Raw genomic sequence first — 123474 nt, forward strand, 5'->3', positions numbered from 1 at the left:
CTGCTATACAGTCTTATAGAAGTGGGAAATATGTGCTTGAGAAGTAAGGTAACATGGCTTCTTGGGGTGGCCCTACCAAGAAATGGGAGAAGAGACTGAATCCTAAGTCTTTTTCTCCTCAACCTTAAAACACCTGTGGGTCCTACTCCTATTCACTAATAGAGTCCCTGCCATTTTGTGGCCTTTTCTTAGCTCTTTTTCATTAACTTTTCTGGAATTATTTATTCATGCCATCTTGGGTGTTTTTATTCTCCTTTTCAGACCAAAGTTTCCCATTTAGTATCCTGTGCAGAGTTAGCAGGAACTGGGAGGCAGGAACATGTGCAGAGGCCATGGAGGAGTGCTACTTACTTACTGGCTTGCTCCCGTGGCTTACTCAGCCTGTTAGCACCCAGGGCCACCAGTCCAAGTGTGACATTGCTCACAGTGGCCTGGACCTTGCCACTTGAAACATCAATCAAGAAAAGGTACCACAGGGTTTGCCTATAGATCAGTCTAGTGGAGGCATTTTCTCAGTTGAGATTCCATCTTTCATAATGACTCTAGCTTGTGTCAAGTTGACATTAAAACTAGCCAGCACATCTGGGAACAGGGTATCTGAAATGACCCCAGCTCAGCTAGGGCTAGGTGCAGTGTCTAAGTAGAAGAGCCAGCCTTTTGTAGAGAATGAAGACTCGTGCTGCAGATCCTAGGGAGTTTTAAAGTTGGTCCCTGGGTGGCAGGGGCTAAAGTTTTAGTGAGAGTGGGCAGCGTTGCCTGGAGTAGTAGGACTCGTGATCATTAGGTAGGAAGGAAGAGTCAAGGCAGGGTGTTGGACCCTACTTAGAGGAGAAGCACATGACACATAATACTCCCTCTGGAGGTGGAGTCATGGTGGGAGGTGGAGTCATGGTGGGAGGTGGAGCCATGATGGGAGGTGGGGTCATGGTAGGAGGTGGGGTCATGGTAGGAGGTGGAGTCATGATGGGAGGTGGAGTCATGATGGGAGGTGGAGTCATGATGGGAGGTGGAGCCATGATGGGAGGTGGAGCCATGATGGGAGGTGGAGCCATGGTGGGAGGTGGAGTCATTGTGGGAGGTAGAGTGATGGTGGGAGGTGGAGTCATGGTGGGAGGTGGAACCATGGTGGGAGGTGGGGTCATGGTGGGAGGTGGGGTCATGGTGGGAGGTGGGGTCATGATGGGAGGTGGGGTCATGGTGGGAGGTGGAGCCATGGTGGGAGGTGGAGTCATTGTGGTAGGTGGGGTCATGGTAGGAGGTGGAGTCACGGTGGGAGGTGGGGTCATGGTGGGAGGTGGGGTCATGGTGGGAGGTGGAGCCATGATGGGAGGTGGGGTCATGGTGGGAGGTGGAGTCATGGTGGGAGGTGGGGTAATGGTAGGAGGTGGGGTCATGGTGGGAGGTGGAGTCTTGATGGGAGGTGGGGTCATGGTAGGAAGTGGGGTCATGGTAGGAGGTGGAGTCATGGTGGGAGGTGGGGTCATGGTGGGAGGTGGAGTCATGGTGGGAGGTGGGGTCATGGTAGGAGGTGGAGTCATGGTGGGAGGTGGAGTCATGGTGGGAGGTGGGGTCATGGTAGGAGGTGGGGTCATGGTAGGAGGTGGGGTCATGGTGGGAGGTGGAGCCATGATGGGAGGTGGGGTCATGGTAGGAGGTGGGGTCATGGTGGGAGGTGGGGTCATGGTGGGAGGTGGGGTCATGGTAGGAGGTGGGGTCATGGTGGGAGGTGGGGTCATGGTGGGAGGTGGGGTCATGATGGGAGGTGGAGTCATGGTGGGAGGTGGAGTCATGGTGGGAGGTGGATCATGATGGAAGGTGGGGTCATGGTAGGAAGTGGGGTCATGGTAGGAGGTGGAGTCATGGTGGGAGGTGGGGTCATGGTGGGAGGTGGAGCCATGGTGGGAGGTGGAGCCATGGTAGGAGGTGGGGTTATGGTGGGAGGTGGGGTCATGGTAGGAGGTGGAGTCATGGTGGGAGGTGGAGCCATGATGGGAGGTGGGGTCATGGTGGGAGGTGGGGTCATGGTGGGAGGTGGGGTCATGGTGGGAGGTGGGGTCATGGTGGGAGGTGGAGCCATGATGGGAGGTGAAATCCTCTCTTGGGGGCTCAGGCAGCAGGGGGAAGGGTAGCCACCGGGGAGGATGCTTAGATGGTATGACGTTTAAGTGATGGGGTGGGGTCATAGTGGAGTGGGGATTGTTACCTCCAGATCTGAATTTTTAATATAATACACAAGAGGTGTCTATATACATAGTTATTATTTTTAGTGAAATTCTCAAACTAGTTTGTCCCGTGACTCAAATTTTACCAAAGAAGTTCTGCTTGGCCTCATGTTCTCAAAGCTAATTTCTGGGTAGTTAATAAGTCACATTGTTCTAAAATCACTGTAATTGCTGAAAGGATAAACTGAGAAGTGTCTCTTTTCCTCCAGCTTCCTGTTTTGGTAGCAGCGGGGGTGGCTGTATAGTAAATTGGCTCAGTTGTTGTCTTAGTTAGGGTTTCTATTGCTGTTATAAAACACCATGCCCAAAAGCACCTTAGGGAGGAAAGAGTTTATTTCAACTTACAACTTGTAGTCCATTATCCAGGGAAGTCAGGGCAGGAACTCAAGGCAGGAACCCGGAGGCGGGAACTGATGCAGAGGCCATGGAAGAGCATTGCTTACTGGCTTACTCTTCCTGGCTTGCTCAGGCTGATTTCTTATAGCACTCTGGACCACAAGCCCAGCGCGTGGCTCTGCCCACAATCAGCTGAGCTGAGCCCTCCCACAGTAATTCTCAGCTAAGAAAATGCAGTACGGGATTGCCCCCAAACCAGTCTGGTGTGGGCATTTTCTCAATTTACAGTCCCTCTTCCAAAGAGACCCAGGTTGTGTCAATTTAATATCAAACTAGCCACTATAGCTGGTGAAATACAATTGTTTAGAACACACAGGATAACTAGAGTTCCGCCCTCATCATCCACATAAAATGTTAGGTTCCGTGGCTTGTGCCTGTATTTGTATCCCAAGCGTAGGGGACAGGCAGGAAGAACGCCAGGCCTAGGTGGTCAGCCAGACTAGCTAAACAGGTGAGCTTCAGGTTTAATGAGTGTCTCTGTCTTAAAATAATAAAATAAAACAAAATAAAAGCTGGAGGGCCAGTGTGATGGTACAGCTGGTATTTCTGCCACCAAGCTTTGAAGACCTGACTTTGGTCTTGGTTTGGTTTGGTTTATTTGAGACAGGGTCTCACTGTGTAATCCTGGCTGGCCTGGAATGCAATATGCAGACCAGGATAGACTCAAACTCAAAGAGATATACCTGCCTCTGCCTCCCACATCTTGAGATTGATCTTAGGGGAGCGTGATGGAATGAGAGGCCTGACTCCTCCAAGGTTTCTTCTGACCTCCACACTTGCTCCATAACATACACACCCACACACCTGAACTCATACCCAGAGACATATGCATATGATAAAGAAATATAATTTTACAATTAAATAAATAAGTTGGAGAGTAATTGAAAAAGAGTTGCTGATACTGACCTCTGGCTTCCACACACATGCATACATAGTCATGTGTTTACTGGCACACACATGTGCACACACATGATTATAGCCCTACTTTCTGCAATCAGGGAGCCACTTTGGAGTAATTAGAATGTTAGATCTTTGTTGAAGACTACTGTTACTTCTCAAACAGTCATGTGTTTTGAGGAGAGGTAAAGAGTCTGACCAGAAGGGTCATTTACCGTAACTAAATGCAACGTGTGGCAGAGCAAGGACAGTGCAGAAGACAAGATAGCTAGAGGAAGCTTGGGAAGAATGGCCTCCCAGGAGCCCCTGAAAGGTCATAGGCTCATCATCCTCTGCAGATGCATTTTAAGGGTGGGCATGTGGGGTTTTTTCATTGCTGTGACCAAAATGCCTGTCAGGAACAACTTTGTGTGTGCATCTCTCTCTCTCTCTCTCTCTCTCTCTCTCTCTCTCTCTCTCTCTCTCTCTCTCTCTCTCTCTCTCTCTGTGTGTGTGTGTGTGTGTGTGTGTGTTGGGGGAATTGATTTTGAGTTAGTTTCAGTCTGTCACTAGGTAAGGGAACAGATTGTAAGCAGCCTACCACAAGTGGCAAGAGTATGTCGTGAAGGATGTTCACATCGAAGCAGACAAGGACACAGAATATGTGGTAGAAACCAAGGGTCTGCCCTTAGTGTCAACCTAGTGGCTAGTTTCCACTTCCCACAGGTTCCATGGCCTCCAGAGATAGTACCAGCAGCCATGGCATACAGAAGCTGGACTATTGTTCCTACCCATAGATGAGTGCTTCTCTCAGCCTTGGTCAGAGAACCTTATTTATTTATTATTTGCTTGTTTATTTATCTGCAATCAATTCAGAGACTCGTTATTGATTGAATTGCTGAGAATATGCGACTGCTGAGTGTTCCCCTCCAAACTGGACATCTATGCCAAGCCCCTAGGACTCAGGAAAGTCTCAGAAGAAAAAGGAGGAAAAAAGTAAGAACTGGAGTGTGGGGAGGGTTATAAAATGCTGTCTTCTGGATATGACATGGATGTTTCTTTCACAAATTCATAGTATCTATGGTTACCTGCACAAGAGCTTCACATGATCAAGCCAGTCAAAATTTCAGCAAGGACAGTGGAGTGGAAGTTTTTCTTAGGGAGACACTGGTAGGTTGCTCATGCTCCCATGGATAATTCCACATTGTGTGCACAAGGGAATGCTGGACTCAGTGGGTTATAAAGAAGAATAAGAGGTCATAAAGCAGGGAGGAGATGTGTTGCGGAGACCTGAGAGATGAGATTTCTATCGGGTATGATCAAGATACAGTGTATACATGAATGAAGTTGTCAAAGAATAAATAAATGATTTTATTTAAAACTAGCTACCACAATGAAAAAAATCAGGAGGTCAGGTAAGACATTTAAAGTTTGATTTATAACAAGGAAATTGTAAAAGTCCAGTTCTGAAAGAGCTACTACCTAATAATCACTAAGAAAGGGCCAGCCATGCTTAGCAAAAGAAGAACCTCACAGTAAGGAAAAGAGATTCATTGTGGTGTCTTAGTTACATTTCTGTTGCCATCAAAACACACCATGACCAAGGCAATTTATAGAAGAAAGTATTTAACGGGGACTTACAGTCTCAAAAGATGAGCCCATGACCACCATGGCAGGGAACAAGGCAGCAGGCAAGCAGGGCACAGGTGCACTAGCCGCGTGCTTATATGTGATCCACAAGCACAAGGCACAGGTAGGTAACTGGGAATGCTGCAGGCTTTTGAAACCTCAAAGCCCACCTGCAGCGACACACCTCCTCCAATGAGGCCATACCTCCTACTCCTTCCCAAACTGTTCCACCAATTGGGAACCAAGCATTCAAATATGTGAGCCTATGGCCATTTATTCATTCCCATGCAAACCATCACACTGGTGGAGGTTCTGAATACTGCCTATTTTTGTTGCCAGGACAATTCTCTGCCAGCTGTAGGGAAAACCTAATTATGACCTGCCCCGCACATTCACAAAACCAGATATGGGTGAGTGTGTCCTTCTCTGCAACTGATCATATGTCTGCAGAAGCTGGTGTTCTCAAGGAAATGATAGAAAGGAGCTGCCATGACCCAGTATCCACCTTCCCCAGAAAAGCTCTGCTTTGAGCCAGCATCATGCTTGTTCACTATAGTATGCTCCATGCCTAAAGCTCTGCTTGACACCCAGTGACCAGCCACAGACACTGTTGCATCAATAAATCAGTGGATGAATGACTGGACTGGTGTCTGAGGAGATGCTCTTCTGTCCCTACTTGTACATTTCCAAAGAGAGTGTTTTCACGATGTCTTTAAGAGCAAATTCTCCTTGTCCTATGGTAAAATACTTTTTCTTGTAATTCTGCTCTGTGATTTTGTTAGTGACTAGCAAGACACGAAAATAAGATGTCCCCTTTTCTCTATGACAAATCCTCACATCCTGGAAATTGTGATTTCTCGTTGATCTTTCTGTATAGCTGACTCCAACTGGCTTTTTAAATCATTCCTCTGAAGAATATTGGGGCTCCCAGATCCTTGTCTCCTTGTCTCCTTCTTTCTCTATGTAACAGTTCTGAATGTCCTAGAGCTCTCTCTGTAGACCAGGCTGACCTCGAACTCACAGAGATCTACCAGCCCCTGCCTCCTGAGTGCTGGGATTAAAGGTGTGTGCCACCATTGCCTGGCTCTCTACTTCTTTATTAGTAATTCTCTGCTGGTGATATTATAAAGACTAGTGGCTATGGGGTTGGTGTAGTTGAGTGTATTGGTATCTGCCTGAATCCAATTAGTGGGTCTATTAAAAACACTTTCTACTTTGATAGTGCTTGAAGTGGTTTCACAGATGCTATCTCATTTTGTTCTCAAGGTACACTGGGCATTTGATATCCTGGTCTGGAATTAGAAGAGGTAGCTGGACATAATACTTGTCCATTTCCCATGTCCAGTGCTTGGTCTCCACTCTAGCCCTCGGTACCTTTGTACAACATCAAATATTGAGTAGAAGGACAAGAAGAAACCGTGCCATCCAGCTCCAGCCAGCCTGGGGAGTGTGGGAAGCAGTGCCCAGTGGCTGGCTTACTTACATGTGAACTTGGACGTGTCTTCACTTATCTTCTTCCCCATCCTCTGCATTCCAGCTGGGCACTAGATATTTTGTCCTGCTGTGGGAGACAGCACAAAAGGTCCAGGAAGGGAAGCAGAGGACTGCTACAAATTCCTCAGGTCTGACTTAGTCCTTTCTCTAAATGCTTCTTTGCCCCCAGTTCCCCTCTGCCAACAGCCATTCTGTGTCACCCCCTAGGTCTCCACCAGAAAAATTCGTTAAACACACTTTGATTCACTGAAAGACACCACTGGAGAGCGTTGCAAAGCTTATGGTTTCCTGAACATTCCAGAAATTAAGCACTAATGGAAGGCCAAAGCCCATGGAACCTCCTGGGCTGGCCCAGCTACCTGCAGGAGGGACAGTCAGCCCACGGTGGGCCTGGATGTTTAGAAACACAATGTTCCCATCTGAAGGGGATTTCAAAGCCTCCCTTTCCTGGGTGGGGGCCAGGGGCCTAAGTAGAGCCCTTGGAAAAAGCCCACGGAGTTTATGAGCCTGGAGATATTGGTGCACTTGCTTGTATAGCAAGAGGAAGACAGAATGTTCTGTAACCACATCAGGTTCTTGTGTACAAGGCAGTCGGGAAATTGTTTCTCAGCTCCAGAATTGAAGGCAGATGGAAGCGAGTTGCTTCGCCTCACTCACACTCTCTTCTCCCGTTTAGTACAGTTCCCATCCAATGAACCAGGGAGTGAGAAGAAAAAAGAACATATAATCAATAGACCCCACCCTAGACCCAGCCTTGGAGAGCCTGAGCCGATGGTTCCTCCTCCTTGCCAGGCTGCTACCTAACATCCTAAATGCCCCCATCCATCAGAGACAATCAACAAGTACATATTGGGAATTGCCTAAAGGGTGGCTGTGGCACTGGTAAGAGAGGTTAAAAATGTCCAGTGGAAGCTCTTCCATGGAGATGCTCATTATGGGCATCAGCAGACATTCAGCAGTGTTGGGGAAGATGGCAGCTGGCTTGTCAGAAGCCGAGTATGGTGCCCTGGCCCTAGTGCCTGCATATGTACTCCAGAACAGAGAACTGACTGCTTTTGCCTGGCAGAGCGCAAGGGTGGGCAGGAGTTGCAGGAGAGTTGAACTGCACTGGAAACTTGCGTACACGGAACTATGGAGGGGTTAGTGAGAGTAGTCAGAATAAATACAGCTTAGGCCAGGAACTAGCATTCTAAAGGGCTGAGGACACCAAAGGGTGAGCTAAAGGTGTCTGCGTCCAATATTGATTTAAAACAAAGGAACAGTGAAGATGAGTGTTACTGCTTCTTCTCAGGAGTCCAGTAGAATGTTGGCAGGCAAGGCTTCACCACGAACTAGATTATGGTAATACAATCCATGTTTTGACTTCCTAGGGACTTAACAAGGGTACTATGGGGTCTGTAAAAGCCCAGAGAATAAATCTTTGAGGCTTTTCAGGCTGTCTGATTTCCCTTAGAATTATTCAACTTTGTGGTATCCCAAATATAGCCCCAGATGACACGCAAATGAATGAGTGGGATGTGTTCAAATGCATTTTTACTGATAGACGCTCAATTTGAGTTTCATATGACATTCGCATGACAGGAAATGTTCTTGCTGTGATTTCTCTACCAACCATTTGAGAAATGAAATGGGGATGGCCACACAAACGTAAAAAGCAGACACAATTTGCCTCATGAGCCATAGTTAATGGACCCTGATCTAGGAAAGTAGAGTTGTACTTGTGAAGAAAGAAGGAACAAGACGGTCATAATCGGAATCTGAAACTCAAGCTGTAGGTGTGTGCTGTGAGCAGGTGTTCTTCTACCTTGTGCGTTAGGAGGCGGGGCCTGCCTGGTGGAAATGAGGCATGAGAGCGGGGCTCTGAAGGCCTGTGGCCCATCCCCTGGATTGAGCTGCTGATTGCTCCCTGGTTTCCTTTGAAGGGAGGTGCCCCCTCCTCCAGGAGCTCTGCCACTTCTTCTCACACCTCGATGGGTTGACACCCCCAGAACCGTGAGCTAGAAGAAATCCTTCCTCCCCTCAGATGTTCCGGTCGGTGTGTTTATCAACAAGACACAAGAGTAACCAACATCTCAGGGAGAAAAACAGCTCACCTTAGTACTTCTCAGCTCATGCTCATCTGTCCTTTGCTTCACACGTGTTATTCTAAAAAGTAACTTCCCTTAAACATAAAAGAAGGAGGTCAACTTTTAATGTTATGCCTCGCTGTGGGTCTTTTACAGTCCTTCTGTTTTGCGGATTTTTAAAAATATCACCCGTGTTACCCATCATTGCATACATTTTCCTTGAGGAACAGCACTGGCTCTATGCACAGCCTCACAAAGCCATGGTTTTTGAGCAGGCCTATAGGAATGTACTGCTGCCTTGAATTAACATATGTGAAACAGTGTATGGGAAAACACCCTATTTTCTAAGTAGGAAAGGTAACCCATAGTCCAGCTATAAGACTTGGCTTGCCGGGCAGTGGTGGCACACGCCTTTAATCCCAGCAGCCAGGAGGCAGAGGCAGGCTGATCTTTGCGAGTTTGAGGCCAGCCTGGTCTACAGAGTGAGATCTAGGAAAGGAGCAAAACTACACAGAGAAACCCTGTCTCGAAAAACAAACAAACAAACAAAAATGCTAGTAATTTTGTTCCCATTTTTTTCTTTAACATGATCATTCCCTCCTATTTTTTATCATCTATTCCCCATTGATATTCTGTGATACTTTGCCCCATCAACCAGTCTGATTGCCTCTCTATACCATAATTATCCCACGTGCATAATAATTATAATGTACTCACTTATGTCATTTTTCCTTTCATTTATGACATCTGCCGGGGGATAGTGCTTCTTGGCAAAGGTTTTCAAATTTGATGAGACAGAAGACTCAAAAGTAAATTTACTTACAGGTAGGCAGCAAGAACAAACAGAAGCCTAGAATCCTGGGTAAGCCAGTTTTTCAAAGTTTGGGAGAACTTCCCACAGGAGACTGTGTCTTATCTACATGGGCCGTACACTGTACCTCAGCCAAGAGACCCTGCCAGCTCTCTGTCCTGGAGGTTCACTGTGCACATGGCTTGGATTACTGGTCCTGAGTGCTTCATAATATCCCACTCTAAGAAGGGCTTAGGACACAGCTTGGGTGGGTTTGGATGCTTCATCCATTTCTTAGGATGTGGTATTCTCAGTCTCTTCTACAACCATTCTGAGAACTGAGGGCAGCATGAGAGAGGGTTAGGTCAGCTAAGTCCACCTGAAGATGTCTTCCTGTTTCCTGAGCAATCTATGCTGAGATACATTCTTTTCGTCTCTTTAAACAATGCAAACACTAGTGGCCTGGCCCAACCTTCATTCACTTTTGTGTGTCATATTACAGGTTAAAGTTGGAAACAACCTTGGCTTGTGAGCAGGGATGGGTTATAGGCTCCATAAAATTCATATGCCATGTATCACAAAATCTTGAGACTATTGCTGTGGAATGTCATTCTGTATGCTGTGAATGTGTGTTGCTCTGATTGGTTGATAAATAAAATGCTGATTGGCCAGTAGCCAGGCAAGAAGTATAGGAGGGATAAGCAGACAAGGAGAATTCTAGGAAGAGGAAGGCTGAGTCAGAAGTCGCCAGATGGGCACAGAGGAAGCAAGACAAGGCAGAACTGAGAAAAGGTACCAATCTACGTGGCTAAACATAGATAAGAATTATGGGTTAAATTAAGCATAAGAGTTAGTCAGTAATAAGCCTGAGCTAATGGCCAAGCAGTTATAATTAATATAAGCCTCTGTGTGCTTATTTGCGGGACATGAGTAGGAGAGATTTGTCCAGACTGCTGGACAGCTGGAACACAGGAAAACTTCTGACTACAGAATATTATCTATAGTTAAATTCAGTGTCACTTAAATGGTATTAAGGATAATAGAGAGAGAGTGGAAGAAAATATCAAATAGAGCTGGGCAAGGAAACAGGCAGGCAGTCTCAGCAAAATTTTTGACATTACAGAGGGATAGTAGAAGATGGCATGTCCTAAACTTTGAAAAGCCATCCTTATTCTTAAATGTTTCTAAAAGTTAAGAACTAATTTAAAAAATTACAGTGAAGATAAACTTCTAAATCTTATAACAGCTGTTAAAAGAAAAGGAAAAAAGAAAGAATTGTAAAAAATAAACATATAAAACAAACCAGGCCTGTGAGATTGTGCACACTCACACAATACACATAAATAAACAAAAAAGCAAATAATGTAAAAAGTTTAAATAGTACCCCAAATTCTAACTTATTACTTCAAAATGAATCAAGATATTAAGACAATACTAAAAATGTGAGATAATAATACAAATTGGAAGCAGTGAAACAGGTGAACTGAAATAACTCAGAAAAATTAAAAATGAATAAAAATCCTGTGTCAAAAAAGAAGATGAAACCAAAGGAAAGTTATGAATGGCAGCAGCAAATGCCTGTAATTCCAGACCCCGGAAGCCTGACAAAGAGGGACTGTCAGTTCAGCATCAACGCCAGACAACACAGTGAATTTAAGACCAAGCTGGGCCATGGAGCAGGACTGTGTCTCAAAACAATAAATAAATAAGAAAGGAAGGAAGGAAAGAAGGGAGGAAGGAAGGCAGGAAGGAAGGAAGAAAGGAAGGAAGGAAGAATGGAATGAAGGAAGAGAGAGAGAAAGAAAGAAGAAGGCAGGAAGAAAGAAGAAAGGAGGGCTGGAGGAAGGAAAGGAAGGAAGGAAGGAAGGAAGGAAGGAAGGAAGGAAGGAAGGAAGGAAGGAAGGAAGGAAGGAAGGAAGAGGGGAGGGAGGGAGGGAGGGAGGGAGGGAGGGAGGGAGGGAGAAGAGAGAAAGAACAGAAACAATACTATCCAAACAAATCAATCAAACACTATTAATAACAGAGAATATAAGAATGAACAAACACAATTAAATAGCTAAAGGAAACAGAGTAAAGGGGTGGCAGCTTGTTCTATAATTTAAAAGAAATGAAATGATAAAGACAACTCCCAAATGTGTAACTGAAATTGAGGCTGTAAGAGGAAGTTCTCTGAAGATGGTAGGATTTCTCAAAAAAGAAAATCAATGAAAGAAAACAGGAAAAAAGAGTAAAAATATTTGATAGGGGGAAAATGTTTCTTTAAAATTATTTAAGTTACACATTAAGGAAAACATTTAACAAACTAAATACATGCTAATAAAAGTAATATATTTTAAGAGAGAAAGAAAAAAATATCTGTGTATCTAAAAAAGAAAATGACACAAGCAAAAGAAAATTAAATTATAATTAAATTTTCTAAAACATATTTCCTGCCAGATGAGAACGGAGGAACTGTCTTAAAATATTCAGGGAACGCACTTGTGAGCCAAGGACTTCATATGCATCCAGTGACTTCAAGTATGATGGGTGCAAACTCCCATTAACATGAAGGAACTGGAGAAGCTTTATTGCCATGAGTCCTTTCTTAGGACATCTAGTTGGACAAGATACAGAAAGAGGAGACGAGCACTAGCTAGCCTGTTACTTTCACACTGGATGTTATATGTGTGTTAAAGGGAACAAGTTCATATGTGCTCCATGTCCCCAAGTGAAAGTACAGAGTAGTTATAAACACGGAAGTAGGAAGACTACAAATGCTGTGTTTTCAATAATCATGTTTATACTGTTCTATTTATATCACTGAGCTCTTGTGTGCTAGCCAGGGTTCTCTAACAGAACAGAACTGATGGGAAGAATATATAGAAAGAGAATTTATTAGACTGGCTTACAGGATATGTTTTGGTAGTTCAACTATGGCTGTCATGGTTTGAAGCCTGAGAATTCAGTAGTTGTCCAGTCCACAAGGCTTAATGTCTCTGAGGTCTCAGCCTGGTGCCAGGGTTCTGTAGGATTCCTGGAGAGCTGCTGATTTTCAGTCCACATTGGAATCCTGAAGAAACTGGACTTAATACCAGTACAGGAACAGGATAGACAAATTTGCCATTGAGAATAAGGGCAAGCTGGCAAAAAGCTAAGTTTCCTTTTTTTCCAGTTCCTTTTATGAGGGCTGCCTTCAGAAGGTGTGGCCCAGATTTAGGGCAGATCTTCCTTCTTCAAATAATCAGATTAAGAAAAATCCCTCACAGCAATACCCAGCAACATGTGTTTCAGTTGATTCCAGATGCAGTCAAGTTGCCAACCAAGATTTGTCATCACAATTCTACCCCTTGTCAACTTGACACACAATCATACCTCCTTGTGTCATGCATAATTTCCAAATGAAAGCAATAACCAAGTCATAATTCGGCCTAAGGAGATATAACTACGCCACCTAGAACCTCAAATGTGTTATATGTTTTAGAATCTGTGACTAAGCCCCTAAGCATTGAGGAATGCTTCATCTTTTAAATATGGTAAAAAAAGATTTACAACACTTAACTACCAGTGTTATTTCAACCGATGTTACATCATAAAAATAGAGGAAAGAAAATGCAAATATCAGCTCAATATATATAATGTACATGTTCTTAACGAAATAGGACAGAGACACTAACCTCACTTGCAATTCTTATTTCTGCAGCTGATCACATGGCCTTAGCTGGTAAATATAATTAACTGCCTTCCTCTACTACTCATCACGTATCTTCTCCACCCTTTTCAAGTACCTCAGCAAGTCTTGGTTCTTTTCCTGGAGGAGTGACCCATGCCTTCATCATGGAAGGGTCTGGGCTCTTTGCTGCCCTGCCTGGACGTGGTTGTTGTGGTTTCCCATTTACTTTAATCACAGGACATGGTAATGCCAAGAGACTCCCTAAAGGATCTCCTGCACTCCTGACATAATATTCTCTATCTTCATGGTGGGGAAGCAATCCATTTTCCCTCTGGTAGTCTGGATTTATCACCCTTTCTTATACTGTTTGTTATTACTTCTTAGTCTGTTGGCTTAAGTACATCAAAAAACTCAAAATGGCCAAGGGGTTGGTCTAAAGTAGACTTTCCACAGAATGGATCTTCCTATCCACTGGTTGTGTTGGGTTACATTTAACACCTATAGACTGATGTTAAAAGGGCCAGTGTCATGTGTTTTTATGCTCCAAATGTAGAAATACAGAATAGTTATAAGCCTGACAGAAGGAAGAAAGAAAATACCATTTTCAATGACTATGTTGATACGATTCTGTTTGTATCTGTGAACTCTTATGTATATAATTTGGGGTAGAAAAACCGGAAAGATAATTGAATTTCTCTGAAAATTCTTTAGGAGATAGAAATGCAGCTTTTACAAATTTCCAACTAAAATTAAGGAATAGGAACAATTTTGAATTAGTATTATCAATATGAAAACATATTCATATATAAAACATATTGATATTTGCTTAAAAATTTATTTCAAAGTATATGTATATGTATCTATGACTATTCTATCTATCTATCATCTATCTATCTAATCTATCTGTCTAATCTATCTGTTTAGTTGCTTTCTGTTGTAATAAACACCATGACCAACCAAACACAATTGGTTGAAGAAGAGGCTTATTTGGCTTAGATGTTCACATTATAGCCTGTCATTGATAAATTACTAATTAATTAATTAATTAATTAATAATTCATAACAATTAGGGCAGGAACAATATACATAGCATTAATATTCTATTGGAACCATGTCAAGAGTAAGGTTGAGTAATGTTGAGTATATGAGGCCATGAAGGAATGCTGCTTGCTGGCTCACTTCCAGGGACATGATCAGCTGACTTTCTTATACAGCCCAGTCCCAGGCACTGCTACATCAATTAGAAATTAAGAAAAATGCCTCACAATTACCCACAAGCCCATCTGATATAGACAGTTCTTCAATTGAGCTTCCCTTTTCCAGGCAACTCTTGGTTTTATCAAGGTGGCAATAACTGGTACACGGTCTATCACCTGTCTACCTGTTGTAGTCTGAATAGACTAAGACTAGTTATCTATCAGAATGACTAAAAGGAAAAGTGGTGATAATAACAAATAGTGGTGAGGGTTCAGAAAGACTGGCACACTCATACATTGGTGGTGGGAACGTAAAATGGTTTGACTGCACTGGGAAACAGTTTGATAACTCCCCTCAAAACTTAAAATAATTTATAACCCACCAGTAACAGTTTGGGGCAATTTTCTCAGAAATGAAAAAATTTATTTTGACACCAAAACATGTATATAACTGTTTATAGAAACTTTGTAATAGCTTAAAACTGGACAGTACCCACATTTTCTTCATTGGAGAGGGATTGATCAAATCCTGGCATATCCATGTAAGGATACTACTCAGCAATAGATCAAAGATGAAAGAAAAACATTTAATAGGCAAAAACTGTGTGGCTCTACTGTATTAAATGCTTGGAGTGGTCAAACTCACAGAGACAGAAAGTGTAATTATGGTTGCTAGGTTCCTAAGGGATGGCTTAGTTTTGCAAAATGAAAAAGGGGGGATTTGTTGCACAACACTGTGAGTATCTACAACACTACTGCACACCACTCTTGAAATGGTTCAGACAGAACATGAATGCTGTCTGTATTTTGCTATATAGTGGCTGTCTTCTGGGGGCTTGGCCTTTGTCCCCTGCTTGTTGTTAAGGACTCTTGTATGGAATAGGTCAGCTGAGACCCATTAGTTAAAATTTGTTAAATGGCATTATTAGAAAAAACAGAGAAATTCATTCTGAAGTTACAAGAATAGTATTATGCTAAAAGTTACTTTCTTAGTGTGTTATGGTTATGTACAATTTTAACAGTACAGGAAGCTGGGGGAAGATGTTACATAAAAATCTGTACTGGTTTTGTAATTTTTTTTGTAAGTATGAAATGATTTCAAAATCAAATGAGTCAAAATAGAAAAAATCTCTTATGCATATGAATTCCAAATAATTTATGTAGATACTTGAAGAGGTGGAGCATAATTTCACACTTCTTAAATGTGGGCTCTGAGTACAGACTTCCTTGCAAAGAGCACACTATGGGAAAAAGAGAAACAAAGAAGAAATTTATTGTTGAGAAACTAGACATATGCTAACTTAGGAAGGCAAGCAAGGTCAGGGTCATGAGGCATCATGCTGACAGTACACATCTTCATAGGACCAACCCTCATCACTTGACCTCTACTGTTTTCCTCTCTAAAACTTAGGGTCTATCTACTTGTAGGAACAAGAAAACAAAATAATAACAACACCAAAACGGACACATCTCAGATAAGGGCTGTTCTATAAAATATCTGGCTAGGTCTCTTCAAAACTATGAAGGATACCAAGAAGAAGCCAAGTGTGAAAAACTGTCACAGCCCAGAGAAGCTAGAGAATGTGAACATTAACTCTACTACCCCATCTTGAGCAGGCCCCTGGAAAAGAAAAGGGAGATTAGCTAAAAACTAAGGATATCAAAATGAAGCATGGACCTTAATGAAAATGTAATGATATCGTTTTATTAATTATAAGAAAGGTAACAATTAACTTCTACATATTGTGTTGTACCTCTGTGTTCTCACACTATTGTAAGATGCTAATAGTAAAGGAAACTGGGGGCAGTATTCTTAGAAACGCGACAATTTTCATAGCTTTTTGTAAATCTAAAGTGGTTCTAAAAATAGACTTTTAAAATAAAGGAGTATGTATTACATGATTCCATTTGTGTAGTGTTCCTGAAGTAGCAAAATTTTGGAGATGGAGCATACCTAAATGGTTGCTAGGGGTGTGGACAGTGGGGAGAGGTGGGTGGTTAGCAGAGTGACATATTTGTGGGGATGTTACAACTGAATATGTTGACTGTGGCAGTAGTTACATAAAGCCAAACACAGGACAGAATCCCACAATTCTTTATATAAAACCACTCACTCGCTCACACACACACACACACACACACACAACATACATATGTCAGTCACACTCACAAATAGAGGGTCTTGTGTCTAAGCTCTGTGGATTTTAGCCTGTCAGGTTTCTGCTTTAGATATTGTGCTGTGATTATGTGGGAAATTGACCCATGGGAGAGGAGACTTGAGACAGGCCTGTATAGAAGAAGATCCTTGAATATTCCTTTGTAACCTCCTGGGACTCTATAATTATTTCATAACAAAAGTTCCAAACTCTTTGGAAATCCGAAGATCTTCTGAGACATCACATTTCAAATAGATGAGTGAATTTTATTAACAGGGATATGCTACAGCACCTCACCATTGTCTGCTCTGGTTCTACTTTTTTATGTCCATCTTTCCTGGCAAAGTGCTATATCAGTTGTTTAATTTGAGAATAGATTCAAGGGTGTTCTAGAATTCAGAGTATTGCTGAGTAAAGTGTGTGTGTGTGTGTGTGTGTGTGTGTGTGTGTGTGTGTGTGTGTGTGTGTGTTGGTGGATTCAAACTGGCCTTTGCAGGAGCAGACAGCCTGCCAGGTCTGAGAGGACAGAGGAGGTAGAAGAACTTGGTCTAGAAGTTGACTGACCACAGTTCTCAAGGACCTACATTAGATCTGTCTCTTTGCTATGTCATTTCATATCTCTGTCTCTCTCCCCCTCTTCCTCCTCCTCCTCTTCTTCCTTTCTCTCTTTTTTGTTTCTGTTACTGAAGTGAGAATGACAAAAGAGATGTCCATTTGAAGCAGATATCTCAGTAAGGCATACAGCTTGGTGAGGGGAATCCAGGCTGGGTTTTATCTCTATTTTCTTTTCAGCCAGGTTCTCTTGTATCGGGAGCAGCCTATAACTTTACATGGCAGCCACCGAGTGATAATTATACACCATTGTATAGGGAATTAATGAGGCCAGTTAGTGAGTGAGCGGTACAGGAAGAGATGATTGTGGGTTGTGGGCAAAAGACTTCTGAGAGGAGCTGAAGTTTGAATAAAGCCATAAAGATAATTAGAATTTGGAGAGGAAGATAATGGAGTGAGAGTAATCATTATCTAGGTAGGGTATCTTGAATAGATTTCAGTGATCCAGGTGTGGTGGCATTTACCTGTAATCTTAACACTATGGAGGCTGAGACAGGGGGATTTCAACCAAATCAAAATCAAAACAAGAAGCCTAAATGAGGCTGTTATTCTTATTCATCCTTATGGATTTAGTACCTGGTAATGTGTTATCAAGGGAAGAAAGGGAGACAGGGGAAGAGGGAGGGAGTGTGGGCTTGAACATATGACTTGATCATACTTTCCCATAACATCTTCCTATCTATCAGCTGTATTGGAACAGGATATGTTGCTGAGGTAACAACTCAGAATGTCACAGGCTTCGTGAAATATTGAGCATGGATTTGGGAATTAAAGGTAGGGCCTGTTGAGAAGGTACAAAGACAACAAGACACTCAGACTTAAGGATGTTCTAGTTCTCATATTATAAAGCAGGTGGGTGATAGCTTTGGTCCATTTTACTTCCTGGGACAGAATTCTTTAGTGACCAGGCAAGATTATATTCCATGTCCCAGAACTCGTACTCTCATGCAATGTCTACTGAAAAGAAGCTAATTACATTTTAAAATATCAAGCTTAATAAGAGAATGTGTGTGGTTTCTGTTTGAAGATTTTAACATTTCTCATTTGGTGGATCCCAGCTTTACCATATGTGAATGTGAATAACACTTTGGAACTAGTTTTTTCTCTAATTTCATCTTAGAAATTAAAAGCTTTCATGACAAGAAAGTATATTGCCACAGTTTTATACGGACTAAAAATCTGACAAAAAAGAACTAAAAATCTGGATATTGACATTTCCCACAAAAATCAATGTTGGCACTAACGATAAAGATGCACAGTACTGTGTGGGATCCCTTCAGTTCCGAACCCATCCCATCCGCTGACTATATCATCTGAACTAAAAAGAAGCCTGCTGGGTCAGGGGCCATCCTTCAACCCTGCAAATCATACTGTCCCACTCTCTGTCTCATGCTAGGTAGGTTTTTAACGTGGTAACTGATTCCTACAGCTCTGTCTCTTAGCACCCTAATCTGGGCAGATAGGGTGGCTCATACTCATCCTCTCAGGGTATGTATCTGACTTCAAGGGCAGAGGAGAAAAAAAATAAAAACTATGTTCCTCATTTGGATGTGATGGCACCCACTTGTAATCCCAGCACTTCCATGGCTGAGGCAGGAGGGCTGCTGAGAGTTGAAAGCCAGCTCAGGCTGCACAATGAGACTCAGCCTCAAAACAGACAAACAAACACACAAACAAACAAAAAATCAGAAACATTACTACCAACAAACCCCCCAAAAGTATTCTCTTTCTGGCCTTTCAGTTAAAAATGCCCAGAGATCAGGGAAATAGAGGAGGGAGGCCTTCAAGGAACCCAGCTTCTCCTCCTTCGCTTTGGAACTCAGATTCTGCTTGGTGGGTGGAATAGGGTGGTGATATACTTAAAAAAATTTTTAAAATCTATGACTTACAGACAAGTTGTAAATGTGTATTGATTCCACTTATCTATCTGTAGACTGAGATTTACACCAACCACAGGTACAGACAGGCACCACTCTCCTGAGAACCACTGTGAGCACATTTCGGCCTGAACGATAACCCTGTAGTTGAGGCAAAGGGGACCTTTACTCCTGTTTGAGGAGCTGTTAAGAAGGCATGAGGGAGACTCTCAGACATCATTACTGATTTTGGAAATATCAACCCATGAGCTGGAATTAGAAATGTTATAGTTCTAATATTTCTTGGTTTAATACAAGTCAGTCTGCAGAGAAGAGGAAGTGCAAACTGGTGGGAGTCTTCCCAGTCCTCGGTCCTCCAGGTTAAGTGCTCCGTCACTCTGAGGGCCAGCTTCTGGGCATTTCCACTCATCCCACTGGACCACTAAGACTTCTGTGGGTGCTCTAATACCACATGCCTTGATCAAGGTCATAGTGAGTGACACAGACTGGGAGGGTATGGGGACCTGCTCGTAGCCTTTCTTGTCTGTCTTGTTGGCTTTGGGACATGCAGTCTTAGAAGATGAGAGAAAGATGGCAAAGAGAACCCCATTATGCCTGTATGTTTATAAACCACACAATTTACAGCCTGCAATCTAAAACAGGTTTCCAAATACAAAATAAAAATTGGGAACAGGAAAGGTGGGAAGAGAAAACATCTGTGTTTGCATCTTTTGTTTGAGACTTTATCATCTCTATACCCTTTGTCATATTGCTTAGGAGTGCTAGTTTATTGGTCAAATGTAAGCCATGTGCATTCTTTCAGCACAAAGGCACTCAACATAGACAGCAGTAGGTGACCAGTACCTGACATTTATTACAAAGCCCTTCTTTCCTATCATTGCAGAACTCGTGGAAGTCCTTCTTTCCTCAGGAATATGAAATCATGGAAAATTTGGGGTGAGAGCTTCATTCTCACCCATATGTTCTTCTAAGTCTTCAGGCTACACTAGGTCTCCAACATACTGAGACTGGCTGTAACAAGAAATTTATAGTGATATGAATGGACCTGTGCAGGATAGCCAGGTAGGAAAGTATTTTCTGAACACAAGCCCTGCAAATCAGACTCAAATACTGTCTACAGTATATTTCCCAGAGACAGAAGTTGGGTTAAAATTTTGTCAATGATTGTGTATCCACTTGGTGTGAGAAGAGACCCTCAAATGCTATTAAACTGCTTATTGATGTGAACCAGATGGAAAATAAGACAAAAGAATTCACAACTCATGTTAGACAGAATTGAATGTCTTTAATTTCACACAATGAATAACATATGAATAGGACCAACTTTTTTTTTAATAGTTAAGTGCTCTGTACTGTGCTAACCTGATCTGGTAGCGAAGACACCGAGCGAGCTTTCTTTTAGAAAAAAAATGTTTAAAACCCAACATCTAAGACCATGGTAGAGCATGCCAGTAAAGCATGCCAGATGTCGCTACGCCTCAAATGACAGCAAGTCCATGTTCATTGAAATGTACAAAAATGCTTTATGAATAAAAACTGTTACAAAAAGAACATTTCAAACAATGTACAATTTCTCTTGCCTCTATATTCAATAAAATACAAATACATTTTTTTGTTCTAAAATATGTTTACATACAATCAAAGTAGGACATGCAAATTACACTTTAAAAAAGGCTTTTAAAAACCACTTATGAATACAAACTAAAAATTAGCCAGAAGGACTTGTAAGACAATCTTGTGCCCATTTTTTTGAAATATATATGTACATATTTAACACATCATGTGCATTTATTATTATTTAAGAAATAGATTTTTTTTTAAAAAAAAAAAAAGGAAGAAAAAAGAAAGATACCAATCCAGGGCAGAACTACCCTTCCAAGTTGACCAGTTGGCAGCTCTCCGATTTCTCCCTCTTTAGTGTTTATTCTACCTGGGCAAGTGGGAGACAGATATCCAGGAAGTCTCTTCCTTGGTTGATATGTGCTTCTGTGACTGTTCCCCAAGTGACTGAGTCCAACAGGGAAGACAGGCTCCTCAGTGGGGTGAACTCTCTTAGAAACACGAGGCAGAGGGAGCCTTGCTGTGTGGAAAGAAACGTGAAGAAACACCAAGAAGATGCTACGGTATGTTACAGTTTGAGTTTCTAGGCACTGTGATGACATTATCTGTAAGCGCTGGCATTTGGACCATTGTGATACGATAGGGTAGTGTTGAGAAAAATATCTATATTTATGTACTTTTACATAATGAGTAGGACTGAAAACCCTGCGACATAACACTTAAATGGCTTTTGAGGCATTTTGGCTCCTGTCACTCCCTCACTATGCTACAGTTGGCATTTAAAGGCTTTGGAAATATCCGTGTAGACTTTAGACAGTTCCCAGGTCAACCTTCCTAGCGATAGGGAAAAATACACTCCACAAGCTTATTATCTGATTATTGTTGAGTAACAAGCCAGGAGTAAGATTTTCTGCTTAAGTCCTAATACCAAATCCTTTATGATCTGCTTATAATATATCACCTTATACTATATTTCTGTCACCACTTGCTTATCATATTTATAGATACAGCAATGTGCAGAACACAAATTCTGACTGCCATTGAACATGGCCCCCCGCTGCAGACAGCAGTCACGTTAAAACACTAATCTACTGTCAGCCCTTAGTCCCCTTCACTAGGCTGCCAGTGACTGCTGAGTCCTGGTCCTGCCGAGTCACAGAGGGACCCTCCATGCTTTCCCTTTGCTGACCTGTCTTCCTTGGCTGGTAGCCACAGCTGGGCTATTGGAGAGAGTTAAGCTTCTGTTCCTCTCATTTGAGACGAGGGGTCGAAAAGCAAATGGCTTTCTAGTCCCTTGGAAAGGTGGACTAAAGACCGACCAGCGCCCCCAAGGAGCTTTTGCATCTAGGTTTCACCTTCTCATCTCTAATTGGTCTCCTTAGAGTGTAAGTGGTTTCCTACCTACTTGCTGAAGGAGCATTCTAAAAAGAAAAGAAGAAGAAAGAGAGAAATTAGAAGCAAGGGATCATTACAAGATATTTTATGGATCTGTAAATGGTGTCTTGAGGATCCCAAATGACACCTCTCAAGGTAGAAATGCATCCCCAGAAGGCAGTGCTGTGTAGTTAAGAACCTCCATACTTTAAATCAAGAGCTGGGTTCTCTGCTTGGTTTTAAAACCAACTAGATGTGGAAATTCAATTGGCTTCATGGAGGGGCCTGGGCAGCAAAGGAGAGGGAAACGGGGAGTTAGGGAATACACAAATAGTCGTAGCAAGAAGATGAGTTAGCGTTCATGAAAAACGAGAGAAAAAAGTATGTGACAATGAGGGAGACACCTGGTATGGGGAGCCGTGTAGATGAATGGGATCACTGCCACCCTCCAGCTGCTGTTTACCATGGCTTTCTTTGGTCCTCTAGTTTTCCAAACAGTTTTCAGAGTGTGCAAGCAGGGATTTACATTTCACTCACATTTAACTCCAGGATCAATTCATGTGTTAAGTTGCAGGTCCACTGAATATCTCCTGGAATCTTTTTATTGGTTTGTAATTTCTAACCCAAACTTCTTTTGCACTAAATCACCAATGGCAGGTTAATGCCAATTAAATGCTGGGTGTTCTCTGGGCTCTCTCTCCTCTGTAAGAATGTTTCGATTGCTCAGAGACTTGTTTGGGGGACTACATCACAGCAAGAATGAATGAAGGAAGAAAGAAAAAAAATGGTTTTCGAAGTCCAACAGGAAGAGAACCTTCTTTATGGCTTAATTGGAATGGGAATGGCTGGTCTTTCGGAGGAATGGTTGGGGGAAAGGGACTGAGCTATACCTTCCCCCGTGACTTTGGAGCTGCTCAGACATGGCTCAGGAGTGACAGGTTGAAAATGGCTGTGCAGATTCTGCTGTTCAAATTCTGTGAAATGCCATAGGTCCACCCAGGTCACAAACTGAGTATTTAGGATAAAAGCTGGAAATAAGCGGAGTCCTTTAAACTTACGTATTGCTAGGATTAAATGAGACTGAGCAGGCTGCAGATGACATGAAGTCCATTTCGACAGTACAGAATAGGATGGCTCTGTAATTCCAAGCAATGGTTGCTGTCATGACACAGTAGTGATATATACAAGCATATTAACTTGGGATTTTCAAATTTCCTTCAGTATTACCCACTTGTTCACTTATGCCCCTCCCCCCATAAAAATCCATCTCTCTGAGGAGGAGAAACTGTGTTCTGAAATGCTAATGTAGTTTTTTAGCTGGTCCCAACTTACTTTAAAGAAACTTAATTTGAAAGCAAACTGGATATCCTAATTCTCCTTAGAAAACGAAATTCTTTGTGTTTCTTTTTGTATAAGCTATGATGCCAGGTATTTGCTGTCTTGAAGAAGTTAGGGTGAGGAGTAAGGGAGGAAATTGAAAAGTACTTATTTGAGATTTCCACATCTGACTTTTAAAAATATCTAGGGCAGTGGGATAAGATCGCATCCATTCTGAGTCTTCACGTGTTCTACTCAGGCTTTGGAAATGGATGATAGACGGAATATCTGTCCACACTAAACCAGTGGCTAGAGCACAACTTGGATGAGAAATGTACAATTGAAATTGACCATTTAAAAGACGATTTGTCACACACAGTTTGCATCCATGCAGACTGATAGATTTATAATTACATTATGTACAGCAATGTTTTAGTGTATTAAGGCAACCACAATTTGGATACTTTGTCCAAGGTGGCTTGATACAATTGGAGTGGTGACACCCTTTCAATACATTAATTTTTATTTTTCTTAGATAAGAACACTTACTCCCCTTCACTTTTAAGAAATAATTAAGAGATAATGGACCTCTTTCTTTCTTTCTTTTTCTTTCTTTCTTTCCTTCTTTTTCTTTCTCAACAACCTATGACATCTCTTTGCATGAAAATAATCAGGTACCAAGGCATTGCTAGACGGTTTTCTTTCTGGTGGGCATGGGATTTTGATATTTGGTGACGTATCAGTTATTCCACTTGCTGTGGGGTATTAAAACCATTTTATCCTGCCTATTCTCCACTGATATGTTCTAAGTATAAAAATTACCCGGCTGACACTTGGGTCAACATCTCCCTTGGCTGCTCTGAGTCACTTATTAAAAAACTTCTATCAATACTGAGTATGTTTCACAATGATTGGGATTCAAAGTTGGTTCCTTGAGGCAGGGTGCCAGGAGTGCACTTTACAACACGGGTAAAGTTCACATTGTTTAGATGTGTACCACGAAATAGAAGGCAGCTAGTTAACGGGAGTACATGAAAACACATCGCAAAGGAAAAGCAGGAACAGACAATACAAAATCAGTGTACGAGACAGGAACACGCGCAGATCTAAGGTCGTCTATCAGTCCAATTCCACCTTCTGATCACAAGATTCCATCTGAGCAACTGTGTTGTTAACGGAAAGATTCATCTCTCGGGTCACTGGAAGAAGATGTTGGTGCCCCAAAGCCTAGCTGAGTTTGCGAACCAAAAGAAATAAAAACTAATTACGTGGAAGTGGCTTACAAGCCAGCTGGTAAATTTGCGGCTTTGCTCCCCCTTGGAATGTTTGCTAATGGAGGGTGTTTCCCATTTGATTTTTCTGACCAGCAAATGAAATTGGAATCAAGGGCGCACCTGGGATGAGGTGGGGGCCGGTTGGGGGGGGGGTCAGGTGGCCATCAGAGAGCACCAGCTTTGCGCTCTTCCTCCCTTTTCCGCAGCCTGCGAGGATCCGGCCACGCGGAGTGGCTCTGGGTTGGGAAATGTTGTGCAGCACAGACAGCTGCTTTTTTTGGGGGGGTGGGGTCGGGGGGTTGTCCCCTCTCTCTGCTACCCCAAGAGCTCTCATGGCTCCACCCCGCCCTCTGCCCATTCTGCCTGCCCACTGAAGAGAGGGGCGGGGTGTCCCTGTGGTGGGGCATCGGCCCCGCCCTGGCTGCTGAGCTCCCCTGCATCAGTCCCTGCCAGGATCCCTCAGCCCAGGCCAGCCCTAGGGAAGGACATCGCTCTCGCTTGCTCGCGACTTCCTTGGCCTCTTGGCCTTTACCTCCTCTTCCTGGGGAAGGGGCTGTGGCGGGGGCTGCGCGGGCTGCGCTGGGGGCGGTGGTCTGTGTTTCCTTTTCCCGCCCCGCGCGGTCTTGGGCAGCGGTGGGGGTGGTGGGGGTGGAGGTGGGGGCGGCGGCAGAGGTGGGGGAGGCGGCGGGGGCAGCGGCGGGGCCTCCCTCGCCATGTGGATAACAGCCTCGATGGTGGCCATCACTGCGTCCTGGCCAGCGGCCGGCTCCAGGGCAAGCGGGCTCAGGCTAGGCTTCTGGCCTCTCTTGCTGGGTAGGTCGATGCACTTTTCCAGCACCGGCATTTGGTCTCTGGAGTCCTCATCGAACTGGGTCGGCTGCTTCCGAGGCCGGCCTCTTCTCTTCTTGACAAAGTTGTTGCCAGTCTTTGATTGTCTCTGCAGCCGCTTGGCCTTCAGGATCTTGTTCACGTGGTCCAGATTCTTCTTGGTGGACAGAAGCTTGGTGTAGTGGCACATCTTCCGCACCTCGCACTGGATGGCTTCGATCTCCCGCCTCTTGAATCGCTTCTTCAGGGAGGAACTGGCTGCAGGGAACAAGAAGGGAGAGGTTGAGCTCAGGATGCAATGCCCTCCATGTATTGTTTCACTATTTAAACAGAAAATAAAAAAAAAGAAAACATTGGCTGAATATGTCACGTGTATGAAGCATTATTGACATTGTTATTATTATTTCAGTCCTCGCAGTTACATAAAATATTGTGGTTGGTATTTTATTTCACTTTGTGTTTTTTGAGACAGGGTCTCCTTATGTAGGGCAGGCTGTTCTTGAACTTCCGATCCTTTCGCTGAGTGCTGGGAAATGAGACTTCTATTGCAACACTTGACTCCCCCCTCCCTCCTCTGTTTTCAAGAGAGGGAAACTGAGGCTCCGATCTCTGTGGGTTCTTAGAAAGCACAGTGTAAACTTTATATTATATTTCTGTTTTTTTTTTTAATTTAGCCCTTTGACATCAGACCCAATTCAATCAAGCATTAATTGATACTTTACCTTTGTCTGACCTTGAATGATTACACACAGCCCACCCGCATCATTCAATTGGATCATAGAAAGGCACCTGTGGTCTTACGAGTGGCCTTGACAGGATCGAGAAGCCATAGTTGAAGGATTTTGTCCTAACTTCTTCCTGGTGAGGGGGTTGCGCCTGAACACTACAGTTGGGATGGTGTGGTCTCTTAATCCTTTCCCGCCAGTATTCCCGAGCTGTCCGGTTGCCTGATGATGCCCAATTAAGCAAGCTCTTCCTAGCCTTCGCCCTCTGGGGACCTCAAGGGCAATATCCGCCAGGTGTTTCTCAATGGTTTACACTCCTCGGCTGAATAGTTGTTTGCAAAGGGCTCTTTTCATGTGCTGCTGGCCAGATGCGCCTCTATTTTATGAGCCTAACTTCTCAGGAAGTCCTGTACTGTGGCACTAAATGGCCTTCAGAACTGCTTCGTTTTGAAGTTCAGACACCATAAAGTGTGAATGGTTTCAAGACATGGGCAGCCTTTCACCCTTGGATCGTTCTCCTGTTACTGTCCGTGAGCAGGCACGTTTGTATAGAATACCTGTGCACTGGCAAACAGGCATCTGCACCGATGTGTGCTTGTAGACAAACACAGGCGCACCGCTCATCCTCTGTGCCGGCCACCAGTCAGTTGTAGACGTAAGTCTCTCCTCACTGAATTCTTTGCTGCTGTGATTTGCCCTAAACGCCCACTCCCAAAGACGCTCACTTAAAAGACTACCCTCTAAAGGGGACATATTTCATATTACTATGTTGTTTTCTTGTGTGCTCCCATTGCTATTTTTTCAGCTATTGGTTGAGAGGATAAATATCTTAAGGGAGAGAGGAAAAAATATGCTTAACACTTGGCCACCACTCTCACTGTTCTTGGGCACTCCCACTTCATTCTTTCCATGTCGCCCCACTTCTCCCTCATGCTGTGGCCCATCACAGACTTCCAGGAGGGTTTTATTTGAAGTTATTTATGTGACTAGCTTCATGGAGTGGGAAGCGCTGAGTTCCATAGGCCAGGTCAAACTGCCACTGCTTTTGGCCAAAGGTCAGTCAGACTGACTGAGCAATGAATAACTACTGAGCGATCTTTAAAATAAGTTATAAAGATCAAAATAGAACAAAGCCAGAGTGAGCTTCTGACTAGAAAAATAAAACTTTTGTAGTTAGTCTTGTAAAAAGAAAAGGTGGTTCAATTATCAGTCCTCGTGTGGCTTTATGTCGCTTACGGGACCTCGCATGGTGCCTCCTGAATGGACAGGATTGAAAGTTGCTTCCTCGATGGCTTCTTGCTGCCTTCTAGTCACATCCTTTGAAGGTGTTACAGTTTAGATTTTGAAGGCAACAGTTGCAAAGACAGCGCCATTAGGAGTTTGTAATCAGATCTTGTAAGAGACAAGCAATGGGCTTTGTTCATAGGGATTCCTAGTAAACCAGAATGGTTAGAAAAATGCCACAAAACTCTGGGCATCATTTAACATAGAATCCATGTGCAGCTTACTCTCGCCTTAGTTTATTCTATTTATTGAGGAACTTCCTGATCTATAATCCACAATAGAAAGGTACTAGTTTTGTAGACCTATAATACAGCAAGGTATAAATAGGTATAAAGTAATTTATTAGTTGTACTATCTGAATAAAACTTGACAGAAATGCTTTCATGAGCTAGAGATTCACATGGGGGCAAATATAATCATTAGATGGTACCTCTTACCTTTCACAATGAAATGCCAAAAAACAAACAAATAGATTAATAAACAAATCCCCAAACTAAACTCAAATCAATCCAAACCCAATGATCTCAGACATTGTTTTACATGTCACATAATTTTTAATTCAACCCTTGTGCACCCTAATAAACTTATCTGGGGGGTCAGAGAACAGAACAGCCACAATATTAAACATAGAGGTTAGGCAATGGTAGCACACATGTCTTTAATCCTAGCATTCCAGAGGCAGAGATCCATCTGGATCTCCGTGAGTTCAAAGCCACACTGGAAATAGCCAGGCATGGTGACACATGCCTTTAATTCCAGAAAGTGATGGCAGGAAGCAGAAAGGTGTATAAGGCATGAGGACCAGGAACTAGAGACAGTTAAGCTTTTAGGCGTTTTGCAGCAGTTCAGCTGAGATTCATTTGGATGCAGACACAGAGGATTTCATTCTGAGGAAACGAGATCAGCTGAGTAATTGGTGAGGCGAGGTTAGCTGCGGCTGGTTCTGTCTCTCTGATCTTTCAGCGTTCACCCCAATACCTGACTCTGGGTTTGTTTTTATTAATAAGACCTTCTAACAATTCGTGCTACAAACCCTTGTATTGAAAATGGTTAAGGAATAATTATTACAGTGTAAATCCACCAAATGGTAAGAGTAAAAACAGCATAAGCAACTTTTGTACCCACCATTTGCATTTAATTAATGTTCACAGATTATCTTATTTGCTTTAATTAATTAGTACTTTTTGAGGTCAGATCTTGCTATGTCTATCAGACTGGCTTTCAACTCATAATCCTCCTGCCTCTTCTGGTGTGCTGGGACTATAGTTATGTGCACCTTGCCTGGTACTTTCTTGTTTTTAAAGAAGGGACACATGGATCCAGTGGTCTTTGCTCCATTCTCCATTCCATTACCTTCCCTTTACATGCTAGTACGGTATTTTTATTGCATGAATGAGGATAGACAGCCAGTAAGAATTAAGTTTGAAACCATACCTAGTGTTGGTAATGATATGAGGAACCTGGAACACTTGCAGGGGGAGAAGTTGGCCCACCGTTTTGCACAGTGTAGTAACTGCTAGAGTTGAAAACACCCAGCTCAGTGCCCTAGTGACTGCGTGTCAGGATTGCCTCCTTCACTTACTTGTAATAAGAGGCAAAAAGACTTAGAAGAGGTTCCCTCAAAGCTCAGTGAATGCTATGGGGGGATAAAGACAACATAAACACTAAGCAAAAGTTAATGAATCAATGAGGATACATTAAAGTAGAGTCATATATATATATATATATATATATATATATATACATATATATTTGAACACGATGCATGTAAGTTAAGCAGTATGACTAAATTTAAAAAGTTGAATGGAAAATCAAATTGAAAAGAATTTTAAGTAATGAAACCATTTCTATAAAAGTAAAGATACATATATTTGAATTTTTATCATATTTCCAGGATCCAATAAGAAGCTACCAGTGGCTACTGTGAGGAAGGCCAACTCTGAACGGAAGACTTGGTGAAGGAAGAGATTTCAGCATTTATTTTCCCCCAGAGTTACTTCACAAAAGGTCACAAAGCTTCCAGAGTGGGGCTGCCCAGCAGCAGTTGTGGAATATTGAAAATGTCCCTTATCTGGACGTGGTGTGCTCGTGCACACCTGTCCGCCCGGCACTGGTGTGGGCGCCATGGAGGATCAGGAAGTCAAGGGCATCCTTGGCTACAGACTGAGTCCCACCCTAGCTGGAATACGTATATCCTGTCTCAAAAAAAACAGGAACAAGGGAGGTGGAGGAGGATGGAGAGAAGGAGGCAGAGGAGAACAACAGAAAGGGAAAATCGTTTACCCTCCCCCACACCAGCTCCTAGTGATATATGGCAACTATCATTCAAAGATAGCAACTGTGAGGGAGAAATTGAACATTCAGTCCAATATTAATAGTTAATACGTGGCCAATGGTTACTTCTTGGGCAACATGGCTGCCAACTGAACGACACGGAAATACCCAAGACAAAGGGTATTTGGGGATTCGGTCAATCAAATAAAGATTGTTGTGAATTTAAGTTAAATAACTTGGTGTCTCCAAGAAAATTCATTTAGATAAGAGGAAAACTAACTATAAAGACATGGAAGAGATAAAATGATCTTATTTGACTATCAATTTAATGAAACTGATACAAGAGACCCTGGAATAAATTTCCAATTAAACCCTGCCTGGGCATTTCTTGGCATGATTGTGGTTAGTTAGGTGTAATCATTGTGTTATGATCATATTTTTTATTTTTAAGTGCCTTGTCTTTTAGAAATGAATTAAAATATTTGTGAGTGAAGAAATATGAAACTGTCACAAACTGTCTTCCAAATAGGAAGAGGGAAGTAGTGAGAAGTATTGCTGAAACGTGGTTGATCAAGCATTAATACTGTGGGAGCTGAGTAATGGTATACAAGGTTTAATAATTTGGTATGTGCTTGATGTTTTTTTCAAAATACAGGCTTAAAATTATGAATGGTAAGTGGCAAAAGTGTATCTCTTGGCATCTTAGGATAGGGAAGAGCTGTAGTTTTCACCCCCCTACAGGTTCTATTCACATAGTTTTGGAAGAGAGATCCCCCATTTCTCTGACAAGTCACACTGACCCCTGGCTTAATAGTATGGGACAATGAGTTCTCTGGTTTATGCTGTGACAATCACCATATCATGAGCCGACCTCTATTTGATGTTGGGTATTATAACAATATCCCTTTCTTCTGTACACTATAATATGTGGGGTTCCTACATGCGCAGAGGATCTGAATCTTACTTTGTGCTTGTGTTTATTATCCAGACTTCAGTTAAGAGTCAGGGTTCCTGCAGATGAAGAACAGAATGAAGCTGAGCTGATGTGACGTTGCTCAGGGGCGCTAGAAATGAAGGTGAACTACTCACGACAAGGCTTTCAGTGTTTCTGGGTCTCTTCAGATGTTACCCTGGGCCTAGGAACTAAATGGTCTTGAAGTATTTTTCTGGATTTAAAGACTGCCATAATTCTTTCCTACATTTATTATCAATTGCCTTCCCAAAATGGAGGGCAGCTTTCTAAATTCTATTTCTCTTCTAATAAATTTGAAATCTCAGATTGGGAGAAGAGTACTTGGGACTTGGCAAGGTTTGGTATTCACAAATCTTTCTCCTTATTGCTTATGATTCCACTGTCTCTCTAAATGTTTACAGATTTTCCTCTCTTCAAATTGTTTCATTATTGAACAGCAATTCCTGGGATCTTGCTGCAAAGATTGATTCCATATTTGCCCCCTTTCCTGTCCTTGTCCTGTAGCTTGCCTGCTATTTGTGAGGCTTAAAGAATAATTATAGGCTGTCCCAGGCAAAATACAATGTACTTCTTTATAACTCCCCAAGAGTTATAAAGTTAGAAAATCATTTTCTAGGTCTCCAGAATTGCCATGCAAATGGTAAGCTGGTGTTGGCCCAGACTTAGAATACCTCTTCATTACCTCCCATTTTTGGAGGAGCAGATTATCAGCATTTGTTGATCTTCTCACTTCTTTTATGATGTGGAAGAATGGGCTCAGCAGTCATTCTTGTCCCCAGACTTACTGATGTAGTGTCAGTATCATGAGCCGCATCAGGTGCTCACGACCAGGCTTAGTTATATATAAGACTCTTAAGAAACGGATTCTGATGTTGGTAGACTGTATTTTGTCCATATGATTGACATAGTCTTGTTATATAAGATAGATTTGGGTGGGTAGGTTGGAAGGCAGATTTATTTCTGGACTTCTTAACAGATTTTTTTTTTTTTTTTTTTTTTTTTTTTTTTTTGTATCTGACCAGCTCTAAAGGGAAGTGGGTTAATTGGAGGGAAGACTTTCAGGATAGAGATGGTTGGAACACTACCTGCCTTAACTGGCAAATAGAGTTTTGGTGTGAATTGATTTCTAGGTTGATTTATGTTAGAAGGTTCTTTGCAAAGACCACATCTTTCCTTTGTACTTTCTGAGGTTCCAACATGGGCACATTCATGAAGTGGTAGATGATCTGGTAGCTGCTGTGTGGTCAGCACATGTGAGCTCAAGACAAGTCAGTTGCCCAGTGTTATACAATGTAAATTGTGCATTTTGTGCTTTGTACTTGAAATTGAATCAATAATATTTTATTTGTCTTAATGATGTTTTGTATTATTTAATGGGAAGTATGTGACAGCCTGCCTTGGCATGTACAATTTCTTCTTCTATCTGTGAATTTAAATATACCCTCTATAGTCCTAGCCTTAAAGGCTCATTTGAAAAGGACAACATGTTATTTCTTCTGGTTGAGCTCCGACAGGGCAAGGAACAATTGTACAGCTGCTGGATACCAAAAGTGCTAGAGAATACTGCTCTTTGAGTTTGGAACAATGATTTTGAATTAAGAGTTATGATTGTTATGGAGGTGACCACAGCTCTCTGATTGGACTTAGGGCCTACTCCACAGGTGGGAACTCATGCTTGGTACTTACTGTAAACTCAGAAAAACAAAACAAAATGAAACAAAACAACAACAACATGGTTAGGGGCTGGAGAGGTCATAAGCCCTAGAGGAAGAATTTCCTAGCATTGTTTAGTTAAGTTAAAGTGGTGTTAAATCATCTTTTAAATATGGATATTTATACCCAGAGACAAATGCTACCCTCAGCTTTAATCAGGGAAGGTTCTTTTTGCAGTGAACAGCAGGAAATACAGATTCTTGGCTGCTCAAGGTGTTCAGAATAAGGTATGGTTGAGTTCTCAGCCCTAAACAGACATTTCCACCACTAAAGGCTCAAGGAAGAGAGAGCAGAGGAAGTGGAAAATCGGGAGAGACACTGCAAAGGTGCAATTTTCTGGGTGTGACACACCTTTACCATCATGTTCTCACAGCTGCAAGGATTCTCTCTTCACTGGGCCTGCGCAGGACTGCACCTGGCAACTCCCAGTGACGGTTGAGAAAGACACTGATGGAGAGCTACCCCTCCTTGTTGAACTATTAGCTACTGATAGATTCTGGGAAAGGAGGATGGTTGTCTACAGCTGTGTACCCACTGGTGAGCCCCCCAAGCTCTAAAGGCTGGTTCCAAATCTATGCTCCTGCAGAGGGCCTTGGTTAAACTCAGTGGATCACTAAAAAAACAAATTTGAAACCAAATATACATGATTGTGGGAAAGGGATTTGTAGTGGAGAGGAGGTGTTGACAGGGGTTAGAACAAGCCAAAAGATGGTGGGCGGGAGAGTAATTAGAATGAGTTATATTCGCGTATGAAATTGTCAAAGGACATATATAATTAATTTTTAAAAATCAGAGATAGGGAGGTTGTCATGAGGAGGCACGGTTTCCACTCTGTTTTTCTTAAATTTATCTTGTACTTTGGTGTTTCGTTGGAGCCACGGCCAGCTTGGGAGTTTACTGTCAAAGACCACCCTTTCTCGACTGCCATAGCTTAGAGGGCTTTGCTTTGTTCTCGTTTTGCCCAGATCGTAGATAGTTAGCCTGACAGAGAGGTGAAGCAATGGCGTCATATGTTTGCCTTTCTCTGAAGTAGGAGAAGACACCAAAGAGCAGGCTGCAGTGTGCATCTGCCTGTGTCTTCTCGTAGGCAATTTACGGCCTTGCCACGAGCTCTCCTGCCCTTGACATCTTGCCTATTGTCCAACTCTTTTCTCCCTCTCCAGCCTCTCAGAGGACAGCACATTTCCCTAAGAGGAAGCCAATTTATTTGGCTGCAGGAATATCACATTAACAATTTATGTTCACATTATCGATATTTTATCCAAAAATTAAGAATTAAATGAAGCAAATGCATTATATGTGGGACCAGAATGGTGTCCTTACTTGGCCTGCATATGCATCTGCCATAATTTGATATAAGGTTTCAAGAAAAGAAAGTGAGCCCACAGGCATTCAGGGATCAATGGAGCATCTTACCACCTCACTGTTTTCATGGTGCTGTCAATCAGGCTTGTGTTTTGATGCTATAGCCCACAAGGGTAATTTTAGTAGGAGAAGACTCTTAAACAAAACAGTTAAATCAAAGTATTTCTTAATGAGATAAAGATTACCCATGAGATATTTTATGTATCACAATAAGTTGTCTTGTTATCTCACTGCAGACTGTATAAAATGACTGCCTTCTACAAAGCTGACTTGGGAAACTTTCTTAATAAAAATGAGAGTTTGACTCATACTCATGGTTTTGTGCATTCATGGCTTGTGACCTAAAATACAAGTAGAATACTTAATCTCCTTAGAGGATAAAGTCCCCATAGGCCCCAAAGTAATGCTTTAATAAACTAAACAATTCACATTATGGAAGAGCATTTTCACTAATTGTTTGGAAATTTACTCATTAGTTAGTAATCTTGTTGCTGAAAATGATGTTATAACCTATAAAAAAAAATCCCTTAAATCTGAAGACTTAAAGCTCTTATAAGCAGAGCTGATGAATGAAGATGTTGAGAGATTTGAACTCATTATAAAGTGCAATGCTTTCTGGTCTGCAAGATGACCTAACCTTTAATAAGGAAGATGGCTATCCATGTTCTTAAGCAAACCTTGTTTAATGGATGTTGAGATTGAAGAAATGGTATGATTTAAATACAGTCAGGGATACTTTTCTTTTTTGGGCTTATATCTATCCTCATAACATACATCTACCAATAAGAAACACTGAAAAAGAAACAATTCTGATCTTCAAATTTTATCCTAAGTATGAAAACAAGGACATTTTTTAAAATGCATGCAAACTCAGTCAGTCTGTGTTCCTTAAACCATTGTAAAAATTGTAAAGTTGGTAGAAAAATTTAATAGCAATAGAATACTTTTGTTTCACTGATATAATAGATTAAGTAAAATTTGGAATCATTTTGAGAAAATCATTTATATACAAAGTTTCTCATGCTCTTAAATTTTATGTTTTGAAAAGTAAATATGTTCTAAATATGCCTTTAATGAGATGACTATTCACAATGATGTCACTGATATCTCTACAGGATCAAAAATAATTGAAGTTTACTACTCTAAATATTTTTTATGTTTAAAAAAATCAACAAATGTATTCACTCATTTAGCATTTAACCCCAGATCTTATCTTTGTCTGAGCTCATGTCTGGGAAAAATTGTTCAGGATGAATAGAAATGAGTGGTCCTCATAACTAAGAGGAGAGTTCCAGCTCCATGGTTGATGCTGGTTAATGTTTCCTGACACATATACATTCCTAGAAGTCAAGGCTGGACAATAGTTATCTACACATTCTCTAGTTTATCACTAATTGAACTGTAGGAAATTTCATAGCCATCAGGGTAGTTCTGTAGACACAGAGCTCCTAGAATGAGATTTGAATATGACATCCTTCATTTGCTCTAGGTTTTCAGAATCCTTGACTTCATTGACCATGGTGATACAGTGCCAATCACCTATGAGTTCACAGGTTGGAAAAATCACACATGGCTTTGAGCCAATAAAGTTTTCTGCATTCACACATGCATCATGTTTTAGTTTTAGAAAACAAAGACTTTTGGTATTCCCTTACCATCATTTCTGGAGAGCTTGAATCCAAATAGTGTATCTTTGTATTCATTATATTAGATGTATAAAATTGTGTTGCATTAAAGCTTGATTTCAAAATTTGCTTTTAAATTACTGACTTGTGTGTCAAACAACAACAACAACAAAAAACCTTCAATGAATTTTGGCTTGAGATTAGGACAGAAGTTCCAGCCATTCTAAAATACCCTAAACAGACTTCTGCCATTTCATATGAGGTATTTATGTAAATCAGTGTTTTCAGCATTGATGGTCATAAAATGAAAACACCCATCAACAGTGGGAAATGATGAAGTTGATCTGCTTCTGAGAGCATCAGATATTCAAATGGGAGTGAATGCTATGTAAAAACTGACAAGCACATCTACCTTATTAGTACATGAACTTGCTTTTTGTCTTTAATAAATGGTAAATTAAGACATGAAAGAATTATTTGAAAATAAATTTCTGATTTCTGATCTGCAAATATTTGATTCGCATACCTATAAACTTAGAGTTGTGTAAAAACTTCTTAGGCACAAAAGGAGTCAAGGGTCTATAAAATTTCATGGGTGAGGTCCTACGTTCCATCCCTGAATCAAAAACAAAAACAAAGAAACCCCGAGGAGAGAAGTGGGGAGCTGGATGGGAATGGAGTCAATGCCACGAGGCTTGTGATAAATCACTTAAACTTCATAGCTTCCCAGTTAAGCAAGACATCAGGTTGGGCATACTCTCCCAAGAGGCTCTTTCTTTTTTTCCCTCTTGAATCTTGCATAATGTTATCTTTAACCATAAATACAATATTTTATATAATGTGATATTTTACATGTATGTTCTCACCTGACTTTAAGGCTTTTTTTTCTCTTCTGAATTTTGACAAAAAAAAAAAAGAAAGAAAAACACACAAGGGAGACAAAATATGCAGCACCATGACTTTAGGGATATTTCTACATCTTGTATGTACCTGCTGAGGTAAAGTAAATCCTTGCTGACCGTGCTTGAAGTTCATGAATTGTAAGAAACTACAGGTCTTGCTTTATTTTCTGGTTTAAAAAAGTAACCTTATTTATGCAATATTCAGGCTTCCTATTGGCTTCCTTACAGTAGCTGTTGAGCTGGAAGTTCGGAGGGACTAGATTCTAGTCTTGACTGGTCACCCCACAGTTCTCTGACTACAGATAAAACTCTGACTCTCCCGGAGAAATCTTTACTTCCAAATCTGTAAAAGGGCTCACACTACCAGATTGTCTCTGTTCTAGATGTAGCGTCCCTAAATCCTTCATCTGTGTCTTCTACAAGATGAATTCTAGACTGCATTCTGTTTTGATGACTTGCCCCTAGAGATTTTCAGATCTACTAAAGTTTCTCTCAAGTTACTACCCAATTAAACCAATTTTGCATATATGAAGTGCTAGTATCAAAAGCTTGAGCTGATTAATTTCTATAATCAAAAAGTACGACACTTACATTATTGAAGGCCACACTTAAAAAATCGCATATTTTCAATAGCACCCATACTATTGGCTCGTATGAAATGACGGCTCCTGCAAGTACTTTAACACACATTACCACCAAACATGAGCACTGCTGTGGAGACATGATGCCGAGCATAGCTGCAAACCTTTCATTTAAATTTGCAAAGTTCAATTTTATTGGTCCTGAGTTCTGTGTTTTGAACCACATTAATCTTCATTTCCACCCCCGCCAGATTTTGAGGTATTTTTTTTTCAAAGGGTTGAATAACGTCAGAGTTAATGACTGCCCTTTTAACTCTTGTGGGCTTGACTCAAGAAACTCAAATGCATGATGATTTTACTAAAATATCAATTTATACACTAGGATATCTTTGCATTCTTCGTAACGACAATCAGTGATTACATCCATTGCTTTAGATTTTCCCATATAGTTGCATCTGTCTGCCTAGCAGATGATGGATGGAGCCAGAAACAACAACTACGCATGGCCTACAGGTGTGTGTCCAATTCTATTATTTCTGTAAGTGTCAGAGAAGATATTGCCTCTGGTGCTAGATAGGAAGAAAATTTTCTCACTTTTCCTTTATCCAAAGGCAACTTTCCTGCGCCAGTGAGGAAAAAAAAAAAAGACACAATGCCAAATAATACTCATTTTGGTTCCTGTGCTTGCAAATCTCCCGGGAATTCACTTACAATTGAATATTAAAGCATTTTCCAACTTTTATTATTTTTTAATCAGTATCCTACATCTTAGTACATCTTGCCCAGTCTTTATGAATTGAGGCAGGAAGACTGAAAGCTGTCCTGGCCTTCCATTCAAATGTTAACTGTCCTGCTTCCTTCACCCTGCTGGCTTCTCTCTAACAGCAGCACACAATCTGCCCTGTATTTGCATTGTAGAATTCAGCAATATTTATCCTCCCTCTTACACCAGGTCTTCCTACTGAACCAAGACCATGTGTTAGCTTTTCTCCTTCATTCTCAGAACAAATATTGAAGGAGCCCCATGTTGAGCCAGGCCCCGAGCCAGGTACTCAGTTCTGAGCCTTTCTCACAGGGACGACCATGGAACTCAGCTAACTTCCTTGAATTGAAATCAATCCAAGCAGACTTATCCTCATCTAGAACTCACCATCTACTTTATAGAATCTGTCCATGGGAAATAAAAGGATGTTAGGAGGGAGATGAGAACCAGCGTGTTCTAAAGGGGGCCTCACATACCTCAGTGGTTTGTCACCTGCCTCACAGGGTCAGTAAGTTTAGAATCTCAGGCCTGGGACCACAAGTACTGTGAAATATAGACAGACATCCAGTCTACTGCATGGGAGAAATGGGTTTACGTTACAAAAAAAAGTTTGGAATGCATGACAAGTCACCAAGAAACCAGCTTGAATTTAATAAAGTTATAGATTGATAGAAACTGAGTCTTCATATTGATTATCTAACACCAAGAAGTTACTCACATATAGAGCACCTTCCCCAAAATACAGATCTAAAAACATACACACAGGACTGGGGAGTGAGGGGGAGAGAGAGATGAGAGAAGCAAGCGAGGGAGGAAGAGAGGCAGGGGGCTGGATTTTTTTTAAAGACTTGATTTTTAAAGAACAGTTCCAGGTTACCAGAAAAGAGAAGGTTATATCAAAATTTTGCACACATCTCTTCACCATGGCACACACTTAGCTTCTACCATGGATGGTCTTTTTATCATTGCCAAACCTTTGGGTCCAAATTATAATGTCTCATTGAGAGGAGGGGGTCATATGTTGTCCTGACAAGTTGACATATATTCACATCCTAAAAATTATAGCAGGACTCTGCTTGGGAAAGAGTTACAGGACCCCCCCCCCCCCCAAGCTCAGACAGACAGCACGGCAAATATTGTTTCACTAATTTCAGATTCCTGTCTTGACAATTTGAGAGGAAAAAGCTCATTCATCTCTTCATTTAGAGACTCTACGTTATTGGCTACTAAACCATAAGGCCTGGATTCTAGGAAAAGTTAGTGTAAACAAACTCAAGTTACAATGCACAGAGTAAGAGTGAGTCATAAACAAAACACAGACATATGCTCTCGTATAAATAAGGACCTGGATCATCAGCTTCCAAAGACTGCTTCCTATTAATTACACAACAAAATGAACTTTCCATATGTAAAACCCAATTCACTTAGCTCTGGCAACTTGCATGAGAAAAATACCAGGATCGTGGAATTCTACTAACAAAAGCCGATTTCAGAGAGAGTCTTCTGTGAATGTCTTCTGGCTCGACAGAGCAGCATCTCCTGGGAGAATGTTTTTGAGCAATGAAGCTGTTGCCAAACTCCCAGCAACATCACTTGGGGTGTGGATCTGGCTCCCTTGCTGAAATGGCAGACAATAGTGACCTTTTCTTTTGTTTTGGGTTCTGTCATCTCCCTGGGGCAAATCCTGGATTCAGGCCATGTAGTGTACTCATACTTTGTTGAGACCATTACACAGTTTCATTTCCCCCCATTAATAACTTTTCTATCTTTGAAACTGTCCATTACAAGCACACATTCACACACACTCATTTTTTTCTGTCTTATAAAGACCATCTGGTGTCTCTTGGTGTAGAAATATTTAAGGGAATAGAATTATCAGGCAGGAGGATTCTTCAACAGGAAGGGTAAAAAAAATCAACAACAACAACAACAAAAACAACCCTTATGAGAAGTGGAAGTAGCTAGGTTCATTCCTGGGGCCCCTTCAAAAGCAGACTTCATAAATTAGACTAACAGGATTCATTCCAAAAGTCATTAAAAGAACAGATAAAAATTAAGCATCTGGGTGGGAGAGTGAGGATGGAAAGGATGATTTCTCTTTGCTAGTGGAGATGTAGGTGGCTCTCACTGATGCTCAGTGACTGTGTCTGTCAGACGCATACTGTGTTGTAGACAACACACGGTAAGTGGGATGCATTCTCCATGCCCTGGATTGAAACAAGGCAGGAAGGGGAAGGAACTTGCATTTTAGAAAAATCTAGGCGGAGGACATTTCTAACTTCTAACATGACAGTGACCACTGGAGGATCTCAGCATCCCTTCTGCATAGAGATGGAAACTGAGACCTCTCAGGGTCAGCCACTTTCCCAAGAAGGGCTCATATCTATCAAGTCATGGACTAACTTAAAAAGCTCCCCTTCCTTCCTGAAACTCACTGTGTAGTGGGCTAGCCTTGAATTTACAGTGATTCCCCTGCCTCTGCCTCCTGAGTGAATATTAGTGCATATGCCACCATTCCTAACCAGCACCTTCCTATTTCAAAGCCAGTTGTATAATATCATTCCTTAGGACAGAAGAGAAGACAAGGAATAAGAAAAGTCTAAATCTCCCTGTTAACTTCTACTGTTGATGGCACTGTGTCATTATTTCCAATTTACAATGTCAAAGTCGTCTGTAAACCACAAATTCCATAATTAAATAACCAAAAAATATTACTGCAATTTACACATAATTTCTGTTGGATTAAGTGATCCTGCACACTGCTTTGGTTCACTTTATACACTTTCACATTTCCCTATTGAGAACAAGTCAATAGATATATATTTGTATAGATTGAAATATGTTACTTAAAAAAAATCCAAAATCCAAAACACTTCTGGTTCCAAGCATTTTAGGTGATAAACTCAATATATATGTATGTATGTATGTATGTATGTATGCATGCCTATATGTATACATAGGTTTTACATTAATTTTTTTGAAATTACATTTGTTATTTGAAAATTTCACAAGTGTATATATGATTTTGGATCACCTTCATTACTAGCTTCTCTTAACACCTTGTAACTACGGTCAAGCTCTTGCCTTTACCTCCTGGGTGCATTATCACCACACCCAGCTAGACTACTCTAGCTCTCCTTCTCCTTATGCTCTGTCTATTTCCCTCTGTTCATGTCTTTATTGTCTTGTTTTATGATTTGAACCAGGGCCTTCTGAGTGACCATGGGTTTGTAACTTTCCAATGGAGCCTAGTGAACTTACTAGTGAGTACATACCTAATGTACTGATAGTGACTGCCCCCGAATCTATTAGTAGTTAACAATTCAGTTCCATGAGTCCTTCTTCCATGAATATGTGGCTATTGACAAGCTCAGCATTGGGAAGACCCTGTGTAGATAACCCCTGATGCTATGAGTCCATGACTGCAATGTCTATGTCATGTCTAGATGAGAGCATTTTAGAACCCTTCTTGTTAGCTCCCAGCTCTTCTTTCTCTAATTTCTCCAGTGACATTCCCTAGCCTTAGAGGGGATGGTATAAACATCCTTTTTATGACTGAGCACACAACCATCCCTTATTCTCTGCACCTTGAACAGCTAAGAGTCTGCATTCATTGTTCATTGTAAAGAGAAGCCTTTCTGCTTAATGCAGAGAGTGGCATTTGTCTGTGGATATAAATACCAATGTTGAGAAGGCATTTTGATGTTACGTCAGTTTAGCTAAAGAACAGTCATAATCAACTGCAGAAAACTGCTAAGGATTGTAAAGGAAGGTGGTGGTTAGGGATGGAGGACATAGTCAATTCAAGAAAATAGCCTCCATCTAATGGCTCAAATGTATCATCTTCCAGCCATTTGCTGCCAGGCAAGAACTTAAGTACAAAGGTGCCACAGAATCTGAGTTTCAAAAACCTAGCAATTCCTAATTAATTTAGAAGATTACAGGCCAGCCAAAATTACAATGACTGCCCCGACAGCTGCCCCTTTTGCTTTCGTTTCCTGCCCTTCAGAACGATCTTATTCTGTAATTTGAATTGGTCCCTATTCTGGTCCCAAATTTCTTTCATCTTCATGCACTGATATTTCTATACAACCAGACGGAAGCCCAAACTGACACTCAAACAGGTAAAAACTAAGCTATACCCAGATGTGTGTGGGTATCCCCACAGGAGGAGGCATGCATTCCAGTGTGTGTGTTCATCTCTGTAGGCACTGAGCACACTTTAGTTTTTGAGGCAGAGTATGCCCCTGGCTTCACACCATCTGATTGGGTTAGATGAGCTGGCCCATGAACCACAGGTCTCCCAGGTCTCTACCTCCCCAGCCCTGGCATTCTGGGTGAGTGCCACTCTGCCTGACTTTTTACTTTTTTTTAAACATGGGCACTGGTTATGTGACTCAGTTCTTCCCACTTATTCAGCTGGCACTCTAGTAAGAGGGCATCGCCCTCTCAGTAGATCTGTTTCTCTAGCTCTTCCTTGGCACAGAGAAGGCAGAGATTACTTTGTTTCCATTTTCCTGATGAGGTAACTGAGAGACCCGAGGTGCCAGTCAGACTCACAGACATACATAAGAACCAAAAAAGACTGTGGGATTGTAATGAGGACTCCAGAGTAATCTCATCCTTGAATTATAAATGCAGATACTACCCCACCTCATTGTGGTGCGAGACTCTAGCTCCCCAAGCAGGTAATATTTCTAACCTTTCCATATTTCATTTTTAAACGTCCATCATGAAGAGGTGGGCAAAGGTCCTGTTGTTCTATTCTGACCCAGTCTTATCTGGTCTTTCCCAGGGTAAGCACCAGGAGAACGATGTCCTTGGGGGAGACGTGCTGGGACCCCAGCCGCAGGAGAACGGGGAGTACATGAATAAGTACGTATTCACTGTCCCATGGGCCTTACTCTGGGCCTCTCTCTCTCTGCCTCCTTTCCCCTCTACACCGCCATCTCTCTCTGCTTTCTTCAGCTGACTACAGCTTGCCTGGATCACGCAAGATCATTCTTAATGACCATTATTACACATTTCTTCCACATTGCCTGGGGCCATCTCTGCAGCAAGGAGAAGGGAAGACTTTGCCCCTCTTTCAACAGCTGGGTGCACTATACCAACTTCACAGGAACTGAGGTTTCTTTCTTTCTTTTTTTTTTTAAACTCTCCATTAATTACAGGAAACACAAAGTGCTATGCCCCTTCTCATTAACATAGTTGCTTTCAGTTGCCACTAAATTATCTCACCACCATTAAACCAACAATCTAATTAGACTTCTGGAAATAGAAAAAGCCAGTGAGCAAGGCAGACACTGCACTTTCATCTCCACGCTGGTCATAAAATATTTGTGCCCTTTCCTCCTGCTCTGTAGATAATCTGCCCCTGGAAGGGTCTTCATTCCTTCTCTCCCATTTAGAAAGAAGAGCTTGAATATTTGATATGAGAATCTTAATAGAAATCACTTCACGTATGGGAGCTTTTCCTTTCCACATTCTCTGAGTGTGGAGTCCTCATTACAATAATCGCACCTGACTCCCCCGGCGTCTGATGCCTCACAGCCAAACCTCCCACTGGGCTTCAATGGAGGCGTGAATGATACTATCACTGGGAATAAGATAAAATGTATTATTATCATTACTCTATTTTTAAGAGGGTCTGACTCTGGCATGAGGTGGTTGGAGCGTTATCTGCATGATGCATTCAGAGATAAATTGAGTTAAACTTCTTACAGATACAGCACTTTCAAACCTGTCATTAAACCTGCCGTCTTCTTCTTCTTCTTTTTTTCAAATATCTCAGTTTTGGAGAGAAAATAATTAGCTATAGCAAGTCCCGATACATTTATTGAGTATCTAGTATGCACCAGCATTGCATAAAGTTCTTCATACCATACAGTACTAGTGAATTGTGCAATGGCAGTGCTCTGGGTCCTTGATTCTCTTCCTTTTATTCCAAGGGTCTGGGAGGCTGAAAGGCTGTCCAGTACACATCAAATGCCGTGACTATAAACACGGAATGGTGAGTGCCCAGGAAAACCCATATTGCTGCCCCAGAGGGAAATAAAGAGCAGCACAGGACAAGGTGACTTTGAGTTGTTTACAGAGTGGTTAATAAGGAAAATTTTATATAACTTCTGAGTGATAGAGCACATTTATACATCACATTCCTCCTCCGAGTTTCTGGAAAAGCAAGTTTTTTTTTTTTAATTGTATATAAAGCTGTGTGTGTGTGTGTTTGTGTGTATGTGTGTGTGTGTGTGTGTGTGTGTGTGTGTGTGTGTGTGTGTAGGTATGTGGCTTGTGAGTTCATGTGGGCAGAACACTAGGTGTCTTTCTCTAGGACTTATTGCCTTGAGACATGGCCTCACCAAACCGGAAGCTTGCACTTTCATCTAGGTTGCCAGCCAGTGAGCTCCCAGGTTCCACCTATTTCAGCCACCTATTACTGGGGTTACAGAAATGTCCAGTAGTTCTGGCTTTTTCCATGGGTGATAGGGATTTGAACTCAGGGCCTCATGTGTGCAGAGCAGGTGTTCTTACCCACTGAGCCATTTTCCTCAGGCCCTATCTGAGACTCTTTACTTAAAAATAACTTTCCCCGAGGTCACCAGGAAGGTTAATCAGAAACTGGACTGGCATTGTTGAACAAGAAAACTAGATGTTCCAATGTGTCTCCCAGGTCACCTTCTGCTGATATTATTGGAATGGTTCTGTTTCTAATACTTAGGGAAGGTAGAAAGGCAAGCCATTCCTTCATAGTACTAATTGGCATAATGGCTAGAGTGTGTGTTTACACTTACTCGTTTTTTTCATTGTCTCAGAAAGCAGCTGTCTACTAAATCTTAACCATTATTTAATGATCATCTATCTTGTTGCCAATTCAACCCGAAGGACTGAGGTTTTTAAAGGTTAAATAAGGTCTGACAACTGAAGATTGGATTCAGTCCCATGTAGGGTGCAGGTGTAGGCACACTGTACTAAATGTAGAGATCAATGGACAGTGGGCTTATGGGGAGCCAAGGAAACAGAAAGCTGTGGTGTTCAATGACCTGGAGTGGGTAGGAATGTATATAAAAGGGGTGCCAGAGAAGAACCATCACAAATTAGCATTCAGATGACATGGGTGGGTATACATGAAGAAAACATTAAGCCTGGCAGTGGTGGTGCACACGCCTTTAATCCAAGCACTTGGGAGATGGAGGCAGGTGAATCTCTGTGAGTTCAAGGCCAGCCTGGTCTACAAAGTATGTTCTGGGACAGCCAGGGATATACAGAGAAACCAAGTCTCAAAAAAAAAAAATAAAATAAAATAAAATAAATACACAAAAAAAAGAAGAAAAAAAAGGAAGGAAAAAAATCTTTAAGGGTAGAAAACAGATAGTACCAATAAGAATAATAGCCATAACACTGTTGGCAGCACATAGTGGCTGAACTTGTCCTAATCCTCTAAGATTTCCACAGGTGTTACCTCAGTTTTCTTCACCATGATCCTCTACACTAGGTGGTACTTCTTCCCCATTTTACAGATAGGAACACCAAGGGTGCACATTACCCAGTTTTTATGTGCACACAATATGAAGTCAGAATATACATGTCCAACGGAAGCGTTTCGTAACCATGTAATAAAACTCAGCCGGAACTCAGACAGAGCAAATGGGAGGGTGTGTGCCATTTTACTCTTTCCGCCATGCCTGCTCGAGATCTATTCATTACCTCGGAAAATGTGTCTCTGTTGGACTGGCTATTGCTTTCTGACTCAAGTTCTGGAAGTTTATATTTTAATGCGTATATGCTTTTTATTAGGACACTAACTGACCAATCTCACTCAACAGTCACCAATCCCAATGCCTTTCCCTCTATTCCTCCTTTGCACTGTCTTGATCAGCATGTTTTTCTATCCTTTAAAGAGCTGGTAGGTTGCTGCATAGTTTGCTTCCCATTGCTGTGGTAAACACTATGGCAAAAATGACTTTGGGAGGAAATGGTTTATTTCATCTTACAGCTTCTAGTCCACCATGAAGGCAAAATAGGGAAGCAATTCAAAGCAGGAATCTGGAGACAGGAAAAAAGCAGAGGCTGAACAGGACCGCTGCTTATAGGCTTGCTCTCCATAGCTTGCATGGCCTAATTTCTTACAACTTACACTCAGGACCACTTGCTAGGGAGTGACAATGCCCACAGTGGGCTGGGCCTTTCCCTTGCATCAATCATTAATAAGAAAGTTCCCCACAGACTTTCCTACAGGTCAATTTGATGGAGGCAATTCCTCAACTTAGATTTGCTCTTACTAGATAGGTCTCAGTTGGTGTCAATTTAAAAACAAAACCAAAAACTAACCAGCATAATAGAGATCCTTTGAAAATCATGGTCGGAAAGTGAAGAGTTGCAATGAGATGGAAATGGGGTGAGGGGACAGGAGGAGGGTGGTCTGATGCTGGAGAACTGAATTCTTCCCAGAAATGTTATAGCTTTTGCCACGTATGGCTCTATGATATCCAGAATAAAGCAAAGCAAACAAAACCAAACAAAAAGCAAACCACAACATGGACTGATTTTCTCAAGGTGGAGCAGAAATAATTGTCAAGAATTTTCAGAAAGCCTTTGGCTTTGATGCAGCCCTTAAGGGGTCATAGCATCTTCCAGTCATTCTAGTGGCCTAGAAGTGGCCTAGAGTCAGTGGATGGCAGCTTTCTGTAAACCTGCCACATCCATCGGGCTTTCCAGACAAACACAGAATCATTTTGGGGATGCTTTAACACAGGCCCATGGATAGTACATTTTAGACAACTTGATCACAGTTTTTTATGTTAGACTTTATTTTCTCTGGATGGTGGTTTTCCATCATATATATTAAGTGATTTGTTTCAGCTTATCAGGTATTACTTTTACAACCTGAAGACTTCCTCAACATTTGCACGTTTGGACTTAGGGCTCTCAGATGTTCCAAACTTTATTAATTTGCATATTTATTGGTTCCATTGGTTCTTTTGAAAGACAAGGCCTTTGGCTAAATCATCCATGAAGGATGCTGTGGTTAAGGGCTTCATATTATGATTGTATATAAAACAAAAAACATGTGAAATAAAGGATTGCACATCTTCAAATTCCTATTACTTTTTATACCAGTGCATTGTTGTTTGCAAAGACCCTCTAAAAGACACAGGTGGGAACACTCAGTTGTTGAAGACTTGGGAGCTAGAAGCAATTTCTACAGTCATCATGTTCTGGCTGCCAGCACACTACATTCCATTCTCATACTATTAGAATCAAGAACTCATACTGTCATTCATAAGTCTTCTTCTTCTTCTTCTTCTTCTTCTTCTTCTTCTTCTTCTTCTTCTTCTTCTTCTTCTTCTTCTTCTTCTTCTTCTTCTTCTTCTTCTTCAAGTTAAGGCTGTTTTAAGATTTCTTGGTTACAAGTGGAGTCAGCTTTGACTGTGCCTTAAAGCTGGGTTTATGACTAAATTGTTTACCTGATGTCAGTTCCCCAATGACAAGCAGGGCACCTAAAAGGTGAATAGTCTTGTGAGATTTAAGTGTTTTCACTTATTCATTGTCTGCTCTATTGTTGAACATGGAAGATTATATAGCTTGAGAAAGTAACTGATTAGCTTTGATACCAAACAGATAGATACTCAGAACTGTTTGTTTCAGTCTTAGCACTCACAGGTACACCATGAGTACGAGACTGGTTGGTGACATCCTTTTTGGTCCCAAGTTGAATCAGCCTCCCTCTCTCCCCCTCTCTCTAATATGTATGTGTATCACTTTCCATACACATGTCTGAGGTATGTTTCTCTGTGTATATGTGTCTCCTGGTGCCTCTCTCTACATATATACATATGTCTCTGTGTGAGTCTGTGTGTCTCTCTGTGTTTGTCTGTGTGTGGGGTGGGTGGGTGGGTGTGTGGGGTGTATCTCCCCCTGTTGTCTTTCTGTGTGTAGGGAGAGAGATGGAACCAGAAACAGCAGTATGTATTCTATTTCCATCCTTCTAGCCTTGACTTTGTGGCACAGAACCAGAACCTTACTCTTTTGATTTTTCTTATTATATGATTTGGGATGTACTATTAATATGGTTTCATCCTAAATATGACAGAAGAAAAATAAACACCCATGCTTCTGAGGTGAAATCATGACTTCTCTGTCCACTGCATGACCTCCCTGAGAAGTTATATCGATATGCAGAGACAAGAAAAATTAGCCTGACTTACTCAGGTATAGATTATCTAATATGCTTATTAAATCATTATTGGGCAAGTGTAATAGAAAGTTGTTTCAAATTCTGCATCACTTTGAACAAACCTTATCGAAGCCTTCACTGCATTAGCCCTAATGACTTCCAATAATGATGCCGCTTTCCCTTGAGTTAGACTTCTTTGGCCGCAGCAGATCAATAGCTATTGAGCAGTGTGATCACGCAGGCTGGCCTGTTAGAGCGCCGGCAGCTTCCCCGGCTTTCCACCCTTGAAGAGCTCATGATGGCCACTCTCTCAGGCATCTGCTCCTCTGCCCATCCTATCAGTCAATAACTTTGCCATCACCATGTGACTCACACTCCATGAAACTGAAAATTTGCCTTAAACAAAACTACTGGGTAGTTCCCTTTGACGACGTGTGCTCGTCCAACTGCTTACACACTTTAGCTAGAGAATGCACACTATTTAAACTTTGATTTATAATCTTCTCTCCCATATTATAATGCTTGTATATAAAATATGGTGGGAAATATTCTCCTATGACAGCTCAAGATCACATGTTAGAAAAAGTCCTGGTTGGACTCCAGGCTAATTATTTGGCAAATGTTTACCAACAGCATCTAGTGCACTATCAAATGTTTTTCACTTTATTGTTAAGTGGTTTTAGGATCCAGTGTATCTTTCTTAGATGTCTATTCACTATGTTCAGCACCAGATACACATACAGCTCCTGCCTCTCAACCAATTATTTCACTCAGATTATCTAATGAGCATCTTCTGTATGTGCTCAAGTATTGTAGGTAGATGAACACCCAATATTTCAAAGTGAAAGAATCAATTAATTATTTGAATTCCTTCAGTACCTTCTAATCTTTAAGTGTGTTCCTAAACTAATTTTGCATTCATGTTTATACCTACAGATTCATGCTGGTTTCAACTTTGATCAGAAAAGCCTTTTCTTTTTCTTCTTCTTTTGTTTAAACAGGGATTGGGAAGGAGACATGTTAAGTGGTCCTGGGAGTAGCTGGAGGGTGGTAGTGGGGAGTGGATATGATTAAAATACATTGAATACATGCATAAACTATTCCAAGAACAAATAGAAATATTGTTAAAGTTTTGCCTTGTAGGCCATTTAATTTAACTCTTAATTTCATTTTAGCTAAAAGTTGTCTGGCTCCCCAACCATCCTGTAAACATGATAACCCACTAGGGAATTATGTGTAAAAAGTTCTTCACAAACCACCAAGCAATTCAAAGTTTATTTTGTTTGCAGGGAGAGATGAAAAGGGGATAAACAAGAACCAAGTGAATTGTTTCATGAGAAGCATGCTTGGTTAGTGCAGAAGCATGCAATTAGGTAAGATCAAAATTACCTGCCTACCATGTGCTCGGTTTGAATTAGAGCTAGCTCTCCCAACGAATGATGAGTTTCACTTAACTGCTCTCCCAACAAGTGGAGGCTCACAGCTCAGAAAGAAATCTGCAGTTGATCAGGAGAGAGGTGGGGGTTCGCTAAAAATCAGGCAGGAGATGAGAAAATTGGACTCAAAGCCAACTCTGTGACCTCAGGCAGATCTCTGAATCTCAGGACACATCCATTTCTCCACATATGGAGTGAAGCAGGATGTTGGCTATGAGCCCACCTGTGTGTTCCCAACTCCCCCAGGTTTGGAGGAAGCCATTTGTCTATGAAGAATAGGATCTCACGAAGGTCTGCCTTCTAGCACCTGGGGGAGATCGCTGGCTTGCTTCTCTGCAAAAGATCTGCCTTGCAGCCTGAGACCGGAAATCAACCAAATCTATGCGACTCTCATGAGGGTCTCATTTTCATACTGCCAGAATGAAATAGACTGTTCCTGCCTCCTGATACAGGAGAGTTTTGGCTTAGCTCTGATTACTGAGGGCGTTAATACCCACCTGCTTTTCTGGCTGCTTGGCATATTTGTAAATTACCTGCTGGATGCAAGAAGAGGTAAGCCCATATAAGCATGGGATCCCAACAACACTGTCTTTCACACTGAATGCAAGAGTGCAGGGGGGCGGTGGATTTGTGGACCACCTGTCTTTGGCCTCTGGGAAATATCTGTTCTTGGCAAGCAAAGGTAAAAAATTGAAGAAATTTCTTCAATCCATAAAGAGAGGTCTCAGTGCATAAACAGTGAGTTTGAATTGCATTTTCAAGGTGAATAGTGCAGACCACATCCCAAATCTTTTGCTCTAGTTCAAATTATTCCCTCGAAGATTCCCAATTGTGGTACTGCACACAGCTCTTTCTGCCTGGATGCCCTTCCACAGAGGTGCCACTAGTCCATGAAGGCTCTTCCATTTTTCTGTGACTGTGGTGGTTTGAGAGAAAATGGTCCCCAAAAGGAGTGGCACTATTAGGAGGTATGGCCTTGTTGGAGAAAGTATATCAATATGGAGGTGTGCTCTGAAGGTTCATATATGTTCAAGCTATGGCCAATGAGACAGAACACTTCCTTTGCCTGAAAATCAAGACATATGAACAAAATGACTCATGTCATCCAAACAAAAACATGGTCTGGCCTATCACAGCTATACCCCAGTTCCTGGTACCAACTTCTGCCTTAATTCTGGGTTTCTATTGCTGTGAAAAGATAGCATTACCACAGCAACTCTTATGAAGGAAAACATTTGTTTGGGGCTGGCTTACAGTTCAAGATGGCCATGTTGGAGTAGGTGTGGCCTTGTTGGAGGAAGTGTATTAATATGGAGGTGGGCTCTGAAGGCTCATATACGTTCAAGCTATGGCCAATGAAACAGAACACTTCCTTTGCCTGTGAATCAAGATGTACGAACTCTCAACTCCTTCTCTAGCACAATGTCTGCCTGCATGCTGCCTTGCTTCTTGCCATGACAATAATGGACTAAACCAGAATTAAGACAGAAGTTGGTACCAAGGACTGGGGTATTGCTGTGTTAGGCCAGACAATGTTTTTGTTTGGAGTAATATGGACTTTGGGAGTTTGGGTTAGGAATGCAGTAAAATGCTTTAAGTGCTGCTTAATGAGCTATTCTAGTAGGAGCATGGAAGCCAGTGGTGCTGAGTATGATCTGTTGAACTATGTGTGTGTGTGTGTGTGTGTGTGTGGTGGTGGTGGGGGGGCTGGCTCAAGATGTTTCCGAGAAGAATTTTAGTATGTTGCCTAGAGATCATTCTTGTGATATTTTGGTAATGAATGTGGCTGCTTTTTGCCCTTGTCAGAAAAGTTTGCCTGAGGCTAAAGTCAAGAGTTTTGGATTAATTCCACTGGCAGAAGAAATCTCAAGATAGCCTGGTATAGCCTCTGTCATGTGGTTATTAGTGTTAACTCTGATGAAGATTTACAATGAAAAGGAGCAAGCTGAACAAATAAAAATACAAACTGTGCAGATTTTAAAAAGGGACACCAGGAAGTGGAACAGAGCTAAATCCTATGTTCAAGGACATAAACAGATTGAGAAATGGAATAAAGGGAGTGGTGACCTCAGGGCAAGATCCCACCCAGCTAAATTTCTATCTTGTGAAAAGCAACTAAAGAAAAGCTTAGAGAGAGCCAGGTGTGGTGGTGCATGCCTTTAATTCCAGCACTGGGAAGGCAGAGGCTGGCAGACCTTTGAGTTCTAGGCCAGCTTGGTCTACAGAGAAAGTTCCAGGATAGCTAAGCTTAGGCAGCGATAGTAACAATCAAAAACAAAAAGCCAGAGTTGTGGGATACATGTTAGAATTCCTAGCCTCTCCCTTAGCTACATGACCATACATGTGCTGCAAGATGCTTAGTCATCCCAGGGCCTTACCTCCAGCGTAATCTGTGTATGTGTGATCACATAAACTATGCGCATGTGTGGCGTAGCTATGTGAGCCTATATGCGCATATTCGGGGGAGGAACCTATAAAAGAGGGTTCTACTTATTCCTCCCCTCTCTTCCTGCATGGCCATTCCATAGGCCTCTGCACATCTTTCCTATTCCCTTCCCTTAATAAACTCTTATATTGGGTTTTGTTGTACCTCATTGCTTTTCTCGAAAGGTAAACAGCACTGCTTAACGAATAATACTGCGCCGCTTAATAAATAACTGTATGTACCGAGGAGAGCTGCTAACAGGGAGTAGAACTAGACAAAGAGAAAGAAGTAAGTGTGTTGTAGTCGACAAAGATGAAAGAAGTTGGAGATCCAAAGAGCGTTTTGGCATCAGATACGGAGATGTCGAGTAGAGTTTGCCCAGCTGGTTTTCAGTCTTGTTTTTGTCCAGTATTTCCTCACTATGTTGCCTTCCTTATGTTTTTAGAGCAGTAATGTATATCCTGTATCATTATATGTTGAAAGTATGTGATCTGTTTCTTTGATTTTGATTTTTATAGGGAATTACAGTTAAGAGATTGCGTGAATCTCAGAAGAGACATTGAACTTTAGACTTGTAAATAAGTTCGAGACTGTTATAGACTAGGGGGACTTTTGAAGTTGTACTGAATGCAGTTTTGCATTATGATGTGTCTACTAGCCTATGGAGGCCAGGGAGTGGGATGTGGTGATATGAAAGAAAATGTCCCCCAAGGGAGTGGCACTGTTAGGAGGTATGGCCTTATTGGAGTAGTGATAAAGCACTGGTCAGACATGCATGATGCCTAGCTTCCATTCCCAGCATCGTGAAAAGGATAAAAGGGGTACAAGGTTCCAGGTTAATCATCCCTAATCTGCAAACCTTAAATCAAAGAACTTCAGAATTCTAGACTTAGGGGCACTGATATGAAACTGCAAATGGACCATTCTATCCCTGACTCCGTGGATGGGTCTCAGCCAGAACACAGCTGCATGAAAATAGTGTATGGACTACAGAGATCCTTGTTCCTGCATATTTAGTGCTACCCTAGTCACAATAGGTAAGAAATAGACACATTCTAAATGCCCTTCAACTGATGAATGGGTAATGAATGGGATACATATATACATGAGAATTATATTCAGCTGTAAAGAAAAATGAAATTCTATAATGACTCCCCACCACCCAGAAGCCATATAATTATTAAACAAAATCTCAGTGCCAGCAGAGGTTCAAATGTTCATTGAGAAGGGTCTGTGTGACCCCCCAAACAATTTAGACTATTGTCATCGCTCTTGGTTGCCTGCCAGAATTGGATAGTAAGACTCTCTTGCTTAAGACATCATACACTTTGGTCACAGGACTTGGAGAAGTCAAGCTGGTCCTGCTCTGGAAGCCTCCTCCCTGATAGCTAGCTCTTCTAGTACTGGAAGGTGCTATAATAGCCACCAGGGGAGACAAGTTTTCAACAGTCCTACCCAGCTGCAAAACTTCAAACTGCTATACTGATCAGCTGGGCAAGATATGACCAGCAGTGGATTCTTTCACCAATATGTTGGGATTAATCAAGATCTGTCTTACGGACTTAAGATTCCACTCAATAGAAGGAACTCAAGAATAGTATTGTAAACCTAGCCAAGAACCCATGGCTGAAAAGGTCGTTGACCATACATGAGAACCCACTACTGCCATTTCGTTAAACCGATTCAGTCTTCTAAATATTTATGCTTACAGCCTTAGATAAGTGAAGCTCTCATTCCTCATCAAAGAAACTTCCCCCTGCAGCAGATGGAGGTTACTATCGTGATCCACAACTATTTAATGTACGGAGAACAAGCGACTGGAGTGCCCATCACCAAATGGCACATGGATAACAGCATCCATAGTCAAGGCTCAGGGAACATCATGGAAGAGGCGACAGAAAGACAGTAATAGCCAGAGGACTGGAAGGATAGCTACAATACAGTGTCTTCTGGACATGACAGAGATGTTACACTCAAGATCTCTAAACAATATGGTTGCCTGCACAAGACCACACTAGCCAACATCCCAGTGGGAAGAGAGGAAGGAATCATAAGACCCCTTCTCTAGGTGGAGAGCTACGGGCAGATGGTGGGAGAGTGAATAAGAGCCAGTTTTCTTCAGGGACAGGCCCTTGATAGACTGCCCATGCCCAAGTGGGTCAACCCTACATTCACATATATACATATATACATACATATGCACACATGTTTATGTACGTATAAATGAATATATTGTATATATATGCAACAGTAATTAGACTTAATAGAACACACACATATGCACATACACATAATAACAAATTATTAAAAAGAGAACATGTATTTGAGAGGAGAATATGGGGGAGACCTGGGAGGAGGGGGAGATACATTGAAAATACAGGGTACTAATTTGTGAAATTCTTAAAATAATCAAAACAGTCTATGAAGTATATATGAAATGTAAATGAATTTTGTTCATCCTCAGACTTAAGATATCTCAATAGATAAATGCATTTTGTTTTTCCTGGTGTTTGGTGGCAGAAAGGGCCTTGGACATGTGCCACATGCAACCCTTAAATATTTATTTTCAAAGAGATCCTTAAAGGTTTTCTTCGATTTTTCTAGTTGCTTTTTACCTTAGCATTTTTAACTTATTAAAATTGCTTTGAGGTAAGAACATGAGGCACCTTATCCTTAGCTTCAGGGTAATAGCAGATCTGTACCGTGACAGAAGTGAGGTTTTCTTCCCAGCACTCACTTGGCGATGATGACAACTAGTGGCACCACCACAAGTTGTTTGGGTTCTGGCACCTGCTTTTGGTGGTTTGGGACTGAGTCAGATCACACTCAGCCATGACCTGGTTTCCCAGTTGTGTTGACAGACAGTTAAGACAGTTGATTGACACATGACCATTTGGTCGGATGAGAAGGACCATGCCCTGCTGATGTACAGTGTTACTGAACAAAGACAGCTTGGTGAGAAGGACTTTAAAGGATAGATGAGTTCATTATCTACTGTCTCGAATTTGCTTCTTTAGAAGTTCTAAATAAAATTGTTGAATATCTTAACTTGTATATGCGAATGGCCCACACACTGCATTCTCAATCACTTCTGGGTACAGCATTTCTGATTAGAGATACTCAACCTGCAATTACTTTAAATTAATTAGCCAATTAATTTTTTTGGCAGTATGGATGGGACCTGTGAATATCAGACAAGTACTTTACCACTGAGTCACACTCTCAGCCACTGGTCCTTGCTATTACAAGTTTATTTACTTGTTTGTTTATTTAAATTCAGTAAGTAGTGGAGGATGACCTTGAACTTCTGATCCTCTTGTCTTTACTTTCTGAGTGCCAGGATTACAGACAGTCACCATGGTGTTCAGTGTTGACTTTTATTTACTTATTAGATTTATTAACGGGACATTTGTATTGGACCTTCAGTTTGGTTTTTGACAGTTTCACACACGTATACACTGTATTGGGATGTCATTGAGCCCCACGACTAGGGGATTTTTTCAGTGTCTGTCTTCAGTGTGTGAAAAGCACTCACCTGCATCTGACGTTGCTGCAGATGCAGCCAGGAGAGATAACACCGGGGCTGAAGGGATTGCAACACTGTCCACTGCACTTGGCTTCTTCCTGGCCATCATGGTGGACACTGAGCCCTCGCTCTTGCTGTGCGCTGCCGTCTGGTCCACTCTTAAGTGGGGACTTGGCATCCCTGAAAAACAAGAAGCCCAGAACCTGTAGTTGATTTAAAAGAACAGAGGGGCAACCATCATAAAACCTGAACATGATCTGAGTAAATAGTCCAATTGCTTGTCCTCTTTCAGATGCAAAAAGAAAGGAAATAGAATACTTAAAAGAGAAAACTAGCCATGGCTAGTTTGAGGGTGAGGTCAGGACTCAGGGCTTTTGAGAATGGATGCCTAGATATGAGGCCCACGCATAGGTAATGAAGCAGTATAATGTATCGGGTATCCATTGCCCTTCTGGGGATCAAGAAGCACATCTTCAGAGATTACACTGACTCGAGTATGAAGGGTAATTTACTTGATTCCTACCCTACTGAGGCTCCCATCTCACTCGCCTGGGAAGAAGAGACTATCGGAGAAGAAAACACTGTGCAGCCAATTCCTGTGGGCTTGTGCATTGTTCATTCTAGATGCTGTGGAGAAGCTTATAATCTACCGTTATAAGATCAGCATTGAAAGAGACACTAAGTAGAGCTCATGCAGAACTGTGAGGCTGAGGGAAAGCCATTCTTGGTGATGAGAAGAGAACAAGCAAAATAATAGGTAGCAAGGAATGGGATCCAGATAGATAATTATCTTAGGTGTTCACAAATGGCTGAATGGATAAAGAAAATGGGGTACCCTATGAATATCATTCACACATTAAAATGAATGAAATTTCGTCATTTCCAACAAAATGCCTAGACTAGAAATATGATATTCTCCCATTTGTGGAAGTTAAAAAAATGACTTAAATGCAGAATAGTGATGGCTAGAGGCTGAGGAGTATTCATGGAAGATTGGATTTAACAGCTGATTTGGAGGACTCTGAGTGTTAGGACTTGACAAGTATCACAGGTCATGTGATTAGGATTTTGCAGCCCATGATAGACTCTTATGGGCTATTCTGGACCCCTGTTTCTTAATCTGGATCCTGTTTTTCAGCTCTGGCTATGGAGATAAATATAGCCCATGACTTCCTCAGAAGCAATATGAACCAGTAAGCAGAGGTTCAGTTCTCTTTCTGATATGGTTAAGGATTTATGGACACCTATCTATATCCCCAGGTGTAAATCATGTCTAAGCCTAAAGGGTTGAGTGTGCCTGATCCATGTAGAACGGCCATATATTCAGGCTTCCTCCATCTGTAGGCTGTGGCCAACAATCACAAACTGGGTTTTGTCAGGCATTCTTGACATGATTTTTTCCCATCATAACCAGCCTGAGTGATGCAGTCCCTTCCTTGAGCAATGCTATCTTAATCACCACAGTGAGATCCCCTTTAATCACTTTGACTTCACGGCAATTCAGTGAGGGATGACCATGGCTATTACCATTTTCTCAATTTTACAGATGAGAAGAACACCCTTTTGGGGGGAGCTTAAGAGAAAATTGAATCAAGTCCTCCTGCTCTTAAGTAGAGCTGGATATCTCCAGTTGCAAAATGCTAAAGCCAGGATCAAAATGCTAAAGCCATTGGACCATACTAACACTGAGCACAGTTCAAGTTCATCACAGTATGCTTTATGCTGAGGACACAAGCCTTATTCCACAACTGGACGACACACCTGAAGGCACCCGGGGAGTGGGTCATGCCAACGTCTTGTTTTACCCCCCTGCTGCCCTCCTTTTACCCTCTATTCTCATCTCATCAACTCTTGCTTAAGATGCCAGGACTAATACAATTTCTGCACTTTTCTGATCTTGAGTTTCAGAGTATTTTGAAGACAGAAAAAGACAAATGTCAAGTTCTATGGTAACAATATTACAAGGCACATCCATAAAGATACACAAAAGTGTGCAGTGTGTCCTATGACATCAAATTAAGTAGGTGTGCTTAAGATAGACAAAGCACAGCACCCAGGGCAGCTACCTGTGCAAATGTCTATCCAAATAGTGAGCAAAAATTACTCTAAAGAAGGTGGGTCAGGGATTGGTGGAGCACAGGAAGTAGGGATCAGGAAGAGTTCCCTTTTTCTTCTTAGCCTTGACTTTACTGTTTTATGTATATCATATTATATATTATATATATATATGTGATACAAGTATATGTTAAGGAGGGGAAAGGTCTCACTCTGTAGTCCAGGCTGTTCTGGAACTCACTATGTAGCCTAAGCTGGCCTATAACTCAGGTGGTAATCCTCCTGTCTTAGCCTCCCAAGAGTTGGGATTATAGGTATGAGCCGCTATTTCTAGCAACTACTAATATTTTTGAAACTACAAACATGTATTAACTTTCCTTTTCCATCGAGAAAAGAGAGTTTGAGGAGAAAAAATCTAGAAATGTCTTAGAGCACGATACTGAGGTAGAATGTCCAATGTGCCTTGTGGCTGCTAACCGGTCTGATCACAGGGACAGCAGACACGGAACAAAACAAAAGAAAGCCCCCACTTTTTTGCTGCAGGACCTCAACAGTATTCCTTCCAAACACACTTTGGAACTCTGAGCTATCAGCATTCATTACATTGAACAACTGCCGCTTTGGAAAAAAAAAAATCACTGACAAGCCATCTTTGTACCTGCGGATGCAGGTTACAGAGATACCTTTCTGTTTAAATTATGATGTGTTTGGGGAATGGAGGCAATAAACGGGACTAGTAGACGAATATTTAACCCTCACTTGGGAACGAACTGATACCCAGTCATTTCAGTTGTACCCATTTTCATGCAAATGTTTACAATCTAAATTAGTCTCAGTCCACATCATCTCATTAGAGTTGGTCTGATCATGCCCCTGCTGGGTATACTTTGCCACTCAAGTGTTTATGATACAGACTATGTTAAATGCAATAAAATGACACTGAAAACACTCTGTCATTGAGATGATCACTGTTTAGCTTCTGCAAAAACCCTAGACAATTTAGGAATTGTCAACTTTTGAAACCATATTTAAGGAAAGGGAGACTATCCCTGATGTTTTCTTGGTCATTTTTGGATTTTGAAGGGATGATGGACAGGCAGAAATAGCATAGATGGCCAAGACTATCAGATAAACTTTAAACAAAGGCCATCACTCATTCTGAGAGCAGAGGTCTGGAGAGCATGGACTAGGAGAAGGGAGCTGCCCCTTGGGAAATGACATTGTGCAGGTAGCCGAAGTAGGAGTTTGTCTCCTTTCAATCAAGTGACAGCAGATGGTCCATGGTGGGACATTTGGAGAGCTTCTTCCCAGACTGGTTCTGGCTTCTCTCTCTGTTCATAGGACTAGGGATTTTTGAGGCAGGAAATTGATTATTAAAACAAACAAACAAACAAAAAAAAAAAACCAACCAGAGTCTTGCACAGATTGGGCCACTGAAAACTACCTTGTTTACATGGGAACATGTGAAAAGGCAGTGGTTCACCCCCGGGAAGGGTTACCTTTTAAATTCAGTAGGCAGTCTGTACAGAGGACATTCTTGGTAGGTGAGTTCTGATTGCTCCTGCACCTTAGCGCTTCAACATCAGAGTACACTGATGTTTACATTTCTAGAGGCCAGTGTGTTTTCAAAGGCAGAAAGACTGGCAGTGATAACTTCCTTAATCTAACATCTGCTCATAATTCAAAGACAGACCTGGGAGAAAATGTAAGTTACTTATATGAAAATATTTCACAAAAACCTGTTGACCTCTATTGATAAGTTTTTACAGACTCTTTGTAGCTATGCTGGAGTCCACCAAGGGACAGCCACTAGTTTTCAAGGGTAATTTCTCAGACCACTTATTCCCTCAAACCCCCACCTGTGCACCGTGTTTGCATTAGGGACTTGATTTATGGATTCTTCTCCCGAGATGCAGAAACTGACTTCCTGTTGCCTTGGTTACTTGGAGCTCAGTTCAAGGTTAAACTACTCCCAATCAAAATCACTGGCAGGCGCTGAATCCAGTGGCCAGGCTATTGACTGCCCCAGGATGCGGAAAGGTCAGGGACCAAAGCACTGTTTACTGCCTTACGGGTGAGTCAATAGCTTCAATATTTTGATTCTCTTCCTTCTGAAGTAGAAGTTGCTGCTCAATTACCTCTTCCCCAGGTTATTCAAGGTCACAAGGGTCATGGTGGAAAGCCGGGTCTATGGTGACTGACTTTCTCAGGATCCCTTTAATGAGCTTTGTGACCTTGGCAAGTAAAACTCAACCTCCTCTTAAGTAATTTGTATGTTGCTCTCAGGTTCATAAAGTTGGTTATCGCTCATTTCTCATTTCTTTACGGGGAACAAACAAATAAATGCCCTTCACGGGATGTCTATTGTACACTCCCCTTTCTAATAGATGAGAAAGCAGAGGTTCGAGACAGGTCATATGATTGTTCTAAAATTACACAATGACATAATCTGGAGACATCATCTCACTGTTGGGTCCTCTACATGGCTTCCTTAAGGAACTGTCAACTCATCATGGATGGATCCCACCCATTTCATTTTGGTACATCCACTGTAGAGTGCATTGTATCTGGCAGGTGGAACTTGACTCCTGTAGGCTTGCTGAATAGCTCAATTAATTGCAAATTCTAAATATTGCAAATGCAGGCGCTTCTTGCAGCTGATGTCTATGCTGGCATGGTGGGATGGAAGTAATGTCACTGGGATGGTTGTCCCTTTCTATCACCTCCCAGACCTGTTGTACCTAGTCTGCAGAATACAGAGTTTGGTATGAATGGGGAATTAAAATCCATTGAGCAGTTTAGTAGCTTTTAATTTTTGCAAAGACTTTTGACACGCAATATGCTGTTTGTGGATGGTAAGATGTACATGGGAAGCCCTCCAGTCCACCAGCAAGCAAACAGAGGCAGAGAGAACCAGATGACTAACCCATGCTTATAGACCATGCATGTGAATGAATTGATGCTAAAATCCATGTTTCAGTTCAAAGCTCTTTTAATTTCTCAATGCACGATCTTTGGGGTTTTAAGACTTTAACACTCATTCGCTTTTTAATTTACCAGTTGCCAATTAAAATCTACTGTTTCTCTCCTATGTAGTGTGGAAATGAGCTTTACTCATGGACAACAGTGGGAATTTATGTTACAGAAGAAACTGAATGCAGTTATAGCACTCCTTAAGCTCTATGACATCATAATTGTGTGTATGTGTGCCAAACTCAGTAAGTTTTATCTTATTTATTTAAAAATATTCTTTATGCTTGGTATTGTGTATGTGCATGTATGTGTGGGTGTATGTGTGCACGTTTGTGTGTGTCTATGTGTGTGCATGTACATGCCACAGCACACATGAAGATATCAGAGAACAACTTTATGAAGTTGTTTCTTACTTTCCACTTTTATATGGGTTGTGATGAGATGTGCGATATGCATGGCAACTGTCTTCACCTGCTGAGTCATTTCTCTGACCCCAAAGTTTTATTTATTTATTTGTTGCATCGTGTTGATCATTAACTCACAAGTACTTAGCAAATATCTGTCTTGCTGGCAATATGGCACTGATCAAAATGAAGTTTCCCTTCCCTAAAGGAGTTATGCTCTAATGTTTTCTGTAGGGCAAAGGATAGCCATTAGTTTTTATGAGGGCAAGGAATAAAGGGCTTGTGGATATTAGCCATCATGAGGCAGAATTTCTACTATTCATGACATCGTTAGAAAAGGGGCATCACATTCAGGTGGATATAGCTTCATGGATCTTGAGTTTTGTAAAGAGTGAACTTTGGAAATGAGAAGATATGGCTCCTTAAAAATTCTTAAAAAATCTTAAAAATTCTTATCAATAAAATCAAACCTGTGAGCCAGGTATAGGGGTGAAGCTGGAAGATCAGAGATACAGAACAGGCCACAGCTAACCTCACCTTGCCAACTTCTCAGCTGATCTTGTTTCCTCAGACTGGAAGCCTCTGTGTCCTCATATCTGAATGGCTTTCATCTGAACTGTGCTTCTCAAAGCCTGAATCTTAACCAGCCAAATGCTTCTAGTTTCTCTACCTCACACCTTTCTGCTTTCTACCACCACTCCCTGGGATTAAAGGCTGGCTTTCTGGGATTAAAGGTGTGAGTCACCATGCTTGGCTGTATCCTTGAACAGATGAACAGATGGATTTCTGCCTCTGGAATGCTAGGATTAAAGGTGTGAGTGCTACCATTTTCTAGCCTTTGTATCTAGTGGCTTTTCTGTCTCTGACCCCAGATAAGTTTATTAGGGTGCACAATATTTTGGGGAACACAATACCACCACAGCTCCTGGGTACAGATACCTTGGGGCCTCGGGTCTTGAAGAGAGGAATACAAGCTGGTACAGATGCCTTGGGGCCTCAGGTCTTGAAGAGAGGAATACAAGCTGGTTTTCAAGCAAGGTGTCCATACACACCAAACAACTTATTCAACAGGTATGACCTTATCATCACTAATTTTGTGCCAGGTAAGTTTTACTTCACTTTAGGCAAGGTCGCTCTTAAGTATAATACTATTCGGCAGGCCTAGAATCAATTCTATGAAGCCAGCAATTACTTCAGAGGTAACTACCAGAACTTGCAAGTTTGATATCTGTCTTACAGAGGTAGTTTAGCCAAGGAGAATGAGATAAAACAAGCAAACAAAACAAAACTGATAAGCCCGACAAGATAGGTGGCCAGGTGAGTCTACTGTAAATCGGAAGGCAAAGAAAATCTGTGTGGTCTCTGAGAGGCTGCACCTCCAATCTATTTACTGATATGCAGCTCCTGAGGAGGATGCCTGGGCCAGACACCATTAGTTCTGTGACTTTAACTCTGCTTGAATGGGATCACCTTTTTACAATAGACATACACTCAAAGGTCTTGAAATGTGGATAGAATTCAGTAACTGGAAGTGAAGAGACAGCCAGGTAGAGTAAGAAAATGATAAGAACAGAAGCAAAACCGTAATTCTTTCTGTAACTGAGAGAAGTTTTCACACAAGTTATTTATAAAATAAACACAGGGCGACGTATCGGGAAAGGCAGCAGAGCAAACTCCAATGCCTATCTGTAGTTAGGTGGACTTGGCATTTCTTCCCCCGCCTGCTGTTTCACTGTGCATACTTCTGACATAGGACCCAGGTCTTGACCTGTAATTATTTCTTTGTTCTCTGCCAATTCTTCTAGGTGTCTACAAAATACTAACAGTGAAAAGTCATGCCTTTCTTTTGGCTCCTCATGACTTAGTTTAATATATATGAGCTAGTTAAAATGGTTCGTTGAATGGATAAATAAATACAATCCACACACCTATTCTTCAAGGCCCAAACCTTTTGAAAGTTGCTTTCACTAATTAAACCACAAATTCTTAATATCTAAAATTCATTGTTTGACATAATGTAGAAATGCAAATATATTTTCTAGAGTAATACCTCACAGCATTTCTAGCTGTGGCTGTGTGACTTTGGAGGGAGTCATGTTAGCTCTGTACCTTGGTTTCTTTGTCACTTAAATGGGGTCATTGTGAGAAATAAGCAAGTTTTATACCGGTAGAGAGGAAGACAGGGGATGATTTCCTCTCTTCCAGTATAAAACCATTTTTATTTCTTCCCTAAACAACCATCCACATCTTAATTCCTAGAACCTGTACATACTTTCCGTAACAATGCAAAAGAGAACTAAAGGTTGGAGACAGCTAGCGTGGATACTTCCAATCAGCTAACCCCCAAACTGGAAAAATGTACGTATTCATCCAAATGGCCACAACGTAATCACAAGAAAGCAATGCGGTAAGGAACATGAAGAAATACACGTGATGACGGGGGAATTGGGGTAGACGCTTTGCCATTGGCTTTTAAGACACAAGAAAGGAGGCCACAGGCTAAGGAATGCAGATGCCTTTACAAAAAAAAAGCAGGAAATCAAAGAAATCACTCCACTATCACTTCCAGGATATAACCTACACTTGAGTTTGGCTCAGGGAGACCTACTTTGGACTTTGGATTTCCAATAATGCCATATGAAACATCTTCCTCATTTAAACCACTAAGTTTGTAGAAATGTGATGCAATAACGAGGGAAAACTATTATTAGTGCAAAAACACCCTTACTACAGTGCCTCGCCGTCCCAAGTATTCATTATGTCAACTATTTCTCCTTCTTAGCAACGCACGCTCTTTAAAACTCACTCTTTATGTTTAAGTTATGTGTGTGCCCTGCACCGTTTCGATTCCTCAGGATGCATTGACCTCAGCCTTTTAAAAATGTATTTCCAGCATGAAACAGACACAAATAAATTGTTCAGTGATTATGTATAGTCGATAAATCACATTAGAGGTAAGTATGTTGATAAGATGAGAAATACGAGACCGTAATTACGAGCCACTGGCTCTTCCCCACGCTTGCCGGATGAAGTTGGATACTGTCAGGGATGCTTCTGCTTCTTCCCTTTGGCCAGAATCTATTCTAGTCCATTGTTCTGATTCTAAGCTTTCACATGTCAGAGACACTTCAAAACAGTAGGATTTGTTCTTACTTCTCTTGCTTTGGAAGTTCATAAATGGACTGAAAGGGGAACCATTTGCATCTGTTGTAATTGTGGACAGGCTTACATAAAAGTGTATTTTACTTTATGGCCACATTACAATGATTCAGAATTAATCTCTCTTGGTCTTGTAGTGGGAAAGTTTTGCAAACAGAAAGGGGATTTCTGTAAATGTTCAGTGATACCATCCAGAACACCAAGCTACTACCAAAACTGCAAAGAAACATTCCAAGTTACAAGGCTTTGGAATCATCCTATAGCTCAGACATCAGATATCTTTTTTAAAAAATTAACATATAGACAGAGAACAAATTCTGCATCCTGATTAAGATTCACAGATACTTTTGGGTTCTGACATAAATCCTTATCTAAATTCACACACACACACACACACACACACACACACACACACACACACACACATCATACACACCGTAAAAGGACAAAGGGCAGATAAAACCAATGTAATGCTGATGTAATTTCATCCATGTTTTAAAAAATGCAGACAATAGGGTTGCCTGTTCTATGGAAAATATAATAAGGGGATTTACAAAAGGTAATAACAAGGGAGGAACAAATCCACACATGTAATTAAAACCAATTTAATAGTACAATGCTTCTAGTATATTCTTGATATCCTTGGAGAGCAGGTCAGTTACAATTTTACTACTGAACTGTGTATAAAGCTTTGCAGTAAGCTGTGGAAGAATACACAGGGACCTCGGTCAAGTAAGGCAAAGTAGCTTCTTTTGGATGGAAATCAGTTGGGCCCTACCCCGCTGAGAGAAAGCAATTTGTTTTACCCAGTGTTGCACACTAGCGAACCAAACACATTTGTCCTCTGATTGCAGCAAAATACCCTCTCATCATCTCAGTCCAGCATGCTGGCTATGTGCTTCAAGGGCTGAAGATTCAAACTCCACAGAACAAGTTTTCTCGGCCCCCTGGTGCATGCTTGTGAGTCTATATTCACAGGGCAGCTTAGAAACAGACCAAACAAACAACAACAGTTGTGATACACACTAGAGGGCCATTGTTTCTGGAAGATTCTTTTCTGGTGTCTCCAGAATGTGCAGGGCTTTGAATCAGCATCAGTTAGTGTAAGCATCTTTTGTGGTGTCTTTCCTTCTACTTCTAGAGCACACAGTTGCACAGCACATCTGGGTGGCAGTACAGATCTCCATGTGCTGCTAACTGGGTCACCTTATTTGCATTTTGATTACTGCTTATTTAGAAGGCACACTGAGAAAAAGCTTGATATCAGGAGCTTAGTGATGTGTGTTGATAAATATAGGTATAAATAGATAAATGCACATTTACTGGTTTGTGAGAGATCAGTTTGTATGCAGTCATCCTCCTGGCCATATCTAGATGTCTAATCATTGATGGAGGTTTTAATTATAAACGTGATGATTGAATCTAATTATTCTCAGTGCGACACTGCCCATTGTCTCTTGCTGGAGAAATCAATGTAACATATATTCCCTCTGTTAAGTGGTCACCTCTTTATGGACAGCAAAGAAGAATTTACTGTTTTATGACCTTTAAAGAATTTCTTAAAATCATCTACTTTATTCCACTATTTGAATTCATCTTCCTGGATACAAACACGTTGTGATTGTGTGCAGGTGTGTACATATATACAAAGACTAGGAAGGCTCTCTTCTTTGCAATAGAAGAAAGGAAGGGGAAAAAAACAGAATCACAGAACCTCAGAACCGTCATTAGATAGATCTCCTAATCTTTATCTCTAGTAGTTCAGTTCAACGAGCTAATACCATGATGATGGCTTTGAAATCTCTTAGGAATTGGATGAGGAGAAACGATAGCGATGAACTCCCAGCTAATAAACACAGAGTGCTTATTTCGGCAGAATGATCAATTTCTGGATGTCCCGAGGCTTGTCTGATACAGTTGATTTACTCATCCTTGCCTACCTCACTAATAAAGCCAAAGTCCACCATCAGATTACAGAGGTGCCTGGAATTTCTTAAAGGGGCAAGAGAAAAATCAAGGAAATGCTCACCCTCTTCCCATACTCACCCTTTCTGCCTATCCGTGGAACCCCAGCTGCTTTTCTAGGTTGATACTCTACTCAATAGACTTTGGACTAGTCCAGTAATAAAGGCAATTAATTTGTTATCTTGTTAGTGGGAATTTAATGCAATGATCTAAAAGAATTCTTACATATTGTGATAAACTTTAGTGCCTCTGGGTGGCTCCTCTTGCATCGGGTTCATTTCACATCTCATCCATTATGTAAATGAGATTTGGAAATAGTTGAGTCTCGCTAATGTAGCTCAACTCTGATGGATTGGAGGTAGTTGGTCCTCCGGAAACTAATGAGGTTAAATGCATCTCAACATTGCTTTGTACTTGGTTGATTCTGCAAGGCCCTGTTCAAGAAATGAATGCAATGCATTTTCTCAACCGTCTTCTAAGGTAATTCTAGTACTGCCTAGCCCCCAAAGTGGTCTAAAGTAAGTTTGATTAGAGGGATGCCTGCACTGATTCAAATTACTCTGTGGTGCACAGCGCTAACTGATAACACATCTTCATATTGTAGCATGAGTGATAGTACGGTTTAAGATAAAAGGGAAGTATTTCAACAGTTGACGTATTTAGGGAGGTCTTTAAGTCATGCAGAAAATAGTAGGGGGATTTCCAGATGTAGCCAGTGTGGATAAAGAACCTGTGGTTACTCTTGAGAGCATTGGGGAAACTGTTATGACAGAGGCTTGGCACTAGCGAAGAGATTATTACATTTTGTGAGATTATTACATTTTGCATTCAAAGAGTGACAGGAGTCAGTTTCATGACCTGGAGCCCTGTCATGACAGAGGGAAGGTAACAGGAACTTCTGTACTCTGCTCTCCATTTGGAAGACCAAGGAGTTCCAAAGACAATCTGACATTCAAGAAGGGAACCAACACATCCCCAGAAGCAGTCTCCAACTACTCAAGGTCATAGGGGTTGGAGAGGGGAGCATGGGATGTTAGCTCACAATAAAAAGCATTTGTGACAATTTATAAGCTTTACCCCAGAGAAAGGGGGGGCTGAATGGAGGAAGAGAAGGCAAAGATATGAAGAGAGGAACATTTCATGCAGGAAGCAGAATCCAAATGTGTGAGCCCATAATTGGGAATAAACCACTTCAAGGGAAAGGAGATTTAAGCTGGGGATAAGATTGTGACCCTACAGCCAGAGGGACCTTGGTTAAAAATCCACTCACTATCACTTAACTAGGTGGTTGACCTCGTTTAAATGATTTAACCTTTTAAAGCTTCACTTTCCTTACTTTGTAAGAAAAAAAGTTTAATAAACTATCTCCCTTGGAAGGTTGCGATAGGGATTAAACTGATAATGCCTGTGAAATGCTTACTCGGTGGCTGTGGCAGAGAACATGCTCAGAATAGGCCAGCTAGGGTAGGTCTAGGGAACCTGGGATGTTGTAAAGGAATCACCCAGCATGTGTGGGTCCCTGGGTTCAGTCTTCAGCACAGGGGGCAGAAACTAAAGGCAATTAGGTTGGAAGCTGCTACCAAACGACTTGTGGAAATGCTCACAACCTGAGGAAGAGTTGTTGGCCAAGTGACTGCCCCATCTCAGCCATTCTATTTGAAAGCAGAGGCCCCAGGAAGCAAAGTTGTGTTAACTCCCAAATATTTAACTTGATGCTACATTTTCAGTAAATTGCTAGCTGATGGAAAACAGTTTTGTTCATGTGTTATTCAGCCAGAGGAGTTTTCTCGCCTACTGTGAACACAGCAATTCCAGGTCCTCTGGGGGGTCCTCAACACGTAAGAACAGTCTACTCTTAGGGAAGCTGACTGCCTACTTGAAAAAATAAGATTCAGAAATGAGAAATTTAAATAAAAATAACAATCTACCCTGAGTGGAAAAGACCACCCACATTACCTTCCCTTGCCCCTGGGACCAAGCTAGAGATTTACTGCTGCGATTTTAACTAGTATATTCTAATGTATTAGTTAAATAATGGAATTATTTATTGTTTAGGTTCAATACAAACATATATAATGTAAGTTCCAGGACATCCAGGCTACACAGAGAAACCCTGTCTAGGAAAAAAGAAAGAATAAGAATTTATATTAATGTAGATACCATAGTAAAGGCTACAGTGTGAACAGTGAGATAATTTTTATGGAGGAGAGGCATTTTAACATGGTTAAAGGCTGAGCTCTGTTCTTCTATTACTAAGGTTCAAACCACAGCTGTCTAAGCTAGTGAGTGAGTCTTTTCAGGAATTCCCGTTACTCCATCATGCAATGAGCACTTTACCTTTACCTCAGACCTAAATATGAAGGTCCAAAGACAAATTCCTGTTCTAAAGTGCCAAAGGAAAATGTAGAGCCGTTGATGTGATAAGACTTTGGATAAGTACCACAAGGTCAGGTATAAGGGATGTGGCTTTACAGATAAGGAGTGACTTCTCCATTGGAGCAGGGAAGACATCACTGAGACATGACATCTGACTTGGGTCTTAAACCACCTGGAAGCCTTGGCAGAGGGAGCATGGCAGAAATTCTGGGAAGAAGGAACAAGACACAGAAATCAGCCAAGTGAAAACTGAAGGTGTGTTTAGGAAAGGCAAGAATATCTGTGGTTTGCATGCAGGTTTTCTGAGTGGGTGGGAAGGCGAAATATTGTAGATGAGGTGGCTTGTCCCCAGTGTGCAGGGGTACAAAGAGCTGGGGTAGTGTGTAGTTAGGAAGCTGGCTCTCTAGATACACCTGGGCATGGAGTTGTAATGGCTTGTCTTTTATTGCACAAGTTGGGTTCAAGGGACAAAAACTGTCCCCTGTGGGTATGAGGACGTGATCATCAGATTAAAAAAAAAAAAAACCTTTGTAAATCTAGGTCAGAAATTAAATCCATGATGAAGAGGCTAACCTGCTTATCCTGACTTATATAATTCCTATTTGCTTTCTCTCTTCTCTGTTCTCTCTACACTTCTTGCTTTAGAAGTTCCTTTCTAAGCTTAATGGGGGAAACATTGAGGTGTAAGTTAAGGTTCTTGGTCAGAAGACACCTAATTCCATATTGAAGTCATGGTTTTGTAAAAAAAAAAAAAAAAAAAAAAAAAATCTTTTGTGTGTATTAAGCTAGCTCACTATTTGCAGATAAGGGCTTGAGCAAGCCAGAGCCCATCCTCAAGATAAACTGCTGCCTATCTGTGTGTTCTGCCTGTGTGGATTCTTATCAATCTGTAGTGGGATTTCCGATGTTGCTTCCTGACTTGAATACAGGCTAGGTATTCATACTTTTTGAAGGACTTTATGCAAACACCAAATCTCAGATTAAGAAATGTTGGAACACAGGATGGAAAAGAAGAGATTTTGGAAAGTGGTGACAGCTGAATACAATAGTGACTGGGAGTAGATATTTCATTGGTGAGTGAACAATATGTAGACACCAAACAAGTAGTTTAATGAGGCAAATGGAGATAGGAAGGGAAAGGCATCTGATTGCTATGGAGGACAAATATCAATTATTTATTTTTTTATTTTTGAACAGAGTCTCATTATATATTCCTGTCTGGCCTGGAACCCATTGTGTGGACCAAGCTGGTCTCAAACTCATAGAGATCTTTCTGCCTCTGCCTCTCCAGTATTGGGATTAAAAGTGTGCCCCACCACACTTGAAGAGTTGACAATAACCAAGCGTGGTGGGGACAGTTAATGATACAAACCCCAAACTGCATTACTTTATTAATTCAATTCTCATGGTTTGTTTAGTGCAAGTAATGGATTGATACCACTGCACGGACACATCGTGATCGTTCATATATTCACTCGCTTGTCCTTTTCTTTACTCACACATCTATTGAGCAACTGTAGTGAAAAAGGACTTTGGAGGACCCTGAAACCATACATACCACTGTCAAACAATATAGGGATGAGGAAGCATTAGCATAAAACTGGCAAAGGGCCAGGCAACACGGTACCAGTGACAAGTCCCATCAACTCAACTTCCTCCATCTCCTGGAGAAGCAGGAATACTGGACACCGAGATGAGTGCAACACACAAACACTCAATGTTAGAGATGGATACACAACAGTGAATGGCCCCCTTAGCACCTGTTACATGGACATTTTGCACACTGCCCAGGGATGCATTAGATCATGCTGGTGGGAATGACTTTGGATGCTGTTCATTGTATAGTTTATGGTCACGAAGGAAGACTGGAAAGTAGTCCAGTCTTGCCTGAGCTTGCTTTGTTTGTTTGTTTGTTTATTTTAAATTATAGACATGTAGGTGCTACCTAGTGATAAAAAGTCATGCCTCAGGGGTGCCTTAGGGGTGCCTTACAGGGGAAGCCATTTTCTAATAAAATCTTTGTGGTTATCTCAGGGCCAACTAACTGCCCATGGTTTCCTCATAGAATTTAGAGAGGATTACATGTATCACCTTTAATGTAATATCCCAGAACACTAATATACACCAACCATATTTTATGGATGAGGTAAATGAGGCTGTTTGGGTTCTTACAACAACTTAGTGTTCCCAGGAATTTGAATGAAAGTCTTTGTGCTGTAACTTCTTTGAGGCAGACTTTCTCTCCCAAGGATATTAGAAATATATCTTGGCATGGTAGTGTCTGGATGCCTAGCAGTGACAGGGAGAACAGAGGTAGTTCCTATGTAGGTCCTTTAGGCAAAGGTGAAAGGATATAATCCTTGTCTTTAATCCTTTTTCTCTAGGGAAAAAATGTCCTAATTTGGAATAAGAAGTTGAAGAATCTGATTTCCCCCCTAAACTTAAGGAATGTATAAATAGGTTACAAGTATGGAAATCATAAATATTACCCAGTTATAAATCCCATGACCTACAATAGTGACCCGCCTGTGAGATAGACTTGTGCAATTGTGGCACAAATATTATGTTAGTAACCAAGCACTTTTTCATGTGGATGTATGCTCCACTTCATGAGAAAGAATCCACTTGGCTCTGCTAAAGTGGCCAGAAACCTGATATTAGATAGGTTATAGGCCCTAGGGAGAAAACCAAAACCAAACCAAACCAAACAAAAACTACCACTATTCTTTTGCTAAAGAAACATAGCACTAAAATGGCTATGCATGACATACTGCTCTACCTGCAGGTCAGTGCCTCTCCCAACCCTCATCAGAGAAGCTTCTTTTTGTGGTACATAATATGAACACAGAGACCTATAACTGGACAATGTACAGAAAGTGGGAGACTTTGGAGAATTCAGTCCTAAATGGAATGTCTTTATCAATCCCCTCCTCTCACAACTCAAGATCTATGTAGAAGAGGAGGTGGAAAGATTCTAAGAGCCACAGATGGTAGATGACTCCAAAAGAACAGTGTCGTCCAGACAGAACAGGACCAATGCACATATGAACTCTTAGGGACCGTGACAACATGCAAAAACCCTGTGCAGCTTTAAATCAGACAAAAGCTGGAAGTAGACACAAAGTCCCACCTCTAACCAAAAAGGTATTTTCAACTGACAGCTGCTGGGGAAGGGAAAGATCAGTTTTCTCTAGCTGAGTTTCAGTGGGTACATCAGCCACACTCCATGGAAAGCCCCATGCCCAGAAGCGGTTGGCTAACACAAAACAGACTCCATGATTTTTTGTATACTTGCTGTTTTGTCTTGCTATCTTTTGTCTTTTTTTTTTTTTGCTGTTGTTTTTGAGAGAGAAAGAACATGAAGATGTGTGGGTAATAAAGTAGGGAGGATATGGGAAGAGTTGGGGGAAGGGGAAGAATATAACTAAAATATATTGTATGGAAAATTATTAAAAATGCATCTAAAAATGTGCAAATAAGCCACAACCATGGAAACCCTCATGAGCTCAGGACTAATAAAAGTCAGCCAGGACCGACACGAGCCCAGGAGTTAGACTCCTCAAGCTGAAATCAAGAGCCGTAGAGCAAATGAAGTGGTCAGGAAATGTCAATAAAGCAAATGTGATATTTAAAAGAAAATTTTCAAAAATGTCCTCACAAAAATTCCAAGTCTGTGAGCTAATGGATATGCTATTCAGCTCGATTTAACCATCCTGCTATATATACATATTTCAGAACAACATGTTATACAGGATAAATAGAAACAATTTAATTTCTGTTTGTCAAGGAAAATAAAACGTCCTAGTGCATTTCTCAAACCTGGAAATTATTACATTTCCTGAGTAATAAAACTGACAGTAAAACATGATTTTTCCAGCCTTGGTTATGTAACAAGAGGAATGTGTTTTTCTAAATAATCAAAGTTATCTGAGGGCAGCTTTTCCACAAGCCAGAAATTTATTTGAAGAACACCCAGTGTTGAGAGCTCCTGGGTTCCTGGTTTGGGCAGGTAGAGGCTTTTTCTCTCTAAGGTCTCATCAAAGGCTCTTGCATTAGGAAAGAAGACCGGGAGAGGCTGTTGGTCTTCTGAGTTCCTAATAGCATCCTCATCCACAATCACACTCTTTTTTTCTCACCTGTGGACTGGTGCCTCCCCTCTGTCATCCTTGGCTACTCCTTGCACACTCCCATCAGACAATCTTCCTCACTCAGTGCTTCTACACCCTTGACCTCAACTGGAGCACCACCCTTTAATAAGCTTCACTATATGACAGTTTAAACTCTCAGGACCAGTCAGATGCATCAAGTAGCGTCCTGGTTTTCACAAACAAATTCAGCCTTAGATTCTCTGTTAAAAAGTAAGACCAAAAAGAGATATCTCAAGCATTTTGATGCAAGGCTAAAATGAAAGGGAGGGGGACCATTAAGTAGTTAATATGCCACTTGTCTTCTAGGAGGCATATTGTTATTAACATTATTATACCTCACAGAAATTTTGACTTCCCAATAATTATTAATATAAGAAGAGTCTGTAGCCATATTGTATGTGTGTTTCTGAGAGGGTCTCACCAGCAATCACATAGTCAACAAACTCATGTTTCACTGAATTACAGCAGTATTTGGAAAGGGCATTGGCAGAGCAATTCACCAGAACACAAACCACACCATGAACACTACTGTTTAAAGTTGAAGCAAGATGGTCCATTTTTCCAGACTATATAAGAAGTATTTTGCAATTGAAGAATATTATACAGGGGAAGGTGTGGTGCTTTATGATTTCAGGAATCAGAGAAGAAAAAAAAAGCAATTTATTTTTTCATTTCAGGAAAACAAAATGAGGAGAGCTTAGCTGTGAAAGTCTTAATTCTGAAATACCATTAGGGTAAAACATGGTGGAGGAGAACCACTGGAATTCCACAGCCCAGATGTCAGGATAACAGAACATCAGGGCTGCAAGGACCACTGAGGCCATCCCACTTACCCTCAGGAGGACAAGGTTCTCAGAAGTCAACTACACTGTGAGAGCAGCATCCTACACTCAATGCTGGGGCCCCGGATTCTCAAGGATATGTTTCTGAAGTCAGATGGAGTAGGGCCACCTGGAGGACACAGTCTGCAGATTCTGTGGTTCCTCTCTGTGCAGGACAGGTTTTCTGGAAGGTCTGGGAAAGGCATCTGAGTTTGCTGTTGGTCTTGTTTATTCCCTTCTCCCACATTCTGAGAAGCAGAGCAGGACCCCCTTCCCTCCAGTGTCTCCACACCTCTCTAATGCCTACAGCACAGACTATTTAGTTGTGGTGAAAATCAATTCAGGATCCTTTTATCTCCACATTAAATCCCCACAGCCAGCTGTTTTCATACGGGAGTCCCCACAGGCTGGGCCTGCTCTACGGACCATTAGCAAGAAAACAAAGGAAGAGGGGAAGAAGCTGATGATGGAGGCTTTTGGAGGGTCAGCCCAGCAATTCGAAGAGGGTGGGGTGGCTGTTAAAGATGTCATTTCCATGCAGCCATGAAAGAAGACAAGGAATCTTCCTCCTCTCCTTGAACAATGCAGACCCCAGCTAATTTTAACTAGACTCTGTGCTAAAAAAAAACCTGCAGTTGACTGTGAGTCACCGGCCCCCAGGGAATAGGAGTTGGGGGTGTGTGAGAGCTGTGTGTGTGTGTGTGTGTGTGTGTGTGTGTATCTCCATGCATACGTGTGTGCAAACCACTGTGTATAATCTCCCAGTGCCCAGAGCCCTGGAGATCCTCGAACAGTTCAGTAGCACAGGCCAGATTCATTAAAAACCCTGGCTACAGGCCAGCAGTTAAAATTGAAGCAGCATATTTATTGCATTTTGTTCAAATAAATCTGAAAACGTGTGAATCATATTCCTTGGAGAGATTGGGAGAAGAAGTAAACAACATCAGGCTAATACTTACAAGCCGTGGTGGAGAGAGAACGGAGATATAGAGGGGCCTGCCTCCTCGGGCATTGTGAGCTGCTAGCCCTTTGTGGGTGGGACCAGAGGGGCCCTGCTCTCCCCCCACCTCCCCTCTCATGCCTGGCCATGGCTTCCCTGGAGGGCAGGGGCTTTGCTCTTGGTTTGGCGATTGCTCTTCGGCTTCTCCCACCCTGTTCCCAGGGAGCAAGTTCGCCCTGACACTGTGCCTGCCATCCTGCTTTGCCACGGCAACTGCAGAAAGGAGATTCAATTACAGGTTTCCCTAAAATGGTATGTAAGAGAGAATCCCCCCGCCCACCTTGCCGCCATCCCCACCAGTCCAGCGCCTATGAAACTCGGCAGGAGCTCAAGCTAATTGTTGAAGCAGAGTAAATGAGCCCAGCCGACCGGCAGGCCACACCTGGGCAGCAGCAGCCTCTTCTGTTGCTTGACATCCTACAGTAAGCCTCAGAGAGCTTGCCTGCTTGAGGGAGTCAGAACCCAGTAGCTGGATTTGGGGACCTCAAGTTAAGTGCAAAATACAAATAATTCTTCTCCCATGGTAATTAGAGGGAATCTCATGTGTTCTATAAAAGCTCCAAACTCAAGAAAGTCATGTCTTCATTCCATGGATCAACTCTTCTAATTCTCCCTGAATTGTGGGCATGGGTATGTGATATGTAGACTCTCCTTTTCTCTCTTCAACCCAGTTGTTTTCATAGCATCATTTTGCAGCCAACCACTTTGCTTACCGCCTTTCCTCGTACATTTGCTTGTTGTTGGGAAATGTTGAGAAAGGCAGATTAGCAGGTGCGAAGTGTGAACTAATACACATCCTTTGTTATATTAAAAATAATATTTGTACGTTTTCCAAGACTCCCTGGCTTTTCATCAATCATAACAGGCATGATGCACAGCTGACTGTTCAAGCCATGTTCTCTGTCACCCAAGAAAAGCCAGTGCATCTGTGTCGCAGTTAAAGCTAGGCCTTTTACATATGTGGTATTAGGTTCATAGGGAAAGGTTCCATGATGAGATCAACAAAGATAAATTCCACCCAATCAGTAGCAGCTAAATCCATAAATCTAGAAGCCCAGAGAGATATGACTTGGAGCACCCCTTTTTTCTAAGAATTCTGGGAATGAAGTAGAAAAGATTGCTCATCTGTAGCTTCACATTTAGACCTTATGACTGCTCCCACCTCAGCTCCTTCTTTTCTGCCCTGGCCATATTCAAAGCTACTTGTACACTATGTGATCTGGAACCTAAAGGGCATGTGGAGACTTAAGTTACCTGCCCGCAGCCTCCTCTTCTAGTCCTGGAATTCCAGATGCTATTTAGATACTTGATGGCCAGGCAGAGAGGCCAGACAAAATCAAATTGCTTCCATTTCTCGGTGAACCATTTCCCATTGACTATGACCCTTTTGCTGAGTCCTTATATTCATTCCCACTTTAAAAAGGAGGAAACTGAGATTCTGAGATAGAGAGAGAGAGAGTAAATAATTCATATTTTCTCATCTTAACTAGAGTCTGAATTTGGAAGCAGGCAAGCAGAAGCGAGAGTCTAGCCTGAAGAACTAGGCACTGAATTCCCTCTGTGTTTGTCCCCTGAGGAAGTGCCAAGGGGGAATTAACTAAGCAGCTACTAGCTCAGATGCTAACAGGAAGCTAAATGAAGTTTTCCAGTAAAACAAGAGCGTATTTATTAATGTGTTTTAATTTACAGGACACTATCACTGTTTGCCTCCCATTGAAATGTGCTGTTCCCATGTAATAGAAGGACAGTAGAACTTGACTTCTTTGCATGAGAAGGACACATGTGCCTAACTCATCAACATGTCCTGTCATTTGTTTCTTTTATGTTGATGGCAGGTGAGGCCAGGGGAAGATTCAGAGGCCGGTGACTGAAACCGGAGCTAAATGGGGTCTGTGGGATTGAAGGTGACTCCGCTAAACCCTTCAATTCCTACCTCCTTGCTCACGACCCTGTGAAGTTCAGTGGCTTCTGAAAGAGCCCTGGGCTGTCTTGACAATATCTTCACCCTACATTCTGGCTTCAGCTGTGCAGCAGTCATTAGGTCTCTCTACCCTCCCACCTTGGGGAATTTCAGTCCCTGAACTCAATGTTCATTTTGTGGTACTGTCTTGGAATTGAGAAATAAATGTTTTCTTCAAACATCATTTGCTTGTTGAATGAAAAAGGGAAGAGATTATTGAATTAAGGCAGACCCTGTGAAGAAAGCCAGTTGTTTAAACACATCTGTGTATTCCCAAGCGTCTTGGACGCCACAGGCCTTTTTCCTGAAAGCAAATTAAATAATGGAGTAGGGGAAACCTACTAGGGAAGTCTTGCCTGTCAACCACATGATTAGAGCTTCAGACTGCCACCATGCTTGGGGATGCTGGTGACTGATACAAGGTAGGACCGGGGCCTGGGCAGACACTGTTCTAGGCAGTCTGTGTCTAGAAACTGTAGGTATGCCGAGTCCCACGTGGCTGAGGCAATCAAATTTCTCTTGGTCATTTATGTCATGTATTATATTTGTAAAGCAGTTAGGAAGGGCTTCAGCCTGGCTTCAGCTCTTGGTCTCCCCAAATCATCTGGACCACAAAGAATGCCAGAGAGTGGGGTGCTGTGGCTGACACCAGCCCATCAACAAACTCTCCACTGTAGATATTTGCAGAGCACTGCTTCACCTAGAAGCCATCTAGACAGATGAGAGTTTGCTAGAAACCATCACCATGCCTCTAAGTGCCAATCCTACCACTGCCATTTAGGAGTGCAGGTGGTACTTTATTATTATTATTATTATTATTATTATTATTATGCATTTAATTTGATGCCTTATTAATTTTGGAGAGCCACAGGATTATCTATCTTCACAGGAATAGGCTATTCCTAGGAATGGCAGAGGACTCCCCTAGAATGCATCTTTCTCATACAAACTAACCAGTTGAGTCCTCTGCTGCCAACCCGCTCCTTCATGGAGCTCTGATCTGTCTGAACTCTTATTTCTCTGCTTCAGGATTGCTGAGAACCAGGTACCAGGTCACTGACAGCAATCCCTGTACCCTGCAGCTCACAGAAATGAAAGAGCTAGCCAATGTGAGCTCCATCTAGATGGCCTCATCGATTCCCTCCTTGAAAACCAGAACAAAGCTTGCACTCACGTGTTCCCCTCACCTCTCTGCCTGCTCACTGGCTGGTGCTTTTCCAAGTGGCCCTGCAAGACACACCATTGCCATCCCTGTGTTTATAGGGATCTAGGGCCATAAATGTCTTCCTTCAGAAAAATCATTTTCATGTCTGTGTGTCATTCCACATGTGATTAGAACGAGTCCCTGGGACATTTTGTCACACGAAGACTCAAGTCCATTCACCTCTTGCTCCAGGTGGCAAGGATGGGGAGATCATTTCTCGTACCATTTCTAGAGTCTTTTCTATACACTAGCTAACTAAGGTCTTAATTTTATTTTTTAATAACACAATCTTTTATTTATTTAAATTTTTTTCAAGGGCTTCTGATAAGCAACAATAGTGAAGAAGTACAAAGTGTTGCCTCGACTGAGCATTTTCCTCCGATTATTTGATTTCATTCATACACTCCCTACTTGCCATATTCCAAGGATAACAGATCGCCCCAAATCACACAACTGGACAGGCACGGCAGCTAAACCCATTTGGTTAGGCTGCTCAGGCAGTACACAGAGACAAACACACACTGATGGGTAGGGGCAGCCACTCCTGGGCAGCAGGTCTTAGAAGAACGATGAGATTATTATATATAGTTCCAGAGAAGTGTTGGGCTAAGGCTGGTTTGTACCCTGGTAGTCCTTGGCTGACTGTTGACTGCCTGGCCCCTGAAAGCAAAAAACCTTGTACCTGTTTACAAATTAATCCTAGAGGTGAACGCATTATTCAGCTGCATTTTGTATTATTATTTTTTTTTCTGTTTGTTTGGTCCTAGTGAGACTTTTTGGATACAAACACCATTTCTGCATCTCCCCCTACCAGAGAGCAGCATTCTGAATGCAGTCGCTGCAATAAGCCGGCACATGCACTCTCTAACTGAGATCCTGGCTGCTGCGAGAACTTCCGACCTGAATGGGGCCCGCCTGCCTCTGGATGATCTTGCTGGTTTATATGTTTAATCATTGACTAGATTTTTACAAGAGCTCACTCAAGTTCTGCACCAGGGTGAATGCTAAGGTTATACTGTCTGTTCTTTGAACACCGTCTTTTCTGCCCTGAAAGTCACAGTCCCAGTTCAATGAAATCAGTTCAATTGGAGTTATTTTATCTGTTAATCTTTCATTTGCCCTAAACAGACTGTACCCCTAGAACTGTTGCACCATCCTTTGGCATACTCACAATATCAATCTCAGTAAATTGTTTGGTTTCACTAGATCACATGACTTAACGCTGTCTCTGAATAGAATGCGCAAGCTGCTCAGCAGAGGTTATAAAAGCACCACTTGTCTTTTGAAATCAGAGCTTTGATGTCCTTTCAAACCCTGCTCTATGTTAACTGCGATCTGAAGAAATTACTTAAAGCCTCTAAGTTTGAATTTTCTCACCTGTCACTATTGGCAATGCTCTGTCCTGTAGGGTTACCATAAGGAATGAAGAAGTCGTGAACATTACTTATAAATGTATGGTATTTATCAGGATGTCTGATTAGCACATGATAAACGTTCAGTGTTTGCTGTTATTGTTTTAGTTGTGAGTTAAAAGGAAGAGGAGGAAGTGTAGACACTCTTTTGTTGTTGTTCTGTTTTGGGAGGGCTTCCCACCAATGAGATTCATCAATAATGCATGCTACCTCTAGATCTGAGAAAACTTTTGGCTTGCCTTTGTGTATGTATAGTTATTTGCTTAAGGAATGTAAACACACTTTAATTCTGCCTAAACCAAAATACATCATGATACATATTGGCAGGTTAAAATGGTGGGGGGGGGTGGCCAGAGGGGGGGGAGAGACAAAGACAAACTGAGAGACAGAGAGGCAGAGGCAGCCGTTGTGTTTGTGTGTGAACATGTGTAATTTTGGCATTATCGGCTTTTACAGATTTTCTGGGCTTAGATATTCCTCTGTCCTGCATTGAGAAGGATGAAAAGCTAATGGGCCACCAGAGTGTGGCTTTACCAAATGACCCCCACAGAAGCATCAGAGGAGTTTTAGCTACAGTGCTCTAGGGCCCCTGACACTGAGCTCCCCTCATGTCCCATTCACTGTAAATCTCCAGGTGAAAGTGGTTCTCCCAAAGCAACATTCTTGGGGTCCTCTGGAAGCAGAGAGTGATCTGCCTGGCCTGCATAGAAAGAGGGGCATGGTGGAGAGGCGGAGATGCTGTGATAACTCGGGATTTTCCTTTTCTAGTTTCTCTCCAGTGCTCAGTAACAGACCCTCTCAGCAGGGGACTGTGGTTAGCAGGCATTGATCTGTGTACCAAAGGCAAGACCACAACCGATCAGAAGAAAAGACACGCGATTCAACAGTTCACTGGCTACTGGAAACAAAAATCCGGGCATAGCAGCAGGCATGAGTAGTCTCTGCAGACAATGAAAAGCTATGGTACCCAAACTCAGAAGACCTGATTTGAGAGGGTGGCATCTAGCTCCCCCCAAGAGATCCAAATACGATCCTGGATAGGAATGCTTCTGTGAAACACACAAATACACACGTGAATTATTAAGTGACTAGAAGCAATCCCTTCTTGGAATTGCAAATGTATTAGCCAAAGACCTAAGCAAATCCATGAATGATATTTGGATTGAATGACGACAAGGAAAACAAAAATGTCGCTCAGACAAAAACAAAAGAACGTTATGATCTTCCATAGCCTCTAAAAAGCCAGCTACCGACCCCCTGCTGAGGTCATATAGTGCCCCATAAAAACCAGTGCAATCATTATCTTTCTGCCGTGGGTGGGGGAAGCACAAGTCTACTTCCTGCTTCAGGCCACATGCTCTGAATGGTAAGCCATTTCTCCATGGCAGAGTTGCTAACCTGGCATACACCTGCGTTGCCAAGGGGAACCTGGCAGCCAGCACCTGCGGCTGCAGCTGCAAACCGAGCTTCCCTGTTGGCACACACCAAAAAGCATTTTGTGAGGTTGGCTACAGGGCCCGGCGCTGAGAGTGATCCTCTTTCTGGTGCCCCATAGGCATGGTTGGCGGCTGGGAGGGAACATGCTTCTTCCCGTGTCAGCCTATCTGTGAACATGACTTCGGGGGAGCCTCATTAAAGGGCGTGCTGCTACGGCAGCGCAAGGCTGCAACCGCCTCCCTGCTCTCATGTTTCCTTATCTGTGGAAGACAGGTCTGGAGTGGGGCACCCCAAGGGGCCCACTACTGTTCTGCAAGCCCCCTTTCATGGCTCCGATGTCAGGCCTGTTGTAAACACTTCTTAGGTCCATCCCCAACCTGGACAGCGGCGTCCAGATGTAGTCAGGGGAGGGCTGGCTTCCACACACCTGACTGGGGCAGTGCTCACTTGCAATTTCTGGCCAGGAGATCAGGTCTGCTCTCATTAATAGGGTGTCCAAAGCCTCCAGTTAGCTAGAACAAAGAGAACTACAGAGTCAGAGAACGAACTTTTGTTGCCCCTCCCTATCTTAAGGTGTGTATTCCCACCGGGAGGGGCAAACTGAGGCTTGGCTAGTTCCCACATTGCCTAAGGTCAGAGGTGGTGAACATGGGTAGGCAGAAGTAGAAACTGGTTATCATACTCCAAAGCCTTCCTTCCTTCAGCTATCTGCAGGTTGTTTTCTTGGGAAGACAGGAATGAGGTGGGGGCCTTGGCTTCACTACCCCATTTAGAGCAGACATTGGGATGTTTTTACTGGAAGCACATCTGGATTTAATTCTGATGCTTCGATTGGGAAAGATGTAAATTAGGATAACATCTCCATGAGAGCTCAGAAAAACATACTGGTCTCTGATGAAGACTATACATCATTTTAGGATAAGAGTCAGCATCAGCTCTGTGAGTCGTCACTGAGATTTCAAACCTGCATATTTAACACTTAAGTGACAAAAAAAAGGTTCCCGGTCTCTTGGAATAAGATAGAGTTTGGTTTATGATAATCAAACCACAGAAATTGTTGTAAAAAGTTAAGTCATGATGCCCACAGATGGATCTTGAGCTTTCTCAGGCCCCTCCCCTTGTTTGCACAAAAGGCGCGAAGTAGATTTCTTGGCAGCCTATGGGCAACTGCAGGGACTTATTGAAATAACGTAGACTCAAGCCGGGCGGTGGTGGCGCACGCCTTTAATCCCAGCACTCGGGAGGCAGAGCCAGGCGGATCTCTGTGAGTTCGAGGCCAGCCTGGGCTACCAAGTGAGTTCCAGGAAAGGCGCAAAGCTACACAGAGAAACCCTGTCTCGAAAAACCAAAAAAAAAAAAAAAAAAAAAAAAAAAGAAATAACGTAGACTCTAGCTTGGTAACACAGGGGCTTGTAAGGGACACTTCTCCCCACTCAGAAGGCTCTGGAAACCTCTGGATCATTCCTGGGAAAAACATTGCCATACAGGGCTTTGGAGACATAGGACCAAAAGACCCCCTTCCGTGTGGTTCACCTCCGATGATTTTTTACCCTCCAGCAGCCACAAAGCTCATGTGGATCATGTGGAGTCCAGACATAGTTTGTTCCTAATAAAGAGAGAAACTGCTGGTGATCCAGTTTGAAGAAAATTCCCCATTTTTGAATGTTGCCAAGTAGTAATACCTCCAGGATCAATGCCCAGAGAATGCTAATAGCAATAGGAAAATGGGAAACAAACAAACAAATAAACAACAAAGTCACAGCTAAGCAGTGTTTGAAAACCCTCCATGGGGAAGACCAGGAGGTGGCATCTCAGGACCATCACTTGTGTAGCGATCTGATGAAGGATGGTTGTCAGGTGTGTATAACCCTAAAAAGCCCCCCCACCAGAAGAATCCCGAACAAATCTGAGAAAAGAATAGAATAAAGGTGAGGCTTTCAGTATGACTAGAGATGTTTCCTTCTGTTCACTGACCCCCCCCCCGAATGTACATAATTTTTCAGTAAGCATGTTAAGAGGAAGACAGAGGGAGACAAGTTGAAAAAAAAAAGCCAAATTCTTGTCTAACAAAGTATATCACTACAAATAAAGAGAGAAACGAATACGGTCTATGGATCTACTGATGGGATCAGCCACAACCAGAAGTTGATTCAGAAGAGATGTCATGGGTGAGGCTAAAGGGGGCTCAGAAATGAGCTAACTGGAGTTAGAAAGCTTATGTTTCCTTCCATAGCACGAGTGAGGCACCACGCACCCCCAGATCTGCAGTTCATGATGAAGAGCTTTTTAACTGGAAGAAATGTGGCACCACTTAACCCAGCTTCTTGAGGGGTACTCTCAGGAAAGCAGCCTTCTGTACCCCTGCTGGAGATTAGGCATAGGCTGGGACAACTGGACACAGCTCTGATCAATCAAGAAACTTCGCCTGTACAGTTTAACTAGTGCAATATAAAGGAATTATCATCCTTAAAAACTAAGCTTTACTTGCTATTATGACTTGAATTGGGTCTCACTTAGTACACACATATACATGAAAAGGTGATGTAGATTTTTAGCTCATGGTGTCTTCCCATGAGGACAGAGAGTCAGTATGAAGGTAATCAGTGCTATACCTTAGATAGATATAACCCAAAATTTCATGAAAAGCTGGGTCCCCAGAATGGCACTAATGGGGCCTGGCAGAACTTTTAATAGGTGGGGTTTGGTGGAAATTCCTGAGATTACTGGTGATATATACTTGAGAGAGTCTGTGGGAACCTGGTCTCTTCTTCTTCTTCTTATTTGCTGCATGAATTCCATGGAGAGCAGGTTTATCTGCTAGACCATGTGCTTCCACCAGGATTTGTTGCCCTCTTCAGAGGTCCAAACTCATGAGTCACTGGGTCCTAAAACAGAGCATCTAGAGCCCTGAGCACAAACCAACATTTTTCTCAAAATTTAAATATCTCAGGCATCTCATTTTAGTTATGAAAAGTTCACTAACTCAAGTTAAAAGTGAAGTCATTAGCATATGCCCTAAGTCTAACATGACTGCTATCACAATGAAGTAGAGAAATTTGAAGATTATACCTGCATACAGGAAGAAGACCATGTGAAATAAGGGTAAAGACTGAGGTACCTATGAGCTAAGCAATGCCAGAGACTGCTTTAAACCCATTAGACACAGGAGAGAATTACGAGAAAGGGTCTCCTTTGACTCTAAAAAAGGACAGAACCGTGTTTCTACCCTGATCTTGGACCTTCTGTCTAGAGACCTGGGAGCCAATACATGCTTGTGGCCTGAGGTCGCAAGCTCAGGGTATGTTTTTAAGATAGCCTTAACAAACTAATATATTTGCAGAGATTGAACAAATCTGCAATAATCCACAAGAGCCAGTTAATAGAAACAGACTCGGTATTAGGTAGGGACACTGAGCCAAAAGAGAAACAGGATGGTGAATACAGTCGTCAAGACCTGAAAAGCAAAGGAAGGATTGAGTTGGGCCTTCAACAACTTTTAAAGCTCACCTCCTGACTTGATCAGCTGGCAAGAGATTGTTGTATTCTGTTCATGCCAGGCACATGGGAGGACAACATTGATGTTGACTCAGCATATTTCATATTGCTGCATAAAGTCCTGAAGCCAGATTCAGTGTGAACACTCTGGAAGTGTTTCTGGATGGCCTATACATTCTTTGCCACTTTTAAGCATCTAATGACTTTGTGAGACTTGTACACACATCAGCCTAAACCAGGGTCACTGTTTTGTTTTGTTTCTGTCCAGTGTTTCCATTGGAACAATTATATTGCATCTCATTTCACTTTTTGTAACCTGAGGAATGGTTTTGGAAGCATCTTTTTAAAAATGAGAGGGGAATATCAAGGAACAAAAGATCTGGTCTGGGAAATGGGAAAAAAAGAGGAGAGAGCTCTAGTTACAGAGAGAAGAGGGAGATAAATACAGAGAAGGAGGGAAGGGGGTAAAACAATAATTAAGGATGTCTGAAGAAGTCATAAGGAATCATACAATTAACTACACCTAAAATCCCCTGTAATACACATAAATCTGTGTACAAACATACACATATCATTTAAATGAATTTTTCCCATCTGGGCTGATGATGATCCCTCCAAGAGCCAAAGATCATGCAACAACAACAACAATGACAACAACAACAACAACAACAAAAATCTCCACACTAGGCCTGGGAAACCCTCTCATGAACTGCAAAGCCCTCTTTAGAATTGTTTGTCAGTGGTGTTCAATAGACTCTCAACGTTATAAACTATTGCTCTTGTCTTTGGAAGTGGAAGGTAAGCCCTATTGCTGAAGTTACCATGCACTTCAGAAACAGGGGCCCAGAGCACCCCGAACTAGAATTTACCTGAATGCTTCTTCCCTGAGGACTAGCTTTCATATTTCCAGGTGACATGAAAGCTTCCAAAAGAGGGAAGCAACCAACAGCCCTTTCTATCCAGCTCTGATGTCTATGAACCACGACAATGATCAGCATGGCATGATAACCCTATGAATGCAGTAGTCGCACCCACATCTTGGTGGTAATCAATAACTCTTTACTTGGACATAACTCAACAGGAGGGAAATCATGCCTCATACTGAAAATTTAGGCAACTACCCAGGGCCAGTGACATCATGGATCTTGGAGAAGAATCTTCAGCCACACTAACTGTAGTCTAAATATTTGTCCTTATACTGACAGGTAAGTGTAGCCTCCATGCCTCATCAAGGAAACTTCTCTTTGCAATTGATGGAAAGAATCATTAAAGAAAGCCACAACCAGTCTAAATGCCAAGTTGTGGATACCAGTCCCAAAATATATCCTGTTCAGAGGACATTACGAATAGGAGACAGAAAGAGGGATAGAGCCAGAGTATCAGAATTTGCTGTGAGACTGTGTCCCCTTTTAAGTCAGAAGTTATACCTATAGAGCCTCAGCATATGACTGCCCAAGCATGAGATGAACAAGGACAAAAATGTGTGCGAAAGTCCATGAGGCCTCAACCCCACACAAAGAACTACAGGTAACTAAGGAATGCTGAGAGTGGGCAAAATAGTCTTCCCCAGGGAAGAGCACACCAACTGGTTATTCCACACCATATGGTCAGCCCAGAAAAAATACAAGTAACACTATACAGACTGAGCAAGTTATTATGAATACATGCTATATATATACATATATGTATATAACAACAATTACTGAAAAAAGAGGCCATAGATTTTTAAAGAGAGTGCAGAAGGGTATTTGGAAGAACTTCAGCCGGGGCAAGGGGGATGGAGGGGAGAAAAGCTATAATTATAATTTCAAAACTAAAAGAAATGATCGAAAATATTTTTATATGTATATGTGTTTTGACAACATTTATGTATATGCACCATTTGTGTGCCTGGTGCCTGAGGAGGCCAGAAGAAAATGTCAGATCCTCTGGAATTTGAGTTACAGATGTTTGTGAGCTCCCAAGTGAGTGCTAGGAACCAAATTTGGGTCTTCCGGAAGAGCATCCAGGGCTCTTACCAGTGAGCAATTTCTCCAGCCACTTGAAAATCATTTAAATGTGGAAAGTTGTAGAGATTAACTACCAAGATTATTACTTAATGGATTTCTAGCCATCAAGACATGACTAATTAGTAAACTGGTGCTGTATGTTATCACAATAACATTTCTTTGGTAATGATGATGGCTCTTGGCTGTCATGTCACAATACTGGTTTTCTTCTTTCCATGAGATATGATGGCAAAACCCTCACAGCACTTTGCAGATCACTGAGACTCTGCTGTTAATTTTTATAATAATAATCACAGCCCATGAAATCCCTTTGTCGCTCATCAGCTACATTGCTGGTATGTTCCTTGGTTGTGATGATGGTGAAGCTTATCAGGTTCATCCTCAGTGCCAATTAACAGTGTCTTAAGAATGACATGTTGAGTACATTGAAGATAGAACACCATCCTCTAAGGTCAGCAGAAAAGCCCGGGGATTGGACTTTATAGTTCAAAGACTGAAGAGCCTGGCAGCTCACAGGAATAAGCTCTCACCCTTCACTGGAGTGTATGATTTTACTACCTGGGCATGGGAGGAAATCTATTGAAAGCTGTAGGCTTGCTCACTGCAAAGATAATGGGCAGGACAATATTCTTTGTTTTACAACAAGACAACTTATTGCATCATAGGAAGTGAAGAGAAAGCATGGGAGACAGAGACGCTGGAGGTGCTCTGCACACTTGGATAGGATGCACCATGCCTAGGGTAAAGTGGACAGAGGATTAATTTGGGACACCAAAGCTGATATCTACTTGGAGCCTTCTTGTTTTCAAGATATGAATGGAAGGGAGTCACAGAAATGGACCTCTATACTAAATCTTGCTGGAAGAAGACAGGAATGGACACAAGAGTTGACCAAAGCTATTTTCACCTGTATGTTACAAGTTTCCTTCACCTTTCCTTAGGTGAGTCTTTTCCTGGTGGGGAAGTCTCTTCTTAAGCTCTCAGCATTTAGATACTTCTTCTTTTTTTTTTTTTAATGAAAAAGAGTTATGTGTGCTGTCCTGTGCCTATTTTGTCTCTAATGTTGAGATACTGCTAGCAACTTCCATTCTGCTGTGATACCATGTCTCTAGACATTGTTGGGTGTCTTGGGATGGGACACAAAAATCACAGGAGAGGAGAAACAGTGTTCTTGAAAGACATATCTAGTTACTGGACTATGTACAACCAAAGCATATAGTACAAGAGTAAGCCAGCTGCACATACTGAGCTATAAAATAGAGCCACTGCATTAGACTCCTACCTCTAAAGACTGTTAGGACCATATGCAACCAGACCTTGCAAAGACTTGAGGAAAAGTATCTTTCATGAGCTCTTTTTGTCTTTCCTTCCATCAGTATCCTTGCAGAACCTGACATGCAAAGGTAAGTGGGCCCCTTTGATGGATTCATGGGGGGATGGTTTGAATATGTAGACATATACGTCTGGATGCTTTTTCACCTGTCTGCAATGAGCAGCACTTCTTGTGAAAATATACTTGAAGTACGCACTGCTATGCAGCTAGTTCATGATGTGAGTTGTGGCCTTTGAATACTACAAAGGCCCATTGAGTGTCTGAATCACAGGCAGAAATGATGCGTTATGAAAGGTAAGTTACTCAAGCCTCAGATGCTGCCATTGTTTAAATATTCCTTCCTGGTTTGGGAGCATTGGAACCAGTGATCTACTCAACTAGGTCAGTCCCAGCATCCTGGCACGATTGTGGAGTAGGAATCACTAATTACATCGGCACACTAGCATTGTAAACACTTGAAGGTGATGTTTTGAAAGAAAATATCTATACATTTCACAATAGATTCTCTAAATTTTCAAAATAAAAAGATTTCCCTGTAAATCTGGAGTACCCAGAAGAAATTATACAAAAGTTCCAGGAAGTAGATCAAGAAAGAATTTTAGAGACAGCAGCTGGATGGAAGGTGATCTACTGAGATGAGCATCTATTCATTTGGTTAAGTGTGCATCATGGCTTTTCTTAAATGGACTAATCTAATTATTCAGTGTCATAGCTGACACATACTAAGGAACTTTCCCCTCGATTCTTATCCTAATAACTCAAGCCCATAAATGGGTAAGAAGCATTATTCCAGTTTCCATTCAAGTTTCCTCTAGATAGCCTTAAAATTGGCCTTGAAGAGGTATAATAAACCAACAATCTTCAAGATAAGGCAAAGAAAATCAACAATATCTTGCCAGGTAAGGATATTGTTGAGGTCTGAGTGTTTTAAAGAAGGATTCACAAGAAGTCAGGACAAAATTGGCTGTAGCCATATGCCCAAGGCAACCAAACTCAGAGCTTAAGAGCCAGCACTGCCCTTGGAAACACATATAGAGCTAAACTTAATTGTAAAAAAAAAATTGGATATGGAGGATGAGAGGCAGGTCAGAGATGATGAAGGCAAGACCCATTTCAATCATTCCTGATCATCATTAATACCACCCAAATCAATCATTTCCAAATGAATAGAAAGGTCTTTGGAGAGGCAAACACTACATTCCAGAGATCAGGCCCATGCTTTCAAAACAGGGCCATGTGCTTCAGGAGGAATGCTGTGTGCTCAGTCTTGTTTATACCATGGCAGAGGATTCAAGAATGTTATCTGGAGAGAGAGAGAGAGAGAGAGAGAGAGAGAGAGAGAGAGAGAGAGAGAGAGAGAGAGAGAGAGAGAAGAGGAGAGAGAGACTTATGACTCCGATGCCTTTCTGTCTGTAATCCCAGACCTGAAAACTGGAATTCTGCTGTGAATTTTTGGAATACTTGGTTTGGGCCTGTGTTTCATCAGTGTAGCTGCATGGTAGAGAGGAAGAGATGGAGGGACAAGGAGCCAGGAGGCTGGATCATGTAGAAAGGTATTTGCTTTTTTTTTTTTTAACCTCCCTTTCTTCAGGAAGAGGGCAATATATAGAAGGGCAACTCTCCTGGGAGAGTTTTTCAGATGTGTGTGCTCTGAGGTGATTTTAGGCAGGTTGCTGATATTATTAAACTTTTGATAAGGGAGATTTAGATAATGCACACAATCTGAAGATGAAAGAAGGGGGGGGGGTTCCTGCCGACACTGCCCTTCATTCAGCACCTTGACTTCATTATGAATTTCTCAACGACTTCTCGCTGAGTTCAGGTAGCACAGTGCGAAGGGCATTGGTTTAGGAGTCTAAGGTGCATTTGGCTTTGCCCCAGTGGACCACCTCTGTGGACCATCATCTCTGTGGACCACCTCTGTGGACCATCATCTCTGTGGACCACCTCTGTGGACCATTATCTCTGTGGACCACCTCTGTGGACCACCTCTGTGGACCATCTCTGTGGACCACCTCTGTGGACCATCTCTGTGGACCATCTCTGTGGACCATCTCTGTGGACCACCTCTGTGGATCATCTCTGTGGACCATCTCTGTGGATCATCTCTGTGGACCATCTCTGTGGACCATCTCTTGTGTGCCTGCTAAGCTTCAGCTTTGCTAACTGCAAAGAGAGGATAGAAAGATCTTCATTGCAGAGAGTTTGCAAGGCTCAAATTAGAACACATCTGTAGTGTCCAGAACACAGGATGCTAGAGACGGGAGGCTTAGGTTTTTTTTCTGATACAATGTCCTTGGAAAATGACAGTATCAGCAGTTATAGAGTGGGAAATGTCATCAAAGGACATCTGCCCTGGCCTTTCCTCAAAGAAAAAAAAAAAAGTCCCTTCTACAAATATAACATACTCCAAACTCTATTGAAATACAAGTGGAGATAACCAGCTTCCTGCCTCCTCTGGTAGCCCACCCTATGTGGACAGCTCTTCTTGCTAGGATGCTCTTTCTGTGAGCATTTAGTGGGCTCCCTCTACTTCCCACTTTTATAGAATACTGACATTTTACCATCAACAACACAACAACTAGACTTGTCATGCATTTATTTCATAGCAAGTACTATCAGGATGGATTTTTCAGTAGGAAGTTGAATAATCATAACACACAGCACTTTGCCTTCCAGGCTGGAGAGACAACAGCTTGGGGGTGGGTACACAATTCAACAAACAATTCTGTTTCACAAGGAGGATGACAGGGCTGAACCCTTAACCCACAGTGAACTCAGACCACACATTGGTGTTTCCGCAGATCAAGGGATGATTGCAGAGGTGGGTACAGAGGTTTCCAGCAAATGGACTTTGGGTGGATGAATTGGCAGTCGCTCCCACACCAAGGAAACACCCTCTCCACAGCATAGCCAGTCAGGCTAGCTGCTGCCCCTTCCACTGTGCCGGGTTTACTACTGCATTTACATCAATCTAAATGTAAATTGTGCTGTCTTTCCAGATGTGTGTGTGTGTGTGTGTGTGTGTGTGTGTGTGTGTGTGTGTGTGTGATATGTGTTGTGTGCATTTCCTTAGCCACATAAAATTTTGACAACATTTTCGAAACTGTTTAAAGTCTTAGTGATATTCCTTTACAACTTTTGTGCTGCTTTTTGTTTATTTTCTTTCTCAAGGAGAAAATTACAGTATGAAAATTTGTGGGATTCTGAGGGGTTTCTTTATCAAGCCTAAAAGTGTGTTGTTTTTTTTTAAATCTTTATTTTTTATTTTCATTTTTGTAAGACAGGGTCTCACTGTGTAGTCCTGGCTGGGAGGGAAGTGGTTCAACGACTATACAGACCAAGTCAGCCCTGAACTAATAGATGATCTGCCTACCTCTGCCTCACAAGTGAGTGCTGGGATTAAAGATAATCTACCACATCCAACAAAGTATTTCTTTTTAATCAAGATTCAGACACATTTTGAACGGATTTGGTGGGAGGGGGTACTTTTTGGACACACCAGCTCTTCCTAACTGGGGTCTCTACTTTCTATCCCACTGTGCTCTGTTTTCTGACAAGACTGCATACCAAAGGCTTTAGGGAAATATATCGATTGCCAGGGTCCAGGCGCCTCACTATGAACCCTACTTTGCTTGGGACATGTTCTCACTCCTGGCTTTTGTTTTATCCTTGTGACTTAAGCCTCTGGGTGGTTACTTGATGGTCACATAATTATGGTTTGTCTGTCCAACTCCAAAGGTCTATATGGGTCCTCAATTACCAAGACAAACCTCCCATTCTGTTCTTTGCTAGGAAGGGTGTGTTGACCCAGAAGTTCGCTCTAAGTACCGCCATGCCAAATCCAGTCTCTTGCCCTCTTGTGCAAGTGTCTTCTGCGACCATTGCTGGTCTCCATCCTAGCTAGGAATGCAGAGTGCAGTACTACTATGGAAGGCAGCCATGCAAACAGATCAGTTATAAAATTTAACATTGCATGTGGAGGCAAGACTAACTGACAACTCTAAACTCTGGCTAGAAGGAGAAAGACTAACAAGCTTTTTTTGTTAACTCAAAGCATCTTATGTTCGCTCTTTAATTTCACAATGATTAGCCATGAGTTCTTTTAGACTGTAAACTACCAGGGGCAGAGCATAACTATTATCTTATTAGCTTTGTTGTCAATCATCCAGCACTACATGATGCAGAATTATGTTCTAAAAGTATTGTGGGAGGTTGTGAATACAAAGACAAATAGAATCCACCAGTATGAAATGGATTAACCAGGTCAGTCCCTTCAAAAGGGATCATAAGCTATGAAGGGTCACTATAAGTTAGCTCTGAGATTGCTGTAACCCATTGTGCCTCTGTAGAAAAAGCTCCAAGTTCATGATGCATTAACATAGATAAAATAATGCCAGTTAAATAGATACATATTGCATATGTCCTAGGGTTCTTTTCAGCTTTCATTTGGTAGATAATGTTAAGATTTCAGGCTTTTCACTTTCCCTATCTCTCATACTACATAATTATATTAAGGTCTGTGTAAGAATTATTTTTAAAGAATTTACACTTCAGATTGCCATTCTTACATTGGCTTTTGAATATCTTTAACATGCTTACTTTGCAATGAATTAGGATCTAATTGTGTGTGTGTGTGTTCTCTTATGCACCTTTCTCATGATGTAGTGATTTAGTCATGCACATTTTTGTGTTTTCATCCTGGGTCAGTTCCTATGAGTCTGAAAAAGCATATCACAGGAAGATTCCTGATTATTGAGATCTGCCTATTCCCATAAGGTTATTATCAGCGAACTTAGAACCGTGTATGCACAGATTTCACAGCGATAAACAGCTAAATAAAAAAATAGCATCAGCCGGGCGGTGGTGGCGCACGCCTTTAATCCCAGCACTCGGGAGGCAGAGCCAGGCGGATCTCTGTGAGTTCGAGGCCAGCCTGGGCTACCAAGTGAGTTCCAGGAAAGGCGCAAAGCTACACGGAGAAACCCTGTCTCGAAAAACCAAAAAAAAAAAAAATAGCATCAAGCAAAAAGGCAATGACTTTTGTGAGCTTGAATATTTGGAGTGGCTTTGCCGAGGGATGGGGCCTTCACTGCAGCTAGAAGAATGTTTAGGATTAGTAACTGCTTACTGGATGGGAATCAGAGGCTCCTACCTCCAAATACATAAGGCTAACTGTTTCAATTCAAAATGTTAGCAGCTTTGATTGAGCTGGCTGTCTGGAAAGCCTTTGGCATGTCTTTTCTTTCTCATCAAGCCATCAAACATGACAAGTCAGAATGGGAGAATAACACGTGCTTTCTATTAGAGTTATTTTCGAATTACTTGTCTTAAGCCATCAACAAATAATATTGTTTATAGTGTTCCAGTACTACAGGTGGGTATGTTGTAAGCCAATACTCCTGTGGGTTTATTTCTTTGTTTCCAATTTACCCTAGCAACATCACGGAAGCTTAACTTTAGACTGTGAACCAGCCCAGAGAAGAGGCCAAAAGGCTTGCTGGTGGGTGAGCACATTCTCTAGCACTTTCCCATAGAGGCCCCGAGAGCTTTCTACTGATTCAGCTGTAATGGGAAAGGAACGGCAGTCGTTTAGAAGAGCGCTGGAAGCTGTGAATACAGTCAATATGTCTACTGAGTGGTACATATGTTTGACTAGAAACAGACACATGGATTTATGTGTATACAATTGCATTCTGTGCAGGGCAAGTGAGTTCTCCAGGGTCTTTGATGTTCACTCAACCCTGAAGAGAAAATCTCTATAAGCAGCCAAAGGTAGAGAAAAGGTTGCCCAGAGTAGTCATGAATGGGGCAAGTTCTTTAAGAGGGAGAATTAATAAACTGGACTACCAGAGTCCTTATGTTTTCCATGCACTTCCACCTGGAAGAGCTGGAAATGCCATAGTCCAGAGGTGGGTTAGCCTTCGGTTGGTTTCCCACCCTCTCTGCCCCAATCACCATTGCTGTTCACCATATGACTCACGGGACACTGGTCTGGCTTTTGACAAGCCCCAAAGAACTGTAAGGATTGCAATCTCCATTCCCTTTAACTAGTGCAGAGGCTGCTGAAGGGCCTCTTACTGCCTTTTAGCATGTGGTGCTAATTAACATGATCCAAGTTACAATATGTGCTAAAGATTCCAATTTTGTTACTTATTTAATGAGCTTTGTGGGATTTGAACATGAGGCTCAAAGTAGCAGGGGAAACCTCATAATTAGTTTCAATTACAAGAAGTTCCTGTGCATTAAGACTATGTGATGAACTGCAGAGGGAAAGAACCACCAACCAGATACAAATCACTAATTTTGTTTCATTTATTATTATACTTATTTTCTTCCTAATTAGTACTGATTGGCTTATGATCCTAATTAATGCAAAGGAATTTGGAATGGTATACAATGGTATGGCTCAGAAGATGCCAGCATGTACAACTGCTAAATTATTGCTAATTGTTATTTACATGGGGCCTGGAAGACTAAGTAATGCAATAGCTAATTAGCATTAAAGATATGGTATCCATTTCCAATTTACACCAATGAGATAGAGATCAAATCCTTGTTAGTGTAAAAAATTCAACCTTAAGCTCCTGAGAATTGCATTATTGTATAGTGACCTTGACCTAAAGAAAACAGTTTGCTATTGTCTTCAACTATATCTTGCCAGGGCTTGGCTAGAACTTTGCATAAAAGTTACACAGGAACTCTCAGCATCATGCTGGCACTGGGCTCTGGTACTTAAGGATTAGAGTTGGGAGCCAACTGGCAAATAGGCCATGCATAAGGCATGGGTTTATTCCAATGCTGGCAGGTGTGTGCTTTCTGGAGAGTGGGGCCCTGAGATGGCAGGTTTCTGAAAATGACTATGCCCATCCTGAAGTCTTGGTGCCCATGAGTGATCTTTCTAGACAACTAGCAATACCAATTCTAAAGAGCCAGGATCAGTCACCAGCGCAGGTGCAGATGCTGCTAGATTATGGGGTGTAAAATTGAAAACCCAAAGAGATGGCCCTGGAACAGGGGGATTTAAGCTTCAACTCTCAAAAGGTCCTGATCTGCCCCAAGTGTACCACTTTCCACTGGTAAATAATTGCTGTGGCAAAATACACAAGAAAACATTCGAAGGGTGAGCAGGGTTGACCTTGACCATGGTTGCAGAGGTTTCAGCCCATGGTAGAACATGGTAGAGCACAGCAATTCATTTCAGGGTAGGTATGTCCTTTTTTTCCTTCTTTATTCTACCTCTACCCTAGAGGATTGTGCCTCTCACATTCAAGGCATCCTCCTCTTTTTTTTTTTTTTTTTTTTTTTTGGTTTTTTTGAGACAGGGTTTCTCTGTGTAGCTTTGCGCCTTTCCTGGAACTCACTTGGTAGCCCAGGCTGGCCTCGAACTCACAGAGATCCACCTGGCTCTGCCTCCCAAGTGCTGGGATTAAAGGCGTGCGCCACCACCGCCCGGCTGCATCCTCCTCTTTTAGTGAACCATTTCCGGAAGTATCCTCCCGGACATGCTCAGAAGGGCACGTCACTAATACTCTAGACAATTCTCAGTCTAATCAAGGGGACAATTACCTATCACATTGTCCTTCATTCAACTCAGTGTAACCTGACCCCAGAGAATGGTAGCCATTTACAGAGGTTGTGCAGGGATGCATCTCCCGCTGAGACATGATGCCTGCATTCCTTCTCAGCGCCATTGTACCACAGTATCTTACTGCTTTGTTCTTGCTCCCCTGTCTTCAACCAGCCTCTATTCATCTCCCCTTTGCTTCTTGCCTTTGCCTCTGTTTTAGTCCCATCCCCTGTGGAGAGGAGAGGTAGGGGATTGGAGTATTAGCCAGAAGACCAGGCTCAGCTGATGCTACAAGATTCTTTGCACCTGTCAGGGCACAGGCTCTCTGTCATAAAGAGGAAATGCTGCATCTGTCACCTTGTCCCTTCCCCAGAGCACATCAAATGGGCAAACATGTGAAAGCTCCATGGAGACGACACAGTCAGAAATCAACAGAAAGGGGCCTTAGAGTCAATTCAGACACACCACCGTCAATGAATAGAGCTTTGTGATGGATCTCCCTCCCTCCCTCCCTCCCTCCCTCCCTCCCTCCCTCCCTCCCTCCCTCCCTCCCTCCCTCCCTCTTGTCTTTCTTTGTGTGCATGTATGTCAGTGTGCATATCATGGTACATGCTTGTGGAGCTCAGAATACAGCGTGCAGGAGTTGGTTCTCTTCCACTCTGTAGGTTCTGGGACTTGAACTTAGGTTGTCTGGGTTGGCTCAGCAGCAAGTGGCTTTACCCATTGATCCACCTAGCTGAGCCTCTAGGGGGACCATTTAATGGCAGTTCTCCCTCAATGAAACCAAGGACAGATGACAGCTTCCCCTGAGGCTCCTGAGCTCTACAAGGTGAGTTCCTCTTCTGCAGTTCTGAGCATTGTCCACTGAGGACCCATTTACCCACACAAGGCCAAGGTCAGCCAGCTGGAATTCCTGTAACTCTCTAACATTCTTTTGAGAAGACTTTCCATGCTTAACTTTGTCCAAGATAAACATTGCTTCTGGCCATTAGGTTTTATTTAAACATGCCATTCTTTGTAGCCTAACAAGCATTTGATATATTTAGAAAGAATGAGCAAAAAGGACTCAACAAAGTGGCCCCTTGGTGTTTGATAGGACACCAGTCCCACGAGGAGCCTCAGGTAGCCATGTTCAGGGTTTACTATGGGCATATTGACCTTTGACCTCTCCAATACATAAAAGGCATTTCCTAACAAATCTGTTCAGATCATTTGGCAAAGTTACACATAGCCAGCATGCATAAACTCACAAGTAGAGTGTGTAAATGTTTTCCAAATTTCTGGAAAACTGATTTGACACATATAGGAAATTCATGACTTGTGTTTTTTAAAATAAACAAATAAGCCACATCCAGAAAGCTTAGTTCTATGTTTTAAAATTATAAGACATATACCAATAAAGCAATACATATTAGTATGTGAATATCCCACACAGGTATATAAACTTAAATCAGCCTATATTATATGTATAATTGCATTTATTGCATATGTATCTGTCTGTACATTTAAAGAATGTATTCTTCATATATTTGCATTTATAAAATGTATATACTTACATTATTAAAATGTAAATGGCTAGGTCAACTATCCACTATGATTAGCTTAAGACAAAGACTATTTTCAAGTCCTCTAGCACTCCCATGCGTGTTAATCTTACCTTTTACCTGGTGCTCTGGATCAAACTGAACAAGTTCCCCATTTTTATAGTGGACATGCATTTTCACACCAGAGCTTAAAGAGTAGCTGTAGTAGAATATTTTAAGGTCTGTCACTTTGGTTTATGTTGTATTTGTTTAACTCTGTGAAGCAGTGTTACTGTGCCTGTCTAAGACACCTGATGGTCTAATAAAGAACTGGCCAATAGCAAGGCAGGAGAAAGGACAGGTGGGGCTGGCAGGCAGAGAAAATATATAGAGGGAGAAACCTAGAAAGGGGAGCTAGAGGGAACCAGAGAAGGGGAGGACAGCAGGGCCCAGCCACCCAGCTACACAACCAGCAAGCCACAGAGTAAGAGTAAGATTTACAGAAGTAAGAGAACGGGAAAAGCCCAGAGGCGAAAGGTAGATGGGATAAGTTAAGGTAAGGAAAGCTGGCAAGAAATTAAGCTAAGCTAAAGCCGGGCATTCATAATTAAGAATAAGCCTCCACAAATGGATGGATCTAGAAAAAATCATTCTGAGTGAGGTAACCAGACTCAGAAAGACAAACATGGTATGTACTCACTCATAGGAGGATGCTAGATGTAAAACAAAGATGACTAGACTGCTACTCACAACTCCAGGGAGGCTACCTAGAAAACAGGACCCCAAGAAAGACACAGGGATTGTCCAATGACAGAGAAATAGATTACATCTACATGAACAACATGGATGTGAGTGGGAGTAAGGTAGGGCAAGGTTCGAGGGAAAGAGAGCTTAGGGGAGCGGGAGATCCCAGCTGGATCAAGAACAGAGAGTGAGAACAAGGAATAGGAGACCATGGTAAATGAAGACCACATGAGAAAAGGAAGAAACAAAGTTCTAGAGAGACTCACAGAAATCCACAAAGATACCCCCACAATAGACTACTGGCAATGGCCGAGAGACAGCGCAAACTGACCTACTCTGGTGATGGGATGGCCAAACACCCTAATTGTTGTGCTAGAAACCCCATTCAATGACTGAGGGAACTGGATGCAGAGATCCATGGCCAGGCCCCAGGTGGAGCTCCAGGAGTCCAATTGGAGGATTTGTATGAGCGAGAATTATTGAGACCAAGGCTGGATAAAGCACAGGGACAAATATTCAAATGAAAGGATCCAAAAGAAACACATGAACTATGAACCAATAGCTGAGGAGCCCCCAAATGGATCAGGCCCTCTGGATAAATAAGACAGTTGATTAGCTTGATCTGCTTGGGAGGCATCCAGACAGTGGGACCAGGACCTGTCCTCAGTGCATGAACTGGCTGTTTGGAACCTGGGGCTTATGCAGGGACACTTGGCTCAGTCTGGGAGAAGGGGACTGGACTTGCCTGGACTGAATCTACCAGGTTGAACTCAATCCTCTGAGGAGTCTTTGCCCTGGAGGAGATGGGAATGGGGGTGGGTGGGCTGGGGCGAAGGCAGGGGGGGAGGGGGAGGGAGGAGAGCAAGGAAATCTGTGGCTGATATGTAAAATTAATTTTTTTTTTTTGATTTTTCGAGACAGGGTTTCTCTGTGTAGCTTTTGTGCCTTTCCTGGGACTCACTTGGTAGCCCAGGCTGGCCTCGAACTCACAGAGATCCGCCTGGCTCTGCCTCCCGAGTGCTGGGATTAAAGGCGTGCGCCACCGCCGCCACCCGGCTGTAAAATTAAATTTAATAAATAAATTAAAAAAAGAATAAGCCTCCACGTGTGATTTATTTGGAAGCTGGGTGGCGGGACCCCCCAAAAGAGTAAAAAAAAACCCAACAACAGGTCGTCTTGTGCGTCAATAGCACTACAAAACTCGGGTGCTTTTTATGTCATATCATGTAAGTGAGGTACCACTTAGATGAAGGGCTATGAGCTGAGACATACCTTGTTAGGTTATGTGTCATGGTCATTAGACTGTATATCACACCAGTGTGTCTAGAGAACATCTAGAAGGGAACATCGTTCTGGTCCTCTCACCACCTATATTGTCAATGCTGGATCAAAACAGCATTATATGATGCATGAATGTATACATGCATTTCTAAACTATATGTTTTCCATAGTCTCAATTTTATGGAAATAAAGCTATGTTCTTTGCTTGTTTAACATGCTGCTTCTAAAATTCATTCAGGCTGACATGTGTAGATGTTGTTTATTCATTGTTTTGGCTAATTGTCCTTTTTGTGAATAACCTATCATTTATCCATCCATTTCCTGTAAATAGACCCTTGTATTTGCACAGTTATTATTAATATATTATATTAATATATTTCCTGTGAACACTCCAGTATTTATCTTTGACATATATGTTCTCTTAGTTGGGGGTAGGATGCTAAGAATGGAACTTCTGGATAAGATATAGATATCTCAGTTACATCTTTAATATTGCTAGCATAATGCCCAAAAGTTTTCTAAAATGGCAAGCTAATAACATCACTAGCAGGGTATAAAGAATTCTCATTGCTCTCCAACTTCCTCAGCCTTTAATATATTTTAGTTGTTGGAGATCTGGTGACTACGTCTTTAGTTTGCATCCACCTGATGATGAATAAGTCTGGACATTTTCCTTGGTGCTTCTCATGTGTAATTGTCTTCATAACTTTTGTTAGATTGCTTTTAAACACTCATGTTGCTTATCTTTTCCTTGCTAGATTAGAGGACAATTTAAGTCTTACTTCTCTTTGTTAGTTATATATGACACATATGATAAGTTACTATTACCTTGTTCAAGTCTTTTGATAAATATTTTCCATTGAGATGGTCAGATTGACTAATTCTGTGCAGCATGCATTTTTGTCTTGTTTTCTTAGTCTCTGGCCTTACTCTACTTGTGCCATTTCTAAAAGTGAACTCTCACCTAGGTATATTTAATTCAATAATTCACCCAAAAGAGATTCCAATAGCTTATAAAAACCCTTCATCTTTTCTTCTTCCTTAAGAGAAAGCTAGTTATTCATTTATCTTTCATACTGGTGTCTTTTATGGATTTTAGAATTATGTTATGAAGTCATCAAAACTCTGCCTTTAGAAGTTATGCTTGGAACCTTTGGAGAAAACAGAAACCTTTATTTACCTGATTTGTTTTTTCTATTCACCAATACATATTTTACTTTTTAATATACTTCAGTAAGTGTCATTTTAAAAATGAAATCTTATTTATGTTTAGTCAGGTGTATTTCCAGCTAGCAGATTATTTTTTTGTTTTTATCGACATACACTTCTGTGTTCTAGCAATAAATAGAGATGTATATCAACGGGCTTTCCTTCCTTATTTCATAACTGTCATTCTTGTTTTACTTTTCTTACCTTTGATAGGTTGTGCATTTTTCCTGGATTTCAGTAAATCATATCACAAGCAAATAGTGCTGTTATTTCTATTTTCCAAAGCTATAATTTATAGCTTTCACTGCCTTATCTGGCTAGCTGAAATCCATCCTGCATCACTGAGTAGCTGTGAAGATCTGGGCTTCTTTTCTTTGTTGCTGACATTAAATGGGAGGCTTCTAATGCGTCACTGCTAGGTATGGTGACCACTGTAGAATTCTGTCTTCATACTCCCTATCAGAATGAGATATCTTTCTAGTCTTAGTTTATTGAGATCTTTTATCACAAATTATGTTGTCTGTTATCAAATGGCTTCCTCATAGATTTACTTGACTTTTCCCTTTATTCTGTTAATATAGGGAATCATTAATATTAAAGAGTAGAAGTTATAATATATTTTATATTATACTAAAAATTATATTCCTTGATTAAATAAGACCTGGTCAGGATGTATTATCTCTTTAATATACTTCTTTGCTAAGTTTTCTATGATCTTGTTTGGAAATTTCATATTTATGTCTATGGATAAAACTAGCCTGTTTTTTAAGACAAAAGTCATCAGTGGCTATTTTGGCTGATACTGATACAATTACATGATATTGATACATATGAACTTTTTATTCCTATTTGGTATAGTTATTTCTATATTTTGTGCTGATAAATTTGAAGATCTAGAAAGACTTTGAAACACCTTTTTATATTTGTTATTGATTTATTTTGATTATCTAAAGCATAATTTTTACGTCTGTGTGTTTGTTCATTTTGATTCATTTTTCTAATTGTGTTTTCCTCTTTGATATGATGTCACACATTTAATTCTGTCTGTTTAATGGCCACGCTAGACACCGTACAGCCCAAACGTGATACAACAATTCTGAAAGTATCTGAAACATTTTTATAAAAATTAATAATATCATATATTTTAAGCTGATTATCCTTTACATTTTTCATTCCTTAGATCTTTTTCTTAGTATTACAGGTTGAATATTATTTTTATAATTTGTACCACCGATGTCTGTGTATTCGTATAGGGATTTATCAACTCTCAATGTTCACTATTGCCACGTACACATTTTAGAAATATCTCTAGGAAAAACATATTGATAGGAAACATCAATTTTGTTAGACTTTAAATATTTTTATTCTTAACTTTGAAAAGTATTAGCACTGAAGCTTTTCCAGAATGCCTAGGTAATTTTTTCCCCTTCATTCGAAGGTAGTTTTCAACTATCTACCAGATTTATTGTGACTTCTGAGCAGTGGGTCAAAAGGCTAGTGATCTTTTTCCAATTCTTTTTGTTGCTTGTTTATTTATCTTTTCCTTATCATTGCTGCTTGATTATGCTGAACCTATATTAAAAATTAACACATACTCTGTTTGAAATTTCCTGGCCTTTCTGGTTCTGGGTATCCATAATCAATGAGTGATATTATGATTAGTTAAGGCTGATACATTCAAATATTATCCCTTCTTCCTTCTAATGTTTTCTGGAGCTCTATAAAAATGTATTTTTGAAATATTGAGATTTATCCTATAATTACCCCCTCCCTGTTTATATTACCTGCAATTCCTTTGGACTTATAGTCCATCTAATCTTTCTTTGTGTTTCTAAGAATCCCTATCTCCACATTTATACATTAATAAATCTCACATCCTTTATTAGGCTTCTAAATGTTTTCTTTCTGAAAACAAAACAAAACATTATTTTGTTTAGTATCTCTTAAAGTAGAAACCTTTCATGGGGTTTTTAGTTCCCAATGCCAGGACAAAGAGAGCCCTAAGTTCTTTCCATGTCATTACTTCTTAGTCTTATTCAGGCAATCAAACCCAGTACGCTATGAGACCCTATACAATATATAGTGTACCTCTTCTATTGAAGAGTCCCTTTAACAGGCTTATATTAAATACATGAAGTGATGTGAATTTTAAGCCAATCTTAATTTTAAATCCTAGGCCCAAAGTTCAGAATGTGATATCCTTATTTCCTCTTTTCCTAACATATTTTTTTTTTCTACAAGAGTCCACAAATTTCACCAGATCAAAAAAGAAATATGTAAGTTTCAACCAGAAAGGGTTAAGAATTGCTTATCTTAGAGGAATATCACCAATGAAAAATCCTCCCATTTATAGGAAGTTTCTGGAGACTATGCCTGGGAAAATGTAAAGTGAGCTATCCCAGGAGAAGCAGCACATACAGATGTCTGCCCACATATGCCTGTCCAAGTACGTTGAGCTGCATACTTACATCTCAGGAAGCACAAACATGCCTACACTCTCACTCATACAAGCGCGTATTACTCTGCTAAGATGCAATCGTAGATGGAGCTAGGAACGGAGGTTATCAATAATAGGTTTGTTTTAATTTCATGTAATTTTCTGCTACAAGCTTAAAGATAATAAACTACTTCATCTTCACTGAGAAAAATCAAAACATCTCTCCCCGAGAACACTCCGGCAGCAGTCTATCTACAGGGGTAATTCTAAACTAACATCACCCATCTTGACCTCCCTGCCAGACTTGGCTCCAAGTGATCTGTCCATGCTCATAAATCACATCTTCCAAAGACAAAGACATTTCAGATATTCAGAAGAATGCGGCAGGCTTTGAAAGACTTTCCAGAGCTTTGAAAAGTTTGAGCAGAAGAATCTGCACCAGAGACTATTGTTGGACAGTCACTGATGCCCATGGGGGGCTTGGGTTATAGCAATTCCATGACCCTTGGTGTTGCATTATACCATATTTTCATCTTAAGTCTATGTGACTACTGAGTGTTTCACAAAGTAACTGTTCTGGACAAGGATAATTACAAGAATAAGATTAATTACTTTTCTCACTGTTGTGTCAAAAATACCAGGCAAAAGAACTGAGGGACAGAAGGGTGATTTGGGCTCATAGTTCAAAGTGATGTTTGTAGGAGAATGAAGCATTTGGTCACATTGTGATGAACACTGGGAAGGGGAGGAGGCTGGACGCTGGTGCTCTGCAAGCTTTCCTCTTTTTCTTCAGTCTGGGACCCCAGCCTTGGTAAGAGTTTTGACCACACATGAAGTGAGTATTCCTACTTAGATTAACCCAACCAAATCACAGAAACCGAATCACAGACACACTCACAACACCAATGGACACGCCAGCATGGAAGGAGAGATTTCATGGGGCTCCCCCCATAGACAATGAGTTGTAGGCAACTAAGGCATGTTGGGAACAGGAGAAGTAGTCTTCCTCAGGGACAAGCCTCCTAATTGGTTATCCAATATCAAGTGATCAGCTTTGAAATCTTATACAAACAAGTGGTACTAAACAGACTGAACTACTTGGCAATAACATGTTTGACATATAACAATTAAATGTATGTATGACAATAAGAATTAAAGAAGAAGAGCCATGAATTTTGATAGAAAACGAAGTTGGAGGGGGTACATAAGAGGGATTGGAGAGAGGAGAGAAAATTACATAATTTTTAATTAAATACATACATACACACACACACACACACACAGAGTACAACACACATAAAGTATGCCTGTTATTTCTAGGAGACACATTCTCACAACAGATTTCCTATTTCTCTGTCTCTTACAATCATTTTGACCCCTCCTCCAATTGTTCTCAGGCTTTTCCAGCTCCGAGGTTCTTAATTCTGCATTCCTCCTGCAAAGCAGCCCCAAAGGCCTCTGGACCACACAGTTTTGTACCAGCAACAACCCCACTGATTGGTTCTAACTTTGTAACCAGTGTAGCTGGTTAAATGTTGAACACTGTCGTTTACTTTGGGATCTGATCTTCACCCTGAACCCACTTGCTATGACTGGGTAACTGACCTGGACAGTTTTCATATGAGACATAGGGCAGGATAGCTGTCCTAGAGGATGTTAACAATGCTGAAGTGAGTGTATCCTAGGGTGGCTTCAGATGCTCACTCTATCTCCCTCTACATCCCTGGGAGGTCCTGGGTATACCACTCAGCCCAGCATGGAGGATAATTTTATGGAGGGCTTTACATGTGATGTTGTTTCATTAATTTTGTTTTGTTTTGTTTTTTGAGACAGGGTTTTTTTTTTTTTTTTTTTTTTTTTTTTTGCGTAGTTTTGGTGCCTGTCCTGGGTCTCACCTTGTAGACCAGGCTGGCCTCGAACTCACAGAGATCCACCTGGCTCTGCTTCCAGAGTGCTGGGATTAAAGGCATGCGCCACCACCGCCCGGCAGTTGTTTCATTATTATTTCAATAAATAATGTCAATTATTGCAAAAAAAAAAAAGTGGAACTCTGAAAGTGACTGGTTGAGTGTTCAAAGCACTAAAAGCTGATCAGAAATAATCTTGCAGATCCTAAATAATGGATTACAGAAAGATAACTAACAAATGGATGGACTGGCATCTAAGCATCACAAAAACCTCACAGTTACCTTCTAAAATCCAAGCTATAACAACTTCAGAGGAGTAACCACCACACCTGGAACTGTAGCCTCGTGTGAGATCCCTATCCAAACGAAGCTGACTGTGTGCCCTGGATTAACTTCAAAGCTCGACACAGCTAACCATTGGAAAGTGTATAAAGCCAAGCATGTCATTATTATTGTCATGTAATCACACACTGTTGTGTGATCCACTTAAAGGGATCAGCACTGCTCTAGAGAAATAAATCTGCATAAAGTAAGAACTCAACCAAGTTATGGTGTAAGAGAAATGGAAACAGTAGCACCTGCTGCTAATGACAGAGGCATAGGATGCTCTCTGCACACTGAGCATGTACCTGCAATCCACTGCTGGACGCATCAGCAATTCTAATGAAAATAATTACTAATAACAAACATCTGCTACCTGCATGTCTCCCTCTGAGAGAAAACTGACTCTGATGGATGAACTCACTTAATCCATACCACACGCGGGAACATCCAGTAGGTTCCCCTTACCTGTGGTTTTACTTCTGTAGTTTTAGTTACTGAGGGCGAACCTTGGCCCCAAAGACAAGAACATTAAGTGGAGGAGTTCCAAAAGGACACCGTTCTGAGTAGTGGGAAGAAATCCCGGACTGTGGAGCTCTATCTCACCTGGGCTGTGCATCTTCACTTGGTCTGTGGTACTCATGCGGTATATTCTGCCCATCCGTTAGTCACTAAGTAGCTGCCTTGGTTACTAGGTGGTTGTAACAGTAACATAGTCTGTGTTTTTAAGAAACCCTTGTAGTATGCTTCAGCGCTTATGTCATTCATGGCAATTTATTCTATCATGAAGACACTCTATTACCTCCCAGGATCACAAAGATGAGTGAGTACAGACAGTAAGTGTTCTGAGTGAGGAAGCACATCCACATTACTTTTCTCACAGTATTATATTATTGTTGTATTTGTTTTTCAGTTATTATCGCCATTGTGCCTAATTTCCAGCCTACACTTTACCATAGGGGAGTGTGTATAGAGAACAAAACACAGCATGTTGGATTTTGGAATAATCATGACTTCAGAAGCCTTGTGGGGTTCTTGTTAAGGATCTCCCATTGGTAAGGGAGGGTCTGTTAATAACAACGGGAGTGTACTTCATCATTATCATCACTGCAGTATGTCATGGGTGACTGTTTTTATTATTCTATATCTTTTAAGATATCAAGGATAGGAAAAAATCATTTGACAAATAAAACAATGGGAATTTAGAGAGAGTTTCTTGTACCGAGAAGGCAGAAAGGAATGCAATCTGCTTGTTCTCAAAGTTTCATGCCATCACAGATCAATGGTGAAGTGTGACAAGTGACATTGTACTTAACCAGTAGCAGGCTAGTAACTGTGGACAGCCCAGACGAAGCCACTCAGGCTATCAGGGGCTATTTGCCATTTCTGTTGTTCCTTCACGCTCACTGACCTTGGAAAGCAACCTCGCCTCTCTTAGCCTCAGTGTCCTGGTTTGTACAGTAGAGCTAGTCAATGAAAACAACTGAATTCTAGTTATGAAAAACTCAGGAAAACACCGACCATTTTGTCAACCTTCAAAATTAATTATCAATATTAAATTTAGTGTAACATAAAATCTACCTAAAGAAGACTATGTATACCTTTTCCCTTCAACCATATTTTGATGTGCAGAGAAGCCACGTGCTTGGACAAGGGCATCCAAATCCATGACCCTGTAACTGAAGTGCTGTCTCCTTGTCTGCTGTCCCTTTCCTTCCCAGTGGTCCCATTCGATAGGCTGACTTGGTTCTCTCCCAACAAGGCGGGACGCTGGAAACTGAGAGTCCCCGGGCAATACTGCTCAGAGTTCTGTAGTGACTTCACAGGGGCTTGCATATTGTAATAATGACTGCACTCATGGCTTGTATTTTGTTCTCATGACCTAGAACTTGTTGTTACCATCTGCAGACCATACATAGAAACATAGGTATGTTCAAATCTAGAACAATAAACTGGGTTCAGCAAAAGGAACTAGTTCTTAAACCCAAGACTCCTCACTAAAACATGCAACACCCCTGGGCTCACAGGCATCAATCCCAAAGGTTTTAAGGCAGGAGTCAAAATGTTTTCAGAGGCAGCTTTGATGAGCCAACTGAGAGTATTAGGATCCACTGTGAGCAGGAATAAAATATGAGCAGGCATCATATGTTTTGCTGTATTAAAACATGGAAATCATGTCCGGTCTCTGTAATGAATTTTATGGATCAATATTTAGTTTATTGCACCCCAAATTCTCTGCCTGGCTGTCATGGATACAATGAAAATCCTGTGCTGTTCTGTGGTTCAAAATGCTTTTCCACAACTCATGGTAAACTCAGAAGAGGAAAAAAAAACAAGTCAAATCAGAGCCATGAACAGAGAGGGAAAAAATACTATGGGCAGAGAATATCCTAAATGATATAATAATCACATAATCATCCAAATTAGCTAGGGAAAGATGGAGCTGGGGCTCTAGCCCCCTGAGGCAACTTCTCCAGAAAGCCAAGGTACAGGAATGCTCTAGTTGGAGGCTCCTGCCTCCCTGGCCCAGCTCCCTGCCATATGCTCACTTCCTAGGTCTTTTGCTTGCATGCATTTTAATGATGGTAACATTTTCCTCTCTCAATTTGTATATTTTACACCTGTATAGGAAAATGTTATTGAAAGTGTCATTTTCTCCAAAGCTATGAAACCCCAAACAGCTTCCGACTCCACTAGCAACTCCAATTCAAACAATCAAGCAACTGAGGCACGTTTACTACCTTCAACTTTACCCCCACCTTCCCCAAACTGGGGCTTTACAGGGAGCATTTTTATGCCTCCTCCAATAAGCCTGCTCTGCATATAAATGCACATTTCCGATGTATGTGGCACTTCGAACAGCGTGGATAGAATATCTTGGAGAGATGTGGAGAAAAGCAACTGTGCACATAGCACCCTGCTGTTTTCATTGCTAATTAGAAACAAAATGCAAGTTCAACCTTATTGCAGGCTAATCAGCTATTAAAACGAAGTGCTTCTCAAAACATCAAACCCAGTTGCCTTCTTTAGACATGGAAAAAAAAAAAAAAAGAAATGGAACCAAAAAGGGAACGTGTGCGGTACATCCGGTTGTTTCTTCTTTTCTGGGCCAAACTGGACTGATGAGGTGGTTCTGGTGTAAGATGTGATATGGGCAACGTAGCTAGTAGTCTCAAGGAACTGATGTGTGGTTGCCATATTAACCCCTGGGTACTCCTTTCTTGGAAGTCCTGGTATTGTCAGGAAGATGAATTCTAAACAACTCTATATTGTGCAGTCTGAAGATTTTATTGACAAAGGTGTCAAGACTCACAGAACTCAAAGTTGTTTCCCTTGTCATGAAATAAATAAGTAGGTTTGCTCCAGCTCCCCGTTCTATTCAATTTGCTTAGATACAAGATGACTATAAGTATTGATTCTCTGTAAGGCGGGATATAGATTCTTAAAGGGAGGTACATGCCCCGGGGGTTAGAGTCCCTTCTTGTAGCTGCTGCCTTTTACCCCATGTCTTTGAGTTCTATATGTCTGGATTCAACCAAATTCATATTTGAAAAAAAAAAAAGCAAAGAAAAGCTGGAGCTGTGGACAGAGGTTCATAATCCCACCTATTCAGCAGATTGAGGCAAGAAGATTACAAGTTCAAGGTTCAAGGCCTGCTTAAGCTGCAGAGTAAGTTCAAAGCCAGCCCAAGTAGCTCAAACCATGTCTCAACACCAAACAAGGTTAATCATTATTTTTAAGGCTGGCGCTATAGCTCAGTAGATGAACATAGGTTTAATCATAGTGTACTCCACCTCCAACCCACCAGAGAAACACTCAATGTGCACACACTTTTTTTTTGCATTACTCTTCAAACAATACATTGGAACAATTATTTATAGAAAAGTCATGTTACACTGGGTATTATAAGTAACCTAGAGATGACTTAAGACATAGGAGATAGTGTGCATAACTTATCTGTAGAGAGTACTCCAGGAATAATGCCCCCATGAGGCTGAGGGTTGACTGCACATGTACAAGCATCACCCCACTTTCCATACACAGCATGACTTGTAATAAACTTTATGGAGTAAACTTCACTAAGTTACATTTGAAATATATGTAAAAGATAGAGCTATTCAGACATTTTACTGACTACCGTGTTACTATATTAATGACTGTGTCTTCAACAGAACAAAATGGTCGTAGCAGTGGCTCGTAGTCCACTAGTCTTATTACAGCAGGCAGCTCTTTTGACATTATGCTGGAACAAAAGGCCAGACACATAGGAAAGGTTCAGGGGTAAAGTTAAAAACAGAGCATTTCCAGGAACACAGGTTTCAACAACAAAAACACTGACCACACTGGAGCTGACCTCGCACTTTATAGTAGGAAAAGGTGTAGCTTCATGGGTTGGAGTCTGCAATGGCCAGATGGCCTTGGGAGCTCTTTCCTGGAGCTGTGGTGGAGTGTACCTGCTGGGACAGCAGCCTTGTATGGGGCTCACCTTCCAGAGCAGTGCAGCAGAAGCTGGAAGACACGTTTTCCAAAGGCCGGAGTCACTCTGGCCAATACTTGTGGAATGGATGCACTGTGTAAATCAGCAGCTAGTTGAGGGATAAAAAGGACCCACTGTGGTTTGAATCCTGTTTTGGCCTCTTCTTACTTGACTCATGATCAAATTGCTCACTTCCTCAGACCCAATATCCTGCCTTAAAGTTGGTATAATTGTCTACAATTATCTTTAAAAAATCTTGGATATGTAAGGAATAATGCCAAATGGTATTATATTCTGCAGCATTATAACATGTCAATTGACAGTGTGAACTCACTCATGGCATCATGGACAAGCACACTTACCCAGCATCAGAGGAGCACTCAGGGTATCATGGACAAGCACATTTACCGAGCACCAGAGGAGCATGGCAAATGGGTACATACTTATCCTGTCTCTAAAGAGTCATAAAACTTGGCAATGACCACATTCAGAATGGCAGCTTTCTATTGAGACAATCAGAAATAGTCCATTTTTTAATTTTACCCCCTCATTTATTTAATTTATTAAATGGGGCTAACCAATATTTAGCTCTGCTCATTGTGGTGGTGGTGGGGTTGATGCATCATGATCGTTTAAAGATGGAGAGATGCTATGAGAAGTCTGGGTGCTGGGTCATGCTCTGTTATTGGAATGCTCACTCATTGGACCACTCTTTATTTAGGCATCATGATTACTACCATCAATGGCTACAATATAAAGTGTTGGAGCTTCCTTTGCACAGTGGACATAGTAATCCTAAGCCAGTCTTAACCTTTCTCTCCTTGCCCATTGTTCCATGGGGATAGAAAAGAATCTGGCTGGCAGGAAATACAGCAGGATTCTTGTTGGAAATTGGGGCCCCTGAGGGTGAAGTCTGTATTGACACTTAGAATACAAGCCTGTCTCTGTTTTGTATTGTCAACAGCGACTTTCAGTTTCCTCTGCAAGCAGAGGGATAATGGAGCAGTGATGTTTCTTTCTTGCTTTTTTCAAATTAATACTGGCTCATGAGCTGAATGTAGTCTTGGCTGTGGTGGGAGGATGGATCTCTTTCAGGAGCATAGAAGGCTTTGGAGGTAAGGTGGTTACTCTCAGACTGAACTCCACGAAGAGCAGATGACCCTTGAGGGGAAGGGTGTATTGTGAACATTTTGGTGAACAATGCTCTTCTGGAAGCTGGGGGAAATTCTACCAGTCCACTGGTATTCTTTTATTTCCATAGCAAGTAACATTCAGTCACTGTTGGGAGGAGAGATGGCAATAAACAGAGACTGGAGGGCATCATGAGGGGCTCGTAGGGCTGATGCTGTACTCTTCTGGGACAGGTGTGCCTGTATTTTCAGGCAGGTTGGCCTCTGTCAACTGAATGGCCCTAAGCTCCATTCCAGGGTATAAGATCACTCTGGGAAATAAGGTTTTAACATCTACCGGGGAAACATAAAAAGCAAGGAGATCTACTAATAAATCAGAAGACAATTAAGGTTAAAAAGTCAATGTTTAGGAAACATGGAGGTTCGAAATTCAATCAACATCTCAGGGTAATTCACAGGCTAGTGCCTAGAAGGCAGTGTTTTAGTCACAATCCAATCCATCCATCAAGAAGCATTTCCCCACCTTGGCCCTCACTTCCCAGGATGTTTTGGGACATTTGCCAACTGCAGCCAGTTTTTCTGGCTTATTCTGGGTCTTTATTGTACACTGGCTAGGGTTTACAACCACAGTCAGACTCAGCTTATCCACTCTCTCTCTCTTCTTCACTCTTTTATTTTTGTTGGAACATTTTTAAAAATATTTTTTCTAGGGGTATATGGATTGCTCACATATACTTCCTTAATTTCTTTCTCTATAACTACTAAAAATATACCACAACATGCCCCTGAACACCTATGGGTTCTACCTGGAATCAGAAAGAGCAATTAACTGTGAATCTTCCCTTCCCACGTCTTTCAGGGGACTAGTGCAGAACTCTACCATTTAGTGATTACAGGAAGCCTTTTCATGCCCTGGGGTTGGTTCTAGATTAATGGTGAAGACCTTGTTTCAGGGCTTGAGAGTACAGAGGCCTCAGGGACAGCAAGGGCCACTCTAGGAAGACCACTCACTACAGCTTTGAAATCCTCATCTGCTCTCCCCACAGTAGCTCCTTTCATCTCCGTATTAAGTCTCACATAGACTTTATTTCTCCCATTTTAACGGGTATGGGAAACCAAGGTCACCATACATTAAGGTGCATGAGAGTTGCAGAGCTAATAGGCTGCAGAGTTGTGACTTAATGTTGCAATATCATGTCTGATTCTGAAGGTGTCTCTGTCTATTGTTTCATTTCCGGGGACCATGGACCTCAGATCAACAACAGCAAAATGAATACATAAACACTTATCTGTATACTACACTGTTCTGCGTTCTACTTTAATCTTTGTAGCACATCTAGGATTACAATGTAGAGCTTAGGCAGATAATACAGATGTAGGAGCCAATGCATTGAGAAGCACATGTCTTGCCCATCTCCTCTAGCTAGGGAGTGACCGAGCTGGGTTCAGATTTACCAAGTCTGTATTCCTGACGTCTGCTAGCCACACATATAGTCAATTACTTCCCTACTTGCCCTGATCAAACTCAGCTCTAGACCTCTACTTTGATCATCATCCTAGGGCCTTGAACCTTGGAGGGCTCAGTCTCAGGCTTCTGAATAGATCTGTGCCTAGAAGTGGGACCCTTGTCTCACAAAGGCCCTGATAACTTCCCCACAGCCTGTGTTCTTGAGTTAACACTGGATCATAACCATCTTTTCAGAATTGGCTTTTTTATTCTGTGATTTAATTATTTACTCACTCAGGTTCATTTGCTTTGGAGCTTTTTGAATGTCAGAGATTCAGTACTCAAATGCGAGCCAAGCTTTGGCCTTTGCAGCAGGCCTTGGTTAATACTGCCTGCAAACAAGGGGCCTTCAAAATCTCTGTGGCTCCTCTACTGGTCCTCTGCACCTGCTTTGTGCTCCAGTACCCTTCCAGGATGCTGTGGGGAAGGAGTCTTTACTCCCTAGACAGCTCTGGTGTCTGTGTTCTTGTGAGTATCTGCACATATAAGCATCCCTTCTCCAGAGACTAGCTCACTTTTTCTCTTTCTTTCTTTCTTTCTTTCTTTCTTTCTTTCTTTCTTTCTTTCTTTCTTTCTTTCTGTCTGTCTGTCTTCCTTCCTTCCTTCCTTCCTTCCTTCCTTCCTTCCTTCCTTCCTTCCTTCCTTCCTTCCTTCCTTCCTTCCTTCCTTCCTTCCTCCCTCCCCCTCTCTCTCCCCCTCCCTTCCTTCTGTCGATCTGTCTCTCTCTTCTCTCTCTTTTTTTCTCTCTCTCCCTCCCTCCGTCTTTTCTTTTCTTTCTTTTTTTTGTTTTTTGAGAAGTGTTTCTTTGTGTAACAGTCCTGGCTGTCCTGGAACTTGCTTTGTAGACCAGGTTGGCCTCAGAGATCTCCCTGCCTCGAGTTCTGAATTAAAGGCATGCACCACCAATGTCTGGTAGGAAGTAAGAGTTTTGCAGGTCAGTAACTTGGGAAAAGTGCTGTCCTTTGTAATAGGAAACACACAATTCATTTCTGTTAAATGCTATGGGATGGCATGTGGTAGGTATATGGGTATTTAATAAATGCATTTGGTATTCAAATCACTCTAAAGGACACAGTTCAAACTACTTAGGATGTTAGACATAAATTAGTTTCAGGGTTTTTAGACTCACATTTCAGAAACTTGATGAATTATTTCAATAGCTTTAAAATGATTGTGCTGATAACACAAGAAAATATGAAAATATTATCATAAATGAATTTATCTTAGTATAAGACAATTGGTTGACAAGGTTTAGACTTAAGTCCAAAGTCCAAAATGGTGAATGGTATGTAGCTAACAATGACCTCAGGATGAAATGTGCTTAGTAGAAACTGAGGTAGATGCTGTTCACTGGGCCACAGTCCCACAGTCCCCAGGTCTTATTGATGCATTTTGAGTGCAAATTGACTCCTAAGGTCAAAAATGTGAAAACATTGGAATGAAAGTTTCTCTCCGTGCATCTGAGGATTTCCAATCATTTCCCCCTTATAACCTTGTGGTATTGATAGTAGAGACACACAGAAAAGTAAATAAACAGACACTGGTCAAGTCCAATTTCAAAAAGTGACTTTGTGAGGTATACAGGCTCCCACAGGTCAGAACCAGAGTAATCTAGAGAGTCAGTCACAGGCTTGTTTAGTAGGCAATGTCTAGTATTCTGACTCTGGCCTCTTCATCATTGTCCTTTTCTTCATACAGTATATTCTGTATGTGCATGGTAAGTGGGGTTTATAACCTGGCTGTGTTCTGTGTGACTGGTCTGCTCTTGACTCATCTTCTCATCGTGTTCTCAACACAGTAGAAGAGACTGGACATTCTTACTTCATCTCTAAAAGTCATGTGCCATCCTGTTCTTTCTCTCTGTCTGTCTGTCTCTCTGTCTGGATTGTTTGGTTTTTGTTTTCTCAGGATTTTGTGCATATGCTTAGCTAGTTTTCCCCCCTGTGATGTGCCCATGAGGGCACGTTAAACGCCACCTGTGGCAGTTTCCCATATCTGAAAAAGCATCTCACTGGTCCTTAGCGGAAATCCTCAAGATGCTTTATGAATGAGAACGGCATACTATGCAAAGATGAGTGAGCAGTCCCAGGAGCCTTCCTTGCTCTTGCTGCCAGTTGCTCTGCAGTGCTGGAGCTCTCTTTTCCTACCCACAGCTCCTTGCTTTTTTCTCCTACTCAGCACTTAGCTGGCTTTTAAACTAAGAATCTCTTACCTGGCCACCATCCTTGTCTCCTGCGTGGTCCTCCTGCCCCCCATCCCTTTGCTCTGAGCAGTTATTTGTCCTTCAGGTAGAGCTGTTTTGCTAAGGCACTGCCATTTAACAATGCCTGTGGGTCAGTGTCAGTACGCAGTCAAAGGGGGTGGTACAGAGAGGTAAAGAACACTTGTTTTAATAATTTGGTTTAATAAGTTTATAATCAGAATCAAAGGCATCTCAATGTTTTATTCTGTCTCCATTTGCACCTCTCCCCTTAGGCCCTAAAAGGCACCAGCTTAGGTCACCTAGATCTCTGTGTATTTTCTTAGTACATGCTTAACAATAGGACTGAGTGCTAACGTTTTCTTGCCTGTTAACCAAGACTCAGGCACTGTGCTACAACCTTGTAAGCAGACATACCTGAGGAGGTGACAGTTATTATCGTTCCCACCTTTTAGCACAAGGAAATGGCAATAAGGGTTTGAGTTGTTATATTCATCTTCTCAAGCTCTTCTGACTTGATCATTTTTGGTCAGTTTCTCTTTATCCTGCCCCTTTCAGTGATAACACAGTAGCTGCCATCAGAAGGGACCCATCACGTTTTAGATTTGAGTCCCCCCTAGAGTTACATCCATCCATCTGTCCGTCCATCCATCCATTCATCCATCCATCCACCCCCCCACCCCCCCACCATACATACATACATACATACATACATACATACATACATACATATGTACGTCCAATTTAAAAAGCATGCAAAATAGCTTGATAGTGAGAAGAAGGATTTCTTGATTCAAGGACAGAATCCGACTCAGGGCCATCAACTTGCCTATTTGACTGAAGTGGGCATGATTCGGGATATTTCCAGGTGCCGCTATGCCTGAGGTCACACAGATGTGCCTGCTGCAGTACCTCCTGAAGGGGAAGCTGTTCAGCCAGAACCAAGAGGCCAGCCATAAACAGAAGAGGCACCCTAAGCTGTGGTGGAGGTTGATCTTCAGAGAACTTCATTTTTTTCAAATAACCTCCGTGTTGTAAAGGGTCGGGTCAAAGAGAGTTTGTTGAGTCTCTGCTTCACAGAGTAGGTACTTGGTAGGGGACAGAGAGAGGGGATTTTACACAGGATGTCAAACCTAGGCTCCGGTCAGTTAGTTAGGTGCGCCTGCTTTTCTTGGGGCCACCTCTCTAACAAGCTGCCAGCTGCGGTGATGCCAATGGGGCCAAGCTACAGTCCATACTCTATTGGAATAAAAGCAATTCTAAATGCCGAGATTTATAACTTTATGGGAAAGGTTTGGGAGGGAGAAACAGTTTAAAAGAGCAGTTTGTGTAAAGTTACGATTCTGCCAACAGTTTGAGGGTTGGACGGGATATTGCGTTCCTAAAGATTAAATGTAACTGAGGGTTTTTCTTCTTCTCTTTCAATACAAGGAAATATAAATCCCCCCCCTTGTGTCAGAGTTTCAAATCTTCAGGTATTTTGCACAATTTTTCCCATTCAAGAGTATTTAACTGAGAGGAAATTTGGAAAGCTGTACCCCGCCCCCTGAAACCAAAAGAATTTAGAGATACCGAGTTCAGCTTTCTAATTTAATTTCTGAACTTTCTATTTTTTAATGAGAGAAAGAATTTTCATGGATCTGAGGAGAAAGCACATGTTTTTGTGATTATGAGAATTCTGGTGGTTGGTATTTTGTGAAAATGCCACAGAGCGGTGCCATGAGTTACAGTGTGTGTTGAGTGAACCCCCCACCCCCCCCCCCCCCCCCCCCCCCCCCCCCCCCCCCCCCCCCCCCCCCCACCCCCCCGCCCTCACTCCCACCGAAAAGAAATGTCAGCAAGAAATGGAAGCAAAGGAGCTATTTTTCTTTTTGCATGGAACATACCAGCAATTCTGCACTGTGGAAAAGAAGCCAAGAGTAAGAAGCATTTTGATTTTATACATGTTCTGTGTGTATCTTCCTAGCACTTACACTCTATGACTGGATCACAAATAGGTCTGTTTGGTTGGGACTACCAGCATACACCTTGAAAGAATGTGCCATTAAAACCCAACAATTCAGGTGGAGGATTAATGGAGAAAGCACTGTTCTATTCAGGAGAAAGGGCCCTTACACTATGCAGATATATAACAAAAGTGTAGGATGTTCTGGAACCAGCGAAACAACCAGGATACCACAGCCGTAGACACAGCTGCCACCAAACCGTTCTACTTAACTGGTCTCTTCTTGCCAGTAACATCCTATAACCTCCTACCCACATACACACCAAAAGTGACTCCTTCCCCAGAGCCCCTAATAGGAAACAAAGCCTTGGCCACACCTGGACTTCAGCTCCTGGAGGGGTTCAGCACAGGCATCAGCAAAGCGCACTAGACTCATGCTCTATAGAACCTTAAGTAGCTTTAGACTGCTTTAAGTTACTAAGTTTCCGGGACTTTGTTAGAGCAGCATTGGAAAATGAACAGAAGTCCCACTCTTTACTTATGACTACACATTGATGACTGGGGTTAGCAGATAAATTAATCCTCAAAATAGGCACCAGCGGATAATTTTAAATACCCCCTCCTATGACAGACCAAATTCCAAGAGACTAGAATTTCCCCTGTTCCCAGACAATCTATGTCCCGCATATAATGCAAACACAGGGAAACCAGTTTTCCTTGGGTAGAACGTGTACTTTCATTGCTCAGTCTCCATGATGGCACGATCTTGCTACCTTATCTCCATCATCGAATACAACTGTGGTCCAGCCTCTCCATGCATGTATGTGTGTTCAGAGCCCATTCAGCCCCACTCAGGTGGGTGAAGAATCGGGGGAAAGTTTGCTGTTCAAAGAGGATGCCATTCAAGAGTAATCTGTTGCTTTGTACTTTCTCTGATTGAGAAAAGTGGAAAAAGGGAATGAACACTATTAACAACAAGGTGGCAAGTCAGGTACGTGTGGAGGTAGCCCTGCTGGGGACTAGGTGTACCTTTATTTGGCCCTCAAAATAGGTATTAACAGCCTCATTTTAGACAAAGAAAAAGATACAGTGTAGAGACTACCAGGCCAAAGGTCATGATACTGGTAGGGGCAGCAGGAGGTGGGGGTGGGGGGTAGGGGGGTTAGTATCCACATCAACATCTTGAACTCTTGGGCTTCCAGTGCTAGATTAGTTTGTTTCAGAAGTTGAAACATTTGTTTTTAAGAGATTGCTTCTCCAAGTGAATGCCAAGACCACGTGGGGGTTTGAAAAGATGAACTCAGCTGGTCAGTGACACCTCTTCTCAGCATCAACTCAAGGGTCATATGAGCTACAAAGATCACTGCCCTATCCTGATATCCTCGACTCAGATTTAAGGTGGGTGAGCCAATGTATCTCTATGTAACAAAAACAGAAACAATGCAAGGCCCCATGTAAAGAAGCAACAAAGTGAAAACCAAGGGGAGGTATGGGAGAGCTAAGGACACTAGTCCACACGGTTTGGAAAGCAGGTAGAAAGGAGGCCATTCTGTGTGAAGGAGGCCAGTGCAGGACTGGAGACTCAGAAGATCAGAGTTAACAGGACACAGGAGTTTTAACAGGACTCCCAGCAAGGAAATGAGTTGCAAATGATTAGGAGACAAAGCAAGACCTGTGGGGGAAGACCACAAGGGTCTTTCAAGACCCAGAATTTTGACTTGACACAGCAGGAATTGATGTTTCCGCACCTGGCATCAATTATTCATTTAGCTGCAGCTGGCTTCAGAGATAGTCTCTGAAAACGACTGTAGTTTCCTTTTATATTTAAATAATTTATATATTATAGTTAGAGTTGTATGCCAGAAACCAATACAATAGGCCTTGGCTCTGTTACTCCAAAGAACAAAATGCATTTTAAAAAAGCCATTACAGACACATTATTTAGGATCAGTAAGTCACCACCATGGCCTCAGGGAAGGTCAGCCCAAATGAATGATGTGGTTGAGGGTTCTTGGTAGCTTCTGTAGTGTAGGTGGAGCTGGCACACCATCCTGGGGACAGCTCACATGAGAGAATCCAATGCCCAGAGTCCCTGTCTTTGGCAGAACCGACTCACAGAAAGAGGACTCTCCTCTCTAAGGCAGAATTTTGGGAAGCTTCTCCTCTAATGTAAGTAATATGAACCAGACTTAGAAAACTAACTCAGAAGAAGCTGAAGAGGAAGCTGACCTGCTGTTTGACTAAGTCTTTTCTCACACAGGCACTGTGTGATATTGATGAACTTTCTAGAAGGAGTTTTCTTTGCCTTAAGTCTCACACACTGGCCCGACATGTAACACATGGAGATTTGTAAAACTAACTGGGTGAGGAATGGAAGACACACCAGGGCTGCCTTCTGCAAAGGGAGCTCAGGCTTTCTCTAGTCACTATAGACACAGCCACAGGTGTCTCAGGAGAGAACATAAATGAGTGCTAGTTGGTCTTTTGTGCTGCAGCCTAGAATTAAGAGCTAGTGCTTTCCCTCTTAGAGTATCCGAAACAAGTGGCAACAACACTGACCAATGGGACTAGTTATGGCTGACTTGCTCTAGGTGGTGTGTGTGTGTGTGTGTGTGTGTGTGTGTGTGTGTGTGTGTGTGTGTCTGCATGCACACACATAGCTAAAGGAAATGGAGATGGCATTTGTAACAGAAGCTGGCTGGATTATCAGCATTGCTCCATTCTGTTATGGAAAAAAAAGACTCATACTTAGCGACTCTTAGGATAGTATTTTGACAACTGTCTCTAGTACTGACTAATTTATCCCCTTCTGGGTTCCTGTCTTGGCACTGAAAGTCTATGATGACTAGCTACACAGGACAATTTGGAAATACGATGGTTTGATTCCAATTGCTGCTGAATTGATTTTTAAAATGCATTCCCTGTGTGGGCAGCGACGGCACACAGAAGGAATGGTCATCACAGTCCAATATGGAAAGGCATTGGAGAAAACCTGAACAATCAGACAACCAAAGCAGAGACAGAAAGAAAAGAGGAAGAGGAGAGGATGGAGGAGCAAGTGATTGGTTTACCCTGATTTCCCCTGGGGGTCTAGGAGGAAAACAGATGGGACAGGGAAGTGCCAGGCTCGGGACCAGTTTGCTCACACTGCCACAGTGCTTGGTTTGGGGCAGTGGGATGACAAGGGGTTCTACTCTCTCCTTTCCAGGCTCTTCAAATTTTTATTTACTAATAATACTTTTAAATATAGTATAATAAACAAATTTTTAGTTTACCAGTTCTGAGATGGAGCCCTAGCCCTGTGAGTTCCTTAGTGATTTGCTGTGTTTCTTTTACAACTGACAGTTTTTTCAGGGGCCACATTTTTGTAAGCACACACTAGTAGATGCCCTCAATCCAAATGCTTCTGGGCATGGAATTCACTTTTCTTGTTGCTGTTTGGGACCTTGAGGAAAAAAATAGTACTAAGCACTAACAGGGTCTATGGTTGCATGGCAAACTAATACAGACCTGTAGGATTATGATATGTCTCTCAAAGGATAAAAAGATGTCCTTTATGTAATTATTGCTCCCAAACTACCTAAGACTGTCTTATACAATGATTGATGTTTTGTGCATGATTAAAATAAATGGGAATTAAAAATATAAAACCTAATAAAGAACTATATCCTATAAGAGAAATGCTTTTGCTACCGGCCTTACTTTTAAAATGAAATACAATAAAGCAATACAAATTCATTCTTATATATAAATTGTGGACATTTAAGAGGGGGCAGATTTTTTTCTCCTCTAGCAATTTCCCTTACTTTGATACATAGACCCAGCCCCATGGCACCCTCATCACTTGCTCCCTTGCTTTTATTTTTCACCCCCAGCCTTGGCAAGAAACCCTTCTTTGTAGGCATAGTAGTATATATTCCGCCATTTGCACAAAACCTTTCCTTAAAACAACACACATTTAAATACTAGTTTCTGTGCCATGTAATTTAGTGAATAAAAACCCTCTTGTTCTGTTCTGTGTTCACTTTGTGATTTTCAGGTCATCCACACACCAACCCCAGTCTCTATCCTGAGGTGGATAAAAACACCACACACAGCAATGGTATTATACACTGGGCTTGGCTTACCCTGCCTCCAAAGAACTACCTTCACATCAGAAATAATTTTTAGCAAAGACTAAGTGTCTTTTGGCTTATTCCAGCTTCCACAGTTTGTGGAATTTTGCCACAGTTTGTGACAAGATTTATTTTGGGACAGTTCAGAAGCTGAGTCACATTATTGACCTTGACAAAGATTTAAGAACTCTAAAGGGAAAAAGTAAAGGATGCTGGGCAGTTTCAGGAAACCTAGGATGCTTTTCTGTGCAAAAATGGCCAGGAGACATTGGACTCTGATCCTTTCATCTGTCCAGTGGGAAAGCAACAACTTTCTGTATGGCTCAGTGAATTCTGAAGACCAAATGAATGTGATATGTTTTAAAAAGTGTAACGGCCTATTCAGACATGTGGCAGGGGAAGGCTTTCCTCTCAGTGTGTCCCCAGATTCTCCATCAACAGGGACAGCCCCAATTCTGACTGCTTCTTGGCCCACCTTGGACATCCCGTTCTCTATGGAAGAGTGAAACTACAGCAGAGGCTCCTACTGTACCTTGTTCCCTGCTCGTCCACCTTCACCCATGTTTCCTTCTTGATCTAACTTACTCTGGATCCTTAGGCAATAGTACAGACACCAATAGTAACTTGCTCTTACAACATGTATATTGTGTTTTCCAGTCCTTACACATGTGAACTCCCATTGCTCTAACCATTCTGTTTGTGTGTCTGCATCAACCTCCGTGTCTTCATAGCACATAATGTCCTTGGCATGTTTCCTGGTACTCTATCACTTCAGCAGCACCAAGTTCAACCCCCTTTAGGCTCATGATTCTTTAATTTTAATGCATCTTCCCTGCATCCATGATACAGTTGCATATTCTATTCATGGAAACCATGCCACTTACAAATCCATCCTCACTCAACTGCCAAGTTCAGTCTAGGTGGGTACCATCCTGCATCCTAGTCTGTATCCTCAACTGTACTGTTCATCCAACTGCTGCTGGTGTGAGATTTTTTTCCCACTGTGTACTACTATCCTAGATTCAGGGTGTTATCCTTCACTGAACACATTGTTATTTTGGATTCTGGATCCCCATAGATTTCCTTATTGACCATTAAGTCAGTATGGCTTTCACTTGGCCTATATTTACTCTAGTTGCTGTGTGTGTATATATATACATAATACATACATGTGTATGTGTGTGTACATGGGCACTCTACATCCTTGCTTTTTATTTTCTTCTGTTTTCCCCTAATTGTTCTTGTGTTTAATGAATGAAGAGTTTACAATCATTTTTATTTTTCATTACTTTTGTCTTGTTGAAACAAAGACATGTAGCTCAGGCTACCCTCCATTCACAATGGGGCCAAAGATGACCTTATGGTCACCCTGATCTTTTTGTTTCTACTCCCAAGTATTGGGATTCCAGTTAAATGTAACCAAATAGTTTTGAAATGATTTTAACAGTATGAATATACAGTAGTAAAAAGCTTTGGAGGATCAGGAGAAGGTTTTGAGCATATAAAATGTTCAGGGACAGATACATTTATCAGAATTCATGGAAACTTGGGTTGTTCCTCTATGTATCATAGTGTCACAACTGGTTTCCATGGCATCACAAATAAAAGGTTTCAGAAGTTTTCAAATAGTCATTATCATGGTCAAAACCCACCAATGTTACTCTAGGTGGGGGGACAGGAGCTGGTGGATAATCTGTTTCCTCTCTTTTCTGTTCTAGAAATAGCCTACATGAAGAGTGAACGACAGTAAAGAGGACTCTGACAGTGTGTTGGGTTTCCAAAGTTACTGATGAACCAGTGAAAATGGTGGCGTCACTACTCACTCAGTAACTTTAGCATCTGGATTTAATACACAGCCCACCAAGCCACAAACATATAAGCACCGAATTAATAATTATAAACATTTCTTTTGTCTTCCAGGCCATCAATATTTTCACACAAGCCTTCACCATAACTTCTGTGGGCTCTTCTGCTTCCAGCTCTATACTCCATTTCTTAGACACAATCTTTGAAGCCCAGCTTCTCTCTAGCATTTCTGTATTCCTTCTTCCAGCTTCTCTGGTTTTCTCTGATCCCATCTCTCCCTGTAAGCTAGACCACAGTGTCCTCTCTTCCATCTGCTTCTCCTCTCTCTAAAATTCTCTTCTTAGGTTACTATCTAGCTCTCTAGTGTACCAACAATCTCTGACTTAATGGCTGGCCCATTGCCTCACCAGAATCTTCACTTTCTACAATTTGGTTCATGTGTCCTGACTCTCCTAATTACCTGAGACCAAAATATTAAAATGATTCTTGACTTTGGCTAGAAAGACAAGATGAGGGGCTGGAGAGTTGACCCAGAGGTTAAGGGCCCTTGTTGCTCTTGCAGAGGAACTGGGTTCTATTTTCAGAAGCCACGTAATAGCTCACAACCATCTGTAACTCTAGTCCCAGGGAACCTGATGGCTTCTTTTGGCCTCCATGGACACCAGTATGCAGGTAGAATGCATGGCAAAACACTCATACACATAAAATAGTAAAAGATAAATATTTTTGAAAAAAATATAAAAATGGACCATAACTTTTGTACAATTAAAAATTAGTTTCCTACTTGCTAATTAACTAAATATGAGCCTCTAAATGTGAGGAAAGACCCCTTGACAGATGATCACAGTCTTTTGTTATGTGATCACAGTCTTTTGTTATGTTATTTCCCATGATTCCAGAACTACAGATTTAAACCGCAATGAAACAGAACTAAACATCATGGCCCAATAGGCTTTGGCTAAATCTTTGTATGTATGTATGGGCCATTCACCATCACACTCCTGCCCAGGCCCCTTACACACTCTCCATCTCCCTGCCCCAAATGCCTATTCTTTCCTCTAAGCCTATTGTATATCAATTTCCTCCTAAATTCTTCCATCTTGGAGGGCAGCTCCTTAAGATACAGGATGTTCTGAAGGGAAGCATTCCACCCGGCAGGGAAGCTCTTATAAACTTGGGAAGGAAACAATTCAGAAGCTTCAGAAAGTTTCTAAAACTGACCAGATTCATAAGGCCTCTCCTTCCCTAAGCTTATATAAACAGTAAGGACTGCTGAGAGACAGTGTCCAACCAGGAGAGCTCCCTAGAAGGGAAAGAGGCCAGCTGAGCTGTCTTGGAGAACAGGCTCACACCAACTAAGCTGCCTAGAAAAGCCAGTCTCCAACTTGTTGAGCCACAGTGTGCTCCAGGTTTCTCTATTTCATGAGCCACTACCCAGTCTGGGGTAAGCTTCATTGATGCACTGTCTTTGAGTCTTTCCTGCTCCTGCAAATAATCATTAACAATCCACCAACAAATCTCATCAATCAGATCACCGAGGTGGACGTTGGTGATAGTCTCACTTTGGTCTGTCCTTGGACTCCTATTGAGAGTGAGTAGATGTGTTTGTTCACGTGTTGCCAGGAATACTGCCACACTACAAAACCCATCCCAAATGGAAACAGCGATAAAGAAATATGCCCTCCCCCTACTCTCCTTCCTCTAGTGAGAGCACAGGCCCACCTCAGGTAGACAGCCCTCTTTCAGTACTTTGGTCTGTTCATATCTTTCTCATAGAACTTTCTATTTGCTTTCCAATGTGGGGAGTTATAGTTGCTTCCTCTTCCTCTTCTAGAGGTGCCTCTTACTTACAACCTCCACAGTAGCAAAAATTTTGAGTTAATAATTTTTAAATTCTTCCTAGAATTATACCAAAATTTATAGCCATTCTTTTTTTCCCCTTTTTGTTTTTTCAAGACTAGGATTTCTGCATAGCCATGGTTGTCCTGCAAATCACTTGGTAGACTAGGCTGGCCTCAAACTCAGAGATCTGCCTGCCTTTGCCTCCCAAGGGCTGGAATTAAAGGCGTGCACCACCACCACCACCACCACCACCACCACCACCACCACCACCACCACCAACCAATGTGTTCTTGACACTAAATAAGTTTTTCTTGTCTTTGTCATTTCCCTCCAACTTTGTTGATCTGCATTAAATGCTAAGTGTCTCAATGCTAGGCCACAATCCCAGCAAGTATTCAGTATCCCTTGTTCATGTATTCCACACCAACATCCTTTCCTGGAGTCTTCTTGCAGCTGCTTCTCTTATATCTCCCCAGCGACAGGCTTGTTTTTGGAAGGCACACTGTACTGGTTTCTCCAGCCAGCAAAGGCTCCATGTGGCTTCAGTGCCATGTCTGTGGATATTTTTGTTTTGTTTTGTTTTTTGAGACAGTGTTTCTCTGTGTAGCTTTGTACCTTTCCTGGAAC

The 123474-nt window shown here is 41.7% G+C and overlaps 1 protein-coding gene across 1 annotated transcript; it reads right to left on the bottom strand.

Annotated features, from left to right (window-relative positions):
- Positions 1 to 20226: 20226 nt before the first annotated feature.
- Positions 20227 to 105704, bottom strand: LOC143269630 (SET-binding protein-like). The gene is made up of 3 exons (XM_076555562.1): positions 104432 to 105704; positions 55092 to 55262; positions 20227 to 25574 (listed from the first exon to the last, which is right to left on the bottom strand). Exons 1-3 carry the CDS (start codon positions 104484 to 104486, stop codon positions 24964 to 24966), a joined length of 837 nt encoding a protein of 278 aa, XP_076411677.1. The 5' UTR covers positions 104487 to 105704; the 3' UTR covers positions 20227 to 24963.
- Between the last annotated feature and the right edge of the window lie 17770 nt (positions 105705 to 123474).

Source organism: Peromyscus maniculatus, chromosome 19 (assembly GCF_049852395.1).
Source record: "Peromyscus maniculatus bairdii isolate BWxNUB_F1_BW_parent chromosome 19, HU_Pman_BW_mat_3.1, whole genome shotgun sequence".
NCBI classification, from domain to species: Eukaryota; Metazoa; Chordata; class Mammalia; order Rodentia; family Cricetidae; genus Peromyscus; species Peromyscus maniculatus.

Excerpts from the sequence above, each read along its gene's own strand:
- LOC143269630 (XM_076555562.1), bottom strand. The coding sequence starts at position 104,486 with ATGGGCAGAATATACCGCATGAGTACCACAGACCAAGTGAAGATGCAC. Across the intron at positions 55,263-104,431 it reads AGTGAAGATGCACAGCCCAG|GGATGCCAAGTCCCCACTTA; the intron begins GTGAGATAGAGC and ends CTTGTTTTTCAG. Across the intron at positions 25,575-55,091 it reads TGCAGCAACGTCAGATGCAG|CCAGTTCCTCCCTGAAGAAG; the intron begins GTGAGTGCTTTT and ends TGTTCCCTGCAG.